Raw genomic sequence first — 116,301 nt, forward strand, 5'->3', positions numbered from 1 at the left:
CTGTTAATGCTTAAAGTATATTCATCCGGTTTTTTCTATGTATTTGTGTGTGCATGAATGGAAATATATTAACTGTTTGCAACCCAGTTTTAATAAACTTTGTTATAGAAAGTTATCTATATATATCTAATTGGGTTTACATATTCCACATTGTAATTCACTTTTTTCCTTAAGATCATAAACATCATCATTTTTAATAGCTACAAAATATTCCATTAAATGTTAGAACCATAATTAATAAATCCACCACTATTAGAAATTTAGGTTGTAACCAATTTTTAGTTATTATAAATAAAACAATGCACCTGTCTTCTGACAACCTTTTTCTTGAAGTGGTACTGTTTTGCTGAAAAAGCCAAACATCTCACAAACACAGTGAATTACATGTAATTACATGTAAAAGAGAATTACAATGAAACTCAATGTCCGAGTTTCCAGAGGATGTTGCAATCTCTTAGAGTGCCTGATGGCGCCTCTTCTGCTTTAGCTCACAAGCCTACCTATTGCATCAGTGGCAGACGGGGATTTGAATTAGAACCGGAATTCTCAGCTACCCAGAACCACCACCCTTGTCACTTTCCTGAGACACCATGAAGATTTAGTCACGTTTGGAAGTTTAAAATAAAAACTAAGATCATCATGAGCTTTGACAGTCAAGGCCATTTAATCCGAGATAAGTTTTAATACAAACATGTCTATAAGGGAAAAAGTACATTATTTAGGGCTTAGTTTCTTAGAATGAAGAGCCTGAGGAAATGGAGAAAATAGCTTTCAGGTGGGTAACAAATTGTCAAATTTTTTTCTTGATTTTCAAACCTTGAATTTTATTTGATTAGAAACAGTAACATATCATTAGTAGCATGACATGAAACAACTGGCTCTTCTCATGAGAATATCAGATTCAAGGAGAGGGTATAGCTCAGAGGGAGAGCACTAGACTGCAGATCAAGAATATCAGCTTCAGTTCAGCTGTCTTCATTTTAAAGATTTGAAAAGGGTCAAGAGAAAGGAAATTATTAAAATGTAAGAGAAGGTATCCAAAGCCCTACAAGCTACTATTTAAAGGAAGTGGTTGTTGAACTTGACTCAGAGTAGGTGCTCAGTATTTGCTGAATAGTAGAGATAAGAAAAAACTGACAATTAGCTGTGTGATTTTCAGGGGGATGGGAATCACTTAAGCTAGTGCCTTCATTTTAATTTGTGACGTCTACCACCTTTTCCAACTATTCAAACATAATGTAAGAAAAACACTGACCATTTTATTCTCTTTCGATAGAGAATGGACTTTCCCCATCAAAAAGGCTTCACTTGGAGCCACAGAGTTTGGTTTGGACTAAGAAAAATAATTTTATAATAATGATCAGATAATTGCAACAAGCTGCAGAGGGGACTTGTAGAAACTATATCCATAGAAACCTCCAAAAATAGTACAAACAAGGACAGTATAGGGATCCTATAGAAATAAAACCTCTTTCAAAAAACAGAAGGTAGACCAGATTTGATATTCAGGTCTTCCCTAGCTCTAGAAGGAAATGGAGTAGATTTTTGCATGTATACAATAAATTGCTGGTTTCTCAAGGTAGATTGAAGCTTGCTACTTACTGCTCAAATGAAAAGTACATATGATGTAAAATCAGGCGATAACAATCTGGCAACATTAGTGTGCCTACCATGTGCCAACCATGACTCAGGTAGACAATACCAACTTGGCCACTGTCAGAGACAGAACACTCAATGGGATGGATGGTAGGACTGAGATAACGTGATAATTCTCTTGGTGTTATATTCCTTCTTGCCATTTCTGGAAAAATCCAAGTCACAGAAACTACCCCATGGTGTTGATTCCTCCCAATAGTGACACAGAATCTCACTATTTCTTTGGTATGCCTCGTCACTCTTTAGTGTTCAGCACTGTTTACTATTCAGTCCATTCCATTCAACTTTTAAATATATATTATTTGTCAGGCACTTTACAAAGCACAAGAAATACCAAAAGCACTTGTGCTGCTGACTGATCCCTAGATTCTGTAAATGAACAGGTCTTCCCTCACTTCTTCTCATTCTCCCTCATGCAAAATACCTTACTATGTAAAAAGGATAGTCACGTTTCCCTTCACATAGAATCTGAGCATGGCTATGTCGTTTTTTTTTAAATATAGGGTATGGGAAAAAATAAAATCTAGCACAGGACAGGGACAAGTAATAATAATATAAATATGCTGACTCCTTGATTCTAACAACCAAACTATAAAATGGAAATCCTGTTTTGCTTAAAATCTCTATCCATACCATCGATTTTTTGCTTCCAATGCAGCACATAAACCCCCACTTTCGATAATTAGGAGAGTTATCTAAGTATGATAGCATTTCTTTCAAAACAAAGTTTAAGGGAATACGGAAAAGGTGAAACAGGGATAGTGAGCATTTCTCAGAAGCAGCAAATTCATGCTGGAAATAGGCCTCTTACCTTCAAAGAACTGCTGCAGGGCCTCATTTTCGCCTACCACATCCATGGTGCTGTGGTCCTAGTACTAGTTCCTCGTAAAACAATGGTTATCAGACCTCAGGAAGTAAGTACTGTCCTTTTGATTCGAAGCCTACGAATGCTCTTGAAAAATCATTTTCTTTTTATTGGAGCGAAGCATATCTTCGGCCATCAAATTGTGCCCAGAAAGACGGTTGAGTTTTCAAATGTGATTATAAAACTGGAAGGATATGCAACCATGCATTTTTTAAAAAAATTCATGAAGAGGGAAGAGGTAGCAAATTCATCTCTCTTAATATAGGCAACTGTTTCTACTCTGCTTTTCGTCTTTAAGGACCTTTGTCCTTAGTGACACATGTAATTACATAAATGGGCAATAAATACATAGTCTTATCTCTTATTTGTCCTTTTACACCAATATATTTATATCTCCACCTTCATCAACTAGATCCATTTAGCTACCACCAATAAAAGACACTTATTTTTTTAACCTAGAAAAAAGGGATAAATCAATATAATTACTTTCGATACCTATAGGTAATTTTAAAAGTCTTGTGCTAAGAAAGTTAGAATTTCTTAAGTATTTCCAAACTTACAGCAAAAACTTAAATTCCTTAATACATACCTGCTCCATTTCCTCTAGAGCCTATTTGCTTCCAAAGTATAAACCATAAAGTATGAGAAGTCTCTCTAACAAGCAACAAAAATTGCATTACCAATTTAATAATTCTTATAGCTGAGTCACTAGTAGCTGGATTCACTCCTAAATATAAAACCATACTCAAATAAATGTTTTGTTTTCACTGCTTAGCTTTGATTCATTTAATAATAGCCTAAGAAAATACAATTAGGAAATTAAATTATCCTTTCAGCCCCTTCCTTTTCTCTTTTTCCCAACTTTCTATTTGGAAAAAAAATAGAATAGTACCATAAAATATCTATATACTCTTCACCTACACTTACCAATTACTGACTCTCTCTTTCTCATATATATATATATATATATATATATATGAGACAGAGTGGTAGCAGTGGATATGGAGATGTGTGTGGATATGGATGTGTGATATATATATAAATAAATAAATATATAATTATATATTTATAATTATATATCTATAAATATGTAATTATATATAAATATATATGTAATTATATATTTGTTATTTTAATAAAAAATATATTTATATATATTTTTTATATATAAATATCTATTTTATATATATATAATTATATATATATTTCAAAAAATAGAAGGTAGACCAGATTTGATATTGATATGGAGAGAGATATATATATCTCCATATCCTTCCCTTGGCTGAACCACTTGAAAATAAGTTGGTGACATCTTGACATGTCACCCTTAAATAACCCAGTATGTGTCCCAACAATAAGGACATTTTCCCACACAATCACAATATCATTATTATACCAAAGAAATGTAATATTATCATCTCATATATAATTTTTGTATGCCTAGTATGGTGCAAGAGGAGATTCGAAAACAGGCTGAAGAAGAATGGTGGTAGTTTATTTCTAATTTTTATACATACATAATAGTTGTACATATTTATGTACCCTTAAATAACTCAGTATATGTGTACCAACAATAAGGACATTTTCCCACACAATCACAATATCATTATTATACCAAAGAAATGTAATATTATCATCTCATATATAATTTCTTCCAGTCTCCAAAATATTTTTTATGGTGTTTGATTTCTGATTAAGGATCCAATGGATGTCCATGCACTGCCTTTGGTTATGTCTTTTAAAATATAGAACAGTCCCCTTGTCATTTTGATTTGTGCTCTTCATGATTTTGACTTTTTTCTATAGTCCAGGCTCATTGCCTTGTAGAATAAGCCATTTTCCAAATTTGTCTATTGTTTCATTATTAGAATTAGTGACATAATTCCAAATATATATTTTAAAATTTTACACACATATACTGTTACTTGAAAAATGAGCAAACTAAGTTTAGCTTAGAAAAGAAAAGGTTTAGGAGCTTCTTTTGACAGTCACACTGGCCCTCAGATCTGTAAGTAAAATCATCAAGTTGTTTAAAGAAATGAATTTTCAACAATTGTGTGAAGCTGTCTGCTGGGTGCAGGAAATAAAAAGATGAATAAATAATAGTCCCTGCCCTCCATAAACTGAAATCTAGGGCATGAGAAAAACACAAGTGACTGTAACTCAGGGCAGACTGATAGCTGGAAAGATGTCTCAAGAGAACAGAGAAAGGAGAGTAATTGAATCTGGGAGGATCTGGAAAGGTGCCACAAAGAGCTAGGATGTGAATACACTTAAATAGTGGGTAGGTTTTTTTTAATTTTATTTTTTTAAATTAACAAATAATAATTGCCCATATTCATGGGGTACACAATGATACTTCCATACATATAACATGTAGTGATCAGATCAGGGTAATTAGCATATCCATCATCTCAAACATTTATCATTTCTTTATGTTGGAAGCATTCAACATCCTCCTTCCAGCTATTTGAAACTACACATTATTGTTAACTACAGTCATCCTACAGTGGTACAGGATATATAAAACAATAGGTATGTTTCTTAAAACATGAGCAATGGCTGGGAAGACAGAGAGCACAGGTACAGAGATTGTATGCCTAGTATGGTGCGAGAGGAGATTGGAAAACAGGCTGAAGAAGAATGGTGGTAGTTTATTTCTAATTTTTATGGATACATAATAGTTGTACATATTTATGGGGTACATATATTTTGATACAAACATACAATGTGTAATGATCAAATCAGGGTAATTGGGGTACCCATCACCTCAAACATTTATCATTTGTGTTGGGAAGATTCCAAACCCACTCCTTTATTGTGAAATATATAATAAATTATTGTTAACTGTATTTACTGTGTTGTGCTACCAAACACTGGACCATATTCCTTCTATATATTTTTGCACCCATTATCCAACCCCTCTTTATCCTCCCATCCCGCAACCCCCATTACCCTTCCCAGCCTCTGCTATCCTCCGTTGTATTCATCACCTATAGTGGTAGATTCTGAATGTAATTTGATTCCATGCATATTCATTCTAAGTGTATTTATTGCCAGTTTCTATCTGGGTGGGTGTGAGGCATGATACAATCCCATTTAACTTAGAGAGATCTCTGTGGCTGAATGTGTTGGCTGGGGCAATAACCAAAGTTTAAGCATTTTAAGAAGCTACTGCAAAATCCAGGTAGGCTGTAGTAAAGCCTGAAGTAAGGTGACGTAGAACAAAGCACTGGTTACTGGCTGGATGTAGGGAGCAAGGATGAAGTCAAATGTTTTTTTAAAGGATTTATATGCCTGTAGGTAAAATGTGAATTAAGATGCCTAAAACATGTAGCCTCTGGCTAACCCTAGACTCCAAGAGAAGCTCCCAGCCAAGTCTCCTGGAGGCCACCGGAAATAAGTCATCACACTATAATCCACTGCCAAGTAATGATTCTGGATCCCGTCTACCAATTCACCCACAGACTTCATGTTCTCAGCAGCACAGTGGTGTGACAGGAAGCATACTAGACATGAGATTTCATTTAATGGCCTGAGAAGCTAAGGTCAGAATTGGGGTTCCAAACTGAAATACTTCCAAGGCCTGCCAGATAAGTGAGTCAAGTACGTCCCTTAACCTTGGTGTTGAGACAATCCAGGGTGGTGGGCCATAGAGCAAACCCGGGAGTGCATACCCTGAGCAAGGGTGTAGCCACCCGACAGGTAGAGTCACTCAACTTCACCCAAGTGTTGTCATTCAAGAATGTGGGCTCAGTGTTGTCAAAACAGCACATTTTAAAAGAGCAGCTTGATATGCAGATTTTAGATTTCCTCATTTTTAAATGCTGGCAGTTGTTTAAAACCAAGAGGGACAAACAGAGAAATAAACCAAAACACTGTCAAGGACAAATAGCACATTGTATGAAAACACAATGGAGCCCACAAGATGCAACCTTGGTGCGGAGATCTGTGGAAAGTGAAGAGGATTGAGAAGGAAGTTGTTGGGAGGACTAGAAAATCTATTAATCAGAGTCAGAGCACTTCGCTAAGAGCACAATTCAGCTGGCGGAAATGGGATTTAAGTGGAAATTCCTCCCTCTCAGTGAATAACAAATATGATGCGTATTTCCCTGATTACGGTCTTTACGTCTCTTACATTTTCCAACTCTCTTGATATCCCCATTTTGCAGATTCGGTACAGAATCATCCTCTTGAATAGTAATCTAGTTTAGTTGTGGTTTCGGTTTGCTTTGGTATTGACATTTCCTAGAGAGCTCCAATGGACAAACAGATAAACGCTGACCTGCTGCGGTTAAGTCTGGGGATGTGGTGATGGGATCCCTGTATCCCTCGAGACTGTCCCTGAGACCTGTAGCTCTAGAATCTAATCCTCATGACCTCTGACGTTCCTCCAGAAGTAAACTGTGTGTGAACTTGTGCTCCCTTGAGAAGCTGCCTTGAGGAAGGGTTTCAATTCTTCTAATATTTTAGCAAGTTTACTCCTCTTCTACTTTTTTTTTTTAGTTTTGCAAATTTTCATGAAGTTTTTAAAAGCTGACTTTCATTGTTATTTCTCTGTTAACAACTACCACTATGAAAACTTGACTCTATTTAGAGTTTGGGTTTTCTTTTTTCTCTTTTTTTTTTTTTTTTTTTTTGAGACGGAGTTTCATTCTTGTTGCCCAGGTGGAGTGCAATGGCGCGATCTCTACTCACCACAACCTCTGCCTCCCGGGTTCAAGTGATTCTCTTGCCTTAGCCTCTCAAGTAGCTGGGATTACAGGCAAGTGCCATCACGCCTGGCTAATTTTGTGTTTTTAGTAGAGACAGGGTTTCTCCATGTTGCTCACGCTGGTCTCGAACTCCCAACCTCAGGGGATCCGCCCGCCTCAGCCAAAGTGCTGCGATTACAGGCATGAGCCACTGCCCCCGGCCAGTTTGCTTTTTTTTTTTTCTAAATGCAATGGGAAGCCACTAAAAGGGCTTTAAGCAGGAAAGTGACATTATCTGGTTTTCATTTTATAAAGATCCCTGTGGCTGCCGTCAGTGATTGTAGGAGGGCAGGAGTGGATGCAAGGACAGCAGACATTAGTGCAGGAGTTCAGGTAAAAGATGGTAATAGCTTGGACAGAGTGGTAGCAGTGGACATGGAGGGAAGTGGACAGATTCAAGATGTCTCGGAGACAGCTGATGGAATTTGCTGACAACTAGATTAGGAGTGACAATGACAAATAAAGGAACCTAGAATAAGACCCAGAATTTTGCTTAAGCAACTGAGAATTCAGCCATGGCAGATTTGTTAAGCACAAAAGTTAAACACAAATACAAATTCATATAGCATTGGACTCTCTTAAGCAGTGTCTTATAGGAAAAACATTTTATCTAGGGAAAAATGCAACAACAAAAACCTTTGAAAACAAAAGCCTATGAACAAAAGCAGACCTGTTTTAGGCTCTGGATGCACAAAACAAACACACAGAATTCTTGTGGTGGCGATGGGAGGAAGTGAAGAGGTAACAGGTTGCAAGTTATTTTAAGGACTAAGACCCAATGTTCAGAAACCAAATCTTGTTCTTCCAGTGTGGATGCTTAGTCAAAGACTGTAAATTGTCTTCAAGCTGAGAGAAACCATGAAGAAAGAGTGGCGACCTACTTGACCTTCCGTTTTTGGGAGCCAAACCTAGACCAGAATGTAGGTCTGAGTGACTCCCAATCCAGAGCTGTCTCCATTAGGCCAGGCTCTCACCCCAGCTCCAAACCAATTTCTAAAAACTTGTCCAAGAGTCTTCCTCTTCTTTAGAATTGGTAATCTTGGCAATTAAATTCAGTGTAGAAACACTCTCCTGAACATAATCAGCATGCTGGTTCTTCCTTTTCTGTTGCCTTGCTCTTCCTAACAGCTCCTCCTTTCATCTTTGCAGGCTTCTTCTCGGCCACAGGAACTCAGGGCTCAGTGCTGTACTTCATCTCCAAAGTGTATCTAAAGCGCCCATCTGATCCCATGGCTAACTACTCCCCAGATTATCTCCTGGACTGACCTTACTGATTTAGACTTGTATATCCAATACCTACTTAACATATCCACTTTGATGCTCAGTGGGCACCTCACACTTGATGTGTCAAACACTGAATTTCTGTCTCTGTTATGCACGTACCCAAACTTTCCCCCACCATGTATTTCCCCTTCTCAATAAACTGCAATAGCTCAAGTCAAAAGCCTAAGATTCAGACCTGAATTCTTTCCTTTCCTCTCTCTCAAATCCAATTCATCAACAATCTTGTTACCTTTTATTTTTTGTTTTGGAATGAAGGCACATATAACTGGGCTAATAATAATGCTTGATTCATAATTAATCACCGATGTTCCATGCATAACTCTCTTATTCATTTGTCATGCATTTATTTTATTTTTGAATTTTTTTTAGAGACAGGCATGGTCTCACTACGTTGCCCAGGTTGGAATATAGTAGCTATCACAGGTGAAATCATAGCACACTACAGCCTTGAACTCCTGGCCTCAAGGGATCTTCCCATCTCAGACTCCCAAGTAGCTGGGACTATAGGCACCCACCACTACACCCAGCTCATGTACTTACTTTTAATGACAAATGAACCACCCCAAAACCCACCACCTCACCCACGGACTAAAACACTACCAGTGACTTACTCATAGATTTGTTCCTCCTCTACCTCTCCCACACCCAGAGGTAACACTATCTTGAACTTTATTACTACTTTTTAAAAGTTTTGTCACGTATGACAATGCCTAAACAGCTGTTCAGTTTTAGTTGTTCTTGACTTTTATGAGAAAAGTATGTTATATATAGTTTTCTCAGAATTGCTTTTTCGTTCTGAGTTATTGTGCTTCAAGTAGCTGGTATTCATTCATTTTGCTGCCATGTAATCGTCATTCATTCTGTGAACACATTACACCTTCCTACAAATGGACGTTGTAATTTATTCCAGAACATTCTTATATGTGTGATCTGGGGAACTTTGTGCAAGCATTTCTCAAGCATATACTGAGAAGTGAAATAGCTGACCCATGGGTATACACTTTTTTTTAAGATATGATCTTACTCTGTGACCCAGGATAGAGTGCAGTGGCACAATCATGATTCACTGCAGCCTCAACCTCCTGGGCTTAAGCAATCCTCCCACCTCAGCTTCCCAAGTAGCTAAGACCACAGGCATGCACCACCATGCCCAGCTAATTAAAAAAAGTTTTATACAGATGTGGTCTGCCTGTGTTGCCCAAGCTGATCTTGAACTCTTGGGCTCAAGTGATCCTCCTACCTCAGCCTCCCAAAGAAGAGGCATGAGCCACTGGGCCTGGCCCAACTTTTCTAGTTAACGGTTTTTCACAGTAGATATGCCAATTGATAACCCCACCCCCATCAGCAACCCTCTCCAAAACTTGACTTTATTGTTTCATTTTTGCCAATCGAATGAATTTGAACATGTCATTGTCATCTTGATTTACATTTTCCTGACTGAGAGATGAAAATCCTCTTAATATGCTTATTGGCCAATATGCACTTCTAACTGTGTGGAAGGCCTGGTTCAGTCTTCTGCCTATTTTTCTGTGACACTGTCCTTTTTTGTTGGTTTGTAGAATTTCTGTATACATTCTTTATACTAAGCTATTACTGGTTATAAATGTTGCAGATATCACTTCACAGTTTGTAGTTTGGCTTTATTTTTTTTGAGAGACAAGGTCTCCCTATGTTGCCCAAGTTGGACTTCAACTCCTGGGCTCAAGCAATCTTCCCACCTCATCCTCCCAAGTTGATGGACACAATGTGTGTGTGTGTGTGTGTGTGTAACGGAGTCTCCCTATTTTGTGTGTGTGTAATGGAGTCTCCCTATTTTGTGTGTGTGTGTGTGTGTAACGGAGTCTCCCTATTTTGTGTGTGTGTGTATGTGTGTGTAACGGAGTCTATTTTGTGTGTGTGTGTGTGGAAACGAAGTCTCCCTATTTTGTGTGTGTGTGTGTGTATGTGTGTGTAACGGAGTCTATTTTGTGTGTGTGTGTGTGGAAACGAAGTCTCCCTATTTTGTGTGTGTGTGTGTGTGTGTAAACGGAGTCTCCCTATTTTGCCCAGGTCCGTCTCGAACTCCTGGGCTCAAGCGGCTCAAGTAATCCTTCTGCCTCTGACTCCCAAAGTGCTGGGATTACAGGTATGAGACACAATGCCTAACCACGGATGCACAATTTCTAAATTAAGAATTTATAATATAGCGTAACTTATTTTCTTTTATAGTTATCTTCTATGTTTTTTTTTTCTGCTTCCAGTTTAAGAAGTTCTTCCTAAAAGGAGTAGGATCAGGAAGATAATCACTTACATTTTCTAAATATATTTCAATTACATTTTAATCTATAATTCCACATATATTTTCTACATCAAGTCATCATCCTGTTGTATTAATTTTAAAGAGCATGTTTCTAGTGCATAAGGTTGAAAAGCATTCTTCCCCTTATAGATTACTAAAGATTTATTATTAATGGGTGTAATGATTTTCTTTAGTCTTACTTTTTATTTATCCTTTTTCAGTCATCCACAAACTTTTTCTGAGTATTTGATTACCTTTCTTTCAAATCTCTTACAGCATCTCCTGGATTTGTTTCTCTTTTTATTTGGGTACTTTCTCCAAAAGTGGTTTTAGTTTGTATAGGAAAATCTTCTGAAGCCTGGATGGTACATATTCTTATTAATGCCCTCACATTAGAATAACTATTTTCAGAACATAAAATTCTAGGTTCAAAGTTTTTTTCATGTTCAATTTCACATTCTTGAGCTGGGTGTGGTAATGATGGTTACCACGCCCAGTATGTTATGTTACCATAACATACTCCAATGTCCTTTTGTCTGTGGGCTCCCACCCAACCTGGTGGCCGAAGTCACCTACAGGTAAGATTGACCAAACCTCTAAACAGAACTGAAAAAAATGTTATCTTCAGAAAACCAGCTCTCTTATACACTGCTGCTGTGAATACACATTGATTAACTTTTCTGGATGGCAATCTAGCAACGCAGATCAAACATTTAAAAATACATATATATACACATATAAATACACATATATATATATCGACACAACAATTTTATCTCCAGGCATCCACAAGAAAGAACTCAACTGTTCAAAAGTGCACAGATAAGGATACTCGTCAAGCATTATAATATGAAAAATAAACTGAAAACCACCTCATCTCCAAACACAATTAAATTATGTTAAAATTCCATAAACAGGGATTAGGATGTGTAGGTTTACCCAAAGGAAAATGTATTTAATGTTTAGGTTTAAAAAGCAAAAAAAAAAAAAAAAAGCCTACTTTTTGTTTCAAAAATATGCATATGTAAGTAGAAAATATCTGAAAGCTGAAAGGCTACTCTCCAAAAATATTAACAGCAGCTTTCTCTAAACAGAGACTAAAGTGGTTTCTCATTTTTTCTTTTTGCTGTTCTATACTTATTATATTTCTACCACAAACCTCTTGTTATAATTTCTCCAGTAGAGTCAGTTTTACAATTTGGAATGCAGAGGTCAAGTGGTTCTATGATCAGTGTATACTTTACATGTACCATTCTTTCAACCTACACCCCTTTAAACCCCTTTGACACACATCAAACTCATTTATGTCTATGTCCCTCCAACGTCAATATAGTGGTTAACACATATAAAACATGAATATACTACATCAAGACGCTCAGGAATACATCTCTGGGATACAATTTGACTGCCTTCTATTATATTTTAATGAATCACCAAAATAAAGGGGTTCTTTCAATTACAGAGAGCAGAATAATTAAAATAGTAACTTTCAAACTTCGTAGCAGCAGAAGTATTTCTTCAAATATAATCTTTTTGAAACCCAATATAGAAAACAGACAAAAATAAAGCCATTCTAGAGGTGGGGGCCTTGGAAAGTGAGTGCTGTCCACTCAGACGTCTTCTTTGCCTCTCACAAGGAAGGAAGCTACTGTGTAGTTTGAAAATTACTATTTAATACATTCTGCTAACCCTAAATGCCATGTCAGAGCTAGAAGAGAAAATGTACACACATTCAATCTAACATTTATTTATTTCAGGGTTTTTTTTTTGCAACTATAAATTACATTCACTAGTACACCTGTAATCCTTCATAGTGTATTCAACTAAAGAATAAGCAAACACAGCATAGATCAGTTTAAAAGAAATCATGGTACTTCTTAGAGCAATTTGCAAAAGGGGAAAAAAGTCTTAGGCCCACTCCTTGGAAATAAATATCAAGTAACCATAAAAATATTCAGCCATTTTTCAGTTATTCAGAGAGTTCAGGCATGGTCCCACGCAGAACATCAGAGTTCCTCTTTGAAATAACCCAGCTTTGCCAATGACATCTCTTTTCTCAACTGCATAACTTCCCAAAACATCTGATCAACTATACAAATAGAAAAGAGAGATATTTAAATCATAAAATACCATCTTCATTATTTTTAATGTTTCACTGAAAACTTAAGTTAGCTGAAATGTCAATTGCATCAACTGCGTATTTCCTAAAGATGTACCTACATTTTTTCAATAATTCACGTAAGCTTTTCCACAGACTTGTGACCATCCCAGTTTTATCAATAAAGCAAGTCACCAGTTTTGTCACAATTATTCGTTAAATATATCAGAGACGATTTAGCCCTAGAAAAGGTAGACATCCAGCATCCTGAGTAAATGTCAATGCTGTCACCTTCATGGAGTACACTCAATGCTCAATTATTCGAGTTATTCTCTAACTTATGAATCTTCTTGCTCTAGTTTGTTATATCATGGCCATTTTACTCTTCATTAACACTAACAGAGGGTGAAGGGGAAAAAAAGAAAACAAGACAATCCAGAAAACTCAGTAACACTGTTTGTGAGTAATAACAGAAAGGTTTTGCATATGGCTCAAATTAGAAATAAAAATGCATGTGGAAGATGAATTGTAAATTCAATTACCTACACTTTTGTAAGTTCCCACTCTAAGTGGAAAAATGTTGGCTCCTTATTTCAGACAATAAAAGGTCTTCGTTTGATATATGATTAGATTATATTCATTTAGATCAATGGTTCTCAATCATGGAAGATTCCACCACTACCACTACCACCACTTCTCATCCCTGGCCACTCCAGGGTACATTTGGCAATGAATAGAGACATTTTTCACTGTCCCCTCTCAGGGGTGCTACAGGTATCTAATGAGTAAAAGCTAGGGATGCTATTAAACATCCTACAAATGCACAAGACAGTCCCCCACGACAAAGAATTATCCAGCTCAAAATGTCACTAGTACCAAGGTCAAGAAATTCTGCTTTAGATTTAGCTGCCCTAAATCTTTTGTTGGCACAAGGCACATATAATAAACAGATTTTAAGACTAATACCTGTTTACAACAAACACACATAGTAAATGATGTGTACTAAATATCATAAAGTGGAAGAGTGATAGAAACCAGAGAAGATATACTACTTTTATCATCATCACCCTCACCATTCATTACTCGCAACACTTTCTTTCTATTTTCATAAAGTAAATTATCTTTCTGTCTGTCCTACAAGCTTCTCATTTAAACAAACAGAAAAATATTATATTCTTGGCAATTATATTTAACATAAATTTTCTGTTATTTGGCTTAAATTATATTATCCATCTACAGATATTCAAAAATATTTCAGTTTTATTAAAGTCAAAAAAAGTATTATACAGTTTAAAGACTGTATGTTATTAAGTCTTTTGAAATTCAACATTAATTAGGTTATCAGGTTATTAGGTTAACAGGTTTTATCCCTATTGTTTTAGGCATTAAAATCCAACTATATGGGATTTTAAAGAAATATGACATTTTTCAACATACCAGACCTTGAGAAAGGCTAAACTAAGTTTTTATCAGCATGACTAACTTCTCCATAGAATTAAGATTCACTGGTTTACATGATTGAAAGATGGTAGGCTTCTACCAGTGTTTGAGCAAGATAATATTTTCAGTGCCTAAAAAATATAAACAGGGAAATTTCATAAAACTTTAAATACAAACTGGCATAGACTTGTCTCTAGCCCAGTATCTGCTATTTTCATTTTTATGCAATCATTTGTGCTCGAGAGATACTGCTTTGGAGTTGTCAGGCCATATTAGTTTTTATGCCTGATATTTAAGATATTTAGCTATAAAGCCATATAAAATTGTATTAAAAATATTAACACACTTGCATGAGGTTGCTTCTCCTGGATATATCACCTGCATGTTTCTGCTGATTTAGAATATGGCAATCTTTATTCCATTCAGAATTATCCTCATGACTACTTTATTAATTCACACGCAAAAAATAGAAAATACAGGGAAAACTTAATTGTGAGCTCCATCATGGTTTCCATCAATTAAAATAAATCTGACCACTTCGCCGCCCTCATTTTCATCTCTTAAAGAGTCAATTCAATGAGCTTGGAACTCTCTTCTCATTTATCATCTGGTTTATTATACACCACTTAGGAGTTAAAACTGACCCTGCTTAAAATTCAAAATTAAGAGTAAAATGAGGCAAATAAAATAATTAAACACAGTATTTTTCTAAAAGACATTTGTTCCCAAATTCGCCACAAATTTTATTAGAACTATATATGGGATTCAACATAAATGTACCAACAATAAAGCTGATAAGAGCATTACTACTACGTCCTATACTTTTTGCTGAACTTTTATGTAAAGATTTATACTGAATCAAGAACACTCACCATCCTGCTGTTTCACGAGTCCCTGCTGAATGTATCGAATGTATGTAAAAAAGTTACATACAGAAGTGATCTAGGCCAAACGGAGAAAATGTCATGAATGGTCAAATGTCTCATATCAAAGCAAGCTTTATTAAAATTCATGGTTAAGTCACTTACCCTGTATCTGCAAAAAGGAGAAATATAATAATAGTTGCTTGAGTCCCCTAATTTAATTCTGTGTTTACAGGACTTACTCTGGCCAGTGAGAGCACATTTTCTGTGAAATAATGATAAATTTCAGTTTTTTGAAATTAAAAGCATTTGCCCCTACCTTCTGTACAAGTTACCTATTCATTCAATTAGATGACAAATATTTGAGAAGCTACTGTGTACCAGGCACAGTTCTAGATGCTGGGCTACAGTGATGAAACGGACAAAGACTATGCCCTTGTGAGACTTACATTCTATTAATAGTATAAGTTTAATGCCATAATATTAACCATGATTCTAGAAACAGAAACTAGGTGTTTTCCATATATGTCCCATCCTGGAACAAATTTACAAATGAGTAATCAGCTGCAGGACAGCTCTCAGCTTTCCATCAGGATTTCAACTTCTCAGTTGAAAATATCCTCATGATGACTGTTCAAGTCTCAAAGCATGTTACGGATAGCTTGCAGGGTAATAGTTTCCAGATGGGGTATTTGTTTATTTGGTTGGTTGGTTGGTTGCTATATTTGCATTTAATGTGGGACCTAGGGAGAAGTACAAAGGAATAAGCCACCTTATAAAAATACTGAATCTTAACAATCATATAACAAGTTCACTAAATTTCACACCAGCCTTTCTATTTGCATGACAAAAGCTAAAATTTTATATGAGGGCTTTCTGGCTGGGATTAGGCTATCAGCCTCTTGAGGGCAGGGACTTTGATTCATCTTTAAATGCCTGGCACCAGGCATGTGCCTGGCACACAGCACACATTCAATGACTGCTGAATGAGTAATGAGCCATCTGTTACCCTATGGCTCTATGAGATAAGGCTGGCATGTCTATCAGGCCAGACTTGCAGCAGCCCAGCTGTCACCCTCCTAAGCTAGGAACCTGGCTCAATACAACTATCACTCCCCATCAATGCAAAATTAGCATAGCTCTAAGTAAAGTAAGAGGCCAATAGCATTTTATATGACAGTACAAATTACATAGTAAATATATTAAATAACATTACATTTTAGCGATACTTACAAGAAATATAATACAAATGTGACTTTATATTAAGAAAACACACAACAATGTGTATTTGAAACAGGGTAATTTTTCAGGAGGGGGTAATTCAAATCACTAACCAATTCCTATCTTTTTTCAAATATTTCTTTGTTTCTTTATTAGCAAATTCCTTTAATGATCTGTAACAATATTTAAAAGCACTAACTACTAGTTTGGGGAGGATAGAAGATCTAGAAATTTAAAGCAGAGAGTGTTGGAAGTCTGTGGAACTTCCAAAAGTATAATTTGCACAAGAGGAAAATGTGCCATCAAGTTGCTAAAAACCAATTTATACACGATTCTTCCGGAAACAGGAAACAGACATATGCCTGCTGGTCTACTATTCAGCCTAACTTTGAAAGGGATCTGGTAAGGCGGCTTTAAGTATCAACTTTTAAAATAATAAGTGTTTCTTTTTTTAACTTGTAAATTCAGGAGTACACATGCAGGGTGTGCAGGTTTATTAAATAGGTAAACATGGGTCATGAGGGTTTGTTGTATGTATTATTTCATCACCCAGGTATTAAGCCTAGTATCCACTATTCTTCCTGATATTTTCCCTCTTCCCATCCTCCACCTTTCCATGGGCAACAGTGTGTGTTGTTCCCTTCTATGCGTCCATGTGTTCTCATGCAACACATAAGCTCCCACTTATAAGTGAGAACACGTGGCATTTGGTTTTATCTTCCTACATTAGTTTGCTAAGGATAATGGCCTCTAGCTCCAGCCATGTCCCTGCAAAGGACATGATCTCGTTCTGTTTTTATGGCTGTATAGTATTCCATAGTGTATAGTGTTTCTTAAAAGATCTCATTTCTAAGCCATTTTGTAAACTAGACACACCTAATATATTTTTAGTTAAGCCAGGATTCAATGCGAATAGACCTTTGACCTCCAACTCCATTTTTTTTTTCGAACATGCTACACTACATTAATAAATCTCTATAATTCTAGTCCCAAGATTTCAAATACTTGTTTGCCATTTTCATGTGACGATGTCAGCATGTTTAAATCTAGACCTATAATCTTCTTCCACAAACCAAAGCCTTTTCTATTAATTTCCACAATCACTTCAAATCAGTCTTCCAGTCAGACATCTCTAACTCCTTTCTCCTTTACCCATCACCCCACCCCAATCTAACTTTTCTTTCTTAAAATCTGTCACATCTTCCCTTTCCTCTGCATACACTCACCATCCTTTGAACACACTTTGATTTCTTGTTTCTAGGTCTTCAGTTGTATATACTGCTCTTTATCCAAATTACTCTTATGCTTCAAAAACCTAAACCAAATCTCCCTCCTTTCAAGAAGAGTACCTAATCATAGTATGAATAATCTTGTCTTCCTCAAAATTCCTACAGCGCTGTGCCACTCATTTAGTCATTATCTTCACACTGTAGCTTACAAGAGCCATGGCCAGAGCCATACTTCACATAGTTTTTTCCATATGATATGCATCACCTTGGTTTCTGGCCCCATTCCCACAAGCACAATATCCTTAAACTTTGTAAACTGTTCTCTAAATCTAAACTATAATTATTTTACTAAAATACTTTAAATGCACTTTAATTTGATATCCCCATTTGTTATCATTTGATGATATTTGCACATATATGTGTGATATATAATGCAAGCACAAATTTTAAATTCTACAATAAAATCAGTTGTATGCTATATTTAAAATGAGGCGTGACACAGACCTTAAACATATGAAAACTGCTATGATTAAATTTAATTCTCCATATTTGGGGTGGAATGATCAGAATAAAAATACTTGGGTGTTTGTAGAATTTAAGAATGTAAATTCTTTCCCTAAAATTCAGAGGCCACTGTTACACAGGTGTGGCTTGAGGGAGCGAGGTGGACGTGTGGCTCCCAAAACAAATATATGACAAGGAACCCTCCAACAAATGATCACCTAAATAACAACATTCTGTAATCTTGCTGAGAATGTAACGTGCATAACAGGGAACAGAAACAAGCACACAGTTCCTACAACAGCTTTAACACAGACCTATTAGTTCATCTCAACCAGTCTTTTCCTTTTCTGGCTTCAGAATAACCCTGACAGCAGTCAGTTACACTTTCTATGAGCTCTCTCAGGCTTTCTAGTCTCCTATATTGATCTGGCTCTATGTACTTAATAAGCATCTTTCTCAAAAGCTTTCCGAGTAATTTTTTAAACAGAAGCCAAGACACAATTATGCCATGGTTTTAGGCAAAACCTTTCACCGTTGCCAGATGTTTTAAGCACTGTTGGTTTCAGTCATTCCTCCTCATAGGACTGGATGGAAAAAGTCTGCCCTGCTATGAAATGTGGGAGTCTTATCTCTGAAGATTTATAATTCTCAAGTAAGATTCATATATGAAAGACAAAACTGATTATTTATTAAAGTGAGAATCCTTTATAAACACAATATAAAAGGAGAAATCTCATCAAGTCTTTTTGGTACACTGTTTTCATGATTGATAAGACTTACTCTAACTCAGTATCTTCCCAAACTATTTTTGATAGTCACCCTCAGACAGAAGTATTTTATACAGAAACCCAGGACACATGGCTATACATACACATGTAATAAACAAAAATTCTGCTTATGACCCACTAAACTGATTTCACAATCCACTAATAGGTCACAATATGAGGTTAAAAACAAAAACAAAACTCAGGTTTCTATCTCTAGTTTATCTAGTTTATTTATGCCATTACTTTCAATGGCAACAAGCACGATTACTTTTGCACCAACCTATAATTAAAAAGGCTCTCCTTTAATGCTAAAGCTGAAATACTGTATTCCACACTGTCTCAGGAATTCATCTTTGGGCTACACAGACACTTAAGAGAAATCTGAGGGAGATATAACTACATTTAAAACCAGAAAAACTAAATAACTGCAACCCGTAACATTTCAAAAACTCAGTCACTTCCACAATTCATGCATGTAAAAACCTACTTTGGTCCTCCGCATTCAACTGCAGAAGCTTTCACAAACCGGATAGGTTGTAATCCCACTGGTTCAATGCTTAGAGTATTGTTTTCCACAGCCTCCAGAACAGCTGAAGCCAACTTTAAAAAAAAGAAAAAGTACTAGATGCTATACTGGCAGAAAAATATCAAGATTGTATTCTACAATAAACTAATTTTACAAATTATTCTTCTCCCAAGTTCCACTGGCTTGGCTTTAGCAAATGAAAAAGGAAGAAATCAGATAATTTTCATTTGATTTATTTTATAATCCAAACACTGTTATGAAAGGCAATTCACTTATGGTGAAATAACTTTCCTCATTACTTGGATGAGGATTAAAGGCATTAATTCCAGTCTCTGTTCACTCCTTACCCATGATTAATATCCACTGTTAATGCCACTTCAAAATGAATATCCTGAAGCTTTATTCTGCTAAATGTATACAATATTTTTAAACACTGGTCATTTATACCACAGCAATATATATTAATTAGCTGTATATTCTCTGAATTTGTATTTATGTGCATAAGAGTGAGTCTACAAAAGAATTAGCTGAATTATCAAATATTAAATGCCAGGATGAAGATGGTAGCAACTGATACAAGATGAAACAGGAAAACTTCTTTAGTCTGGCAAGGTTACTAATACTGAATGGCCTACCTGAAACCAGATACAGAGCCACAATGAACAACACATATTCATATCAAAAGTGTGAAAAATGCTCATCTTAACTTCTCCTGATAAGTAACATTACAATTAAATTCTTGAAAGACTTAACATAAAAGTCTTAGGATTAAATTTCTTATACTTTAATTGACAGGATATTTCTAGACAAACCTTTCACATGTAAGAATAAATTAAAATTATAGCTTTACATTTTTGTACTGCCTTATTTTTCTAAGGTTTTTGTCTCTACTTAATTCACTTCATTTTATCCTTTTAACAATCCTGTGGCACAGGCAAAGAAGGCATTACTTTTCCTGTTTTAAAGATTAAAAAAATAAGATTTTTAAATCATGCACAGATAGACACAACATATGCCTTTAACAGAGTGTGTAAAGAACTTCCCTTACATTGAACCTTGGACTGTGAATCAAGAAACAAGTCCTATCCCCCATACCTATTTAATACCTGACACCAATGCAGTATACATTTTAGTGTGAATGATCCTCTGCTCATATAAGGAAAGATGTTCAGTAACTAAATGCCGAGAAATTATCATGATTCTAGTACAGAATGGCAAAAATAGTAAAACATGACATTTTATAACAACTTATTTATGTAGGAGATATTAAAATATGTAATATGATTCAGTTTAAAAGAAGTACAGAAACAACTATAATGAAGTCCTACTAAAATGAAAACAAATTACCTCGCTTTTTGAGAATGTTAAACACGGAAAGATATCTTCCTGGTAGATTTTGTCTAAGAAAGGACATGTCCTGTCCATTGTGGGCTCATCCTTCCACAGTCGAAACTCATTATACAAGGATAAGTCAGCCTAACAGACAAACCAAAGGAAAACACAAAAACATGTTTTAAAAAGTATAAACATAAAAACCACTTTATAAAACCAAAACTAATTTAAACACCTCACGGAAAAACAATGCTCTTTATTTAAAATAATAAATTGAACCACTCTTGATTAGTTATATAATACCTGGTAGCAGTTTTCCTTTTTAAAAAATGACTCTCAAATAACCAAGTAACTTTTTTCCATGCATCATCTGCTACCATGTTCAATAACACTGCTATTATCCTCACCCTGAGCTCCTTCTCCCATCCCCACCAAAAATGCTGGAGTTCCTCTTAAGACACAGGTGTCACACTATTCAGAATATAATAAATGATGACAAGTCTTTTCTGAAAACAATAAAAAGGTAATTTGGAACCTAATTAATTATAGTGTCTGAATAAACTGAGACTGACTGAACTGTGAAACCTAATTTGGGATCAAAAATGACACAGTTCTACTATAACTTGAAGGCATTCCCAAAAGAATTGTCAAAATGTTACTGCATAAGCAACAGGATTTTAAAAAACAACACGTAAAGTCTTCTAAACTGCCTACCTTAAAATACAACATTTATTTAGATATTTTTGACATATTTTTGGTATCCAGTAACTACCACCTTAGGCATCGATAATAATCCACTGCTGGCACCTGCCTTCCTATTCACTCCTCTAGCTGTCCCTCTCTTTCCTATCTCCCTAATAAATGTTCCCCAAGTATTCTTCCCTACAGCTTCTCAGATTCCCTCAGTCCAGCTCAATAACATCTGCTGGAATACAAACTTGCACTGACATCAGTCACCCAAACTAGAGCAGTCTCCACCATCCTACAGCGCTAAGCTGCTCTTGTCCACAAGCACTGGATACACCATAAATGATGCACTGACTATAGCTACAGACTGCCTCTAGGATAGCTCTATCAGACGTGCAAGTAGTCTACAAGAACGTAACAGAGCTGAGTGTAGCTAAGCCTTCCTACAGACTTCCTTTTAAGGTGTATAAAGGCAATCTCCATGTGAATTTTCTTTTCAGTCCAATTCATAAATTCCTTGAATCAAAGCAAAAGCAGTAGGATAAATAATATTAGCATATAAGCAATACTTACATTTTCAAATGCATTTTCTTTGTAAAGTTACTGAGAAAAAGGACATAAACCTCAAAGCAGGTAAGTGGTATTCTAAGGAAAGATTCTAGTTTAAAGGCTGTAATTTAAACCATTTATTAAGAGCTGACTCTGCCAGGAACCACTGTAAGCACTTTACAAACATTTAATCCTCACAACTGTACAAGACAGGTATTATGATCGCCATTTGTAACTTGCCCAAGATTGCATAGCAAGAAAACAGTGAAGTCCAAATTCAAATCTAAGTGGCTTGATCCCAAAGCCTTGCACTGGGCTTGTATGTCTGCATGCAGGAATGTGTATTTTAAATGTCTACAGAAGACATGTTGCTAATGTCATAACTGAGTGCCCCCATCATATTTTCTACAAAAACATGGACATGCTTCATTTTCTTCCAGATCGTTACGTATTTTTCTAAGACTTACATAGGCCAAATTTATGTAATTCCTTTGCCTAGTAAGACTTTTTGACAAGTTTTTCATGAAACATCAGAATATAACACATACCTGGAAAGCAAAGGTTATTATTTCGAAGTTATATGCTGCCTACACATGTTTTAAGAGATTTCAAAAACTAAAATGAACCTTTACCATGTTCCATGAGAAGACATTTAAATTTTGTTAGTGTCAATAGGGGGGAAAAGTACATAATTACTTACACATACTGAGTAAGAAACAGCAAAAATAGTACCAGGCAATTAAAATTGCTATTTAAATTCCAAAGAATTAGAATTAAAGTTACGACAAAAAAAGTTTCTTAAATACTTCACAGAAACCAATGTGAATTTTGGATTTGGTTACATTCATATTTAACCAAGTATTGAACTTCTCTCTTAGCAGCATCTTTCTTATTAATAATTAGTCAAAATGCAATTCAATTACAACAGGTTAACAACATTGGTTATTCCATTTAATAAACTCCTGACTTCCATACAAAAATTTAACAAGCACACACATTTCTTCAGGATTAATGATGAACTTGAATTCAACAATGTAAAAGATGGCTTCTAAGAAGAAATGGGAAAGCTTCATAAATTATTGATCAATCCTCTTAGAAATGCTTTCTCACAGTATACAATGATTAAAAACAATTTTTACTCTAAACAGCTCAAAATACTTATATATTATTTCAGTTATCTTTATTACATATCTTTTAAAATAATAAGACTATTATTATTATTATTATTATTATTATTATTTTGAGATGCAGTTTCACTTTTGTTGCCCAGGCTAGAGCGCAATGGTGCAATCTCGGCTCAATGCAACCTCCGCCTCCCAGGTTCAAGTGATTCTCCTGCCTCAACCTTCCGAGTAGCTGGGATTACAGGCATGCGCCATCACGCCGGCTAATTTTGTATTTTTAGTACAGACGGGGGTTTCTCCATGTTGGTCAGGCTGTCTCGAACTCCCAATCTCAGGTGATCCTCTGGCCTCAGCCTCCCAAAGTGCTGGGATTACAGGCATGAGCCACCGCGTCCAGCCCATTATTTTGTTTTAAATTTTTAATTATTATGGATACATGATAATGGTAGCCTTATATAGTTGTAAGTGTCTGAATAACTGAGACTGGCTGAACTGTGAAACCTAATTTGGGAACAAAAATGATACTAATTGTTCCACTATAACTTGAAATTTCACTTAGCAAAATGTCTTCCAGCCTCACGTAGTTGTAAGGCTACCATTATTTCTATTTTTTGTTGCTTAATTATCCGAATTAACTCTAGGACTCCTTTGCTGATATAGAATTCTCTCTCTGAATTTAAATATAAGCAACGTATTGATCTTTAAGAAAATAATCTTATTTTCACATATTTCTTATATCCATACTTTGTAAGTGCACTCTAGCAATAAACATTGACTAGCCAGATCATTAAAGCCACCCACTCTCCTCTAGACAACACATGACAGTTTCCTCCCTTAATGAAATATTGAGATTAAGAAACTTACCAAGTTTCTAGCAGGTACTCCAAGGTCAGCCAGGTAGAAAATGGAACTGAAGAATCCCTGAAAGCAGCCAGCTCTAGATAAAGCCTCCCCCATCTTAATACTGAATATTTTGTACTAAAAATTTTGCTGGCAAAAATGATAACTGACACCTCAGTGATGAGAATTAACAAGAATCAACAGAGTCAGAGGGGACAGTCCTTGACGAGTTACCTCTTTGCAGTCTTTTACAATTGGCTGTATCACACTGAGGTCCTGATGACTGCCACTCATAGCACTGCTTGTGCTTTTATTTCTTGTATGCCCCTTTTTAAAAGGTGTCTTTCCACCTGGCAAAGGCTCTTGCGTAGGTGATGTTGGAGAACTGGACAATACAAGTGTCTTCAATGCAGCTACTTCAGCTTGAAGTACATCAATCTTGGAAAGAAATCAACATAGTCACATACATTAAATATGTTTCATGACAAATGCAGCTAAATATTAGCAATCTGGTCAAAACACTTTCAAAGATGAAAAGTAAGTGTAATTTGTATGTCCTGTGGAGTAATAAAGAGAAACTAAAATCAAGTTTTTCGATGTTTCCATATGGTTTGGATTCATCTATTATTCACAATGTCAAATCAAATTTTGAAAATTACCATAATAGCTAACATTTATGTGAATTTTCAAAATCTTCAAAATACAATAGCTTATGACTAGTTGTAGAAGTTCACTCCTAAAACAGTAAAATCTAATAACATTTAGGTGGCTTTTCTCAGTGAATTTAAAAACTAAGTATTAACATTAAAATGTGATTCTATAATCCTTTGGATAATTCATGTGATTTACAAGGCTTTAAATCATTTGGTTCTCATATAAATGGACACCAAATGTTTACTATTAATTATATCTACATAGTAGCTATTTTCTTCTATTTTTCTGTAGTTTCCAAATTGAAAACAAGCACTACTTTACAATCAGAATAAAATCCAACAGATGTTAAGGTATCTTTAAAACAGTCACCACTATTTTATACTATTAAGAGCAGCAAAAACTTACTTTTCCTTGTGCTTCTTTTAGCTGTTTTTCTGCTGTTGCCTGCTTGATATTTGCTTCTCTCACCATTTTATGAGCTTCCTGAAAAAGTTAACATCTCACATTTTAGAAACAAAGTAGCATTTGTTTTCAAAAAGCTTTTGCCAAGTGTTTATGATTGAAGCAAACATATACTACCAGAATTTAGCCCCAAAATAAGTACTCAATATCAACTATGGAAGCAGCAGTTGACAACAGAGAGACAACTATGAGGCATTAGGAATAGGTGCCTTCTTTTAGGACCTATTACCACCGAGGCAGCCAAGTTGAGATCAATCATCCTGATTAATGCTTGCATAAGGACTGTAAATGTGATGAAGGCAAACAATGACCAACATGTCAAAGCCACCTCCTTTGCAGTCAGCTTTTTATAATGTGGTCACTATATATATTCTTATTAGTCATAGCAAAGACATACAGGAGGGACAAGTAAAAACATTAACACACCAATAATGTTGCAGTTTACAGTAATGACAGTTAAGCCGCCTTAGAACTTTTAATAAAAAGATTCACAAAATTATACACGTCACTTAGTATAAGTGTTGTTCTGTGCAGAGCAACCTAAAAAGGCAAATCAGAGTTTACCCTTTAATAGATTTTTAATCTTTCAGTACTACAAATATGAAACTCTAGGCATTTAATTCATTTTATTCATATAATGTTTATTCATGAGACATTTACTCATGTCATCTCCTCGTGAGGTACTGCTCCAGATGCTGATTACATTCTGGGAAAGGACAAAGTCCCTGCTCTTAAGGAGCTTACATTCTGATTATTCAAATAAAATATCAGGGTAAGAATTGCAGGTTTTATTCTAAATGCAATATGAAGCCTTACAGTTTTTTTAAGGAAGTCTTACAGTTTTGTTAAGGAAGACATGATCTTTTTATTTTTAAAAGATTATGCCCTTGTATAGAATAATCCCTATAAGGGATTAAGAATGGTCTGGAAGCATATATATAGGGTGCTTGAGATAGTGCCCTGGGATTTAAGAACTTACATTTTAGAACTTCAATTCACAATTTATCAGAGGAAGGAAGAAAATGAGCTTCAAAGATATTTAATGAATAGTTTGACAATGGCACCCTCACTAGGTCTATGCACAGAGGTAGAATGGAAAGGTGGAAGTTCTTTACATCAGAGTTTGACTGTTTCCCATTTGTTCATCTGCTTTTACACTACTGTAATGATTGTAGTTTGCATGTGCCCATGAATGTGAATTTGCAGCTTATATTAGTTTAAATAGGAGAATCTTTACTATCAATGATTTATAACAAAATGATATTAACCATGAAGATATTCCATGCACTATTATTCTGGCTATCTTGGCAAAGTCCTTAAGAGCTGTCAAATTTAATGAGTTAAATAGTCTCCCTTTAAAAGTAACAATTGTTTCAGATTTGCTGAATTTTTCTGGGATAAGTGGCTGTCAACAGAAGACTATTTGGTGATGTTTTAAAAATAATAAACACAGCTAATCTGACCCTTCAAGATAAGTAACATTTTAACTTTAAATGCAAAAGTAATTCATACTATGGAGAGAATAGTTGACTAAATTTTTGGAAATGGACTCTGCTTTCATTAATAGTGGATTATACAGTTTGGACCACACCTCAAATGGAGAATGATTAGAAAAGCTACACAAGTTTTTTGTTTGTTTTTAAAATGTGTTTGAAGGTATTTGAGAACAAAACAGTGAAGTAAACTTAGAAGTGATGTGAAATTTTAGGTGACTTTTCCACTAAACACGTAAGGGTTACAGTGAAAAGGTATAACACACATGTAACTGGAGCCCCAAAAGGAAAGATGAGCACTAGACTAGGGCAGGATCAGTTGCTAAAAAGATAACATGCAGAACTTTTACAGAATTTTTAAAAAACTGACAAAAAACATCAAAAGGTAGACTCAAAAAAAGTTTGAAACTTTTCCATCACACTGTCCTTCTGAAGCTGAAAATGATATAAGTATCACCTATACCAGGAGTTGGCAAACTTTTTCTGTAGAGTCAAACACTATGTATACATATTGCAACTCCTTAGCTCTGCTGTTGCAATGTGAAAGCAGCCATAGACAATACACAAATTAGTGTCGCTGCTTTAATAAATAGGAGCACTGAAATATACATATCATTTTGTTTTTATTTTAGCATATCCAGCACCTCCAAGTTACCTTTTTTTTGGAGAGGTGGTGAGCATACAAGATCTACCTTCTTAGCAAATTTGTCACATACAATATAGTCATGCTGTACATTGGGTCTTCAGAATTTATCTATCCTGCATAACTGATACTTTGTACCAATGACCAACATCTCCCATTTCTCCCATTTCCCAGCTCCTGACAACCACCAGTCTACTCTGTGCTTCTATGAGCTCAACTGCTTTAGCTTCCACATATAAGTGAGATAATGTAGCATTTGTCTTTCCAAGTCTTGCTTATTTCACTTCCTCCAGGTTCACTCATGTTGTTGCAAAACATAGGATTTCCATTTTCTTTTAAGGTTGAGTAGTATTCATATATACACACATACCCCCCACATTTTCTTATTTTTGTTCTCCATTTGCTTGGTAAATCTTCCTCCATCCCTTTATTTTGAGCCTATGTATGTCTCTGCATGTGAGATGGGTCTCCTGACACATTTTCTTTATCCATTCATCAATGGACATGTAACTTGTTTCCATAACTTTGCTACTGTGAATAATGCCGCAATGAACATGGAAGTACACATAACTCAAAATAGCAATTTTCTTTTGGATATATACCTGGAAGTGGGATTGCTAGATGATGCAGTAGCTTTATTTTTAATTTTTTGAGGAGAAACTTCCATACTGTTTTCCATAATGGCTGTACCAATTTACATTTCCACCAATAGCAGACAAGTTCCACTGCTCCACATCCTTGTCAACATTTACTATCTTTTGTATTTTGATAATAGCCATTCTAACCAGTGTGGGATGCTATCTCATTGGGGAGTGATTGGCATTTACCTGATGATTAGTGATGTTAGGTACCTTATCATATACTGGTGGGCCATTTGTATGTCTTCTTAGGAGAAATATTTAGGTCCCTAGCCCACCTTTTAATTGGGTTGTTTTTTGCTACTGCATGCCTTATATATTTTGGATATTAACCCCTTATCAGATACATGGTTTGCAAATATGTTTTCCCATTCAGTATGCTGCTTTTTCATTTTGTTGACTGTTTTTTGCTGGGCATAAGATTTTCAGTTTGATACACTCCCACTTGCCCATTTTGCTTATGTTGCGGGTGCTTTTGGTGTCACATCCAAAAAAATCACTGCCCAGACCAATGTCAAAAAGCTTTTTCCTTGTTTCTTCTGAGTTTTACAGTTTCAGGTCTTACGTGTAAGTCTTTAATCCATTTGAATTGATTTTTCTTTATGGTATGAGATCAGCGTCTAATTTCATTCATTTGCATGCTGCAATTTTCTCAGCAGCACTTATTGATAAGACTATCTACTCCCCACTAGGTGTCCTTAACATCTTTGTTGAGGGTCAGCTAACCATAAATGTGTCATTTCTGGGCTCTCTATTCTCTTCCATTGGCCCACGTCTGTTTTTGTATCAGTGCCATACTGCTTTGACTTCTGTAACTTTGTCATGTACTTTGATATCAGGAAGTGTGGTGCATCCAGCTTTATTTTTCTTGCTCAAGATTACTTTGGGGCTGGGTGTGGTGGCTCATGCCTATAATCCCAGCACTTTGGGAGGCTGAGGCAGGTGGCTCCCAGAGGTCAAGAGTTCAAGACCAATCTGGCCAACATGGTGCAAGCCGTTTCTACTAAAAATACAAAAATTATCTGGGCGTGGTGGTGCACACCTGTAATCCCAGCTACTCAGGAGGCTGAGGCAGGAGAAATGCTAGAACCCAGGAGGCAGAGGTTGCAGTGAACTGAGATCACACTATTGCACTCCAGCCTAGGCAACAGAACAAGACTCCATCTCAAAAAAAAAAAAAAAAAAAAAAAAAAAAAAAAAAGCACTTTGGCTATTAACATCTTTTGTAGTTCCATATGAATTTCCTACTTCTGTAAAAAACTCCATTGGGATTTTCATAGGGATTGCATTGTATTTGTAAATCACTTGGGTAGAACAGACATTAACAGTATTAATTCTTCCAGTCAATGAACACAAATCTCTTTCCATCTGTGTCTTAATTCCCTTCATGAACTCTACTGTAATTTTCAGTATACAAGTCTTTTTGCCTCTTTGGTTAGGTTTATTCCTGAGTATTTTATTCTTTTTTATGCTTTTTGACACTGAAATCATGAGATTGTTCTCTTAAGTTCCTTTTCAGATAACTGCTTGTATAGAAACATCATTAATTTTTGTATCCTGCAACCCTACCAAACTCATTTATTAGTTCTAACTTTTTTGGTTGTTGAATCTTTAGAATTTTCTACATTTGTGATCATGTCATCTGCACACAGAGATTGTTTTATTCCTTCCTTTCCAATTGGGTTGCCTTTTCTTTTTCTTGACTGATTGCTCTAATATTCCAGAACTGTGCTGTACAGAAATGGTGAAGAGTGGGCATCCTTGTCTTATACCAGATCTTAGAGGAAAAGCTTTCAATTTCCCCCATTGATTATGATGTTAGCTATGGGTTTTTCATATATGGTCTTTATTGTCTTAAAGTAAGTTCCTACATCTATTTTGTTGAGAGTTTTAGCATAAATGAATGTGGAATTTTTGTCAAATGCTTTTTCTGTTTCTATTAAGATTATAATGCATATTATCACTCTATTACTGTGGTTTATTACACTAATTGATTTGCCTATGTTGACGCATCCTTGCATCCCAGGGACAAATCCCATTTGGTCATAGTGTATAATCCTTTCAATATGTTACTGAATTTGATTTTCTAACATTTTATTAAGGGCTTCTGCATCTATGTTCATTGGGAATATTGGCCTGTAGTTTTTTCCTTGTGGTACATTTACTGGCTTTGGTATCAGAGTGATATTGGCCTCATAAAATGAGTTTGGAAGTGTTTCCTCTTCTATTTTTGTAAGAGTGTAAAAAGAATTGGCACTGATTTTTCTTTGAATGTTTGGTAGAATTTACCTGTGAAGCCATCTAGTCTTAGGCTTTTTTGTTTCTACATCTTGATTCCATTTTCTGGAATTTGATTCCAGAAAACTGATTCAGTTTCTAGGAATTTATCTATTTCTTCTAGATTATCCAATTGACTGGCATGTGATTCATAAAAGTCACTTATGATCCTTTTTATTTCTGAAGCATCCATTGTAATACCTCCTCTTTCATTTCTGATTTGAGTCCTCTCTTTTCTTGGTTTGTCTTGCTAACGGTTTTTATTTTTTTCAAAAAACAAACTCAGGTTTTCTTAATATTTTCTATTATTTTCCTATTCTCTATTTCTACTCTGATCTTTGTTATCCCTTTCCCTCTGCTAAGTTTGGACTTAGTTTGTTCTCCTTCTAATTCCTTGAGGCATAAAGTTAGGTTGTTTGATATTGTTCGTCTGTTTTAATGTAGGCCTTTATCCCTCTTAGTACTCCTTTTTCTGCATCTCATAAGTTTTGGTACATTGTGTTTTCAGTTTCATTTGTCTCAAGACACTTTTCAAGTTCCCTTTTGATTTGTTCTTTGACTCAAAAGTTGTTCAAGAGGATATCATTGTTTAGTTTCCACATATTTGAGTTTTCCTGTTTTCTTACTATTATTGATTCCTAACTGAATTCCATTTTGAGTGGAAAAGATTCTTAGAATGATTTTGATCTTCTTAAATTTGAGACCTGTTTTGTGATCTAACATGAACTATACTGGAGAATGTTTCATGTGCACCTGAGAAGAATGCATATTCTTTTGCTGTTGTGTTAAAAATTCCATACGTATCTGTTAGATCCATTTGGTCTATAGTGTTATGCAGTTCTGCTGTTTCCTTATTAATTTTCTGTCTGAATAATCTACTCATAAGAGAGACTGGGGTATTAAAGTCACCTACTATTAATGTATTGCTGTATCTCCTTTCAGATCTGTCAGTTTGTTTTATACATTTAGGTGCTTTGATGTCAGGTGCATATATACAGTCATGCACCACATAACATTTCAGTGAACAACGGATTGCATATATGACAGTGATCCCATAAAATTATAATACCATATTTATTTTTACTTTACCTTTTCTATGTTTAGATACATAAATATTTATCACTGTGTCACAAGTGCCTACAGTATTCAGTATAGTAACATGCTGTACAGGTTTGTAGCCCAGGAGCAATAAGCAATATGATATACTCAAGGTGTGTAATAGGCTGTACCACATCTAGGTTTGTGTAAGTATACTCTACCGATGTTTGCATGATGAAATCTCATAATGACAAAATAATGATTTAAAATAGGGAAAGATGTATTTCTTATATCAGACCAATAGATGTGTGAGTTATCAGCAGTATTAGATCTACTTTTGAAAACCGAACTTAGACCAGACCTTAATCTGGATTATAAACTGTCAAAACAAGATTTTCTAAAAAAAAGTAACATATTCAATCACAATCCTCTCACTAAGTATATATAAAACATGTGTGTGTATAACTGTTTTAATGAGAATAAAATATTTTTGTACCATAATAAAAATTTTAAGCATTTTTATTGTCTTATATTTTAAAACGTGTATTTACAACGTATGTTAACACATTAGTATGTCCATTAGCAAGTGTGTGTAATTTATAAATACGTATATATGTTCATATAGAACACTGCCTATATGTGCCTAGCACATAGGGAACTCTCAATAAATATTAGGTATCTTCATCATAATGGAGGTAACATGCTCAAATTTTTCTTGTACTTATCAGGTACAGGTTCAAAAAGTTTGGCATCTATTGATTTAGCTAACAAATGATGGTGGCTTGGAAGGTGATGTGTTCTATGTCCTGGAGGTAGCATCAAAAGACTTAACTGATCATTTGAGTGTGGCATGAAGAAATAAGAGGCCCCAGTGATGACTTCTTTTCTGTGGTTTGAGACAAACAGAAATGCCATTTATGATTTTCACAGTAGATAAAGCAAGAGTTAGGATCATGAATATGAATGCCTGCATTGCTCATTAGCCTCTCTGTGCCTCACTTTTCTTCTCAAATAAAATGATAATAATCTGCCCTATATGCATCATAGTACTGTTGAGAGAAAACTAGACATATCATAAACATTTACTAAAACTGGCTTATAAAACAAACTTCTTAAGACTACTTTTCTTCTCCATGTGAGATGTAGACTGCTTTGTATTCTTTCAACTGACTTAATTTTATATTATCTCAAAATTGGAGGTGTTAAAAGAAAAACATAACTTTTGAGGTTTGTTCAGTATTTGATACTTTTAAAACTCAACTTTGTTATATACAAAGTATAATTATATTGAAGACTAGGATAATAGACTCCTAATTTGAATATACATGTCAGGCTTACCAAAACTGTGCATATTGAGTTTATTCAGAATAATGTTTAATTCTTAAAAAGTTATGCACACATACACACACACACATATAAAGTGCAAAAAAAGTATCTGTTCATAAGACAATGGTAAACAGATCATGAAGGCACAATTAAGACCAAAGAAAAACTTTGAGCACTTTTTCCAAGATTCATAAATAATTGGTTCGAATACAACTTTCTTCATTACCAAAATCATCTTTAATCAATGTACTTTGTTTTCCAGAAAGTAGCCACAGTGTCAATGCTAATAGCCACCATTGGGTTAGAAAAGGTTAGAGACTCCAAACTATATTTTTTAGATATGCTTTTTCACTAACTGCATAAGCTGCATTTCCGGTCCTTCACATCCTGCTACTTACAGGGAGAAGTTTCTTTCTGTTTTTTCTCATTCTATTTCATGTAACAGAACATACATACATGTGCAGATGGGTGAAACTAAGCAGGGTTGAATTAAATGCAAGTAGTCAGGAAATAAAAATTAACATAAATAGCTCAATATATTTGCTTTTTACTTAATATACATATCACTACAAAATTTTCTTCCAGTCAGACAACACGGAAGAAAAATCTTACGTTTCTATATAACCTTCTATACAGAAATATAACAAGTCATATAGCTTCTAATCTACCTCTTCAACTTTCCACTCTTCCTATCCTTAAATTTATTCTCCTCTCATCTCCAATGACTAGCTAGCTAAGAAAATAAACAAATTAGTTTTAAAATGTTCATGAAAGAAAATGACCCTAAAAAGACAGAGAAGAAGGCAAAGGGGTATGGAGCAAGGAAAGCATGGGAAGTCCTACATATCTAAAGACATCCAGTGCAATGTTACTTGTAATGATAAAAGTTGTGGAACAGGCACCTAGTTAGTAGATGATGACTATCATTACAATCAGTGATGGTGCAGTAACATTAAAAATGTTACTTAGAAAAACACAAAATATTAAATTACAACTATGTAAGAATATATATATACCTGAGACTGTGAAATAGATTATGAGTAAAAATAACAAAAGGTGATGGAATTTCCCCCCGCCACAAGTTCATTATAATAAAAGTTTTAAGAACAAATCTTTAGGAAAAATATATATATATAGTTAAATGATAATGGCATTAGCCATTCCAGTAACACATCAATGTTATTGTTAAGGAACTTCTCAAGACTCAAGATCTTAACCCAAAGGAGACACTTTATGGCAACAGTTCTTACTCATGGAAGTACTACCCTCACCTCGCCCACCAGGGGTATTTGTATGCTGTCAAAATGATCAGGGGGTGTTACTAGCACTTTTTTGAGCAAAGCCTATTGTGATGGTTAATTGTGTATGTCAACCTGATTGAATCACAGGGTGCTCAAATATGTAGTCAAAGATTATCCTGAATGTTTTTGCATAAGAGTAACATTTACACTGGTAGACTGAGTAAAGTAGACGTCCCTCTAGAATGTGGGTGACCCTCATCCAATCAGTTGATGACCTGAATAGAACAAAAAAGGGCGACCCTCCCTCAAGGAAGAGATTCTTTTTTCTGCCTTCAGATTCAAACTGAAACATTTGCTCTTCCCAGTTCTCAGACCTTCAAAGTCAGACTGGAAGTGCACTATCAGCCCTCCTGGGCCTCCAGTTTGCTGACTTCCACGGCGGTTCCCTGGGACTTGCCAGCCTCCGTAACAGCAAGAGTCAACTCCCTATAATAATGAGTGCCTCTGTCCCTCTCTCTCTCTCTCTCTCTGTATCTCTCTCTATATGTATATGTATAGGCTCTGTTTTTCTGGAGAACCCTAATACACCAAGGACACTAAACGTCCTACAATGTCAGTGGCACCCCTATGGAGAAACACTGCTCCAGTTAGGTAGAAACTTTTCCTGGTGGTGGGCTGGATATAAAAAGTATGCCTTCTTACAAGTAGATGTGCCTTCTACCATTTCTCAAACTATCCCATATAAGATGACTATCTCAGAGTCTGCCCTCTTAGTTGTACAGTCATATGTAGTTAATCTAAAGTAGCCCATAAATACTTGGTAAAATAAAAAATCAATACTAAAATTTGCCTCCTTTCTTTGCACACATACATTTTTAAACAATCTGATACTGGTAGCCCATAGTTGTTTTTTATTTCTTTTCACATCATTTTAAGTTGTAAATTCTACATTACTTAAAGATTTCTCTTTTGCTTAGAGGACTTATAAATATACATGAAGCTAAGCAAATCTTTTTCAAGATTCCCTCAAAATACAATTTTGTCAATATATAAAAGTCAAGATGCTGCTGTTGGCCAAGATGTAAATAGACCAACCTCAAATAGACTAGCTGTGAGTTCTTCCAATTCCTGTCCAAGTTGATCTCGCACTTTTGAAAGCCTCTCACATTCTTCATCTTTTAACTTCAGTTCCTAAGAGAAATTGATAATTTTATTTTGGATCTCCATTGTTGGAAGTTAGTTTCAGCAGACTATATAATCTTTACTAATAAAATTATAAAATATGAATACTGTCGCTTCCTACAATGTTCACATTGAAAATATTTATCTAGCACCTGCTAGGTGGAAGACAATCAGGGAAGTCCAAAATTACAGAAAATCCCAACTAACAAATTAAATTTTCACATTTCTTTCATAAAATATTCAAAAATTAAAACTATATATTATATATAATATATAAAAATATATATTACAGGTGAAAATAAACAAAAAATGACTTAATTCTTTTTTCCTTTAACTTTTCGCTATACATATTTATTTCCATCAAGCAAGGAATTATGCATATTAATTTCAATAAAAATTCACTTTTTTCATGTTTACTTTAAAAGCTATTTACTTACAGGTAACTTCGTGTACCATACTGCAATTATCTAAAATATCTGTTAGGAGACTATACCCATTAAACAATGTAACCAGATATAAATGATGTATATTTGCATTTAAAATCAAGAAAAATGTTAACAAAAATCACATTCTACATTTATATTCAACTCCTCACCAGGTCACATATAGATGTTTTAAAATTCTCTTATTCAGATATTAAAAATATGCAATTTTGTATGCTTAAGTAGCCCTAACCTTTCAAACACAGGGGGAAAAAAAATCTAAGCTCCTTACATATTAGTCACAATTAAACTAATAAAATAACGAGTTAGTGGTGTTATAATTGTGGTGGCAGTATAGCCTTTTAATCCCCCAAAGATAATTTCTAAAAACCAGATATACCAACAAGGATATGAGAATAGCCCAATGAAACTAAGTAAAAGAGAATCTCCATAATTCTCAGAATATTAAGAGAATGTGGATAAATTGCTCACAATGCATGATTACCAGATGTACAAAAGCAGCAGGAAATTAAAGCTACAACAGAGCTACCCTACAAAGCAACAAAACCCAAAAATCACTAAGAAATACTCTACAAGCACAGCACTCTATCTTTGGAAAAAACTCGGACAGCAAATCTAAGAAATAAATGGAGAGAAAGGAAAAGGTTTCCACAAGCTCCAAGTTGCAGGTGAGCATAAAAACCTGTATAGTCAGTCCTAGAGGCAGCAAAGAGTGCTATGAAGCTCTAAACCCTCAAGCATCTTAGAGGAGTATGTAAAAAAGAGCCCTCACCAGGACAGTCTCACCCTAAGGGGGAAAAGTCTCTGAAATCTCAAACAAAACTGCAAGATAATGAAGACAGTGAGAAAGAAGGATCAGATATAAAGAGAGAAGGGAGTGGCAAAGTTCCAAAGGGAACAGTTGACAGAAAATACTATAAAAAGAAAATAAGTATCCTCTGATGGGATGCTAAGCATGTAAAGCTCTCAGAAACAGTGCGCTAGAAAAGAAAAACCTTTTTGACCAAAGATTACCTAAGAGACAAAAGGGGCTACACACATACTCCAATAACAACAAAGGAGAAAGACCTTCAAATGTAAACTGATAAAGCTATCCTGATTTATTCTTTCATAGGAACCTCTTCCTAACAGTCCAGGGAAATCCAGATCATTTAAACATGGGAAACAAAAATATGTAAAGTTATCACAATAATGAAGTTAAATACAAAGCCAAGTCACCTATAAGGGAAAAAAAATCAGACTGGAACCAAATTTCAATGGCAACATTTATGTTAGAAAACAATGAAGTAACATTTTTAAGATACTCAAAGGAAAAAAATGTGAGCTGAGTATTTTATATCTAGCAAAAGTGTCTTTCAATTGTACGACCACAAAGTTATAAAGCTGTAAGACCTTAGAAAATGTCTCTCCTATGAGCTTGCCTGAGTGAACCACAGAATGTTTCAGATTAAACAACAACAACAACAACAACAACAACAAAAAAAAACACTGGAGAAGCCGTAACATGACGGACTGGGGTAAGAAGAAAATACAGCTAGAACTACAACTAAAAGATGGGAATATCAAGAGAATGAGAAGACATGACACAAATTGGGAAAAAAATATTTGCAAATGACCTATATGATAAACTACTGTTTCCAAAATATACAAAGAACATTTAAAATTCAACAGTGAGCAAAGAACAACCCAATTAAAAACTGGGCAAATGACCAAAACAGACACTTCGCCAGAGAAGACAGATACACAGATGACAAATAAGCATATGAAAAGATAATCGCTGGGCGTGGTGGCTCACGCCTGTAATCCCAGCCCTTTGGGAGGCCAAGGCCGGGCGGATCATGAGGTCAGGAGATTGAGACCATCCTAGCTAACACAGTGAAACCCCGTCTCTACTAAAAATACAAAAAAAATTAGCCGGGCATGGTGGCGGGCGCCTGTAGTCCCAGCTACTCAGGAGGCTGAGATAGGAGAATTGCATGAACCTGGGAGGCAGTGGAGCTTGCAGTGAGCAGAGATTGTGCCACTGCACTCTAGCCTAGGCGACAGAGCAAGACCCCATCTCAAAAAAAAAGAAAGAAAGAAAGAAAGAAAGAAAAGATAATCAACATATCTCATTAAGGAACCACAATTTAGAACAATGAGATGGCCGGATGCAGTGGCTCACATCTGTAATCCCAGCACTTTGGAAGTCTGAGGTGGGCGGATCACGAGGTCAGGAGTTCAAGACCAGCCTGACCAACATGGTGAAACCCTGTCTCTACTAAAAATACGAAAATTAGCCAGGCATGGTGGCGCGTGCCTGTAATCCCAGCTACTCAGGAGGTTGAGGCAGGAGAATCACTTGAACACGGGAGGCGGAGGTTGCAGTGAGCCGAGATTGCGCCACTGCACTCAAGGCTGGGCGACAGAGCGAGACTCAATCTCATAAAGAAAAAACAAAACAAAAAAACAATGAGATACCCTACATACCTACTAGAATGGCCAAAACTCAGAACACAAGTTAGTGGTGTTGTAAGTGTGATGGCAATATAGTTTTTTAATCCCCCTTTGGGGCATTAAAACGTAATATCAAACGCTAAAGAGAATGTGAACCAATAGGAACTTTAATTTATTGCTAGTGACAACACAAAATGGTAAAGCTACTTTGGAAGATAGCTTGGCAATTTCTTACAAAGCTAACCATACTCTTACCATGGGATCCAGCAATCACACTTGTTGGTATTTGCCTAAATTAGTCAAAAACATGTCCACACAAAAACCTGCAAACACACATTTATAGCAGCTTTATTCACTCATAATTGCCCAAACTTAGAAGCAGCCAAGACGGCCTTCACGAGGTGAATGGATAAACTGTGGTACGTCCAGACAGCGGAATATCATTTTGTGCTAAAAGAAAATGAATTAACAAGCCATGAAAAAACATAAAAGAAGATTAAATGCGCATTACCAAGTGAAAAAAGCCAATCTGAAAAGACTACACACTATATGATTCCAACTGTATGACAATCTGGAAAAGGCAGGATTACAGAGATGTTAAAAAGATCAGTGGTTGCCAGGGTTTTTGGGGAGAAAGGGATGAGCAGGCAGAGCACAGAGGATTTTTAGATCAGTGAAACTACTCTGTATGATACTATCATGGTAGATATATGTCATTATACATTCGTCAAAATCCACAGCATGTACAACACCAAGAGTAAATCCTAATGTAAACTATGAACTTTGAGAGACAATGTGTCAATGGAGGTTTATTAATTTTAAGAAATGTACCACTCTGGTAGGGGATGTTAATGGTGGGGGACGTTGTGCGTGTGTGGGGACAGCCAAGTATATGGGGACTCTGTACTTTCAATTTTGCTGTGAACCTAAAACTGCTCTAAAAAATAGTGTCAATTTTTTAAAAATGGAGCTAAAACTGACGAAATGGTATAAAAATGATACAAGCTCAAGGGATGTAAAAATAACACATATTATTTTTAAAAACCAAAAAAATTACGAGAAAGGTGAAACTAAGTGTACTAACTTCTTAAGTATTGCTTGGAAAAAAGAGTTACAACTTGAAGCTCTCAAATCAACCGGGATAAACTCAAGTACGTTTATGAACATAGTGATTGGCATTAAGATAATACTTGTAACTAAAATTAAATGATACAGGAAAAGGGAAGAAATAGTTTAGTATTGTTTATGGCAGGAAACAAAGGTAGTATATAAAGAACTTTTAAGATATATAAATGTATTTGATTAAAAATAACAAAACAAAAATCAAACCTTCCAAAATACTAATTTTAAAAAAAAACAGACTTAGGAGGAATCAAGCACACTAGTGCCTAAGCAGGAAGCTTCATCTGCCCACTGACATTGGTCTTGGCAGCAGATCTGAAAGTTACCCTGTAAATTGGCTCCAATCCCTCGGTCACCCAGCCATGGGCCCAGTTTATTACTGCTTGCACAAGGACCCAGAGGAAGATTTACCCATATCCACAACCCAGGAATGATTTGTCTGTCTGAGCCTCCTTGAAGGACCTGTCCCAAAGCAGGTCCTAAAGGATCCCACTCTCCACTCTAGCCTCTCTCACTGCAGTCAAGGAAATGTCCCACCTGTGCAGGGAGCTTCTGGGGGAAGTTTGCCTGCCTGGGCTACCCTGCTAGGTTTGCCAGCCTCTGTTCCACAGCAGTGAAGGGGCCCAGACTTGGCTCCAGCCCCTCTCCCTGCAGTTGGTAAACTGTCCCATCCATGCAGGTAATTACTGGGAAGTATGGATGTGGGCCACTGGGGCAAGCTCACCAGCCTCCATCCTACAGCAGAATGTAAGGGGTCCCAGTCTCAGCTCCAGTTTCTTTTGCTGCAGTTGGGGAACTATCCCATCTGTGCAGGCAGCTGCTGGGAAACATGCATCTGTCTAAGCAAATGGGACAGACTTCCAGGTTCGGGTCACTGGCCAACTTTCTCACAGTCAGGGTACCCCTACCTTGAGTGATCATCAGGTATATCCTGGCTGGAGCACCACGTCATCCTGGAAGCCCTCAGGAGACTCGTGGTAAAAATGGGCTTAAGGCGCCCTCTACCGCTGAAATGAATGCAGTACTCACAGGCTTGACAACAGCCACTCTTAAGATTTCTAGACAGGCCCACTGAAGAAGGATGGGCACAAAGTCACACTGCAAAGACTTGAATAAATAACTAATTTGTTAATAAGCAGACATCAATGTACATCCACAAGCATAAGAACAATCAGGGAATTATGACCTCACCAAAAAGACAAAATAAGGTGCCAATAACAGACCCTAAAAAGATGGAGATGTGTGACCTGTCAGAATAAAAATCAAACTAGCTGTGTTAAGGATCATCAGTGAACATTAAGAAAATACAGATAAACAATTCAGAAATTTATCAGAAAAATTTAACAGAGACACTGAAATTAAAAAAATAAATAAATAAATACAAAAGTTCCCTAGCTGGAATGTGCAGTGAAAGCAGTGAAAAATGCAATAGAGAGCTTCAACAACAGAACTGACCAAGCAGAAGAAACAATGAGTGAGCTCAAAGGCAGGATAAGTGAAAAACATACAGGTAGAGAAGAAAAAAGAAAAAAAGACTAAAGAAAAATGAAGAAAGCTTACAAGATCTATGGGATATCTATGGGATAGCACCAAAAGAGAAAATGTTTGAGTAACTGGAGTTCAAGAGGGAATAAAGAAAGACAAAGGGGTAGAAGGTGTATCCAAATAAATAATAACAGAACATTTTCAAAACCTGGAGAAAAATTAAATCCAGATAAAGGAAAGTCAAACATCACTAACCATGCTCAACCTAAATAAGACTGCCCCAAGGCATATTATAATCAAGCTCTCAAAGATCAAAGACATGGAGGGGATTCTGAAAGCAGCAAGAGAAAAGAAGCAAGTTACCATATAAAAGAATTCCAATATGCCTGACAGCAGACTTCTCAGCAAGAACCTTGCAGATCAGGAGGAAGTAGAATATATTCAGAGAGCCGAAGGAAAAAACAAACAAAAACACCAAGAATACTGTACCCAGCAAAGCCATCTTTCAGAAATGAAGATTAAAAGTTTCCCAGAAAAACAAAAGCTGAAGGAATTCAGTACCATCAGAACTGTCTTACAAGAAATGCTAAAGGGATTTCTTTAATCTGAAAGAAAAGAATGCTAACAGGTAACAAAGAAACTTCTGAAGGTATAAAAATCACTGGCACAAGTCAGTAAACAGACAAATTCAGAATACTCTAATATAGTAATAGTGGTATATTAACCATTCCTATCTTTAGTATTAAGACTAAAAAACAAAACTATTAAAAATAATACTATAATACTTTGTTAGGAGACAATATACAAAGATATAAATTGTAACATCAAAAATTCAAAATGTGGGAAAAGAATGGAGTTAAGAGTGTACGTTTTCTTTCTTTTCAATCAAAATTACGTTGTTAGCAGTTTAAAATAACTGGTTATGTTTTTTGTAAGCCTCATGGTAACCACAAAGCAAAATCCTACAATAGATACACTAAAAGTAAAACGCCAAGGCATCAAAACATACTAGAGAAAATCACTTAACCACAAAGGAAGACAGCCAGAAAGGAAGGAAGGATCTATAAAACAACAATAAAAGAAGTACCAAAATTGCAGAGGTATGTATTTACTTATTAATAACCTTGAATGTAAATGGATCAAAATTTCTAATAAGAAACAGAGAGACTGAATGAATTTAAAAAACAAGACCCAACTCTATGCTGCCTACAAGAGACTCAAATCCTTCATAAGGACATACAGAGACTGAAAGGGAAAACATTCAATGCAAATAGAAAAACAAAAGAAAGCAAGAGTAGCTACCTATACTTATATTAGATAAAACAGAGTTTAAGCCAAAAATTGTAAAAAGAAACAAGAGTATTATATAAGGGGGCCAATAAAGAGGACATAATAATTGTAAATATATATGCACCTTACATTGGAGCAAATATTAATAGACCTAAAAGGATAGACTGTCATACAATAATAGGGAATTCAGCACTCACTCCCAGAAATGGAAACAACTCAATGGCAAAAATACAAACATAATTTTAAATGGGCAAAAGACCTGAATAAACATTTCTCAAAAGAAGACATACAAATGACCAAAAGGTATATGAAAAAATGCTCAGCATCATTAATAATTAAGGGAATGCAAATCAAAAGCACCATGAGGTATCATCTCAACCCACTTAGAATGGCTATCATCAAAATGACAAAAAATAAACACTGAGGAGGATGTGGAGAAAGGGAATATTTTATACACTGTTGGTGGTAATATAAATTAGCACAGCCATTACAGACAACAGTATGGAGGGTCCCCAAATAATTAAAAATAGAGTATGCAGTAATTCCACTACTGGGAATAAAATCCACAGAAAATTAAATTCGTATGTCAAAGAGACAGCTGCACTCCCAAGTTTACTGCAGCACTATTCTCAATAGCTAAGACATGGAATCAACCTAAGTGTTCATCAGAGAATGAACTTTTTTTTTTTTGAGACAGGGTCTCACTCTGTCACCCAGGCTGGAATGCAGTGACATGATCACAGCTCACTGCAGCCTCAACCACAGAAGCTCAAGCAATCCTTCCACCTCAGCTTTCCAAGTAGCTGAGACCACAGGCATGCACCACCATGTCTGGTTTATTTATTTTTTGCAGAAATGGGGTCTCACTATGTTGCCTAGGCTGGTTTTGAATGCCTGTAGTCAAACGATCCGCCCACTTTGGCCTTCTAAAGTGCTGGGATTACAGGCATGAGCCACCACACCTGGCTGGATTATTTTAAATGCAGTATATATACAAAATGAAATACTATTCAGCCATAAACAAGAATGAAATCCTGTCATTGTGACAATATAGATAAGCCTAGATGACACTATGTTAAGTGAAATAAGGCAAGTACAGAAGGACAAATATTGCATGATCTCAAACTCATATGTGGAATCTAAAAAGTTTGATCTCACAGAAGTAGAGCATAGAATAGCGGTTATCAAAACCTGGGAAAAGCAGGGAGGAGTAGAATGAGGAGAGGTTGGTAAACGGATAAAAAGTTACACTTTAAATGGGAGAAATAAGTTCTGGTGTTCTATTGCACAGCAGGGGTGAATCGTTAATAATCTATTAAATATTGCAAAATAGAAGAGATTTTTAATGTCTCATCACAAAGAAACAATAAATATTTGAGGTGATAGCAATGCTATTTAGTCTGATTTGATCATTATACAATGTGTGTGTGTATGTGTGTGTGTGTATATATATATACAATAGCACACTGTGTCGCATAAATATATACAATTACTACCTGTCAGTTAAAAATCAAATTTTTTTTTAAATGGTAACTTGGACATTATGTCTGGGTTAAAAAAAGAAGACTGGAAAGAGACAAAACTAATCACTGCAATATTATAAGCAAGAGATACAGATTCAAAGAGGTAATACTGGAGACAAGAAATCTGAGAGATATAGTTTGCACTCTGTGTACACAGGTTCTGCATCAGCAGGTTCCAAATCTGCATATCCACCAAACCACAGATCAAAATGTTGAGGAAAAAACAATAAAAATACAAATTTCTATAAAACAATACAGTATAACAACCATTTACACAGCATTTATATTAGGTATTATAAGTAATGTAGAGATGATTTAAAGTATACAGGAGAATGTGCATAGGTTATACATAAACACTATGCAACTGAGGATCTATCGATTTTGGTATCACCGGCAGGGTGGGGGGCGGATTTGGAGGACTGGAACAAAACCCCCAATGGATACCAAGCGATCAGTATATTTAGAATACAGAATATCAGGACTCTATAATCAAGTGTATTTCATCAAATCCAAGACTTCATCACTTTTTTGGAAAAACATTTTAGACATTAAAAATATGTTATTAATGAATCTATAATGTTCTTTTTTCCAACTGGAATTTTTACTTTAAACCTATAGGAAGACTCTCTTAAACTGATGAAAACATAGACTTTTATCATATGTAACTGTGCTTTTTTGTGCCTTTCTGTTTTGATGTCATATCACAGTGAGATCCTTTTGAAGATATTTAACCCAGTAGTTCAGATCACAAATATGGAACCCAACTCACATAATTCAATTACATTTATAACACAGCTATGACAAGTTCACACACAAGAAAGCAACGATAAATGTCATGATTAATGTCTAGCTGACTGCAACTTTAAGACTTACACTGACTTCAGAGATGTTAGTTGAAAAAAAGTGCAACTCAATCAATGAAACATCACCATAAAATATATGCCACTTCTCCCCAACTAGTAAACTCCTTAAAGAGAGACATATCTATATTATTTTTGCGCCTTACACAACCTGGTGTAATGCTGGGAGTACTTTGGTTATTCAATAAATATTTGTTTCTGGTTTTCTGCTTCCCCAACATGGTGGATTAGAGGATTTGAGCATGCCACAGCCACTTGGAAGTCACAAGATAAGGCATAAAAGGAAAACAGAGATCTACCAGAATCACAAAAGATACCTCAGATCCCAGGGAGCAGAATGCTGACAAATAGGCCCCGTGATAGTGTCTGGCTGATAAAAGTGAGTGAAGTCCCAGTAGATGAGAGAGGCAGAGAACTTCCCTCTGTGATTCACCTGTCCACCAGGGGTTCCGAGCTACCCTGGCTGAAGGAGAGCACTTTGTTTCTCCCAATCCCTGGAGTTAACTTAGAGACAGTCTTGGAGATGCTATGAGGGAAAGACACTGGGAAAAGCTACAGACATGTTCCCAAACCCAGGACCAAAAGCAGAATGCCATTTTTAATCAGGGCATGTATTAGTCCATTTTCACACTGCTGATAGACATACCCAAGACTGGGCAATTTACAAAAGAAAGAGGTTTAATGGACTTACAGTTCCACACTGCTGAGGAGGCTTACAATCATGGCAGAAGGTGAAAGACACATCTAACACAGTGGCAGACAAGAGAAGAGAGATTGTACAGGGAAATTCTCCCCTGTAAAACCATCAGATCTTGTGATACTTATTCAGTATCACGAGAACAGCACAGGAAAGACCTGCCCCTGTGATTCGATTATCTCCCCCAGGGTCCCTCCCACAACACATGGGAATTCAAGATGAGATTTGGGTGGGGACACAGCCAAACCCCATGAGGGCACATACAAAGTTAGCCATTCTTTGACAACCTAGCAGCATGGCCATTCATGCATTTTAGTCTTAGAACAGAGATTGGAGCACCTGTTTTAGAGTGGGGTCAGGGCCTCCAAAAGCAGAACTGTGGGAAGTACCTCAGCAGTAGGCACTGGAATTGTGCTCTTCCCTGTCACAGGGTTGGGGCAGGAGGAGAACTACTACCACTGCAGTTTCTCCTGGGCAGCAAGGCTTGCAGCCAGGGCCAGTGTGGCAACATGAACTGATCCTCGCGAGACACTGTTGGGTGCCTCAGCCTGTTCCCGAGATTACGGTGCAGTGGAGTCCTCTCACTCCAACCTAGGGAGAAATCCAGGCATTCAGAGCACATACCTGCCTGGGCCAGCAGCCTGAGCAGCCCCACTTTTCCTGGGCATACATTATAACATAGCAGGGCCTTCTCTGCTCCATTCCCAGGAAGATCTCTAAGCATTTGGGGCACCCACTTTTCTGGACCAGCAGCCTGCACCACCTCACCCATCATGGACATAGATTGTGGTACAGCAGAGCCCTCTCCACTCTATATCCAGGCAGATCTCCAGGTATTTGGAGCACCCACTCACCTGAATCAGTAGCCTGAACCACCCCACCCTTTCCTGGACATAGACTGTGGTACAGCAAGACCCTATCTGGTCCATGCCCAGGCAGATCTCCAGGTATTCATAGCACCTGCGCATTTGGTTCAGCAGCCTGAGCTGGCACCATCCTTCCTGGATGTAGATGATGGTATGGTGAGGTCCTCTCCACTACACACCCAAGCAGATCTGCAGACATTCAGGGAACCAGTTTGCCTGGATCAGCAGCTTATGCTGCCCCACCACCTTTCCCATGCAGATATCCTGGTCTAGGGGGACCCTTTCTGTTACATGACCAAGCAGATCTCCAGACATTCAAAGCACCTGCTTGTCTGGTTCAGAAGCCTGAGTAACCTCATTCCTCTTGTGCAGAAATCTTGGTTAAAGGGGGTCTTCTCCACTTCACAGAGGCATATCTCAGACATTCAGAGATCCCACTCACCTGAATCAGCAGTCTGAGCCATCCCACCCTTCCTGTGCAGAGATCCTGGGGCTGGGGGGGTTCTCTCTGTCACATGCCCAGGCAGATCTCCAAGCATTCAAAGCACCTGCATGCTTGGTGAGGCAGCCTGAGTTGCCTCACTCCTCCTGTGCAGAGGCCTTGGTATAGGTGGGTCCTCTCTGCTCCACACCCATGCAGACCTCCAGGCACCTGGAGCACCAACTCTCTGAGATTAAGAATTTAGGCCACCCCGTTCACCATGCAGGGAACTTAGGGCTGAAGGGGATTCCCAGCTCCATGCCTAGGCAAACTTCTGGGTACCTGGTAGCCACCCATTGGATTCACCCTCAGCACTGGTATTTTTTTGTGCTTGCCATGAGTGCACCTTCGGCAGATTTGCCCAGTTCTTCTCACCAATCATGGCCCCATCCTCCTGGAGCTAAGCAGGGAGCTCAGACCACTGCCTGAGGCAAGAGAGTTTCTGCCATTAAACAAGTATATACCCAGCAGCACTGGCTACAGCTGACTCTTATAAGCACCATCTACTGGCTTGTAGGTCAGATGCACAGCCCAATATAAAACCTGCTGAAAGAAGTGCACAGAACTATAGAAGCAAAACCAAAAGAATCTACCCAGCATTCTCTACAGTCACACCCCAACAGGGAGGGAAAGAAAGGAAAAGAAAAAAACAACTATAGGCAAAGAAAAAACTCCTACCCACATGAAAATAATTACAAAAATTAGAAGTGCAATCATCTCCAGATGAGGAGAAACCAGTGAAAGAATTCTGGCACAATGAAAACTCTAAATGTAGTAATACCACCAAACGATAGCATTAGCTCTCCAGCAACAGTTCCTAACTAAAATGTAAACTCAGAAATGACAGATGAAGAATTCAAAACATGAATTGTAGGGAAGATCAATGAGATCCAAGACAGAGTTGACAATCAACATAAAAGAAACTTCTAAAGCAATCCAGAAAATAAAAGAAGAAATAAACATATTCAAAAGAAATCAGAGCTTCCGGAACTGAAAAACCCACTTAAGGAATTTGAAAATACAATTGAAAGCTTTAGCAACAGATGGGACCAAACAGAAAAAAGAATTTCAGGGCTTAAAAAATAGTCTTTTGAATTAACCTGGTCAAACAAAAATAAAGAAAAAAGAATTTTAAAAAATGAACAAAGTTGTTGAGAAATATAGGATTGCACAAAAGAATCAAACCTATGAATTACTGGAATGCCTAAGAAGAAGAAAAAGTAAACAACCTGGAAAACATATTTGTGGGAATAATTCAAGAGAATTTCCCTAACCTTGCTAGAAAAGTAAACATCCAGATACAAAAAAATCTAGAGAACTGCAAGATACTATCCAAAATGAAGATCGCCACAGCACATAGTCACAAGACTGTCCAAAGTTAATGCAAAACAAAACAAACAAAAATACTTAAAGACAGAGAAAAAGGTTAGCTTACATAACCACATACAAATGGAGCCATATCAGGCTTTGGACTTCTCAGCAGAAACCTTACAAGCCAGGAGAGATTGGGGACCATTCTGAAAGAAAAGAAATTCTAACCAAGTGTTGCAGGAAGTCAGGGACCCCGAATGGAGGGACCAGCTAAAGCCACAGCAGAAGAATATAAATTGTGAAGATTTCATGGACATTTATCACTTCCCCAATCAATACTTTTATAATTTCCTATGCACCTTTAATCTCTTAATCCCATCATCTTCGTAAACTGAGGATGCATGTTGCCTCAGGACCCTGTGATGATTGTGTTAACTGCACAGATTGTTTGTAAAACATGTGTGTTTGAACAATATGAAATCTCGGCATCCTAAAAAAGAACAGGATAACAGTGATTTTCAGGGAACAAGGGAGATAACCATAAGCTCTGACTGATTGACGGGCCGGGCAAAACAGTGTCATATTTCTCTTCTTGCAGAAAGCAAAAAGGAGAAACATCACTTAATTCTTTTCCCAGCAAGGAATAACCCTGGGAAAGGAATGCATTCCCAGGAGGAGGTCTCTAAAATTGCCGCTCTGGGAGTATCTGCCTTATACAGTTGGGATGAAATACGCCCTGGTCTCCTCCAGCGCCCCTCAGGCTTGCTAGGATTAGGAAATTCCAGCCTGGTGAATTCTAGTCAGACTGGTTGTCTGCTCTCGAACCCTGTTCCCTGTTAAGATGTATATCAATGACAATGTGTGCTCAGCAGGACATGGAAACTCATCAGTAATTCTAATTTCGCCCTGGCCTTGTGATCTTGCTCTGCCTCTTTCCCCTTGTGATCTTTTATGCCCTTTCAAGCATGAGATCTTTGTGACTCACTCCCTGTTCGTACCTCCCCTCCCCTTTTGAAATCCCTAATAAAAACTTGCTGGTTTTGTGGCTCAAGGGGCATCATGGAACCTACCAATACGTGATGTCACCCCCAGAATCCCAGCTGTCAAATTTCTCTCTTTGTACTCTTTCTTTTTATTTCTCAGACCGGCCGACACTTAGGGAAAATAGAAAAGAACCTATTTTGAAATATTGGGGGCTAGTCCCCCGATAACCAAGAATTTCATATCCTGTCAAACTAACCTTCATAAGCAAAGGAGAAATAAAACATTTTCCAGACAAGCAAGTGCTAAGGGAATTCGTTACCATTAGACGAGTCTTGCAAGATACCCTTGAGAGAGTTCTAAACATAGAAACTAAAGAATGATACCTGCTACCACAAAAATTAGAGATCCTGGGGTAGGGGGATTCTCTCTGCCACATGCCCAGGCACATCTCCAGCCATTCAAATCACCTGCATGCTTGGTTCGGCAGCCTGAGTTGCCTCACTCCTCCCGTGCAGAGGCTTTGGCATCGGCGGGTCCTCTCTGCTCCATGCCCAGGCAGACCTCCTGGACACACTTAAGGACATAGGCCAATATCCTTGGTGAACACATATTCAAATATCCTCAACAAAATACTAGCAAACTGAATCCAACAGCACATCAAAAAGTTAATTCATCATGATCAAGTAGGCTTTATTCCTGGAATGCAAGATTAGTTCAATATACATAAGTCAATAAATGTGATTCACAACGTAAATAGAATTAAAAACAAAAGCTATATGATCATCTCAACAGACGTGGAAAAAGCGTTCAATAAGATCCAACATCCTTACATGATAAAAACCCTAAAGAAATTAAGCATCAAAGAAATGTACCTCAAAATAATAAGAGCATCTATGACAAACCCACAGCCAACATCATACTGAATGAACAAAAATTGGAAGGCTTCCCCCTGAGAACTGGAACAAGACAACGATGACCACTCTCACCACTCCTATTCAACACAGTACTGGAAGTGTTAGCCAGAGGAATCCAGCAAGAGAAAAAAGCAAAAGGCAACAAAACATGAAAAGAAGAAGTTAAACTATCTCTCCTATAGACTATATGATTTTATACCTAAAGAATCATAAAGACTCTGCCAAAAGGCTCCTGGAACTGATAAATGACTCCAGTAAAGTTTCCAGATACAAAGTCAGTGTACAAAATTCAGCAGCATTTGTATACACCAATAACATTCAAGGTGAGAGCAAATCAAGAACACAATCCACACACAATCTATGGGTCCAAGATGGCCAAATAGGAATAGCTGCAGTCTACAGCTCCCAGCGTGAGCGACACAGAAGATGGGTGATTTCTGCATTTCCAACTGAGGAATGCAGCTCCCCACCAGCAACGGAACAAACCGGAATGACTTTGACGAGTTGAGAGAAGAAGGCTTCAGAAGATTGATGATAACAAACTTCTCCGAGCTAAAGAAGGATGTTTGAACACATCGCAAAGAAGTTAAAAACCTTGAAAAAAGATTGGACGAATGGCTAATTAGAATAAACAGCACAGAGAAGACCTTAAATGACCTGATGGAGCTGAAAACCATGGCACGGGAACTACGTGACACATGCACAAGCTTCAGCTGATTCCATCAAATGGAAGAAAGGGTATCAGTGATTGAAGAGCAAATGAATGAAATGAAGTGAGAAGTTTCGAGAAAAAATAGTAAAAAGAAATGAACAAAGCCTCCAAGAAATATGGGACTATGTGAAAAGACCAAATCTACATCTGATTGGTGTATCTGAAAGTGACAGGGAGAATTGAATCAAGTTGTAAAAACACTCTGAAGGATATTATCCGGGAGAACTTCCCCAACCTAGCAAGGCAGGCCAACATTCAAATTCAGGAAATACAGAGAATGCCACAAAGATACTCTTCGAGAAGAGCAACTCCAAGACACAAAATTGTCAGATTCACCAAAGTTGAAATGAAGGAAATATGTTAAGGTCAGCCAGAGAGAAAGGTCGGGTTATCCACAAAGGGAAACCCATCAGACTAACAGCGGATCTCTCGGAAAAAACTCTACAAGACAGAGAGTGGGGGCCAATATTCAACATTCTTAATGAATTTTCAACCCAGAATTTCATATCCAGTCAAACTAAGCTTCATAAGTGAAGAAGAAATAAAATCCTTTACAGACAAGCAAATGCTGAGAGATTTTGTCACCACCAGGCCTGCCTTACAAGAGCTCCTGAAGGAAGCACTAAACATGGAAAGGAACAACTGATAACCGCCACTGCAAAAACATGCCAATTGTAAAGACCATCAATGCTAGTAAGAAACTGCATCAACTAACGAGCAAAATAACGAGCTAACATCATAATGACAGCATCAAATTCATACATAACAACATTAACCTTAAATGTAAATGGGCTAAATGTTCCAATTAATAAAAGACACGAACTGGCAAACTGCATAAACAGTCAAGATCCATCAGTGTGCTGTATTCAGGAGACCCATCTGACATGCAGAGACAAACTTAGGCTCAAAATAAAGGGATACAGGAAGATCTACCAAGCAAATGGGAAACAAAAAAAAGCAGGGGTTGCTATCCTAGTCTCTGATAAAACAGACTTTAAACCAACAAAGATCAGAAGAGACAAAGAAAGCCATTACATACTGGTAAAGGGATCAATTCAACAAGAAGAGCTAACTATCCTAAATATATATGCACCCAATACAGAAGCACTCAGATTCATAAAGCAAGCCTTAGAGACTTACAAAGAGACTTAGACTCCCACACAATAATAATGGGAGACTTTAACACCCCACTGTCAACATTAGACAGATCCACGAAACAGAAAGTTAACAAGGATATCCAGCAACTGAACTCAGCTCATTGAGCACATATACCCTAGAACTTAAAGTATAATAAAATAAATAAATAAATAATTTTTTAAAAAACCACGCGCACACACACACATACATACACACACACACACACAAATACCTGGGAATACATCCAACCAAGGGGGCAAAAGATCTCTACAAAGAGAACTATAAAACACTGTTAAATCGTAGATAACACAAAGAGATTTAAAAAATATTTCATGCTCATGGACTGGAAGAATCGACATTGTTAAAATGGCCATACTGCCCAAAGCAATCTACAGATTCAACACTATTCCTATCCAACTACCAATGTCATTTTTCATGGAACTAAAAAAAACTATTTAAAAACTCATATGGAACCACAGAAGAGCCTGAATTGCCAAAGCAATCCTTTGAAAAAAGAAATCAGAGGTACCATATTACTTGACTTCAATCTATTTTATAAGGTTATGATAACCAAAACAGCATGGTGCTGGTACAAAAACAGACACATAGACCAATGGAACAAAATACAGAACCCAGAAATAAAGCCATAGACCTACAGCCATCTGATCTTTGACAAAAATCAACAAAAATAAGCAATGAGGAAATGACTCCTTATTCAATAAATGGTGCTAGGATAGCTGGCTAGGCATATGCAAAAGAATGAAACTGGAACACCCACCCTCTTCACCATATACAAAAATTAACTCAAGATAGATTAAAGATTTCAATGTAACACCTTAAGCCATAAGAATCCTAGAAGAAAACCTAGGAAACACCATTCTGGACATCAGCCTTGGGAAAGAATTACCACCATTCAACCCAGCAATCCCATTACTGGGTATATATCCAAAAGAAAACAAATTGTTCTCCCAAAAAGACACATGCACTCACATGTTCATCCCAGTACTATGCACAATAGCAAAGATATGGAATCAACCTAGATAGATGCTCATCAACAGTGGATCAGATAAAGAAAATGTAGTGCATATCCACCAAGGAATATTATATAGCCATTTAAAAAGAACAAAATTAATTCCTTTGCTGCAGCATGGATGCAGCTGGAAGCTATTATCACAAGCAAATTAACATAGGAACAGAAAACCAAGTATCACATTTTTTTACTTAGAAGTGGGAGCTAAACACTGGGGACTCATGGACCTAAAGATGGGAAAAACAGAAACTGGGAACTACTAGACAGGAGAGGGGAACAAGGGCTGAAAAACTACTGGGTACTATGCTCAGTACCAGGGTGACAGGATTATTCATATCCCAAACCACAGCACTACACAATATACCCAGGTAATAAACCTGTACATATATCCCCTAAATTTAAAATAAAAGCTGAAAACAATTTTAACAAGTGAGAGAAGATCCTGAAGCATTTTCAAAGAATTGTAATAGGAGTAATAGGAGATGAAACATAACTTTTCCAGTATGATCTTGAAGACAAAGTACAATCAAAGCAATGGCTACCAAGAGGTGGAAGTGGTCCAGTCAAAGCAAAAGTGGACCGGTCATGGCAACAATCTTTTAGATGCTCAAGGCATTTTGCTGGTTGATTTTCTGGAGGGCCAAAGAATGGTAACATGTGCTTACTATCAGAGTGTTTTGAGAAAGTTAGTCAAAGTTATAGCAGAAAGATGCCCAAGAGAGCTTCACCAGAGTCCTTCTCCACCACAACAATGTTCCTGCTCATTCCTCTCATCAAGGGCAATTTTGTAAGTTTCCATGAAAAATCATTAGGCATACACCTTGCAATCCTTATTTGGCTCCTTCAGAATTATTTGTTGACAATCTTAAAAAAATATTTAAAAAGCATCCATTTTTCTTCAGCTAATAATGTAAAAAAGACCGCATTGACATGGTTAAATTCCCAGCACCCTCAGTTCTTTAAGGATGAACTAAATGGCTGGTATCATCCCTAATAAAAGTGTCTTCAACTTGATGCAGCTTATGTTGACAAGTAAAATAAAATCTATAGTTTTATCTCATATAAAAAGTTGTTAATGTTTACAAATGTCTTTGGCTACAGTTAGTAGAACCAATACTGAATAGGGTTAGCGCAAGTATGTGTTTTTCAATGACTCTCTTCGCAAGCTATCCTACTGGGCTTTATTTTCTAAGTCATTTCATTTTCTTTCCTTTTCTTTTTTTTTTTTTTTTTTTTTTTTTTTTTTTTTTTTTTGAGACGGAGTCATCTTCTGTTGCCCAGGCTGGAGTGCAGTGGCGCAATCTTGGCTCACTGCAAGCTCCACCTCCCGGGTTCACGCCATTCTCCTGCCTCAGCCTCCCAAGCAGCTGGGACTACAGGTGCCTGCCCCCATGCCCGGCTAATTTTTTGCACTTTTAGTAGAAAAGGGGTTTCACCGTGTTAGCCAGGATGGTCTCGATCTCCTGACCTCATGATCTGCCCGCCTTGGCCTCCCAAAGTGCTGCGATTACAGGCATGAGCCACCACACCCAGCTCATTTTAAGAAAAATAAAAGTTGAAAGTAACCTCTTACAGCAGATTTCACCTTTAAGTGAATGTAAGAATCAACAAGTTTGCTGAAAATGCATATTCCCAAACCTCAACATAATAATTTGATTTCAGCAGATCTGGAGTAGAGTGCAAGGATCTACACTTAATAACAATGCACTAAAGCCCAACTTCCTCCTGAGAATTCCACTAAAAGCTGCTCTTCAGCAATATCCTATGGAAGGCCAATCAGCTAAATGACTACATCATAATCTCTGGCCTCCCTGCACCTGAAAATAAGTGACCACGTGCTTGGCCCCCCTACACACACAGTATGGATTTGTTGCTGGGAAGTGGTTGTCCACCCAGGGATTACAATACCCAGCCCACCATACGTCTAGGTATCGGCATGAAAGAGGTTCACACCAATAGAATGTGAGCAAAAGTGGTGTGTATCATACATATATAAGCCAAGGTTTTTTAGAAGAAGCTGTACCTTCTCTAAGCTGTCTTTCTCTTTTGTCTCATGGTTAGATACAAATAACAATAAAACCCTAAGAAATTACAAAGGCCCCAAACAGAGGAGAAACAAATCTCTGAATTATTTCACAGAGAACGGCCTACCAACTATGAACATTTGCTTCAGAATGTTAAATGAATAAAAATGAACTTCTATTAGGTAAAGTCACTAAATTTGGGGGTTACTTATAAGCATCATCCTAATATATCAGGCATGTGTGTATATAAACAACTGTTTAACTGCATATACATGTATATATTCATTTAATCAACAAAATGTATTGAAAATCCATTATATGCTCAAGATACAATCATGAGCAAAACCATATGCAATCCTTATCCTCATGAATCTCAGAATTATTGAAGCATGTGTGTATAAATGTAGGTTTTTTCTATGTGGAGTACTTGAACAGGGTAGGGTAGACAATGAAATAATATAAATGAGTAAGTAGAACTTTCACTTCCAATTAAGATAGAGGAATAGGGATTAGATTTACCACCTGTCTGATACAATTAAAACTCTGAAAAAATATAAGGAACAACAATGTGAAGCATTTGATATTAGGCAATAAAAGACAGTGATCCCCCAGAAATGAAAAATAAAAGGTGTACCCCAGATTTGCCCCAGCTTATTATCTGAAGAGATGAAATAGTTATTAGAAACAAAACACTTATTAAACTGTATCCCAACATATTAAGCAGAGCCAAGTGAAATATAAAAAAGATCCAAATCAAACTTCGAGATGAAAATTACAGTGTCTAGTTTAAAAATATACTGTATGAGATTAACAGATTAGATATTTCAGAAGAAAAGAGTAGTGACTTTGAACACATAGCAATAGAAACTATCCACAATGTAACAGAGAGAGGAAAAAAGGATTTTAAAATGAAAGACTATAACACCAGTGAGCTGTGAGATAAGTTTAAGCCATCTAATGTACACGTAATAGGAATCCAGAGGAAAGAAGAGACAGAGGAAGAATGGAAAACTTTTTGAAGATATAAAGGTCAAAATTTCCCAAATTTTATGAAAACTAACAACCTACAGCTTCAAGAAGCTCAACAAATCCCAAGCATAAGAAAGCTGAAGAAAACCATACCAAAGCAAATCATAATCACATTGCTTATGCCAGTGAAAGAGGACTCTCATAAGCAGCCAGAGAGAAAAGACCTAACATGCAGAGGAACAAAGGTAAGGGTAACAGCAGACTTCTTGTGAGAAACAATGTACATGCTTGAAGACACTGAAGAAACATCTTTACAGTACTGAAAGAAAAAAAAAAGTGATCAATCTTAAATTCTTTATTCAGTGAAAATATCTTTCAAAACACAGATATATGAAAGCTAAAAGAATTTATCACCATCAAACATGCACAACAAAAATGTAGAAGGATGTCCTTCAAGCCAAAGGAAAAATGATACCAGTTGGAAATCTGGATCCACATGAAGAAATAAATACCAAAGGAATGAACACACAGATGCCCATGTAGCTAACATTTCTGGTGTTTATCTATGTAAAGAAATATGATTCTTTGTTATTATTTAAATCTCTTTAAAAGATAACACTGTTTAATGCAAAAAAAATAGTGTCTTGTGGGGTTTAAACACACAAAGAAGTAAAACATACAACAACTATTGCACAAAAACTGGGCGGGGGGAGAAATAAAAGTATAGTTTTGTGAGGTCTGTACACCAGATATAAAGTAATGTATCGCCGGAAGGTAGACAAGTGATAAGTTAAATATGTCTACTATAAACCCTAAAGCAATCACTAAATTAACACAACAAAGATAAAAGCCACAGGAAGATGAAATTGTTTTAAAAGTATAGAATTAATTCAAAAGAAAGGATTCAAAAAGGAAAAAGAAACAAATGAGACAAATGGAAAACAAACAGTAAGATGCTAAATTTAAACCAAACTATATCATTATCCATTAAATGTAAATAGTCTAAACACCAATTAAAAGACAGAGATAATTACACAGGATCAAAAGAACAAGACCTAACTATACACTATCTATAGGAAATGGGTATTAAATAGGAAGACACAAATAGTTAACCAAGTAAGTGAAAAGTATAGAAAATGGCCTCTCAAGATAATAGGACTAAAGAAAATGGCTGTTGACATAGTTTTGATTCACAAGTTGTCACAATTCAGGAAGTATTTTTATATTAAAGAGTCCTTTTCAAGCCTTGAGATCTAAGTAAATATTAATACTATCTTACACTCTTCATAAAAGTCACCACATATGTGTTCACACACCAACATTTCAATTATCTCAACAGTATCTCTAAACATAGCAAATCAGAGATTTCAAAAGAAATTCTCAAGTGAGCTAAGAGATTAGCAATCTATTCTGATCAATAACCACATGTTCTCAAAGATGGATATATATACATTCAAAATTTTACCTCTATATAATGTGTGATTTTACTAACATACTGTCTATTAAGACAACAAAGTCTGAGTCAGATGACAGAAACAAAATGCAACCACATCTCACCACATCCTTTTCCTTTGGGAAGGAACTGGGGATTAAAAAAATGAATATACTATGCTCATGAGAGACAAGTATGCTAGGGAAAGGGTGGGAATATATGTTTGTGAAATGTCACAGTAGGCTGGAAATTACACCTATAAATGTTTGCCCTACCTTCTCAATTTTCTAAATGTGAATTGGTATTTCACCTAGTTTGTCAGGTTTATATATGCAGTTTTTCATATTATTCCATTATACTTTTGATCTCAGTCTCCAGCGACATCCTACATTTCACTCCTGCTACTGATAATCTGTCTTCTTTTTGTGAGTCTTGCTAGAGGTTTGCAATTTTATTAATCTTCTTGAAGAACCAACATTTTGTCTCATTCATTTTCTCTATCTTTTCTGTTATCAATTTCATTGATTTTTGCTCTTTATTATTTCCTTCCTTCTACTTGCTCTGGTTTTACTTTGCTCTTCTTTTTATAGGTTCTTAAAGCGGGAGCTTAGATTGTCCATTTGAGACTTTTCCTGTTTTCTAATGTATGCATTTCATTCTATAAATTTCCCTCTGAAATTTAACTGCAGACTCAGAAAAAGAATAAGATATGGCCACAAGTTTGGAAATAAATAGCAGAAACTTTAAAGATGACCAAATGGGAAACACAACAATTTACCAAGAAAAGAAAATTATCCAAGGTAAGATACAGAAAATATTCAAACTCAGCTTAAACTCCTCAAAACAAAATGACTTAGACTGAATGACTTCAAGTAAATAACCATCTAGTCAGCCATGTAATAAGGAGGGAAAACCCTGCATGTGGAATATGGCCCAATCAATCTGCATTACAGATAATACAAGACAGGGAGCAGGCAATGCAGTGGGGCACAGAAGAGTTAACAGAACCACATTTTTCCAGTTAGTAGTCTTAAATGAACTTCTTTACTACCCAACCAATTTCACGGATTCCTAAATGCTGCCTAACAGGAGCTGAGGCTGGGCATATGTGAAGGATAAATGTACAACTGTCATGAATTCATTTCTGTAGGTTGCCCCACCCCATGGAGATATACTAATTTCTAATATATGGAAGAATAAAATATCTTCTTTCTTACCCTCTGAGCTTTTGCGAGTTCTTCTTTTAATCGTTCATAGCCCTTTTCTCTAACTTCCAAAACAGATGGGCTTCGTAAACGAGACAGACTATCAGTACTCAACCCAAAAATATCATCACTGCCATCGCAAGCCTCTGTTATAGTAGCACCCTGTAAAAACTCTCTCTCTGCATTATAGTTGTCCTTTCTTGTAGTTAATTTAGTTAATCCAGCTGTGACTCCAGAGGTAGAACAAGGTGCTGGGTCTGTAACATGAAAGCTGTAAAGGAGAAAGACAATTTTCAGAAAATATCAGCATATGCTCCAAGAGAACTGGCTTAAAACACAGCTCTAGAACTGTGCTACCCAATTTGGTAGCTTCCATATTTAAATAAATAGTATGTCCTCAGTCACAGCCACATTTCAAGTGCTCAGTAGCTACATGTGGTTAATATCTATCATTCATATTAGATAGCACAAAAAATAGAACATTTTCATCAACAGAGAAAGTTCTACAGGACGGTGCTACTCAAGAGCAGGGGTTAACAAATTATAGCCTGCAGGCTAAACGAAGCCTTCCACCTGTTTTTATAAGGCATCAATGAGCCAAGTACAGTTTTTACAATTTCAGATAGTTGAAAAGAAATCTTTAAGAGTATTTTGCGACAAATGAAAATTAAATGAAATTCAAAATTCTGCATCCATATATGAAGTTCTATTGGAACACAGCCACTCTAATTCATTTACATACTGCCTATGGCTGCTTTCAAACTCTAAAGGCAGTGTTGAATAGCTGCAACAGAGACTGTATGGCTAGCAAAGCCTAAAATACTATCTGGTCCTTCACATAAAAAGTTTGTCAACCCTGTTCTAGAACATTATCACGTATTTCTTTACATAGGCACACTTAAGTTATTCAAATTTTCTAAAAATGGTAAAACTTAAAATACAGTAACTAAGCAAACTTTCCATTTAAAAAAAATAATCCAAAATAAGTGATTTACTTATTTCCTACCTGATACTAGATATTTCCGCACAATTTAAACGTCTGGGGGATGAATACACAGGTTGTGTAGGAAGTTCAGAAACATCTAATGCATTTGCCTGGATAGGTACAGAGGATAAAGCTGAAGGGTGTGGCCGGTAGATGACACTTGGTGAGGTAATCTGCTCTTGAGTTCCCGATTCATACACACCAAGAAGGTCCGGAGAAGTAGGTGAAGCAAGGTTTACTTCATGGAAGCCTTCCAGGGGATCATTAGCCATAGCAAAAGCCTCATCATAAGATAACCTATGTTAAAACAAAAATCAGATACTTATTTTTAAATAACATTTAAAACTAAATTAAAATGTATAAATTATAAAATGTGTTTAACAGTCCGTTGAAAATTACAAGCTTACAATAAAAGAGCCTTTTAAAAAAACCACTATTACATGGTGGTATATGCCTGTAGTACCAGCTGCTCGGGAAGATGAGGTGGGAGGATTACTTGAGCCCAAATGGAGGCTGCAGTGAGCCGTGATCACAACCCTACACTCCAGCCTAGGTAACAGGGCAAGACCTTGTGTCTACTCAAAAAACAAAAACAAAAACAAAAACAAACCACCACAATCACTTAACATTTACTAAGCGATCTCAGAGTATAACTACTATAAAAGGCAAACAATCTGATTTAGAAGAAACCTGAAAGTGATAAGCAATTCTGTTAAAGTGAGAATAATCAATTAGTATGAGGAATGAATAAAAATTGGCTTAATTTTTTAAAATATTTTAAAATTATTAAATGTTTATATTAAAATAAATTCTCTTTATATGTAAAATATATATTATATATATTTTATAAAATATATAAAACATATTTTATATATATTTATTTATAGAAAATTTATTTATTATATATATTTATTTATAAAATAAAATCTCTTTAATATAAAATAAATTTATATTAAAATTTAATTCTGTCATTAAATATGAAAATACTAAAAACAAAATCTAACAGTATTATGCAATCTTAGATTCAATAACAATTATACTATGCTGTGAAACTCTTAAAACAATTTTTTAACAGAGAACATTGTATTTATCATGTACAACATGTTTGAAGGCACATACACACTGTGAAATGGCTAACTAGCTAATTAACAAATCATTACCTCATGCCATTATTTTGTGATGAGAACACTCAACATCTACTCTCTGCATTTTTCAAGTATTTACAATATATCATCAGGAACTACAGTCATCCTGCTGTACCACAGATCTCTTGAATATATATTTAACTTTGTGATGATACATGACCTTGGTTAGAGTAAGTAGAAAGGCAGTAAAGACACACACTCTCTCATACCTGTCACCCAGATTATGAAACTGTTAACATTTTTGAGCCATTTGAGAATGTTCAAACATAATGCCCACTTAATATCTCAATGTATACATATACACTGTGTGTGTGTGTATCTGTGTATGTGTGTATCCTAAGTACAAGGACATTCTCCTATCTAACCACAAAATCATCATCAAAATCTGGAAGTTAACATTGATCAAAATTACCATCTAATCAACAGGCCCCATGCAAATTTCACTAATTGTTCCAACAATATCCTTTATATGTACAGGATCCAATCCTGGATAATGTGTTTCATTTCTATAAGCCTTAAACTTCTCCTCTGATGAGATTAGAATGGGGATAACACTAGCCCCTCCCTTGTCCTGTTTGCTGTGAAGATTGAAGGAGACAATCCATGTAAAGTATTTTGTAGAGTTTTATGTACCTGACACAGAGTATGGCCTCAATAAACATGAATTATCATAGCACAGGCACTAACAATACCACATATGCTTCAGGTTCTCCATAAGCAAAAAACAGTTCATGTAACTATTCAATTACATCACAAAGTTTACATGGAAACTAACAAGTGAACCACTCAAGTTTTTCCTCTGAAGAATTCAAAGCTAAATGGTATCTTACAAATTCTTTATTGATTTTCCACTGTCTGCTGGATAGAGACCAAACTTGTTAGCCAAAAAAATAAGGTCTTCTAGGATCTGAACCCAATCTCTCTTTCCAATTTTTTTTCCTTCCTATGATAGCACTTAGACAGTTGTGGATAATATCTTCCCGGAACTTAAAAAATGCCAAACAGGCCAGGCTTGGTGGCTCACACTATAATCCCAGCACTTTGGGAGGCCGAGGTGGGCAGATTGAGGTCAGATGTTCAAAACCAGCCTGGCCAACATGGCGAAACCTTGTCTCTACTAAAAATACAAAAATTAGCTGGGCATGGTGGCCCATGCCTGTAATCCCAGCTACTCAGGAGGCTGAGGCAGGAGAATCATTTGAACTCCAGGAGGCAGAGGTGGCAGTGAGCTGAGACACTGTACTTCAGCCTGGGCAAGAGACTAAGATTCCATCTCAAAAAAAAAAAAAAAGCCAAACAAAACAACATAGCACATCCTTTCTTCCAAAAGTTAGAGAAGTATTCGTTTGTTAAACTCGCTGAAAAATTTAACTCTCAAATCCTTAATAAAAAGTGTTAAAAATAATACAAGTAGAGAATAAAAACAAAAAAGATTTCAGTAAAGTTGAAAGAGATCTAACTCAGTATCATTTCAAAATTACAAATTAGGGGGGAGGGGGGAGGGATAGCATTAGGAGATATACCTAATGTAAATGATAAGTTAATGCATGCAGCACACCAACATGGCACATGTATACATATGTGACAAACCTGCACGTTGTGCACATGTACCCTAGAACTTAAAGTATAATAAAAAAAAAAGCCCAACATTTAAAAAAAAAATACAAATTAGTATGTGTCACAGACTTTCCAGCATATAGACAACCCAAAGTGCAACAATTAAATCTACAAATGACAAATTTCAAATCCAATAAGCTATTTATTAATAGTAAGTGGTTTATTCTTCAAAATGAAACTAGTCCTTGTTTTTTTCATATAAAATATTCACTATGCCATATGAAAGATGAGATTAATAAGGAATGTAAGGTGTTTAATACGCCATTAAAATTTATTGTTTTTTCACCCCAAAGAATTTTCATTTTTTATTCATAATCCGTATACCTACATATACCAAGAAAACAGCTATATTCAAAGTACATAATTCATTTTCACTTGAATACAGTTCAGGCAAGTACACTAACCAATTCATTACCATAAAAAAACCTTTGTATTAGGTTTGCATTCAACTCTGACATTTTAATCAGTAACTATTTATGATTCTTTCTTCTATCCCATGTACTATGAATTCACCTCTCTACATCCTGAAGGTTCGCTGAATCATGAAATGTAAAAGCATTTGCATTTCTGGAAATACAAAACAGTACAAATCCTATGAAGGAAAATTTAGCAATAACTACAAAATGATGTTAAACCTGTGATCAAGCATGCCATTCCTGGGGTTTTATCCTAAAGATAAACTGGCAACATGAAAAGCAGCACTCTTTGTAATAGCAAAACACTGATTTAATGAACCAGAGTACATCCTCATAATGAAGCACTGCACAGATGTAAAATACATATCCATATATCACTACGAAGTGACCTTGAAGATATACCAGTAAGTTTAAAAACAGGATAAATAACAGTAAACTACCTTTTATCTAAAAAAGGAGAATAAAAATACAAATATACATATATATATATAACTTTTTATAATACAAAGGCTGGGTTCAGTGGCTCACACCTGTAATCCCAAAAACTTGACACACAGAGGCAGGAGGCCAGCTTGTGGCCAAGACTTAAAGACCAGCCTGGGCAACATAGTGAGACCTTGTTTTTACCAAACGTTGTAAAATTAGCTGGGTGTGATGGTGCAGGCCTATAGTCCTAACCACTTGAAAGGTTAAGATGGGAGGATGGCTTGAGCTGAGGAATTTGAGGTTACAGTGAGCTTTGATCATACCACTGCACTCTAGCCTGGGTGAAAGAGCAAGACCCTGTCTCAAAAAAAAAAAAAAAAAAAAAAAAAAGAACAAAAGGAAAAAATGGTTACCTACAGAAGGAGAGAAGACACAGTGAAAAATATGAAAGCTAGACTTTTTTCTGAAAGTACCTTGCTTTACAGATTTGATTTTGAGCTTGCAACCATGTAAACAATAAAAATTAAAGTTTAAAAAAGAATCCCTAAACATAAAGCAAATAAACTTGTGTATTGAGATAGTAGCTCAACCACACAGAAATGAACTACTTCAAGTGATTTTAAAACACAACAATACAAATATGTATCCCCAACGGAATGTATTCTAAAAGCAAAAGGAAGAGAAAAAAGTCATAAACTATTTTCACTGTTAATAATAGTAGCAATAGTGATACTGTTATTCTGAAACTTTGTATAAGATGAAGCAAGTAAGTTATGCTAATGTCATTTGGATCTAAGATTTTCAGCATATTAGAAAAAATACAAATATAAAATCAAAGAATTTAAATCCTAGAGGCCTAAATTTGACTCAGAAACACCAGAAAAAAAATTCTAACTTTATCCAATGAAAAGGCATAGCAACACTGACCAATTCAGGAGTAATAAGCACCCATGTGCTCAGAGTAATACCACGTCCTCCAAAAAAGAACACAGGCTCCCTGGGAAAATGGCTGATTCCAGCCTGGGACAGAAACGGACGAAAGGACCCTGGAACATCTTGTTATACCAGAAAGCAAGTACACTATCAAAAACTACTGGACTGGTATCAAAAGGACTCCCACTAACCAAAAACAGGACAATCTGAACATCAAAAAGGATAATATCTGCAAAGAACTGAAAGGCAAATATTTTTAAATCCACGAGGTCATAATGACACTAAAAATAAAGCAAAGTACCTCACTGGCCTTCTTTGATCAATGCTATGGAACCAATTCATTATTTTCAAAACTGGTAAATAAAATGAAAGAATGAAGTATTTTATCTGGCTTTCCTGTACATCAAGGAACTGAACAGCTCATGAGAAAAAGTTCTTTTTAGCAGAATTCCATTTAATAAATATAACTTTGGAATCCTAATGAAATAATGGATTTAGGGCAGTAATTATTTAAATAGCTATTAAAACCGTAAGGTAAAAGGTTGTTTGAGGAACTTTATAGTTTAATCAATCAGAACGACAGTACCTGAACTCACTGATCACATCTTGTCACAAAAAGGGAGACAATCAAACATTATGTATATTATGTGGCAAATAAGAAATGATCATCACTGCCATTAATGAAGCATTCTGGCCCCTCTAAGAAAAAAAAAAAGACCCCAAACCAAACAAGCCTCTTGATGGTCATCAGTTTATAGTAAATACAGAGGAGAAAGGAACATGTTAAATAACACACAGGGACAAAAACAGCAAAATCTAGACTTTGGGACACTCTCATCATAAACAAACCAGCTGGTTTTTCCAATAAACTGTAAAAAAAAAAAAAAAAAAAAAAAAAAAAAAAAAAAAAACAAAGAGGTAGAGGAAATTTATAGACTTAAGAGAAATAACTAAACACAATCTGTGGGCCTTGTTTGGATTCTTCTTTGAATAAACCAACTGTAAAAACAAATTAAGTTATTAGGAATTATAGTTAATTTTAGGGATAATAATGGTATAATGGTTATAATTTTAAAATCCTTATCTTTTAAAGATATACACTGAAGTATTTATAGATGAAATAAGGTTACTTGGATTTGCTTCAAAATAATCCAGGGAGAGAGGAAGGGTACGGGGAGCCAAGGAGCCAAGTCATTCAACTACCCGCCCCAGTCTCACAGGAAGTTAAGGTGGCTCCTCCCATAACAGCTAGTATTTGTTGGGCACTTACTAAATATTAAGTATAGTGCATCTATGCTTGAGGAAACTGCAGCTTAGAGTAGTCAGAATTAAAGCCTACCGTTATTAGATTCTACCGTCCAAGCTCTTAACCACCACGACACACCTACTACTACAAGCAGAACTGCTTTACCACTCCATTGTTCCACTGTTCTAGTGAAAATCTTTCTCTTAGTTTTGAATTAAAATCCATCACACCTGCAACATTAACCCTATTTTTCCCACATATAAACACAGTATTTCAGCCATTCTTTCAGCAAATATTTACTAATGACCTACTCTGTATCAGGCTCTGGGGAAAGATGAAAAATCTACTCTCCCTTCAAACAGCCTAACAGAGTAGGAAACTGACAAGTAAAGGCAATGATACGTGATAAATGCCACAGAAGATGCAAACAAACTCAGAGACCACACAGGAAGGACAAATAAATCAGAGGCAAAGGATTCTCGAAAAAATAAAGCCAAAGGAAAGATCCAAACAACGAGTAGGAAATGAGAAAGACAAAACCTCTGTAAGGGATTTCCAGACATATCTACCGTGTGAAAGCAAAGCATTTATACGAAACACAGATACTCCATTAGCTGGGGCATAAGCTATGAATATAAAGTACAAGTCTCCAAGACAGGCAGGTTTGAATCCCGCTTCTGTCAAATTACTGAGACAATCTGAGCCTAGGTTCTCCCATCTGGAAATCTGTGCCTTGGTTTTGCTACCTAACAGAATGAAAATTAAAAGGGATAATACTATATAACAGCGGTCCTCAACCTTTTTGGTCCCAGGGACCAGTTTCATGGAAGACAATTTTTCCACAGACAGGGCAGAGGGTGGGAGGGGATGGTTTCAGGAAGAAACTGTTTCACCTCAGATCATCAGGCATTAGATTATCTTAAGAATCACGCAACCTATCCCTCACATGTGCAGTTCACAATATGGTTTGCACTCCTATGAGAATCTAATGCAGCTGCTGAACTGACAGGAGGCGGAGCTCAGATGGGAATACTCACTTGTCCGCCACTTACCTTCTGCCACTTACCTCCTGCTGTGTGGCCCAATTCTTAACAGGCCACAGACCACTTCTGGTCCACAGCCCAGGGATTGGGGACCCCTGCTATATAGTACTTAGGACAATGCCTCTGAGCAGTGCTTCTAACCTATAATGTTTTCCTTCTGGGGGATATATTTAAACACTGTCTAAATTCAAGTCACTTCTGAAAAGGAGATTATTTTGAGGTTAAATTTAATCCCTTTTTCAACCACGTGAAATTTCCATAAAACATAATTTACCTGGTAATAAGTTTCCAATCTCACTGGTCTGAAAATCTTTTGCCCTTTAAATATATAGAAGCTTTAAGATTTATTTCACATGCAACATCTTTATAAGAGTAAAATAAACTACTATTTTTAAGCAGTAGTATCTTTTGCATTAAGCAATGAGTGATTCAAAAAGAACTAATTTCAATTGAAGATTATCCCAATTAATAAATTAAACTTGTCAAGGATCATGACCAATATGTAAAAAAGATGATCACACTAAATTCTTATGGGTGAATTACCAACACAACTTGGCTGGCCTTGTTACTGAGCTCCAGGTAATAAAGCCAACTGCAGACCACAAGAAAAAGTTGATTAAAACAATTTGCTTCTGATCCCCAATATGCATTTCCTGTTAATTTTTCTTTCTCAAAGTCAGTACTATCACAACAAAAGCAACAGCCAATCTTTACTGAAAGTTAACTATGTGTCAGACAGTGGTGCTAAGAATTTCATACATATTACCTCATTTAATAAATGCCTAGAAAGATCCTAATAACTCCTTATGAAATTTATTTATTCTAATTAAAGTGAATTTTTTAAATGTTTCTTGAAAACAAAAGGCATCCCTAGGACAACTCAAGAAATCAGGATTAATGGGAAAATATTTTCAGTGAAACATCTGAAGAATATGAATAAAATGAATATACGTATTTTAAATAAAATCTAGCAACTTGATTTATATCAGTAGTCCACAAGAAAAAATAAAATCCATTTTTCCACAAAATGCACATTCCCCTAATTTGGACTTACCTTGACAAATGGGAAACATAGGATTTTAATTTTAGAAAAATAAAAACTAAAGCTGTGATTTTTATCTTTTTTCATATCAATTTAAAGCATGTGAAAATTAAATAATTTGAATTCTATATTTACTAAAATTCCTCAAAGCACTACACTCAGAAAGTAAATCATTTCCAACAAAGGAGGTAATATGGTAACACAGCAGAGTAGAAGCATCAGTACTTGAAGAAGAAAGCTAAGGCTCCTGATCAAGCTCTGAGGTCTATCTATGAACCTGGGCAGGTAACTTATCTGAGCCCAAATATATTCATCTATTTCATTGTAGAACTGAATCAAATAATCCTGGTAGATAAAGGAGTATACTCTTCTACTAGAAGAAAGGCCAATAGGGTAACTTAGCCAGTATTCACTACCTCACCAAATAGCTTGTACTCTGGAATCAGTCTCAAATCTTGGCTTGACCAGTTACTAATAAAGTGACCTAGAGATCTAAGTCTCAATTTCTCATCTGAAAATGGAGATGACAGGTCGAGCACAGTGGCTCATGCCCTAATTTCAGCACTTTGGAAGGCCAAGACAGGAGGGCTGCTTGAGCCCAAGGAGTTTAAGCAATAACCCAAAGCAACATAGCGAGACCCCGTCTCTATAAAAAATTTAAAAATTAGGAGTGGGTGGTGCCATACACCTGTGGTCCCAGCTACTTGGGAGGCTAATGTGGGACGATAGCCTGAGCCAGGGAGGTTGAGGCTGTAGTGAACTGTGATCTGCCACTGCACTCCAGCCTGGGCAACAAAGAAAGACCCTCTCTCTCTCTCTGTCACATACACACACACACACACACACACACACACACACACAAGTAAGGGGAGATAACTGTCCTATCTCCTAAGGTAGTCATGAGAATTAAAGGACTTAGCACCGTACCTGGCACTTACCAATTAAGATTGGCTGTTACTATTATAATGATCTCTAGGGCATTTCCTTAATACTTGCCATATATTTTGATCATACTGTATCAGCACAAGCACTATCACTAACAACAAAAAGCAATGTGTTGAGTTTGGGTTTAAATAAAATATTAGCAATTAAAAGCTTATTGTTTTGAATGATTTTCCTCAAAAAAAGTAAACATCTATATATTACACCGTAGTACAATTTTGTTTTACTATTATCACAATAATAGAAATTAAATATTCCAAGGCATGTCAAAAGAAAAGGTTTAAAGATTATGTAAGCACTATTTTCCTCTTTCAATTTATTCACAGACAGTTGTGGAAGGGGGGCAGGGAGGAAAGTATAGACGCTTTTTAAATTCCCAAATGACTTCTTAATTTAACATGAATTATGAAAGAAACAGTTTCTGAGATTAAAAATGAGACTGCTACTTCAATAGCATATAATTGAACTGTGATAAATTCCATCAGTTACAAATTCTATCACTTCTTTAAAAACCTTCAACATTTACTATATATATTAAATACATTTATTTTATACATATATGTGATAAATTATATTTATTCTTGTTGGAATGGAAGGATGATCGCCAGCTTCAATTCCTCTGGGCAAATCCTGGTACTAAGTTCCAAGAATACAGGTACAAATGGACCAAAGATATAGCACACAGTCTCTACGAGCCACTGCGAGATTATTCTGAGAGTTGTGGGGAGGGAAGGGGGAAGAAGAAGAATGTTTCAGGGAGAAGTAAAATATAAGTCAGATTTTAAGTGCTGAATACAAGTCCAGGATCCCCTAGACGCGCAAGGGGAATAGGATAGGACAGTCAGGGAATAAGGGTCTGGCACTAATAAAACTAACAAAGGAGAGAGTAACAGAAAAGCAGGCTGGAGAGGCGGATTGTGAGAGACCATTAAAAGCCTTCTTTAAAAGAGAAAATGCTGCTTAAAGTTTATCCTGAAGAGATGCTGAGATCTACATTTTAGAAAGTATAGATGCCTTGTAATATAGTCATTTAAAAATGACTCCCAAGGCAATGAGAACTTTACTAGAGAGACTAGAGGCCGTTTAAAGGATTACTGTCTGATCTAATGCCAAGGTCATGGACTGGAAATGAGGGGATGGAGGCATATACACATATGGAAAGCATTCAGAAAATCTTCATTTGTATTTATTCACAAACACACAGTTATTCCAGTTAATCTTCAGAGCATTCATTTGAAATGGTTCTTATCCCTATTTTACAGATATAAAAAACTGAAGCTCAGAGAGATTAATGTTGTCAAATAGCCAAAAAGTAACAGAGCTAGTATTCAAACTCTGGTGTGTCTGACTCTAACCCCTAACTCCACTACATCTGAGATACACTTAGAAGGTGAAGTGGATAGGGACTAGGGAGATGGGAATACAGGTTAAATCACAGCAAAGAATCTCTAAGAAGTGAACAATCCTGGGTTCAGCAAACCACCATGGCACACGTATAGTTATGTAACAAACCTGCATGTTCTACACATGTATCCCAGAACTTAAAGTATAAAAAAAGTAAACAATCCAAACAGAATAATTATGTTTAATCTCTGAACCCTTCTCTTACTTACACAAAGACAAAACTGAAGTTTCTCTAAAGCACTGCTATTGAAATGAGCATCTGCTATTGCTTTGTGTTCTATTATTTTCTTGAAGTTGACAACCGAGTGATTCTTCCAATTGAAGCCCCCGTTCGCATAATAATTATTTCCCAGGACGTCTTACACTCATGAACTGTCCCCACACTAGGATTAAAAACAGACGCAGTCCCCGGACGCTTAAACCAAACTACATTTACTGCTATACGACCAGGCGTCTACTACGGATGATGCTCAGAAATCTGCGGTGCCAACCACAGCTTTATATCTATCTTCGTAGAACTAATTCCACTAAAAATTTTTGAAATAGGACCCATATTTACCCTATAAACTTACCACACCCTACTCCATACTCTTAATACACCTTCACCGCATAAATCTCTACAAAATCTCTCTATAGACCCACTGTACAGCTGCCCCAGCATTAACCTTTTAAGTTAAAGACCGAGAGAAACAACGCCTCTCTACAGTGAAACGCCCCAACTAGATACATCTACGTGACCCAGCATCATCATATCCATACTCCTCACACCATACCTCACCATCCAACTAAAACTATTAAGCACAAATTATTATTCACCCCTCGAAAAAAAAATTGACACACAAAACTACAACCCTTGAGAATCAAAATGAACGAAAATCTATTTACCCCATTCATCGCCCCAACAATTCTAAGCCTGCCTGCTGTAGTCCCCATCATTCTGTTTCCCTCCTTACTAATTCCAACTTCCAAGCACCTTATCAACAACCGACTAATTATCATCCAAAAAAAATTAATTCAACTTATCCTAAAACAAATAATAACAATTCACAATACCAAAGGACAAACCTGATCCCTCATACTAATATCCCTAATTACATTTATTACCATAACCAACCTCCTCGGACTTCTACCTCACTCATTTACACCAACCACCCTATATTATTGTTGTTATCATTTCCTCCTCTGTTTTGCTACTATGCCAGAATTTAAAATATTTATTTGGCTCCTTACAGGATTTGGAAAAAAACAGCATATAAATCAAAATAAACAGAAACTTGAATTTACTATAGTACCTATATCCCTGTGTATTTTCTTTAAAAGTATAGATATTTTATATCAAGGAATTAGTGTTAATTTTTTAAGTTTGTAATAACAAAAGCAGAAAATGTAGATTAAAATGAAAAAATAGATAAAAAACAAAGTTTGTAAAACTACTGTAGTTAACTGCTCTTATCTTTGGGAAATCCATACTGAAATATCTACAGGGGAAATTACACAGGACTTGCAATTTGTTTCAAAATAATACAGAAGTGGGAGAAGCAGATGGACGAGGACTGATCATTGTTGACAGTTACTGGGCTACATGATGGAAACTTTCAGGTTTATTACACTATTGTGTCTACTTATCTTATTTGAAACTCTCCGTAATTATAATGCTCTCAAAATAAAAAGGGAAGTTCAAAATGTATTCCAATACTGTATAATAAAAGAGGAAAAAACAAAACAAGTATATATAAAAAGTCATTTTTTTCATTAGCTTTCATAATAATGTTAAAGTTGGCTTCCCAAACTAGCATTTTAGTTATGACCAAAAAAATCGCATTTATCTTTTAAGAAGCGTTCTCTGTCTATAAATGCGAATGTAATTAATAGCCCAAGGGCAAAATTAGTCAAATGATCAATTAGGCTACACAATTTTCCCATTTTTATTAAAACAGATCACAAATGAATTCCCACTAATTCCACAATACTTTTGTTTTTGTTTTTGTTTTTGAGATGCAGTCACGCTCTGTCGCCCAGGCTGGAGTGCAGTGGCACAATCTCGGCTCACTGCAACATATGTCTCCTGAGTAGCTGGGATTACAGGCGCCCGTCACCACACCCAGCTAATTTTTTGTATTTTTAGTAGAGATAGGGTTTTGCCATGTTGACCAGGTTTGTCTCAAACTCCTGACCTCAAGTAACTGTCAGGAGTAACTGTTAATCGTTTAAATTAACAGAACACTGCATGTTCTCACTCATAAGTGGGAGCTGAACAATGAGAACACATGGACACAGGGAGGGGAATATCACACCTGTCGGGTCTGTCGGGGAGTTGGGGGCAAGGGGAGGGATAGCATTAGGAGAAATACCTAATGTACATGACGGGTTGATGGGTGCAGCAAACCACCATGGCACGTATATACCTATGTATACAAACCTGCACCTTCTGCACATGTATCCCAGAACTTAAAAGTATAATTTTTTTAAAAAACCATTTTCCAAAATTTTTTTTCTCAATAATGGAAGCCTCATTTTATATATCCTCTTAAGAATATATGTCAACTAAACATTCAATAGGCGCTGAAGTATGCACTGACTGAATAAATAAACAAGAGTCTTTAGAGAACGAATGAATAGCAAAGCAGTAAAGAGTGGAGACAGTTATTCAGGCTACATTTTTGCTGAAAAAGATAGAAATGAAACAGTAAGTACCTCGTGAGAGTATCAAAACTGGAGAAATTGAAGTTTGAGAAAACCTGAGCATTTTAACAGACTAATTTCAGAAAACCTTCCTTCTAGTTCAGATTCTGTCACTGACAAGCTGTGCGAACTGACACAAGTCATTTAATCTAAGCTTCAGTTTTGACATCTATAATGGTAGTGGTATTATCTCCCCTGCCTACATTTGAGAAAATCAAATGGCACATCAATGTAAAAATGTTGTACACGTTGTAAAGCACAATACAAATGTACGATTTTATAAAGATCTAAGAAAAAAAAAGTAATGGGGGGAAATAGCAAAAGCATACTGAAGGAGATGGGTCTTACAAATCAGAAGGAACTTTATTTATCTTAGATAAAAGGGAAAGAAGGGGAAAACTAGTCTTTCTGAGGCATGTGGTTCAAATATGATTCTTTTCCCCACAGGGAACTGATACAAATTTGCTTATTGTTTTTTCAAACTTATTTTGGTTTTTCTTTTATACTTTATCCTTATCTGACAACCAGGTGCCCCCAAACAAATATTCAATACTATTACTTTTATCTGGGCATATCAAATTACAATTCACTTATTTAAGTGGTTCTAAGCTATCATCTGTATGCTCCTTTATGCTTATAGGGCATTCTCACATTCTTGAATAGAGTTTCTTTATACTAAAAACTGTCAATTCATATACTTATATCCGTACCCCTGAAGAGAATTTCATCAACTTGCCATTATGCTTATATTTACAATCCTATTGTTAACTACAAGCATCAAATCTTCCATGAACTTGAACTATTTGAATAATTTTCATTCTTTTTCCTCTAAGTAATATCACTTTATGGCTATAGTTATCTAATTTCATGTTGCCTATATTCTAAGATAAATCAGATTACTTTTTCCACTTTTCTCTAACCAAGACTAAGATGTAAGCTCATAAAACTACCTCATTTAGTTGTAAGTTGAAAAAGAAAGCGGAAGGGAAAATAGAGATAGCAAGTTAATGCTCCCAGTTGTGTAAGTATCTTCCTCTTCCTTCCTTTGTCCCTTCATTTCTCATTCAATGTTCATTTCAATTTCTGCTGCTAGATCAGCTTCAATACACTCTAACATTCTTCAACTGATCATCCATCACCAAACACAGCACAGTACCTACCAGGCCCAATGTTAAAGCTATAAAATGAGGTAAGCCCTACTCTCAAAGAACTTGTAGACTAAAGGAAGAGACCACCTTGTCAACAAACATGTTTCTAGGTCCCTAGAAACAGTTACAAATACAACACAAATATCAAAGCTCATAAATACCAAAAAAGAGATACTCAGTATTACAAAAGCATAAAATTTTTTATAAGAGTACTACCTGGTACAATTAAGGATAGCAGTACAAAAAAAGGACAAACTAGCTAGAAAGCAGTTTACAAAAGCTCAGATATTTTGTTTTTAGGATATTAAATGCATAGTAACCAATTTACTATGCTTTGTTGAATTGCATCTTAATCAGAATTATATTGGACAAAAGTTTAGTTTGAAAAAGTGTACTCCCTTGGAATATCTTCAAAGCTTTCCCTCATTACCTCAATGCACAAATATCTCTACCCACTACCCATCTGTTCTTCCTCTCCACTACTCAACTATCCTAGCACTTCGTCTTAGTTGACATTCATTAAAATATGTAACGTGTGTTCTACATTTTGAAGAACTTATAAAAGATATGGGAATGATTGTAAGGCCCCACCTCCCATATTCCTTAAGAATTGTTTCCTTTAACCCGTACTGTGACTTGCAGAGTAGATGCTCAATTGAGTATATGATTTAAAAAAATCTCTGGTGACACATGAGAATTACATATTACATTAATATTACATATCTCATAAAAGCTAAATTACAAACAGTTCTTCAGCATTATAAGCTACACACAAAGAAGTGATAATGCAGTGATTATAAGCAAATAATTCTTCAGCATTACCACTTATACAGAGTGCAGTGGTTAACAGCACAGACATGGAAGACAAACTGACATCTAATCCAGACCTGTCACTTAATTAATTATATGACTTTGAGCAAACTACATAAGGTCTCAGCGTCTCAATTTTCTCAACTACAAAATAGGGAAAAAGTATTATCTCCTAGCTCACTGTGAGAGTAAGTGAGTTAGTATAAAGCTTGTACCAGGACTTGGCTTGATAAGCACTAGACTTAAAAGTAACTGTAGTAGCAAGGCTGGTATCACCGTCATTAGAAAACCTGGGTATTTTTAAACCAGAAATACAAATGGTAACACTTGTCACTCTGTGTGCCTCCTTATAGTTACAAAGTTCTTTAATAGAAAGTGCAGACTGGGAATGTAAGGAATAAAAGCACTAAGTTCCATTTTGGGCAGTTGGATACAGTTTTTAATACCGGCTCTGTCACTGGCCAGCTGTACGACCACCTACAACTAAGTAACTACAGACAAATTACCGCAACTTTCTAAGCCTCCATTTCCTGATTTGTAAAATTTGACAAGTCACCTATATCCCAGGAATGTCCAGAGGACTGAGGAGTCAAGGTATGGAAAACAAGCACGCACAGTGCCTTGCACACAAGCAAGCTCACATTGGTTCCTTCTCCCCTTCCCCACATCTCTAATGGAGTATCTTATTAAATCCTCATCTCACCACTATGAAGTTCATATTAGGTTGAAACATAAAAAACAGCAGAATATTAGCAATTTCAACCTAATAGTATTTCCACTGACAAATGGAGAAAATAAGCTCAAATAGGTTAAATGTTTTACTCAAGGTTTTATGCACAGTAAGTGATGGAACTGAACATTAAATAATTTTTCATTCAGCCAGCTCACTAATTTGTTCACTGACTCCTGCTGAGGGGGAAAAAAATATACTAACTACTATAATGCATATAAAACTACTGTAATCTACAAAGTATTTTTTCCTGCCATGTTTAAAAAATGAGGGGGTGAAACAGATTTCTAAGAACATTTCCATTTTAAAAATTATTTGCAGAGGATGTGTGTGTTGGGGGAGGATGAGGGTTTACACAAAATCAAAGGTAAAGAATATTAAAGGAAGCATATGGATAATTACACTAATTCAAAAAGTACAATAGGATCTATTCAGAAAACCCACAAAGCAGCTAAACATTAAATGGCCATCCTGGTGAAAGGTTACAAGTATTCAATACCACAGATGAGTTGTCTGCCAAATACGGAAGGAAGATTTATATTAAACACTTTGGTTCACAAAGGTATACATTAATATATAACATTACTGCAATGGAAAAAAATGAAAGGCTTTTCCTTCAATAGTTAAAAAATGGACTACCTAACTGTATAACTGTTTATTTCTATAAATTCCACAAGGGCTTTAGCATTAGATCACATAAGCCATATCTGGAATACAATGTCCAAACACGAAAAGTCCTATCAAAATGCACAGTACTAGTAAATAAATAACAAATGGTAATAGTACAAGGCCCCATAAAACTGGTGAAATATTTAACAGTATCAAATATTTACTACGATTGGTCTACAACCCTATTCTGCCTCTTTTCTCCTTGATTTGTCATTCACCACTGGGGGAAAAAAAAAAAAACCTTCATGAACAACAAAATGAGAAAAAGGATAATGAACAAGAACTGGGTCTTTCAATTGATTTACAAAGGAACAGTTTTGTTGTAATCTTCTTACGGGCCCCTCCTCCAATTATGCAATCATTCCACTGCAAGAGATTACAAGGCTTTTAACCCGACACTGAAAGGAAGGAGTTGGGGTGAAACATGAGAGTGTATAACAGGTAGCCTCCGAACAGGCAACATTTCCATGAAACTAAATTGCCTCTCAGTAATCAGTACTAACTCAGCGCTCTTGTCTTTCAAGACCTTACCCTTTAGCCATTGCAGATATATCTTTTTTTAATCCCATAACAACCGGCAACTCTTTACATGCTGCGGCTTCCACCCAGCATCAATTCTGGAGCGAGGAAGCTCGCGCTTCCCCGGGCGGTCGGGGCGAGTTTTCAACGCTGGGAGGGCAAAGCCGTGCAATCCCATCCGTGCAGCTCGTCTCAACTCCCCCGAACACAAGTCTGGCTGCAAGGAGCTGCCTCTTCGGACGCGACTCCGGGCGCCTGCCCGGAATTTCCCACCAGGTTTCACCGAAACCTCCCGAGGGTGACCTCTACGCCTCAGCACGGTGCCTCTAGCGTCGTTTCCTAAGACTGGGGCACGAAACCACCCCAGGTCCACAGCTATTGCCCCGTCCACAGCCCTGCCGCGCGGCGCCCGGTGTTGTGAGCGGCTTCCGACTTGTTCGGGAACTCCGTCTTCATCCCCCTCGCGACCCCGGCCCTCCGCTCCCGGCCGCTCCCGCCCGCCGCCAGGTAACCCGCCGGGCTCCGGCTCCCTGCCCCGGGCGCGCGGGACCGCGCAGTTAATGTGTAACGCGCCCGTGCCCGGGGGAGGAGCCGCCGCCCGGCGCCCACCAGCAGCCCAGGGGGCGGCCGGCTGACCCGGGGCGCCGAGGTCCCCCCACACGCCGTCCCCAAGAGCCCGGAGCCCAACTGCCCAGGCGGAGAGCGCGCTCACCGGGCCGGGGCATCCCGCCGAACCCCCGCGCGCCGCGCCCTCCACGGCGCCGGCACCTGCACCTGCCGCGGCCGCCCCTCCTGGCCGACTCGCCGGAGGCGGGTGCGCGGGCGCCGAGGGGGGCGGTGCTCCACGCTCCGGGCCTCTCCCTCCCGCGGCCGCACTCACCTGACGAACCCACCGCGGCCGCTGCCCGCGCTCACGGGCGCTCACAGAGCCGCAGAGAGCGCGCCCCGAAGCAGCGAGAGGCGGAGGAGGACGGCGAGCCCTTGCCGCTACACTCCACGGTGGCGGGCTCACTACGCCGGCAGCCGCCGAGGGAACGCGGGACTGCGCCTGCGCCGGAAGCGGGGCCGGGGCCCGGGGCCGGGAGCCGGGAGCTGGGAGCGGCCGGTCCTCACGGAGGGTGGGCGGGGCGGGGGGGGTGTGGCCGGCAGGGGCGGGGCGGGCCCGGCGTGGGGCCTGGGGGCGGACGCGCTTCCGCGCCCCCTGGCGCCAGGCTGGGCTCGTCGCAGCTGTCACGGGCCTGGCCCCAGGTTCCTCCGCGGGCGGTTTCCCTGGGAACAAGGGCGAGCCCGAGCTGCGCTGTTTCCCGGGGCCCGAGAGGCCACCTCAGGTTGACTTCAGGCATGTTGGGCTCTCCAGAAGGGAGAAGAGGCACCTTCGCCGTGAGTTGAGGACTCCTAGAACCAACCTGAGACTCCGCGGCCATATACATCTTACGACGTGTGTGTGTGTGTGGCGAGGGATGGGAGGGGAGGAATCCTGTAGAACCCAGATCCCATCATTCCAGCAACTGCCAGAGCGTTCGAGAATGTCACGCCTGTACCTGTCTTCTCTCATCTTTTGTGCCAACTGTTTTATCAAACTTCCACCCCACTTTAAGTCTTCCAGGTAGGAAAAATACAGAAAGAGCCAAGATCCCAAAAATCGGAAAAAATAAAGAGGCAGTCATAGTATGTGTCTCTATGTTTAGCAAAAGAGAAACGTGCAATTTATGTGATACACATATTGAATAGAACCATCATTCTGGGTATTAATCTCATCTATTAGAGGCAGTAAAGAAAAGTAGACTATGTGTATGGCTGTTGGAGTTACTGGGTTTGAGCCTGCCACCTGCTAGCTGAGTGACCTTAGGCAAATGAATCTCTAGCCCCAGTTTTCTCATCAGTGAATGAGTATACAAGAACCTGCCTCGCTAAGTCATTGAGAGTTTAAATGACTTAATTCATGTAAACACTTTGCATACTTCATGACACAGGGTGCCTGATGAATATTAGCTATTGTTATTATACCATTATAACTATTATCATGCATCTGTAATCCAGAAACCTAGAAAGTCAGTTTTTCTTATTTTATACCCCGTCACCAATATATCACCAAGTCTTATTCATCCTAATTTCTAAATAATTCTTAAATCTATCTTACCTGATATTCATTGCCATTAGAAATGACCTTTCTTATTAACGGACTCCTAACTGTTCTCCCTTACACCACGTAGCTGGTCATTCATTCATCAAACATTTTATTGCACTCCATCTGTGCGCTTCCTGTTAGACATAGGGACAGAGAAACCATTACAAAGTCCCCACCATTCACGGACTCAAACATATATAGGGAGACAAGTATGTCAGTAATCGCTACGTGAAATGAATAAATTAAATATACAGCAAACCACTTGGGCTCCCCAGTCTTGCTGTACTCACAACCCTGTATTTCCATATGCTGTTTCTTTTTATGTCTTGATCTCCTACCTTTTCCTTGCCTTGCTAGTTATTTGTTATTCATTATTTATCCTAGACATCAATTCCCCTGTGAACCCTTCCCTGTTGGCCACTCAGCCCTATCCCAGCCACTCCAGTATGGGCTAAGTGCCCCTACCAGTGTTTCCATAACACCGTAGCTCTTTGTAATACTTATCACATACAGTTATAATTGTAGCTGTATTTCTCCATTTTCCTAGACTGTGAGCTTCTTGAGAACAGGCACAAGGTCTGACATGCAGTGGGACTGACTCAGTAAATGCAGAATGAGTGAATGGTATGCATGCAGAGTGCAGTCTTGGTGTGTGAATGTTTAGAGGATAAGTCCTGTGATATATTCTACATAAGATCTAAGACATCATGATCTACAGGAAATAGTAAACAGTAACCATATGCCTGAGGCCTGTGTTGGTCCATTTACAAATCACCTACCATCCATGAGGCTTTTTGAAATATACTGAAAGATGTTCCTCTTGAGTACTTAACCTGTTAGCACTGTTTGAGAAGAGTGACATAGATTGTTACCTATAATAATACTTCAGTGTTCTTGCAGCACAGAGACCAAGATACATTACAGAATGTTAGACACTCAGAATCTCAGCCTACAAAGTATGTAAAGTACTGTGAGCATCTTAAGTTTGATAGCTTACCCACATATGAAAAGGACAGCTATTTCACAAAATTTAAAAATGTGAAAGATCTGGACAGGCACGGTGGCTCATGCCTGTAATCCTAGCACTTTGGGAGGCCAAGGTGGGCAGATCACTTGTGGTAAGGAATTCAAGACCAGCCTGGCCAATGTGGTGAATCCCCATCTCTACCAAAAAACAAAATACGAAAATTAGCTGTGCATGGTGGCGCACGCCTGTAGTCCCAGCTACTTGGAAGACTGAGGTGGGAGAATCACTTGAACCCAGGAGGCGGGGGTTGCAGTGAGCTGAGATGGCGCCACTGCACTCCAGCCTGGGTGAGTGAGACCCTGTCTCAAAAGAACAAAACAAAAGGCCACGTGCAGTGGCTCACGCCTGTAATCACAGCACTTTGGGAGGCTGAGGTGGGCAGATCACCTGAGGTCAGGAGTTCAAGACTAGCCTGGCCAACAGGGTGAAACCCCATCTCTACCAAAAATATAAAAAATTACCGGGAGTGGTGGCCAGAGCCTATAATCCCAGCTACTTGGGAGGCTGAGACAGAAGAATCACTTGAACCTTGAATCACTTGAACTCGGGAGGTAGAGGTTGCCTCGAGCCAATCGCACCATTGCACTCCAGCCTGGGCGACGAGTGAGACTCCATCTTAGTGAGACTCCATCTCAAAAAGAAAAAAAGTGAAAGATTTTATAGTGTGCTCAAGATTGCCTTTTTCTCTTTATGTTTTTCTCTTTATTTTTTAAAAGTGTAAATTATAAAATTAATGTCAATTATAACATAAAATAACATTTTTTTTTATCTTAAGACTTTCTCATTTATACCTTGGGCCAGAAAAAAAGGAGATGAGTGCAAAGATACAGAAATTTTAAGTCGAACAAACCATTCTAAGATTGTTACCCTTAGTTATAACTTTTATTACTTGTTTGCCTCTGTTTTGTTTTCAGAGTTAAGAAAATGTGTATTTTCATGGTATTTTCCAGTTGCAAACTGACTTCATATTAATGATTATGTGAGTCTTGTACAAAAAAGAATTTGATGCAGGTGGAAAGGTAGTTATTCTTCATTTTTGTGGATGGGGAGCTTAGGCCACCAGAGTTAGGGCCCTGCTGTTTGGAATGCAGGTGAATATCTTATAAATGAATGAAGTGAAAGCATATTGAACTTTTGTGTCCAGTAGTATGGCAGACTAGAGACTCTGGCTGATTCTCAAACCAAAAGCAACTCAAAGTGCTGAATAAAACATATAAAACATCTTATCAAACGTATCAAAGAGCTGGCAAGAATATAAGAAACCCTGAAGGGTACAAACTAGGTATAAGTGAGAACCCAGACTGGTAAATAATAACAATGCAAATGAAATGGAAAAAAAAGACAGTTATGGGGAAAATGTACCAAAAGTAATTAATCTATCATTTCCTCGCCTGCCAAAATAGCTACTGAGTGCCAGTGCTTGTGTTCTTATAAAAACTGGCTTTTGTAACTCCTGTACAAAAGCAGAGCAATCTCAAAAGTGTCTGTCATTATATTAATTATGGACAACGCTGTATTTCAGGCCCCCTTTCTGATGTTGAAATAAATGACTGGGAAAAATTGGAAAGCTGAGAGAAAGGGTTGAACAGAGAGCTTAGACTCTGAAAAATATGATTCCCACCTTCAAAAGAATCACTTTAACAAGCCACATATATATAACAAAACGTTTTGAGAACTGACTTTAGATCCAGTTTATCACACACACAAATTGCCATCCATCAAACAAATATTTATTTGTTGCTTCTCTGTGCCAACCATGTAAATAATTTTCAGTAAGAAGGAAGAGAAGGAAAGATGAGACACAATGAGAGGGCTTCCTGGCCTCGCCTTACTTTTTAATACCAGCTGCCAATCTATGACTGAGGCTTCCTTCATCCCTTCCCATAGGTTCTATGAGAAATCCTTCTGTCCTTAAAATAATTCTCCCTTTTTGCTTTATATAGCTTTGAATGATTCCTATTACTGCCACCAGAAAATTATCCTAAACAATGTATTTTCATACAGGGATTGGTTTCTGTAACAGCTAAAAAGCTCAAAGTAACAGTAGCTTAAAGAAAATAAAATGTACTACTCTCACATCAGTGTAGGTGACTCTCTAATCAGCAGATCCATGAGCTTCTTCCATCATGTGGCTTTACCATCCTGAAATGCAGCTTCTCCCTTATGATCCGTCATGGCTGCTCAAGCTCCTTACAGCCTTTTTCCAATGAGCATAAAGGAGGTAGGGGCAGAAAGGAACACGCCTCTATTCTAGGCCACTTGCAGAAGTTGTAAACATCACTACACTATACTCTCTTGGTCAAGTGTAGTCTCTATTTGGCAGCCATGGCCCAGCTAAAAATCAATGGTTCTAACACTAATGAAGAAGGGGAGAACATATATTAAAGAGAACTAGCAGTCTCTACTTCATCACCTGAGATGAGACTTAGGATGATAGAAATGGTGATGGGGTGGGACATACAAATAGAACAAAGGCAGTGCTAGGAAAACATGCAGTGTGTTCAGAGATGGTAAGCAATGCAGCTTAGTTGGCTCATGGAACAAGTGCAGGTGGATAGATAAGCCTGGAAAGATATGCAGGAGCCTGATTGTGGAAAGATCATAAATGCCAGACTGAAGAATATAGAATTTGATAGAAGAAGGTTTCTGAAAGATTTTTGAGCTGGAGAGTAAAATGATCAAAACAATGCTTTAGGAAGACTTGTGTTGGCAATGCCTAGAATATATTTGAGGAGAGAATGACTACAGGCAAGGAAATTAGATAGGAAGCTACAATGAGATAGTGCCTATACTTCATAAAAACAGAGAAGAGGAAACATTTCAAAGGATGTTGTCTAATGCAGCAAGTGATTAGCTGTCCCACACCTCTCTCATGCGCGCACACACACACACACACAGAGCTTACTTAGCATCCATTATACCTTTTTGAGATCAGCACATGGATGTTACTTGGAGAAGCATCTTTCCACCATATTCAGTTCACATGATTCCAGTGGAACTGAATTCCCCCAACTCCAGGGGGGAATATGTGATGCAGGCTTGACCATTCAGAGAATACTCCTAGTCTCTGTGATGGATTCGGTGATAAGCAAATGACTCAAAAGTCAGTTCTGGGACTTTTGGGTTAACATTGGGAAAAATGAATCTCTCTATATGGATTGCTGAGATCAAATGTAAGCTGCTGGCAACAATCTTGCTCCCATTGGAGAATATGCCTAAAAATGGAACTAACATGGAGAAGGCAGATCTGAGAGAAGAGAAAACCAAGTGTGAGTCCTAATGACATCATTTTACTTCCTGGATCAACCTGTGACTGAAACCATAGACCCTGGACTTTTTAGTTACCTGAACCAGTAATTTTCTCTTTGCTTATGCCAGATTATGTTGGGTTTTCTGCCACTAGCAACTGAATATACAGAAATAAAGGTGAGAAAGGAATCAATGAGAATTCCAAGTTTTAAAGACAGTATCATCTACCTTTGCCATACATAGTATTAATCAGTTTAGCTCTGATCAATTTTATCGGTTCCAAAAAATCCAATCTACATTCAAAGAGAGGGTGTTTGGGGCCGGGCGTGGCGGCTCACATCTGTAATCCCAGCGCTTTGGGAGGCTGAGTTGGGCAGATCACCTGAGGTCTGGCGTTCAAGACCAACCTGGCCAACATGGTGAAACCCTGTCTCTACTAAAATTATAAAAATTAGCTGGGCACGGTGGTGGGTACATGTAATCCCAGCTACTAGGGAGGCTGAGGCAGGAGAATTGCTTGAACCCAGGAGGTGGAGGTTGCAGTAAACCAAGATTGTGCCACTGCACTGCAGCCTGGGCAACAGAATGAGACTGCGTCTCAAAAAAAAAAAAGAAAAGAAAAAAGAGAAAGAAACAAAAGGTGTTCATTATGATTGGGAATGTTCACAGTAATGCCGTGAAAACTCTGAAAATAATCAGACTCATAGATGATTGGAGTTAGAAGAGACCTTTAAGTCATCTCCCATCACCATCTATTTTCACAAATGAGAAAGCTGAGACCCCGGAAGAGGAAGTGATTTTATCCAAGGTCACAGAGCTAAAATGTCCCAAAGCTGAGTCTTGAACCCAGGTCTTTGGAATACTAATCTATATATTTCCATTGTATCATCCTGAACTTCAAAATAGGACATCTAAAAAATGTTGTTGAGTACATTCGAGATACATATAACACAAATACAGACAACTTCCCATGAAGCAACTATTTTGAAAAGACTATTTATTTTGAAAGCATGGGAGTGGCAGCAATGTTCACCACATTCTTGTGAGGATAGATGGTCTTCTGCACAGTGTTGCTGTGACTCATGCCATTGTACATTAAGTGAAACCAACCATGCTGTGTTAACCACTAATAAGTGGACCTAGATAGATACCTGAGCCAAAAGCAACCCTGTGTGGCTAGATTGAAGATGAGAAAGGTCAAATTCTTGAAGTGGCATGAAGCTCTCCCCAGTAGGGATCCTCCATTCTGTCAAGGGAAATCAACCCAGTCAGTCCCCCTCCCTTTGCAAATATGAATGCTAAGTATGCACACAGAGGGTGGTCATTCAAGTTCAACTGGTAAGCCAAATCAAGATAAACTCTTCTTCATTAGGCTTACTACATCCTCATTATAGAAATACTGGGATCCACTTATCCTGTAATACCTAATCTCTATATTTTTGCAATAATTATGCATGAATTCCTTTACTTATTGAGTGTCCTTTACATGCCAGATACTTTTCAGCTACTTGGAAAATGACAGAGAATAAAATAATGTCCCTGCTTTAATAGCTTTTACATTCTAATGGAAGAGACAGTACAGATGTAAGTATATAACATAATGTTGAGTAATAATATGTGTGTGTTATGAAGAAAAATAAAGTAGGACTCATTACTTCATGAGAACTTTATCACATAGCCAAACACGGCTATCAGGGAAGACAGAAAACGTCGTCTCTATGTCAGCAGTCATCTGCCCGGGAAAAAGAACTAGCAGTCTGCCCCAAAAATAAAATAAAATTAAATTAAATTAAATTAAATTTAAATTTAAATTTAAAAAGTACGAGTAGAAACAGGAAAGGAGTTACACTTTGATGTATCTAACACATCCACAAATTAACGAACAATTCATCTTTTGTTTAAATTAACCATAAGGTAGTATTTGCCTGGTTATTCACATAAACACATAGATAACTTGTATTTCTTGGGTTACTTTGGGGGAGTCTTGTCTCTCAGTGTTTGTCCAATTTTGATGCTGTCATTCATCAGTTATTTCTTGTGTATCATTAGTGGGCTAAGTAATACTCAATTAAACAGATGACAGAACATTTCTGAGGCAGAAATGTTTCTCTATTCTCCAAGGAAAATATCCCTGCCTCAGTAGCCCCTCTATTGCTGCATATTTTATCTCAGCCAGTGTTTTTTTTTTATTTTTTAAAGCAACAGATAAAATTGTATGTATTTACTGTGTACCCTCAGCCAGTCTTATTTATAAAAACAATATCTACTCCGTTTCCTGTACCAAGCATTCTCACATAAATATCCATGCCCTTGTAAGTCATTCAGTTATTTATTGAGTGGCTACTACGTAAAATATGCAGTTGGTGAACCACTAGCATCAGAATCACCTGAGATGCTTGTTTAACTCAGGCTTTATGAATCAGAAGCTTTAAGAATTAGGCCTGTCTGAAATTTCTCAACAAACATTAGAAGCAATTTTTATGACACTTTAGGAGTCAACAGTAAAGAATGCATGGTACACAGTAAAGCAGAAAATTCTCCAAACTGCAATCTAGCTGAGTTAACATAATATATACATAAAACAGTGATTTAAAAAATGTATCCAGAGAGTAAAGATAGCATCCTCTATTCTTCCACCTCTCAGAAATTACTCAGTAACAAGGATAATGACAATAATACAAAATTCATTTTCATTGAGAACAGTAGATACCTGAAACCCTGAACTACAATATATGTGAAATACAGTGAAAGGCAGAAATACTTTGATAAAAGATGTAAATGCCTGCAGACTGCAGAAGACATCATCAACATCAACAAAGCACACTTCACAAAAGTGACTTACCTTAGAGACAAAACCAACAATCTTTCATTTGAAATAAAGGAATCAAGTATGTGGACAGGCAGCAGTGTCTTCCTTCAACCTGGCTGATTATAAAAGAGAAGGTGATAAGGCACCATTGGAAGAAGAATCATTCAGACATACCACATATGCAGAAGCATTGTGTTGGTGAGGCAAAATGGAAAAAATATATATAGACTGCGATGTGAGCAGCCCTGTGATTGCCAATTTCTCTTAGTTAAAAGTAGAAGCCAAAGGAACTCATCTACACAACCTCTGTGTCATAAGCAGAATTCCTACTAGGCTGAAACGTGGTCCAGGCCTCTCAGCACAAACCTTCTGCAATTAGCAATTCTTGGAAAACCTCTCCTCCAAACATGAACAGTCAATCAAAAAGTAATCAATCATCCAGGCACGGTGGTGCAGGCCTGTAGTCCCAGCTACTTGGGAGGCTGAGGCAGGGGATCTCTTGAGCCCAGGAGTTCGAGGCTAGCTTGGGCAACATAGTAAGATTCTCTCTAAATTTTTTTTTTAATTTTAAAAGTATGTATATAAAAACCATACACATTTTACAAAAATATATGCAAACAAAAAGATACATATTTAATGCATTTGTATGACTGCTTATCCAGGGGAGGATAAGAATAGGAATAAAAAGGAAACCATAAATAAATAAAACTAGCCTTCCATGAATCAATTATGATAATGTGGCATGAACTAATAAGTATGACTAACTCAACTTTCTTAAGTGCCTTCACTGGAAATTTTTTTTTAAAAGCAGCAGAACCACAAAAGGAACTTAAATATGAATTGAAAAAGGGAGAGGAAAAAAATAACTATTTAAAAAATGAAGACAAAATTAACACAAACTTGGAATAAACACTTGTTAAGGGGGGAAAAAAAAGCAAAATAAAAAATGTTTTAAGAATCACAAAATACCAGATTGAGAAAAACAAGTTAAATGAAATGAAAATGAAAAAAAAAGGATTAGAGAGAAAATTATGTAAATGGAAAGAAACAAAAGAAATCCAATATGTACATAATCTAACCAAAGAATCTAGAAGTTGGAACAGGAAAAAAAAAAAAAAAGCAGATAAACATTTTGAGACACTTTCAGAAATAAAAGACCTAAATCTATAGATTGAAAGAGCATACCATATCCCAAATAAAAAAATGACAAGAATAATCAAACTAAGACCTAGTCTAGCATAGCTACTGGATTTCCAAGAGAATGACAGAATCTTTTGGGCATCCAGAGCAAAATGATCAAGACATCTATAAGGGGGAAAAATTAAAATGTAATTCTAAAGATTTCATATCCAAGGATTTCATACCAGAGTAACTTATTCAAATAAAAATATAATGAACACTTTTGAACATGCAAGCAGTATGGTTTTCATATTGCCCTTTTTTATAGGATATTCCTAGAGAATGAATTTCAACCACCAAAGAGACGAATTTAGAAGTATGGGCAGTGGGAGGAGACTGGTAGCAATCATTAAATCCATTTATCTATAGAAGCAAGTCTAAAATAATGTTGAGAATTATGGTCATAGAACAGAGAGTAACTGCTGTAAGTCTTGACAATATCACAATGAAATAACTAACAAAAGCTGAAAGAGAAAAGAAATAAGGTAAACACTACAAAAATAATACAATTAGGGGGTGAAGAGGTGAGGAACAGGAAACATACTGCTCAACGCTTTCAACAATGTATAAAAAATAGTTTCAAAGTTATTAAGATGACCACTGGAACAAAAATGCAAACCTTTCAAGTTCAAAAAACATGCATACACAAAGAATATATATACAGGCCATATAGTGAAAAATAAATAAATGAGCACTACAAACAAAGCCTAACAAAAAAACAAAAGATAGGTAAAGTAAAATCAAACATGACATGACTTTCTTTTCAACAAGCTCTGAAAATTTTCAATTAATTTTCTCAACTGGGATATCAGGGCAAATCTCAACCTTGTGCTATATACATAAGATACAGTGAAAATAAAATGATTTAGAAAGGTGGAAGATAAAAAGATAGGTGAAGGCATACCCAGTAAATTAAAACCAAGATCAAGATTTTATCTCAAAGTTAAATTCAAGGAAAAAGTATTAAATGAGACAAAGATAGGTACTTTATAAAACATGAGATGCAAAATTAAGATTTCACACTTATGAATATCAATGTACCAAATAACATAGAATTGAAATTTATAAAGTAAAACTACATCAAATTCAAAGAGAAATCCACAGAAAACATGACTAGTTAATTTATCTCATCCAGAACAGATCAAGTGGTCAAAAATTAAGTAAGGATATAGAAGACCTAAATAACATAATTAGCAAAGTAGATTGTATATGTACATTTATGTATTTATAAATGTATATAAATATGTGAGTGAAAATAATACATTTTCTTTTCATGTACCATAGACTAGTCACAAACATTGATTAAGTATCTAAAGGTGCTTCAGATAGACCTAAAAATTTTGTCTCTAATGGACAAGGGAAATGCTCCTTTATTCTCAGCCCCCTTTATTATTTTTATTTTTTTAATTCAGCTCTTTTTTTGAAAATTTAAGTGAGTACAAATGAAGAAAAAGAGTGAAATAAGATTGTACACACTCATTTTCACTTTTAACAATTATCAATGAAGTACCAATCTGTTTCATCTATACCTCCAACAACTTCTTGCCATCCTGCATTTTATATTTAGTTTCTTTATTAACTTTATTAAGGTATAATTTACATACCATAAAATTCACTCATTATTAAGTATATGAATCAATAATTGTTAGTAAATGTATGTGCAACCACACTACATTCCAGTTTAAGAACACTTCCATTATCCCCAAAAGATCCTTCATGTCGATTTGCAATAATTTTACTCTTAACCCCAGTTCTAGGCAACCACTGATCTGCTTTCTGTCTATATGTTTGCTTTTTCTCTCAACTCCTTTTAACTACAGCTGGCTTCTCTTTTGTTTCATTTGCATTTTGAACTTCCAGCTTGGAAAAAAAAAGTTTGAAAACCATTATGACATACACTTACTTAAATAACAATGTAAAAATATATTTTATTTTAAATTTAAGATATACGTCCCATGTGCAAAATATATGGAATGGAATGCTCCAAAGCAGCAGTATCCAGTACGTGATCTAACTGATCCTGGTTAGGTAGAACACAGAAACTTTGCAAAGACTATCTCAAAAAGGAATTTGAGAAGTTTGGTCTAAACGTGGATGTTTATTGTATGTGGGGTACCTACAGTGAAAGAGGGGAGAAATGCTTTAATACTAATTCAAGCATTAAAGTGGTCTGATGCTCCTTGCATCGTTCATCGGGTGTGTTTTTGATTTGATCTTTGAAAGAAAGCTTTTCCTGGTCTAAGAATAGAAATTATCATGGTTGCCAACATTCTTCATGCCTGTACTCCTAACCATCATCGGTTTGGGCAAAGACAAAACAGCGTATGCAGTCTGGGTTAATTTTAATGCAGTCAGAAGTGTAGGTTATGGGTACTTGTTAAAGAGATGTTTTGAGGTCAAGAACCTTGGGGAATTAAAGAGCTCTCACTGGCCCAACTTATTCAACATTCAGGGGCCCAAGAGATTGTGCTTTCCTGTTGTTCTAATGAAACATCTTAATATACTGAACTTGCAACCACAGGGGAAAGGAAGGGCTTTTGTTTCAGAAAGTAAACATCTCAGGCATAAACCAGGCATACGAGTTGAGCTCAGGTCAACTGCCTTGAGCTTAATGGAATTACAGATTTTGAGGAGTTGCTGTACTATTTTGGTAGAAATAAAGTCCAAATTTTAGAAGACATATTCTGATGAACATGAATCATACTTCAAGTTTCTGCAGCTGCTTTTGGTGTGCAAACCCCAAGATGTGTTTGAATTACCAAGTGTCTCCCCTATCTGTGCAGCTTGATTGCAAGAGGAATTTAATTTCACAGACCTGAAAGGGAAACTTGCTATCAAAAAAGACAAAATTTAATTAGAATTTGAGTAGTGGTATATGAATCACAAAATTATCTTAAATTTTATTCTTCCATGAAACTACTGAAATCCAAACTGATGGCAATCATACCATCAGAAACAAAAATTTGGAGTAGAAATTCAGCTATATACTGCTTGTATACAGTCTAGACGGTTCAAGAATTGTTTAGTCACGTATACAACTGGATTATCATTGACATAACCAAAATTAATTAACAAGTTTCTGTTTCAGGTAAGTATCTTTCAGGACCAAAAATACTCTGACATCATCCCTGTGTGAAATTATTCTTGCCAGACAAGCAGGAACTTTTGGCCACAAGAAATGGGCATCTGTCCCCAGTTCAATGCTAGCAATGCCAGCTTAGGGCCCAGATGATTCAGGTAATTGTAGAAACTGACCCTGAGGCAAAGAGTTGGAAACAGTGTTAGAAATATCTGAATATTGCTTAGGCTGATATTTTATAAGAAGTAAATGAACAATACATACTCTTAATTGGTCTGTCTCTTGGGGTCCTGAAATTTCCAGCATATTGCAATTATGAGGCTTTTTTTTTCTTTTTTTTCCGAGTTGGAGTCTCACTCTGTCACCCAGGCTGGAGTGCAGTAGTGCAATCTCAGCTCACTGCAACCTCTGCCTCCTAAGTTCAAGCAATTCTCATGCCTCAGCCTCCTGAGTAGCTGGGATTACAGACACCAGCCACCATGCCCAGCTAATTTTTTGTATTTTTAGTAGAGACCGGGTTTCACCATATTGGACCAGGCTTGTCTCAAACTCCTGACCTAAGGTGATCTGCCCACCTCAGCCTCCCAAAGTGCTAGGATTACGGACACGAGCCACCACTCCCAGCCCAGTTATTAGGCTTTAAGTAACATCTAGCCAAGAGATATGAGTCATAACTAGCTTTGGTAGGCTATATGTACATTTTTATTAACAGAGTTGATTAGGAGAGAATTCAGGCCACATGCTTATAGATTTCTTATTATTCCTAAAATGTGAACATTACTATTCTAAAGAGTTGGAGAAGATTTCTGGCGTGAACATGAGTGGGTATATTAGTATTTTCTCTTTTCTATCTTTGAAAATCATTCTGGAGATAAAAGGATAAAAACACAAACCCCACCTTCCAAAATCTGCAAGCCCATTTTTTTTTTCTTTTGCAGAGTATGACACAAATATACTGCCCAGGTTCTAAAACATGTATAAGAGTTGACAAAATCAGCTGAGGTTGAGCAGAAATTATATAGGAAAAAATAGGAAAAATACAGAGACCAATCTCAGCTGCAAGAAGGCTCAGCTAGACACTGCAAGCAGAAGTATAACCCCTGAAGGTAAGAGACACATCCTGAGTTACAAAAACATTATCCTTGTTTACAAAAGTGGATGTGGGAACTGGGCAAACCATGCTGGCAACAAAAGTCCCCTGTACCCAGTTTGATTCAAAAAGACAGTGCAAGTGAGACGACACAAAGAATCACACAGATAAGCCATATTCACAGGAAGCAGTCTGTTCATGTGGCAGCAGAGAAGTGAGTCTGCACTAAGTCAAAAACAGCTTCTTCCTAACCTTGCTGTCATACATACCAGAACTCTTGCAAATAATTGGTCCAGGAAGACCCAGTTCACTCAGTGATAATAAATAGGAAAGGGAAAGGAAGTAGCACATCACCAATACAAAGAAACAATAACAAAAATTTTAGAAAAAGGAGCAAAATCTAACAGATGAAGAATGCTTTACAAGTGAAATGGTAGCTCTGGCAGATGAAATTTTTAGAAATAAGTTTCCCCAAATTAGAGAAAAGAATGAGACCATAACCTCAATAAAAAGAAAATTATAAAACATAAATATAGGAATTTGAGGAAGATTTAGAGACATAGAAGGTGATAAAATGCAACAGAAGAATTTAGAAAAGAAGTAGTAGAAAAAACAAAACCATCACACAAATAAAGACAAAATTAGAAGGGAAGTGAAAAGAAAAGAAACATAAAGGAAGATAATAAGAATTATAGAGAAAAGAAATGAAAAAAAAAACAAGCAAAATGAAATGAAAAATAGAAAGGATTAGACACAAAATAATATATACAGAAAGCAGGAAAAGGAGGTTTAAAAAAAAAAAACAAACTTACAACTAGCGCCCCCAAGGAAAAGATCCAAAATAATGGAACAAACAAACACTTAAAGATATGAAAGATATGATTGAAGAAAACTTTTCTCAATCAAAAAAAAAAAGTACACCTCTTTATTGAAAGGATGTAGTATATGCCAGGGACATTTTACCTGACATAATTACTGACTACAATGAAAAGGAAATAATCCTTTGGAGAGGTTACAGATAATCAAATCCTTTGTAGAGGTTGCAGATAATCAAATCACTTATGAAGGGAAGTGCCAGCCTGTCTTTAAATCTCCACACAACAACATCCGTTCCAAAAAGACATTAGAGCAATGTATACAAGATACTCAAGTAGAGAAAGTGGACACAAAGTCTTTATGTCTAGCAAAACTGTATTTCAAGTATAAAAACTACAGACAGAGTTTAAAATATGCAAAACTCAGCTAGCATTGTTTCTATTAGCCCTTCTTAAAAAAACTACTAAAGATGAACTTTAGGTAACAAAAGATAATTGGCAGAAGGCCAGTAAAAGGACTGCTTGTGAACGTTGTGTCATTAACAAATGGTGTCTTTCCTTTGTGCCCTCTGGAATTCATCCATCAGCAGCCAAATCCCCTATATCCTTAGCCTCTTCTCTGAACATTTTATTCACCCTCTTGCTCTAGAAAACCAGCTCTCTCCTGAGGATACGCTTCCCCTGAAGCCATCTTACATAGTGGCTGCTTTTTTTCTTCCACTGTCCTTGTGCATCTGGGCCTACATTTGGGGAAGGCCACCTCTTTACTCCTCATTGCCACTTTCAGACTTTTCTCACTTGCCTCCCTAAAATTCTCCCAAGTTAAATCACATGTTATCAGATTAACTCACCCAAAAATGTTCATTTTTGCTGTCATCTATTGACACCTGGGTCAGTCTCTTTCATTTCTCAGTGCTATTAGCTCCAATCTGATAATCTCTCTGTTTAGTCTTAATTCTTAGTGATTTCAACAACTAAGGTAGGTGATCCTTCCAACACCATAGTTTGTCAGTTTTTAAAATTTCTTCACTCAAATGACCGTGTTCTCCACCATACCTCAGTCACTCACCCTATGGTCGTGCTCTAGATTGTGTCATTATCAATAACGTAATTATCTTAGTTTCATCATTCTATTCCCTGACATCTCACTTTCTGTCTTTCCAATTTACTCCCTTTGACACCCCGTGATGGTTAATACTGAGTGTCAACTTGACTGGATTGAAGGACACAAAGTATTGACCCTGGGTGTGTCTGTGAGGGTTTTGCCAAAGGAAATCAACATTTGAGTCAGTGGACTGGGCAAAGCAGACTCACCCTTAATCTGGGTGGGCACCATCTAATCAGCTGCCAGCAAGGCCAGAATATAAGCAGGCAGAAAAATGTGAAAAGAGAGACTGGCCTAGCCTCCCAGCCTACATCTTTCTCCCATGCTGGATGCTTCCTGCTCTTAAACATCAGAGTCCAGGTTCTTCAGTATGGGAACTTGGACTGCTCCTTAGCCTACAGATGGCCTCTTGTGGGACCTTGTGATTGTGTGAGTTAATAATTAATAAACTCCCCTTTATCTATCTATCTATATCTATCGATCGATCTATCTATCTATCTATCTATCTATCTATCTATCTATCTATATTCCATTAGTTTTGTCCCTCTAGAGAACCCTGACTAATACACACCACAACAATCCTTTGAGACCTAATTAAGGTTAAGGAGGAAAAGTGGCATATATACAAAGTTACTTCTTGCAGCATTGTCCCTGATAGAAACAACCAAATGTACATCTTAAAAGGCTAGGTTAAAAAAATTATTTAAGGGCTGGGTGTGGTGGCTCACGCCTGTAATCCCATCACTTTGGGAGGCCAAGGTGGGTGGATCAGTTGAGGTCAGGAGTTCGAGACCAGCCTGGCCAACATGGTGAAACCTCATCTCTATTAAAAATACAAAAATTAGCCAGGTGTGGTGACAGGCGCCTGTAATCCTTGCTACTCGGGAGGCTGAGGTGGTAGAATCACTTGAACCCAGGAGGTGGAGGTTGCAGTGAGGCGAGATTGCACCATTGCACTCCAGCCTGGGTGACAGAGTGAGATTCTGTCTCCAAAAAAAAAAAAAAAAAAAAAAAAAAAATTTAAGGAAGGGAGCAGTTACTTGAGCTAGGAAACAAAGAAGTATATGCAGAGGGCTGGTTGACAGGAGCTGTCACCTTCAGCCAGGAGGTACAGCCAGCCTGTGGTGGTGACACAGCAAGGCAGGAACCTTGGAAATGAATACCCAACCTCCCTCTTATCACTCTCTCTTGTTTTCTGCCATTGACTCAGAAACCAAATAATAGTTATTAAATTACCTTTTTTAGGTCACTTTGAGAAGATGAGGTATCGAACAGCCACTACTATTAAGCAAGGTACAAGTATCATAACACTAGTGCCATCTGAGAATCCATGTCAACCCTTATCTAAGGAAGTAGCTCCCAACCTGGGGATCTCTGGGTCCTTGAGGGCTCTTAAAGTAGTTATGGAGCTCATTGAACTATTTTCAACATTTCAAAAAGGTATCACGTAGCAACTGTACACCCATCCTTGATAAAACAGCACAAGCAACTGAAATGTTATGTTTTCTGGCTTTGAGTTGATGTGATAGGAACTCAATGCCGACCAGAACTGTGATAGGTGGTTTTATACAACTTTGATTAATAGAGAAAGGAGCATCATTTTAAAGAGAAATTACCCCAAGTGCAGATTCCAAGAACAGGGAAGTTCTAGGTCTTTCTCAATTTTAGACAGTCACTGAATCTAGGAGGTACTGTTTATAATTTATAAAATTGTTCTACCACTAAAAGTCACAAAATATATTCCATTATTAGGATATCATAACTAAAAGATATATATTGCTATTTGTTTACCTGAAATTATTGACTGTGATAAATAATCAACAGTGTAACATGTTTATGTTAAAAACATTAAATTATATCATGTAAAATAGAAACATATTGTTCTGGTTCTAAATTTAGTGGTCAGATTAGATTTTTTTTAAGAGTCTGGAAGCACTCTTTGGTTCACTCAACATTACTAGTCAAGCACCTTTCAGGGCTAGATTACATAGAATTTTGTCCTGTCTATTTGGTCTGATCAATTTTTAAACAGTTTCATGCAGAATTTGCCTTTTGTTTTATAGCAAAGTCTATGTTATTAGGCTTCTCTGATAAATAAATCAAAAGGGTACTAGAAGAAAGAATATTTTGTATTCTGTAAGACAATTACTATCTCAAGGGGTTAGTTGACTTTTAAAATAAAGTAACAGGGTTCATTAAAGTCAGGAAAATTTGCAGATTTCAGAAATACTATAGTTAAATATTTTAGGGTAATTGGGGAAAGGGTACCAGCGTGATCTTCAGAGACTTAGCAGTGACTTGGAGACAGACAAGGAAGAGCTGCCTAGAAAATAGAAAATAGAAAAAGCAGATGGAATTCCTGTTCCTTCCCATAAGGGATCATTAAGTTCAAAACTGTCAAGATGTCAAAGCATTAACAAGATTAAAAACAAAAGATAAAAGGTTTTCCTCCAAAACAAGCCTGAAAACTGAGGTGCTTTTGATGTGGAAGACATGTAAAATTTCCCATGTGGTGGTGATTTTCTTATCAATGAACACTTGAAACCCCTTGTCAGGGAATGTAGTGTGACCTGTCTCCCAGGGTCTCACCTTTTAGCCATTGCCTGATTAATTTCATCTGCCTCCACCACAGGGCTCACAAAACCAGGCTGGGCAAAGTTTGATCCATAGAATTCTATTTTTCTATCCGTTCAAGACACTTATTCGCTAACAAAGTAACTCAAATGGAAAAGCTTCGGTAATATGCAAAAATAAAAATCAATCTCCTCTCAGGGTTTGGAGCCTCATTAATTCGGGACCATCATTAATGCAATCACAAGCATCAGATCGGTAAAGCTCCAGACAGGCATGGTGACTGATTTTAAATAAGATCTTTCTTTTCAAATGATTCTTGTATGTTAAAGCTGTCCTCCCCAAAGACTCGTACAATAATGTAAAACTTGGGGGACAACCTGAATGTCCATCAATAGGGAAATGGCAAAATAAATTACAGCATATCCATTCTCTTGAGTCTTAGGCATTTGTTAAAAAGGATAAGTTTGATCTCAAAATACTAACATAAAAAAATGGAGCTTTTCACAAATAAACAAATAGGACAGGAAAATACGATTCAATTTTGCAAAACAAGTGTATTGGATGCAATCTTTGTGCACCTCCTCAGATTTTCTCTACTGCCTCTCTTTTTCTGAAAGTAATCTCCACACCCCTGTTGCACCCCTACCACAACCACTGCCTTTAGTGGGCTCCCAGGGCTGGCCGGAGTTCGAATTGGAACCCTGAGCCTGCATGGTCCTTAGTCCTGACATGCTGAGCCCTATCAGCATTGGGTTGTCACTCTTTTTCTAGGTTTAGATGAAATGCCACCCTATGGAGCGAGTGGGGTGGGGGGCCAGGATTGGCTTCCTGAGTGTCTGCCAAGGGCTAGACATACAGGAAATCATCTTTTTAGGGAGTGAAATTTGGCCCTTGGGATATGAGAGGCAAGAGCGTACCAAGGAGAAAAAAATCCCTCCCCTTTCTTCCTGCAGTGAGCTACTCTGAAGTGTGGTTTCTTGCAGCTTTTCCAGATGTGTCCCGCATGCTGAGTGGACATGCCTGCTAAGCATCTGCTATGTCTTTGGCAGGCCCCTTGTGAAATGGTGCTCTTAAGACTTCTCAACAGAGTATGACCAAAGAATTAAGGTTGGTGGTGGAAATAGCAGTTACAAGTGAGAGCTATCATTCTGTGACCTAGATCAAGGCCTTGTATCCAAAACTTGGGCTAAGCGTCCTTTTAAGTAGCTCCAGAACTGCAATAACAAAACTTGTCCAACTTTAAATTACAGGCATGAATGGAGAACACAGGTGACACAGGCAAATGATGTTTACTTATGCAATAAGAATTATCCTGATACTTTGTTCCAGGAAATGTTCTAAGTGCTGGGAATTTAGCAGTGAAGAAAGGGGACAAAAGTCCTCACCCACATGGAGTTTATTTTCTAGAACTGGAGGGGAGTGGATTGGGAGAACAGTAACCAAGGGTATCAAAAATTCATTTTAGCCCTTAGTTTCCTAGCAAAGCCAGCTCTGAAAAAAACTTGTCAAAGCAAGAATTCTGTCATTTCCTTCCCTGGGGCTAAAAGTCTTTTGCATCATGTTTAGCAACTTTCCCACTTCCACTCCTCCCAAAGACTTACTCTGGGCTGTGTGTCTGGAACCTCCTGGGAGAGAAGCATACCTTATCAATGTCACAGACCTCCATTTGAAAAGCTAGCAGATCACAGTCAGGGGCATAAGCTAACTGCCAGAGCCAGGGCAAAGTGCAATGGGCCATCATTAATGCAGTCACAAGCATCATGTGGTGGTGTGTGTGTTGCTCATTGTGTTTCAAGGTTGTTAGCTCAGCTAATGTGTTTTTTATTTTAATAACTTCATAATACTAATAGTCTCTGATATTTGCAGGGTGCTTTTGCATTTACAGAGCTTTTTCACGTATAGTGACCATTTTATTCATACTCCAACTCCCATGATATAGTCAGAACAGGTTTTATTTTCCTCTTTTTGCTACTGAAAAGATTGATGTCTGAGAAGTTGCATCCTTTGCCCAGGGTCATCCAGCTAGGAAGAGCAGAGTCAATATGAGGATCCTTCTGACTTCTTAATAGTATTATTGCCTCTATACTTTTGGGGCTATTTCTCTCCAGATAGAATTTTAATTATTTTGATCACATTTAATTATAATAACACTGTAGGTAAAAATGCGGAGCTCCAGAGTGGGCTGGTGGAAAAGAACACATGGGGCAGGTGTGTCTTTGGTATCTTAAATAAATTAGATAGACTTAGCCGGGCGAGGTGGCTCACGCCTGTAATCCTAGCACTTTGGGAGGCCGAGATGGGCGGGTCACGAGGTCAGGAGATCAAGACCATCCTGGTTAACACAGTGAAATCCCGTCTGTACTAAAAATACAAAAAAAAAAAAAATTGCCGGGCATGGTGGCGGGCACTGCACTCCAGCCTGGGTGACGGAGTTCTTTTCCACCTTCAGGTAGAGCCAATGCTGTCAGAATCACTTTCAAGTAATAGACATATGACTGATTAGACTAAGTAATACAGCCGTGGGCCAGTGTTTATAGGCAACTAGGGCACTTCTGGTACAGCGGCAGTTCTTTCTGTCTGCATACTGGCTGTCAGGAGCCAGCTGTCCCCACCCTGCCCCCCTTCACCCCCACTCCAGATTCAGCATCCAGATCATACGATTTGCTCCTCCCCTTCCCCCCATGTCTGATATTGCTGGGGTGACCATGTAACTATTTTGCGGGAGAAAAAGGAGAGAAAAAGGAGGCACTATTGAATAATTACACCAGGACAACAGGTGTAAACCAGTACTCTACATTTCACCACCGAACAAGGGGTGAAAACTTTAAAAATAATAATACTAATGATAACTGATTACAAAAGAAGTCCTGAAAAGTTGCATGTTACGTAAATGAAATTTCAAATATATAGGAAAGCTAGCTAATTAAGGAAATTCCTAACTATAAATTCTTTGGAAACATAAGAAAAAAAGTTTCACAAAACACTTTACTATCTTTTATGTAAGGCTGTAAAGTTTAAATTTTCTATAACAGTTTCTTAATACATGCAATATATATTGGCTGCTGCTACACATAGTCAAATATTTAATTCTCACAGAAAGCCTGTGGAATGGTATGCCTTGTTAAGATATCATGCTAGAACACATACTACTGCCCACCCTACCAACAAAATCTTTATTCATATCATTTGCTTTGTTTTTTAATATTGTAAAATAATACATGCTCATTATAAAAAATTAGAAAAATATAGAAAAGTGGAAAACAAAATAAATCACCCTTAGTCATCACGTCACCAATAACCATTAGCAACATTCTGATGTATTTTTTCAAATGTTTGTATTTGTACAACTATTTTTGACTTAGCTGTGATAGTACTATATTTACTATCCTGCTTTTCACTTAAATTATATTACACACATTTTGCCATGCCATTATGAATTATTTATAAGCCTAATTTAAAATACCTGTACAGTAATCTATTATGTGGGAAACATAATAGATTTTACTTAACTTATCCCAGTTTGTAGGGCATTTGGGTTGTTTCCAACTTCTTATTATAAATAATGCCACAATGAAGACTTCATACTAAAAGCTCATTTGGTAGTTCATGTTATTTCTTGAAGGTAGATTTCAGAAACTGAAATTATCTTAAAGTAAGTGAACATATTTAAGGTTCTTGTTACATATTTAAAATTGCCTTCCAACAGGTTTTTCTTCAGTTTACATACACATCAAAAATAAATATGACTCTCACCAGCACTGAATATTTTCATATATGAAACATATGGTTTTTGTTTTGCATTTCTTTGATTTCTACAGAGGCCTAGCATTTTCCCATATACTGACTAACCTAATTGCATTTTCTATATTTTTGTTCATATTATTTGTACACCAGAGTTGTTACTAAAAGTACAAATTCTAAATATCTATAAAATTACCTTAAAGAGTTCTTCATGTTTTGATTTGATAAAAATTACAAGATCTGGCCGGGCACAGTGGCTCACACCTGTAATCCCAGTACTTTTGGGAGGCGGAGGCAGTTGGATCACCTGAGGTCAGGACCAGCCTGGCCAACATGATGAAACCCTATCTCTACTGAAAATACAAAAATTAGCCAGGCGTGGTGGTGTGCGCCTGTAATCACAGCTCCTCGGGAGGCTGAGGCAGAAGAATCACTTAAACCCGGGAAGCAGAGGTTGCAGTGAGCCAGGATCATGCCACTGCACTCTAGCCTGGGTGACAGAGCTAGACTCCATCTCAAAAAAAAAAAAAAAATTACAAGATCTAATAGGAATTGTTACATGGATTAAGGAATGAGAAAAATACAGTTTTCCACATGACATTAATTTCCATCCTCATTGAGAACTGGTGAAACCCTGAGTCTTGGAGGCATCCAAGGCAATGTTCTTAGTCCCAGTCAGCAGGGGTCATATTCTGTATTCATAGTCTAAGTTTCCTGATTACCTTCCTCTGTGTTTTAATGTTTAGCTATTTCATGCCTCCTCTTGTAGAAGCTGAAGCAGATATTATTGCCATCTTAACAGGTAAGAAAATAAGGGTTCAGACAGGTGTGTGACTTACACAAGGTCACACAGCTGGTAAAGAGTAGAACCCTTTCTCATTAAAAAAAACCTCACGTTTATTCCACTGATATTCCACCTGAAGTCAGATGTTTAAGAGCATTCAGGAAAAGGAGGAAGAAAGGGACCTGAAAAATTTATTAAAATAGCAGCCATTAAGTACTAGAGGTGCCTTAGCCAGACTGTACTGAGCAGTAGCAAGATAAAAAGCATTCATTTCATATGCTCCAGCTTTTACTTTTCAATTTGTATAAAGATTCCTACTTATCCACAGGCGGCTCTTTTAAGTATTATCTTACCCGAGAAGGAGTAGAGCACAGTGGATGAGTGTAGGCTCTGAAATCCATCTGCCTGAATTTTTAATCCTAGCTTTGCCATTTTGCTACCTGTTGTAACCTAGGAACATTACTCAAATGCTCTGTGCCCTCAGTTTCCTAAACAGTACAGAGAAAAAGTATAGTAATAATAGTACTTACCATATAGAGTTGTAGGGAAGAGTACATGAGTTAATACACGTAAAACACATGACATGGTGCCTAGCCTGTGGAAATATGCAAGTAAGGTTAGTTGTTGTTGCTGTCATTATACCATTATATGTATTGATTCATTTAACCTCATGACAACCCTATGATCCTGTGACAACCCTACTGTGATCCCCCTTTGACTAATGAGAAAACAGAAGTTACACTAATTCTAAAAACATAGCATAAGACACTATTCAAAACTAAAAGAGAATCTCTGACTGTAAGTGTGAACTAGATTTGAGAAACACAATACATCAATGAAATATAAAAAGTTAAGGGAAATAAGTTACATTTTGCATCAAAAACAAATTAAGTAACATGAGATGCTAACATAAAACTTTTTTGTCAGCACTGGATGTGCAAGAAATATTGTAGAGATTTTTAAATGTTTTTATTTGTATCATGAAGAATCCTTAGAAAAAAACTGTCTAACCCAGAAGTGTAGCAGGGATGCTGACAGATGTTACAGCCATCCTCCTTTGTACTGTTTAAATACCATGGATTCTATTCTTGATAGACTTGAATGCTTGATTTCAGATGTCTCTGACTCATATTTGTAAATAATTAATACATGTATTTAAAACATATTTTATGCATCAACACATACTTTCATTTTGAATGTAAAGTGCACACACCCCAAACATTTTCTTTAAAAAAATCAATATTTATTGAGAATAACCATGAATCAAAATTCTACGGGAAATCAACATAACTAAAATAGTTGTATGAGTACTGTCCTTAAGAAATAAGAATTTGGGAGAAATAGTTACACTCACCTTCTTCCTCTCATCCCCAGATACAGGAAAAGACCTTAACTGAGGGATGGTTTCGTGCTGTGTCCTCGGAACCCCAGGGCCTGGCTCACAGAGACAAGTGAACAGTAGCTGAAGACTGTTGTATATGTGAAGACCAGAATTTACCAATGAATGACAATTTGAATGAGAAGCTTAGAAAAAGAGAAGATGGCAGTCAGCAAGGGAAGAAGAAAAATAAAGACATGGGAAAAAATGAGAGGAATGAATATTGGCAGAGGACCAAATGACATCAAACTCACAGCAGATAGGTTAGATTCACCTATTTCAAGAGGAAATTCTTTCTAGCATAAAGAAAAGACAAATATTTAAGGTGATGAATATCTCAACTACACTAATTTGATCTTTGACTCAAATTATATGAATGTATTAAATTATCACCTATACCCTGAAACTATGCACATCTATTATGTATCAATAACTAATTTTTTTAAAAAAAGAAATGCTAGAACCGAAAAACTCTAAATAGAGAAATTTAAAAAGAAAATCAAGCTACTGAAGAGATCCCTGGGCTGTGATGGAAACAAATAAAATGGCTTATTTCTAAGGGCACTCAACTATTGAGTAAGTCTGAGCTGAAAGGTATAAAGTACAATATGGCAGATAATAATAATAATAACCACAAAAATAAGCTTCTTAGATAACCTATTGCTTTGTGGTTATAATAATTATACACTCCACTGGATAGCAAGCAATCTACTTATCTACATGTATAAGTTTGACCTGAAGTTTCTCCTATTTTTCATCTACTGGAGTAACTCAATTACTAGGGCATCCATATTTGCAAATCTGCAAAGTGAATGTTGTCATCCAATAGCCCTGCCACATGTATCCTGCGTACTTTTTACATTCTTTAGCTTCCTAGATTCACTTCAGCCATCCTAGAAATTATTGAACTTCAAATTAGATGAAGTCTCCCTGAGAAGTGAAATAAATATTGCATGGAGAGAAGGAGAGAAGATTCAGATGGGTGGGGATGAAGAACCAGCCATGTGAAGGGAGCACATTTGCTAATAAACCTCACAGAGGATGACCTGAGTACACAATGCAGTTTCATACTTTTGTCTTAATGCTGCTCATTGTAGCCAACTATAATCTCTGCCTGCCTGACAATGGTTTGTCTATATGTCTGTTCCCCCACCTAGACCTAGAATTCCTTGAAAGCAGAACCTAGTCTTCATCTGTGTATCCCTAGCTCCTAGCATCAGGAGTGACACAAAGCTGTTACTCAGTATCTTTTTGTTGAATGAAGGAAGCAAAGACTCAAATACATTTTTTTCATTTTTGTGACCTTATGAAACTTTTGGCCTCCTGAAACTTTTTGACTTATGAAACTTTCTTAAGGGCTGTAAAGTAAGGTTGAATGCATTGCTTTGTGTTCAAAAATCCCTTCAGCCCCTGTGTTAGTCAATGGAAATTTATATAATCTGATTACTTATTATATCACCAAATCTCCAGAGTTGGGCACACACTGGAGGGTGAACCCACCAATTAAAAGAGGCAGAGGGATACATGAGTGTTCACACAAGTGATAAATTAACATAAATTACTTTAAAAATTATTTAAAATTTACATGTCTTAGAGTTAACCCTAAAGTAGCAGTTCTTAATTTAGGGCTCATGGATCTTTAGCAAGTCCAAGCATGAATCTTAGGGGGCATGTTTATGAACCACAAAAACAAACATCAAAGACAAAATGAGTTATATGAAGACGTGTGCTTTTGGAAGGGAGGTGATCTACAGCTGTCATTAGATTACTGAAGGAGCCTATGATCCAAAAATAATATAATTCATAACTTCAAACAGATATTTGCAGAGTATGACAAGAAATATGCACAAGGATGTTCATCATGGCATAAAAAGAGTGGAAAATTGGAAGTAATCCAAATGGATTTCAAAAAAGGAGTGTTGAGCACATAAATAAAACACGTGTGATAGGCTGCATACAGATTTCACATTGTTGAGGGAAAGGGCAGGTTATTGCACAGCACATGTAGTATGGTCTTATTTATGGAATTAGTATGCATGTATATGTAGGCAGAGAATGTGTCTAGGCAAAGAAAGACAGTCACCAAATGTTAACAGTTATTGTTGATTGGTCGAATTTGGGATGTTTTTGTCCTTCCTTTTATACTTTCTAATTTGTTTGAATTTTTAGTGAGCATGTTGTCATTTTAACAAAATAATAGTATTTTCAAGAATTGGAGGGATAATTATAGAGAAATGTAAGGAAGGCAGAGTCATAATTGGCAAGTAAAAGAAACCTGAAAATTATTAACCTTAAGGTGAGCACCAAGAAGACCACAGCTGCTCTCCAAATAGACAACGGAGTGGGACGAGTCATACATAAGCCTGACCCAGTGTGGCAATTGCTGTGTCCTAGTTTAAACACATTCAAAGGGAAGTGACAACTGGTCTTGGAAACTCCTGACTCTATCTAGTGCATTGTGAACTGGCTTTTCCGTGAAGACAGAGCACTAATCAAGAATAAAACCATGTATGAGAGGTAGAGATAATTACATATCATCACTCCTGGTTGTGCCAGTCAGCCTGGCATGTGGCACAACCAGTTCCTAGAAGCTGCTCATCATCTGAATCAGATTAGAATCTTCTTTCCTCCTAAATGAACAAAGACTCACTTCCAACCTTAGGTTTGAAATGTGAAACGTTCATTTGTGAGATACAAACCCTTCTCGGAAAGACTATGTACCGATGCATACTTGCCATGAGTAAATGCTGCCCCTTCCAGTATTTCTTAATTGAAACTTTCTGGTGTACTGTAAGAGGAATCTGCCTCAAAAATTCTGCATTTTCAAAATGCACCTTGTTTGGTGTCTCAAAATTTTCACATCTTGGGATAATTCACTATAGCCGTATGCATTATAAATGAAAGGCATGCTTTTCATGTGTCAAGTGGGAGAAGGAAGATTATGAAGGGGAAAAGTGGATTAATTTTAGAAGACAGTGTAAGTAAGGAAGCTGTGGGTCTGGAAAATAATTCACTTAAAATTATCCATACCCTATTCCTCCTACAAATTCCTAAGTAAACCCAGGTGTATGGATACCCCAGTTTGAAGACCATTGCTTTAGTCTGCCTCCATTCATTCATAGATACAGAAACAAAAGCCCAGGGCAGTGGCCCATCCAAGACTAGAACCTGTCTTCCAACTTGCAGATTAATGGGTTTCAACTCTACCAAACTGCCTTTTATTGTGACCTTAAATAAATCTTTTCACTTCTTTAAGGCTTTTTTCATCTACAAAATGAGAGGGGTGGAGTCGATCATCTTCATGCTGGATACCTTACCTTTATTTCTCCAGATGTACTCTCCAGTCTTCTCCACCCTGCTCTGCGCACTAGAAGCAGATATGTTTAAACCGTATCAATGGGCTCCTTCGTCCTGTGGCTTCTGATTGGGTGCAGTCAGTGGGAGGCCCTGGCAAGAGCTCGGAAGGCAGAAAGGAAGTAAAATTGGACCATTTATTTACCTGCTCCAGCTGCTTGGTTGCTGTGGGTTGCTTGTGTCCTGCCCCTGAAAGTCATCAATCCTGTCCAGTATTCTTTTCATTCAGCTAACCTGTCTGCGTTCCGGTAACTTCTCCCTCCCCTCTCTTGTTCAGGCATAGAAGTGACAACATTCCATCCCACTGGATCCACCCTGAATCCTCCACCCACCTACTGCCCCACCATTTCCCTGTTGGGATTGAATATTGTCTCTAGGAAGGAAGAGGGCCAGAGGCAACTAAACATTCTCAATTTCCTTCCTTAATCTCATTAAAGTATTCTGAAAGGAAAAGTAAATGATGTCACTCTAAATATATTTTTAAAATCTGGGCCCAGTCAAAAATCAAAGTGAGTAAAACAAACAAAAAAATGTTTAAGTGAAAAAGGCTTTTTTATGTTCTTAATTTTTTATTTTGAAAAATTTTAGACGTAGAGAGAAGTTGCAGAGCAATACAGAGTTCTCATATACCTGTTGTCCAGTTCCTCAAATATTAACGTCCTGCCTAACCACCATACAATGAACAAAACCAGGAAGTTAGTATTGAGATAATTCTATTAACTAATCTGCAGACCTTATCCAAATGTTACAGTTGTACCCTAATGCCCTAACTGGTCTAAGGCCCAGCTCCTTAGTCTTCTCCAATCTGTGACAGTTTCTCAGTCTGTCTTTTATTACCTTGACACTTTTGAAGAGTACTAGTCAATTATTTTGCAGAATGTCTCTCAATGTATGCTTGTCTGATGTTTCCTTATGATGAAATTGAGGTTATGCATTTCGGGCAAGACTATCAGAGAAGTAATGTTGTGCCCTTCTCAGCACATCATGTTAAGAATCCCTGATGTCAATATGGTGTTACTGGTGAAGTTAACTTTGGTCACTTGACTTAACTTTGGTCTGTGATAGTTGACAGGTTTCATCTCTATAAGGCTACTGCTTTTCCCTTTGTAATTAAAAGTATCTTACGGGGAGATACTTTGAGGTCATGCAAATGCCCTGTTTCTTAACACAACTTCTCTCACTACTGTCAGTGTATATTGATTCTTGTTTTTGCTAATAGTGACTTTCTATTTCCATCATGCCTTCTATATTTGTTTTATTTTATTTTATTTATTTATTTATTTTTATATTTTGAGACAGAGTCTCACTCTGTCACCCAGGATGGAGTGCAGTGGGCGATCTCCACTCACTGCAAGCTCCACCTCCAGGGTTCATGCCTTTCTCCTGCCTCAGCCTCTCGAGTAGATGGGACTACAGGTGCCTGCCACCACACCTGGCTAATTTTTTGTATTTTTTAGTAGAGACGGGGTTTCACCGTGTTAACCAGGGTGGTTCATTCCTTCTATATTTATTAAAGAAGAGCTGGCCCTTCACTTCATTAATTTATTTACTTATTCAGTTACTTGTTTATATCAGTATGGACTCAGGAGGATTTATTTTATTTTATGGGTTATAATCCATTACTATGATTATCCATTTTTTAGCACACCTTGTCCCAAATTTCACGGGGACCTCCTTCAATATGGTTCCTGTGTCATTTTGACATACTCTATCATTTTTTAGTACTTCCTTAGTTTCCGGCACCACAAAACGTTCAGGCTCCTCTTATATATTTCCTGGAATCAATTATTTCTCCAAAGAACCCTTTACTTATTTGCTCAATCCTAATGTATACATAAAGTAGTCTCAGAGTTGCTAACCCATACCTCTGTCTGTGGAAACAAATTTACTAACTAGAGTATGTATTTTTGTACAGTTCTTTATGTCTTTAGCTTGATATTGTATAGTCAAAATACTGTTTTCCAAACTTAGTTGGTTCTTCCCCAACTCTTTAAGTATGGTTATGATATTCATTTGTAATGCAGTTAGATCCACTTGTTACTCTTTGTATTCTAATTGGCGTCCTCCCATATCCCGTAGATTTTAATTATTAGGTTAGGAGGCACTATGTGGTTCATTTCCTGGTTCTAAGAGTCAGAGTTATACAAGAAGTTTATCAAGTCAATGTCACCCTGCAACCACTACCCCATTCCACTTGTTCTTTCCTTCTCATTCTCAAACCCTGAATATCCAAATCTCACTACATCTATTTTTGTAAAAAGTTATTTTCCACAAGTGAGCAGATACATGCATATTTTATCTCACATTTTATTCTTCCATGAAAGGTAATACACTACCGATATTCTCTCTCTCTTTTGAGGTTCAGTTTGCATAACATAAAATTCACTATTTTGAAGTGTACAATTCAGGCTGGGCACGGTGGCTCATGTCTATAATCCCAGCACTTTGGGAAGCCAAGGCAAGTGAATCACTTGAGGCCAGGAGTTTGAGATCAGCCTGGACAACATGGTGAAACCCTGTCTCTACTAAAAATACAAAAAATTAGCCAGCCGTAGTGGCATGCACCTATAGTTCCAGCTACTTGGAAGGCTGAGACACAAGAATCGCTTAAACCTAGGAGGCAGAGGTTGCAGTGAACTGAGATTGCGCTACTGCACTCCAGCCTGGGTGACAGAGGGAGCCTGCCTCAAAAAATAAATAAAATAATAAAGTGTACAATTTGGTAACATTTAGAACATTCACAATGTTCTCCAGCCACCACATCTCTAGTTCTACAACATATTCTCAAAAATATATCAAAAGAATCCCCCATATTCATCAAGTAGTTACTCCCCATTTCTCCCCACCTATAGCCCTGGCAATGACTAATCTGTTTTCTGTCTCTATGGATTCACCTATCTGGGTAATTTCATATAGATGGAATCATAATAATATGTGACCTTTTTATATTTCATTTAACATAATGTTTCCAAGGTTCATTCACATTGTAGCATGTGTCAGTACTTCATTCCTTTTTATGGCTGAATAATATTCCATTGAATGGATATACTACATTTTGTTTATCTTTCTATCAGTTGATGGCCATTTGGGCTGTTTCCACCTTTTGGCTATTGTGAATAGTGCTGTTATGAACATTATATATGCATCTTTGGATATCTGTCTTCAATATTTTGGGGTATACACCTAGGAGTAGAATTGCTAGGGTCATATGATAATTCTATTTAACTTTCTGAGGAGCCACCAAACCATTTTCCACAGTAGCTATACCATTTTACAGTTTTACCAGCAATGTACAGGATTCCTTTTTCTCCACGTTCTCACTAAGACTTGTTATTTTCTGTTTTGTTTGTTTGTTTATAGCCATCCTAGTGGGTAGATATGGTATTGCATTGTCATTTTGATTTGCATTTACCTAATGATTAATAATGTTGAACATCTTTTCCCATGTTTATTGACATAGGTTTTATTTTATACTTTTTTCACCCACCAATATACCCTGGAAATCACTCCATACCAATTCATAAAGATCCTTCTTTTTCCCTTTTGCAGCTGCGTAGTACTCCATTTTGTGGATGTACTATAGTTCATTCAACCACTCTCCTGTGTAGGGGCATTTAGATTTTTGCCAGCATTTTTCAGTTACAAACAATGCTGCTGTTAATAACTTGGTGCAAATGCATTTTTTTTATTATTGGAAGTGTGCTTTAGGTGGATTCCTGGAAACCTAATTGCTGGTTCAAAAGGTAAAGTCATATGAAATTTTGTTAGTTATTAATGAAGTTAGCAAGGAACAATCCTGGCTGTCTTACTCTAACGACAAATGTAAAAACAAACTCTTTCTACAAGGGCTTGGAGAAGGGAAGCCCAAGAGACACAACCACCTGGTTTTTCACTTTAAGGAAATGGAAACATGTATACAACTTACCTTTTTCTTTTGTCTTCTTATAACAACATAATGCTATGCTAAAGAAAGTAGCCCTGTCAGCACTCAAACAGATATTTATGTTCCTAAAGGCAGGGTTAAATGTTCTGATAGAATGCCATGAGCTCTAGTAGAAGCTGAGTCCTGTGAGTATCCTTTACACAACTCATTTTTGTGTTTTTAATTTAATCTAATTATGTACCTGTGAGAAAAAAACAGGATGAGCGAGAACACAAGTCATCTCCAAACTACTAGGTATGGGAAGATGAGGTATACTCAATTTTCAATTTACTTCCATTTTTCTCTCACAGAAATATTAAAACATATCAGAATGTGCTCTGAGATACCACCTTAACAGTGGATCTGAACATTCATATCTTTTATATACTATTACTCTTATGTTGGAATGTAGTCAGTCAAATTCCACTAAAGGACCTTTATAATTTAATCTTCACCAAAACTCTCCTATCCTAGAAGGGCATTCAAGGCCAAGAACCCTGAGGCATCTTATGAGCCACAAGAATGACATTGCCACCACCTAGACCATCATCAAAGAACATTTACTGTATTCATCCTTTCATTATTATTGCTTACTGCTATATTAAGGAGTGTTCAATGCATTTATCACTTACCATGTGAGTGCCCAGTCCAATGCCTGTAACATAATGATATTATGGAGTAGTCAACAGGAGGTGGAAGGAATCAACTTATTTCTGCCTCTATCCATTCAAATATTATATTGCTATTTAATGTGCAGTAGTCTAGTCTAAATCTCCTTGAAGTCAGTAAAAAAAAAAAAAAAGAAAAGAGATGAGAGGCCGTGTTTCAGATGGATTGACTACAAGAGGCCACTCACATCCTCACTCTAAGTTTCTGATTTAAGTAGCTAAGGATACAGAAACTCGGAAGAGAGGTAACCACACAGAATGCAGATGAAGCATTCCACAGTGCAGACAGAATGCGAAGTTGGTACTCAGAAGTCCCTGAATAATGCCTGTCTTTAGCTTTCTGGAATGCTGTAAAACCCACATCTCCAGAGGAAAAATGCTGGGATTAAAAAATATATATTCAATAAATACCACTTATGTTGCCAGGTGTAGTGGCTCACGCCTGTAATTCCAGCACTTTGGGAGGCCGAAGCAGGCAGATCATCTGAGATCAGGAGTTTGACACCAGCCTGGCCAACATGGTGAAACCCCCATCTCTACTAAAAATACAAAAATTAGCCAGGTGTGGTTGTGGGTCCCTATAATCCCAGCTACTTGGGAGGCTGAGGTAGGAGAATCGCTTGAACCTGGGAGGTCGAGGTTGCAGCAAGCAGAGTTCGAGTCATTGCACTCCAGCCTGGGCAACAAGAGAGAAACTCCATCTAAAAAAAAATAAATAAGTAAACAGAAAATTTATACTAAAAAGATGGGCTAAACATCTGAATAAAAAAATACATCCTCATTTATTCCTTTCACAAACATTAAGTGCCTACTAATGGCAGATACTTTGCCGGGCATTGGATATAAATTAACAAAATACTCATGAAACTGGTCCTCACGACACTGGCATTCTTATATGAGAAATAGTGGAAACCCTTCTAGGCTGTTTTTAAATTTTCATTCAGTAAATATTTCTTGAAGTAGGCACTATTCAAGGCACTTCGTTTTCATCAGTGAACAAAACAGCCAGCTCCCTGCCCTTGTGGAACTCCCATTCTAGTAGGGAGAAAAAGACAATAAACACAACAAATGTGTCAATTACATGATATATACAAAGGAGAAAGGTGTGGAGAAAGAGCACAAGTGAAGCCGGGTAAGGGCATCAGGAGTGCTGTGGGGAGGGAGGTGTGCAGGGCAGTACGAAGTTTTAGGTAGAGTCATCAGCTTATTGAGAAGATACCTGAGCAAAAGCTTGAAAGAGGTAAGGGAGACAGTGTCTCAGATACCTGGAGAAAGAACATTCCAAGCAGGTAGATTCACCACTACTGAGGCTGGGGACATGCCTGTGTGTTCGAGGAAAGAAAGGAGACAAATGCAGCTACAGATGAGTCCACAGGTGGAAGTAATAGGAAATGAGACCAGGGAAGAAATGAGAGCAGATCATGGAAGACCTTAGCTGCCATTGAAGGACTTAGGCTTTTACTCTGAGAAGACCAAGGAGTGAATGAGGGCTTTTGAGCAGAGGAGTGACATGGCTTGACTTGGCTTGTCTTTTAATAAGATTTTTCGGGCCGGGCGCGGTGGCTCAAGCCTGTAATCCCAGCACTTTGGGAGGCCAAGACGGGCGGATCACGAGGTCAGGAGATCGAGACCATCCTGGCTAACACAGTGAAACCCCGTCTCTACTAAAAAATACAAAAAACTAGCCGGGCGTGGTGGTGGGCACCTGTAGTCCCAGCTACTCGGGAGGCTGAGGCAGGAGAATGGCGTAAACCCGGGAGGCGGAGCTTGCAGTGAGCTGAGATCCGGCCACTGCACTCCAGCCTGGGTGACAGAGCGAGACTCCGTTTCAAAAAATAATAATAAGAAGAAGATTTTTCTGCCTTTGTGTTAGAACAGACTGCAGGGAGCAAGCGCAGACACTGGGAGACCTGTAGGAAGCTGCTGGAGTGACCCAGGAGAACCACGATGCAGGTTCTGAAGAGGTAGGGGCAGTAGAGGTAGCTCCCTATCTCTGCGATAGTGAGATGACAGATTCTGAGTATATTTTCAAGGTGGAGCCAGTAAGAGTTGCTGAAAGATTGAATTGCAGTGTGAGAGAAAAAGAGGAGCTGAAGATGACTTCAAGGCTGTAGATCTTTTGGAAGGAAGGAATGTTCATCAGCAGAGACGGGAAAGCTTACAGATGGAGCATGTTTGTGGGAAAAGGCCAGGAGTTCCATTTTGGGCATGTTGGGTTTGAGATGTTTATGGAAATATTAAGGTAAGTCTGGAGTTGGGTGGAAGATCTGAGCTGGAGGTATGAATTTGGAAGTGGCATCAAATCTGATTTTTATTGCATTTATTTAATATGATCACATATTAAAATATAGATGTTATTTTTTAAAATATAAAATTATATGGAGCAAAAACTAAAGTTTTTTTCTTCCCCCCCTTACTCCAAACCTACTACTCTCCCCAGCAGTAACCACTATTAAGGAGTTGTTATATGTTAAGGGACTGAAAAGATATCTGAAGAATGCTCAATATACCATATTAGAAAACCAGAACCAGCCGGGCACGGTGGCTCACGCCTGTAATCCCAGCACTCTGGAAGGCTGAGGTGGGCGGATCACGAGGTCAGGAGATCGAGCCCATCCTGGTTGACACCGTAAAACCCCGTCTCTACTAAAAATACAAAAAATTAGCCAGGCGTGACGGCGTGCACCTATAGCCCCAGCTACTCGGGGGCTGAGGCAGGAGAATGACTGGAACCCGGGAGGCGGAGCTTGCAGTGAGCCGAGATCGTGCCACTGTACTCCAGCCTGGGCAACAGAGCGAGACCCCGTCTCAAAAAAAAAAAAAAAAAAAACACCAGAACCAACATGGGTTTTTCATTTCCACATGCATTTTACTACATGAGAAAAGGTATTTTAGAATTGCTTACATATTTATACATAGCATTTTTCTAAATAGAAAATGCTATTTTATATATATAGCAATGGGTAATATTGCTATTACCTATATCTTCCCTTTACAACCACACAGTAATATAATTTCCACTACCTTCTACAATCACAGTGGTAAAGTAACAGAATTTCACAGCTGTTTGGAATAAACGATATTCTTGGATTTGTGTGCCTTATCTTGTAAAATTAAGCTGATTTTTAATTGATTCTATGTTGAAATTTTTTTCTTTAGCAATCTGGAATGTATTTGAGATGAGTAATAGCATTCATTTAAAAAAAGTCATCGATTCTAGAGTACAGGATACACATTCAGCACCATAATAATAATACTCTAGACTCTAAGCTTTCATCTCTAAAATAGAACAAAGTTTCTTTACCTTCCATTAGAAAAAGATAACCTTCAAAATTTGAACTAATGCATTTCTGTTTTGTTGAGTTAGCAATTACTCTGTGCTAGGAAAGTAATGATGACTCCTCAAATATCCAGCCTCTTACGAGCTTACAGCTTCAGCTGTAATAAAACTAAATAGTCTTTCTAGTCTGAGGAGTTCACTATATCGCCCCTGAAATCAAAGATAATAAATTAATTGAAGAGGTTTTCCACCCTCTTTGGTTTGATTTTTGGCAGAGTTCTATGTCCAATGACATGTACAGAAACCTCTGCACACCTGGTGTGCCACATGATTTACCCCAAACAGTGTTTGTTATGCAGCTGTTGGATCCATTGTTGCAGCCAGTAAATAGAAAAAAAAAAAAAAAAAAAGTAGGACATGAGTTCTCAAGAAGCTCACCATCCAACTGGGCAAGTAAAAATTTACCTGTAGGAAAAAACGATCACTATAATTGGTTCTGAAACTAACCGAACCAATGTATTCTGCTGTGGAAAAAAAATGAAGACTGTTCTCTATGTTTTACTCTGAATTTTTCTTGAACTTTTAGCACTGTTTGCTATCTTTTTTCTAGAGAAATCCAGCACATAGCAACATAAGTACCAGAAAGAAGTATTAACAGGAAAACTGACCACTGACCACAGGCTAATCATATATATATATTTTTTTTTTAACGGAGTCTTGCTGTGTCACCCAGGCTGGAGTGCAGTGGCACGATCTCAGCTCACTGCAACCTCTGCCTCCTGGGTTCAAGCAATTCTCCTGCCTCAGCCTCCCTAGTAGCTGGGACTTCAAGCATGTGCCACCACGCCCAGCTAGTTTTTTTGTATTTTCAGTAGAGATGGGGTTTCACCACATTGACCAGGCTGGTATCGATCTCCTGACCTTGTGATCTACCCACCTCAGCCTCCCAAAGTACTAGGATTACAGGCGTGAGCCACTGTGCCTGGCCAGACTAATCATACTTAATTCGGCAACTTTATTTTTTATGGGCACATGGGCTCCCACTTGCAACTTGACTTTGCATCCACTTTTGCTGGTAGAATGTTTTTATTTGCAGGATAAAATAAAACATATCAAAAGTTCATGGCATGTTATCAAGAACCACATACCTGAACAAATTTGAGAACCGTGTTCCATAATGTTTGTTCTTCGTGAGCAAACAGGCTCAAAGGACAAAGGAAGGGTCATATGATACTTCTCTTTCCTCCTCCTCCTCCTCCTCTTGACTCCTCCTCTTCTTCCTCCTTTTCCTCCTCCTCCTCCTCTTGCCTCCCCCTACTCTTCTTCCCCTCCCTGCAGTGGTAGCTATCTCCTGGGCTCTTTCCCACTATCCTTCCTCTGCTTTCCACCCACCCACCCACCATTCCAGTTTATCCCAGAACAACCAAAATAACCTTCAAATTGATTCCCCTTCTATAGTCCCTACTCACTCCAATTCATCACACACTCTTCCCAGAGACTCCCCTTTCTGCAGCACGGATTTTTTCAAACCCTTTTCCCATCAAAAACATTGATTGATTGCCCGCTTAATAATGTCCGAAAGTCTTAGGTTCAGAATCAAATCCTCCAAAATACAACATCTGGTCTTTGGTTAATATTTGAATACATGTGTTATCTCTACACGATTTATGTTCAACTAACCACTCAGAAGAAATTTGACAAGAGATTTCTCATGTCAGTGGAGACATGTCAAATCAGTTTAAAATGAATGTGGGGCTTTTTAAATAGCTGATTCTCAAGTAGAAGGTGGTATTGGCTGTGTAAACTTGTTACTATTTCCTGTTTCCTTAAGGAACAAAGAGATTTATTTTGACATCTGTGGGTGAGTATCAGGATTCCAAGTGGAAATGATCCCTTGTTTTTTTCTATGAATTGTCCTGTCACTGGAGGTTTACTGGAATCAAAGACAAATGTGCTTCTCTGGACTGCTGAAAGTCAGAGCGCTCAAAATCACATAACTTGATGTTTACTGTCAAGGGAAAATATGGTTGGTACAGTTATTTCATAGAGCCCTGAAATTGCCTAAGGGTCTATCATATTGTTTGCTATTGATTATAGGGTTAAAATATTTTCCACAAAAGTCTAGCAAGATTAACTTTATGCCAAATGATACCACCCCTCTAGTGTGGCAGGATAGAGCCCCACTTTCTTCTTTATATGTTGTTTTCCTTTTTATTTTTTAATAATCATAGTTTACTTTTAGAATATGGAAAAAAAATATTTCTATGAAGAAACTTTAAAATTCGCTTTAAAAAGTGATATGAGCCTTAAACTTTGCAATCCGGTGTTTGTTGGATATTTTGAAATAAGCTTTAGTGGCTTCTCTCCTCTAAGTCGAGCTATTTCGACAAGGCCTCTTTCAGTACCTGTTAGAAATCACCACTAGATTCAGAGCTCAACAATGGGAGTTTGTTCATTCAATCTGATCATTATTGACTAATTTGCATTTAGAATGCTATCTCCAACCATTAATTAGTCATTCCTCAAAACAACCCAATGGGAGAGAGGAACATAATTATCGCTGTTTAGAAATGAAACCAACCAACAGTGCGTACAGTGCTCCACAGAGGCAGATCCCCTAGCTATGCAGTCATGGCTGCTGGGAATATGCCAGCTGTCAGGGCCACCACACATCCAATAGGAGATGCAAGAGTTAGAATTTTACAAAAATACCTCCAATGTTCCTATTTCATAAGCATTTGGGTTTAGATTTGCTGAGATTCAGTAACATTGATTTGTCTTGCAAACCTTTATAAATATAACATCAGATTTATCAGACCACTTTTTATGGCAACACAACATAAGATGTGCAACATTGTATATATGCTCTTAAATGTTCACAAATTCCCTCAAGTCACCAACAGAATTATAATAGTGAAGGTAAGGGATAATCAAACAGCAAATACATACTAAATATTCATTATTCACAGGGCTCCATACTGGAACTATGAACAGGGATGGGAGCAAGAAATTAAAAAGATACCTACAACCCTGGCTTTGCTCTAATCTAAGGTACCTAGAATTTGATAAAGAATCCAGCCAAATGCATATAAAATGTAATGTTTTAGAAAAATTTAATTATATGTAACCTTAATTTTACAATAAGCATTTTTTTTTCTATATCTTTCTCCACAAAAATACATTTTCTTTAAGTTAAGATGCAAGGGTGCACAAGTTACTTTAGAAGGTTGGAAAAGTCCCAGGAATTGGCCCTGAAATTATTTATTTTATTACTTAAAGAATGCTGGTGAATTCTTTCAAGAAAGAAAATATGGGGCTGGGCGCAATGACTCACGCCTGTAATCCCAGCACTTTGGGAGGTCGAGGAGGGCGGATCACGAGCTCAGGAGTTCAAGACCAGCCTGACCAATATAGTGAAACCCCCTCTGTACCGAAAATACAAAAATTAGCTGGGTGTAGTGGCACATGCCTGTAGTCCCAGCTACTCAGGAGGCTAAGGCAAGAGAATCGCATGAACCCAGGAGGCAGAGGTTGCAATGAGCCAAGATTGCGCCACTGCACTCCAGCCTAAGCGACAGAGTGAGACTCTGTCTCAAAAAAAAAAAAAAAAAAAAAAAGGAAGGAAGGAAGGAAGGAAGGAAGGAAGGAAGGAAGGAAGGAAGGAAGGAAGGAAATAAATATGGGCAGGGTGTGGTGGCTCATGCCTGTTATCCCAGCACTTTGGGAGGCCGAGGCACACATGTCACCTGAGACCGGGGGTTCGAGACCAGCCTGACCAACATGGAGAAACCCTGTCTCTACTAAAAATACAAAATTAGCTGGTCATGGTGGCGCATGCCTGTAATTCCAGCTATTCAGGAGGCTGAGGCAGGAGAATTGCTTGAACCCGGGAGGCGGAAGTTGCAGTGCACCGTGATCGGCACCATTGTACTCCAGCCTGGGCAACAAGAGCAAAGCTCTGTCTCAAAAAAAAAAAGAAAAAATTTCCTAGCTGACCATGGAAGGATAACAAATGTGATGAATCTAGCCAGGTGCGTTGGCTCACGCCTGTAATCCCAGCACTTTGGGATGCTGAGGCAGGCGGATCACTTGAGGTCAGGAGTTCGAGACCAGCCTGTCCAACATGGTAAAGCCCCATCTCAACAAAAATATAAAAACTTAGCCAGGTGTGATGGTGTGCACCTGTAATCCCAGCTACTCGGGAGGCTGAGGCAGGAAAATCTCTTGAACCCGGGAGGCGAGGTTGCAGTGAGCCAAGATCATGCCACTGCACTCCAGCCTAGGAGACAGAGCGAGACTCTATCTCAAAAAAAAAAAAAAAAGTGATGAATCCATGTGTTATTATTTCCCACTACACTAAGCCATCAATATATCATGATTCTCTATGTGCTCTTCTAACACACGAACACACACCACACACACTAACACATAATTGTTGCTTTTAATTGAAGAACATTTTTAATACCTCTC

The 116,301-nt window shown here is 37.3% G+C and overlaps 1 protein-coding gene across 5 annotated transcripts; it reads right to left on the minus strand.

Annotated features, from left to right (window-relative positions):
• Nucleotides 1-11,591: 11,591 nt before the first annotated feature.
• On the minus strand, nt 11,592-77,145 carry RAB3I (RAB3A interacting protein). Of its 5 annotated transcripts, none has more exons than XM_011727181.3 (11): nt 77,056-77,145; nt 58,899-59,174; nt 57,905-58,163; nt 34,885-34,980; nt 25,077-25,154; nt 24,252-24,455; nt 20,833-20,961; nt 19,447-19,559; nt 15,404-15,503; nt 15,248-15,317; nt 11,592-12,926 (listed from the first exon to the last, which is right to left on the minus strand). In XM_011727181.3, the coding sequence occupies exons 2-11, from the start codon at nt 59,147-59,149 to the stop codon at nt 12,844-12,846; spliced, it is 1,383 nt and encodes a 460-aa protein (XP_011725483.1). In that variant the 5' UTR covers nt 59,150-59,174; nt 77,056-77,145; the 3' UTR covers nt 11,592-12,843. The 5 variants fall into 5 exon arrangements, with proteins under 5 accessions (XP_011725483.1, XP_011725486.1, XP_070927554.1 ...); XM_011727184.2 differs by lacking the exon at nt 77,056-77,145 and adding an exon at nt 76,530-76,667; XM_071071453.1 differs by lacking the exon at nt 77,056-77,145 and adding an exon at nt 76,362-76,478.
• Between the last annotated feature and the right edge of the window lie 39,156 nt (nt 77,146-116,301).

The sequence above is a fragment of the Macaca nemestrina genome, chromosome 10, assembly GCF_043159975.1.
Source record: "Macaca nemestrina isolate mMacNem1 chromosome 10, mMacNem.hap1, whole genome shotgun sequence".
NCBI classification, from domain to species: domain Eukaryota; kingdom Metazoa; phylum Chordata; class Mammalia; order Primates; family Cercopithecidae; genus Macaca; species Macaca nemestrina.

Coding starts and splice junctions, on each gene's coding strand:
- RAB3I (XM_011727183.2), bottom strand. CDS start 75,699: ATGGGATTAAAAAAAGATATATCTGCAATGGCTAAAGG. Junction 59,175..75,661: donor ATATCTGCAATGGCTAAAGG/GTAAGGTCTTGA, acceptor GTTTTAACATAG/GTTATCTTATGATGAGGCTT. Junction 15,318..15,403: donor CTCCTTTTTGCAGATACAGG/GTAAGTGACTTA, acceptor CGTTTGGCCTAG/ATCACTTCTGTATGTAACTT.